At 40.7% G+C, this 144,179-nt stretch overlaps 8 protein-coding genes across 12 annotated transcripts in view; 4 read left to right on the top strand and 4 right to left on the bottom strand.

Annotated features, from left to right (window-relative positions):
• Nucleotides 1–5,915, top strand: part of LOC145442603 (U7 snRNA-associated Sm-like protein LSm11) — an 11,059-nt gene extending 5,144 nt beyond the window's left edge. The window contains exons 6-7 of the mRNA XM_080320560.1: nucleotides 1,640–1,670; nucleotides 1,822–5,915. Coding sequence (XP_080176686.1) covers nucleotides 1,640–1,670; nucleotides 1,822–2,033 — 243 coding nt within the window. The 3' untranslated portion in view covers nucleotides 2,034–5,915. The remainder of the gene's footprint in view (nucleotides 1–1,639; nucleotides 1,671–1,821) is intronic.
• A 23,317-nt stretch (nucleotides 5,916–29,232) lies between these two features.
• LOC145442390 (SEC14-like protein 1) lies at nucleotides 29,233–49,037 on the top strand. Of its 3 annotated transcripts, none has more exons than XM_080320284.1 (20): nucleotides 29,233–29,399; nucleotides 31,323–31,472; nucleotides 32,158–32,289; nucleotides 32,958–33,086; nucleotides 33,347–33,499; nucleotides 34,437–34,527; nucleotides 34,590–34,696; nucleotides 38,382–38,489; nucleotides 38,562–38,643; nucleotides 39,638–39,726; nucleotides 39,790–39,860; nucleotides 40,934–40,975; nucleotides 42,031–42,218; nucleotides 43,736–43,854; nucleotides 43,921–44,052; nucleotides 44,733–44,835; nucleotides 45,273–45,337; nucleotides 45,412–45,495; nucleotides 45,574–45,743; nucleotides 46,817–49,037. In XM_080320284.1, exons 1-20 carry the CDS (start codon nucleotides 29,337–29,339, stop codon nucleotides 46,908–46,910), a joined length of 2,172 nt encoding a protein of 723 aa, XP_080176410.1. In that variant the 5' UTR covers nucleotides 29,233–29,336; the 3' UTR covers nucleotides 46,911–49,037. The 3 variants fall into 3 exon arrangements, with proteins under 3 accessions (XP_080176410.1, XP_080176409.1, XP_080176411.1); XM_080320283.1 differs by having other exon boundaries at nucleotides 40,931–40,975; XM_080320285.1 differs by lacking the exon at nucleotides 40,934–40,975.
• A 7,425-nt stretch (nucleotides 49,038–56,462) lies between these two features.
• On the top strand, nucleotides 56,463–58,739 carry LOC145443296 (protein ABHD13-like). Its single transcript, XM_080321283.1, has 3 exons — nucleotides 56,463–56,588; nucleotides 56,937–57,413; nucleotides 57,478–58,739. Exons 2-3 carry the CDS (start codon nucleotides 56,972–56,974, stop codon nucleotides 58,185–58,187), a joined length of 1,152 nt encoding a protein of 383 aa, XP_080177409.1. The 5' UTR covers nucleotides 56,463–56,588; nucleotides 56,937–56,971; the 3' UTR covers nucleotides 58,188–58,739.
• A 581-nt stretch (nucleotides 58,740–59,320) lies between these two features.
• LOC145443295 (uncharacterized) lies at nucleotides 59,321–65,914 on the bottom strand. The gene is made up of 5 exons (XM_080321282.1): nucleotides 64,812–65,914; nucleotides 63,850–63,962; nucleotides 63,282–63,539; nucleotides 62,839–62,969; nucleotides 59,321–60,954 (listed from the first exon to the last, which is right to left on the bottom strand). Exons 1-5 carry the CDS (start codon nucleotides 65,043–65,045, stop codon nucleotides 60,428–60,430), a joined length of 1,263 nt encoding a protein of 420 aa, XP_080177408.1. The 5' UTR covers nucleotides 65,046–65,914; the 3' UTR covers nucleotides 59,321–60,427.
• Nucleotides 65,915–75,857: 9,943 nt separating this feature from the next.
• Nucleotides 75,858–89,890, top strand: LOC145443045 (5-hydroxytryptamine receptor 1A-beta-like). 2 transcript variants are annotated; one of them, XM_080321028.1, is made up of 8 exons: nucleotides 75,858–80,498; nucleotides 84,593–84,781; nucleotides 85,801–85,942; nucleotides 86,567–86,647; nucleotides 87,540–87,610; nucleotides 87,675–87,760; nucleotides 87,819–87,970; nucleotides 89,265–89,890. In XM_080321028.1, exons 1-8 carry the CDS (start codon nucleotides 80,263–80,265, stop codon nucleotides 89,490–89,492), a joined length of 1,185 nt encoding a protein of 394 aa, XP_080177154.1. In that variant the 5' UTR covers nucleotides 75,858–80,262; the 3' UTR covers nucleotides 89,493–89,890. The 2 variants fall into 2 exon arrangements, with proteins under 2 accessions (XP_080177154.1, XP_080177153.1); XM_080321027.1 differs by having other exon boundaries at nucleotides 79,676–80,498; nucleotides 87,468–87,610.
• Nucleotides 89,891–102,314: 12,424 nt separating this feature from the next.
• On the bottom strand, nucleotides 102,315–104,639 carry LOC145443127 (ATP-binding cassette sub-family D member 3-like). Its single transcript, XM_080321121.1, has one exon. It carries the CDS (start codon nucleotides 104,573–104,575, stop codon nucleotides 102,572–102,574), a length of 2,004 nt encoding a protein of 667 aa, XP_080177247.1. The 5' UTR covers nucleotides 104,576–104,639; the 3' UTR covers nucleotides 102,315–102,571.
• Nucleotides 104,640–106,521: 1,882 nt separating this feature from the next.
• Nucleotides 106,522–121,293, bottom strand: LOC145443116 (multicopper oxidase mco-like). 2 transcript variants are annotated; one of them, XM_080321113.1, is made up of 14 exons: nucleotides 118,057–119,954; nucleotides 117,758–117,942; nucleotides 117,581–117,676; nucleotides 117,377–117,508; nucleotides 116,930–117,108; nucleotides 113,049–113,159; nucleotides 112,295–112,499; nucleotides 111,681–111,931; nucleotides 110,891–110,987; nucleotides 110,700–110,829; nucleotides 110,314–110,465; nucleotides 108,255–108,360; nucleotides 106,884–107,004; nucleotides 106,522–106,820 (listed from the first exon to the last, which is right to left on the bottom strand). In XM_080321113.1, exons 1-14 carry the CDS (start codon nucleotides 118,157–118,159, stop codon nucleotides 106,688–106,690), a joined length of 2,001 nt encoding a protein of 666 aa, XP_080177239.1. In that variant the 5' UTR covers nucleotides 118,160–119,954; the 3' UTR covers nucleotides 106,522–106,687. The 2 variants fall into 2 exon arrangements, with proteins under 2 accessions (XP_080177239.1, XP_080177240.1); XM_080321114.1 differs by lacking the exon at nucleotides 106,522–106,820 and having other exon boundaries at nucleotides 106,954–107,092; nucleotides 118,057–121,293.
• Nucleotides 121,294–131,658: 10,365 nt separating this feature from the next.
• Nucleotides 131,659–144,179, bottom strand: part of LOC145443144 (multicopper oxidase mco-like) — a 14,593-nt gene continuing 2,072 nt past the window's right edge. The window contains exons 3-14 of the mRNA XM_080321139.1: nucleotides 142,744–142,830; nucleotides 142,465–142,596; nucleotides 140,391–140,569; nucleotides 137,398–137,508; nucleotides 136,527–136,737; nucleotides 134,847–135,100; nucleotides 134,510–134,606; nucleotides 133,863–133,983; nucleotides 133,629–133,780; nucleotides 132,801–132,906; nucleotides 132,165–132,285; nucleotides 131,659–132,100 (exon numbers count right to left, since the gene is read on the bottom strand). Coding sequence (XP_080177265.1) covers nucleotides 132,001–132,100; nucleotides 132,165–132,285; nucleotides 132,801–132,906; nucleotides 133,629–133,780; nucleotides 133,863–133,983; nucleotides 134,510–134,606; nucleotides 134,847–135,100; nucleotides 136,527–136,737; nucleotides 137,398–137,508; nucleotides 140,391–140,569; nucleotides 142,465–142,596; nucleotides 142,744–142,830 — 1,671 coding nt within the window. The 3' untranslated portion in view covers nucleotides 131,659–132,000. The remainder of the gene's footprint in view (nucleotides 132,101–132,164; nucleotides 132,286–132,800; nucleotides 132,907–133,628; nucleotides 133,781–133,862; nucleotides 133,984–134,509; nucleotides 134,607–134,846; nucleotides 135,101–136,526; nucleotides 136,738–137,397; nucleotides 137,509–140,390; nucleotides 140,570–142,464; nucleotides 142,597–142,743; nucleotides 142,831–144,179) is intronic.

Below are 144,179 nucleotides of genomic sequence, written 5' to 3'. Positions count from 1 at the left end.
CGGCTATTGGGAAGTTATGGATGACTGGATATAATGTCTGGTGGTTTTCGCAATTTGAATGATAAAAGTTTAGTCTGAGATTGCATGTTACAAAGGCTGTCAAACTGGAAATAGATCTGACCACCCTAATAAGAATATAATATAGTATAAGTAGAATTGGTATGCTAAGTAATCGGAAAATGGGAAGAGCTTCATGGCTAGCTGTTGACCACTTCTACCACTGATGCATACATTTCCATTCACGTACACTTGGATGGGTTACTGCTCGCTATATGACGCTGGTTTTGTCTTTTTGTGTTCGCAAATGTACAGCATTACTGTCTGAAGCGACTCCTAGCGGTATAGAACTTCGGTATACAATTAAATCATTTAATCATATTAAAATATATCCGACTATTTTCGGCGGACATTCGTCAGCAACTAGTACAGAATTGAAATGAATATTGTATACAAACAATCGTATCACCAAATATGACGTCAGATCTCGCGTCGTCGGGAGAGGCTGTCCGTTCCAGGCTATCCCTTCTTCCATTTCTGCGCCTTGGAGTCGACTTTTAATAACATCCACCAACCTCGTTTGTGCCATCCAAAGGTGTCCGACTGTTCGTGTATAATATAAAGATTGAGATAGTACATTGAGCTTTAGCCATCTGTTCGCTTCGATTCTCGATTACTCGATTTTTCATGCCGGTGGCGTCATATTTGATGATACGATTGCTAATATACAATGTTCTTTACAATTCTTTATTAGTTGCTGAAGATTACCCCGACGAGTGTCAACCGAAAATAATCGGGCATTACTGTCGTTGTAGGTAATGACCGCTAGGTGGGAGTATAACAGCATGAATTTCGTAATCGCTTTGGTGATTTTGATTGTTGAGTGCTACACTCATTCACGTCGAGTCACAATTTACTTTGTCCAAATCAAGACAGCTCCGTTTCTGTTGTCACTAACCGCCAAATGTCATATTGCCGACTTCAACTCAATCTGACAAAGCTCTTGCTGGCAATACGACCGTTGGCGTATCACTTCGGAGATGAAGAGCGCAATTCCTTACCTTAGCGTTTCGCAAGAAGCGGCGCTAATCAGTTATTTGACCTTTCCAGTTACGAGTCATCGATTACACGAAATCCCATTGGATCCATATATTCTTTTTTTGCCAATGCGTGCGTAACCGTGCCGCACCTGGTGTTTTAACCGTGCTAATGATGTGCGATGTTCCTGTAATTGTGTATAACTACTCCAAAACCCTTAAGCGGTCGGATATCTACAGGTTGTTGTTGTTCTTGTTTTATATTCATAGTGTTTCGGACTTCATTGGTCATTATATACCAGGCCGATAGTCTTTATTATGTTTCCGTATTTACCGACTTGTAGCACGGCCCACTTCTAGGCTTTTTCAAGTCACCGCTCACGCGGATCACCTGGCGAGGAGGAGCCTAGATTATCTTCCGACACTTAGGTAGGCATCCTGGAGTCGACCTATATCGGATATCCATAGATCTATATATCTATGATATTACTGTTGAACAAGCTACCGATAGTTGCCTTTCTTGGTAGTCAAGCGAGTTATATGGTTTGAAGGCTGTTAAGCAGCCAATATCCGCACAAACTAAAAACTCGCTATTTGCATTTCAGTTGAATAGCGCCATCGAGAGCTGGAAGACAGGTGAGGTATTTGCATTGTTGGTTTGATCGATTCAAAGCTTCTGCGAATAGAATCAATCTATCTATGTTGCCTGCGGAAATAGCAGTAATTCCAATGGAAATTCAACAGGGCAAGTGAAATTTTAGAATAAAATTGACGTTGACGAATTCAGGCCGGGCGTCCAGAGGACCAAGAAACACGAAATCAACCTCGCACCCATCCAATGTCGACGACGCCCCTCGGAACTTGCCTATTAAGATCGTAGGCCCGAGGCTGTTCAAGCACGAAGTCTTCAAGGGCGGCATGCCTCAACTGTACCGGAGACACGTCAACCAGTTACTAGTACGCGGCGACAGCGTTGTGCTAGTCGCCGATAGCCAGTAACAGAGCTAGATGTGCGCATGCGCGAAATGCATGCGGATCGCTATTACGGCCTGCCGTTCCGGAACGTGTTCGGTTTCCCGTCCGCGAGCCGTCGGTCTCGCGATCTTTTTTCTATAAATAGGCCGAAAGAAGTTAGCGGCTGCCGAAAAAAAGTCGTGCGTTATCTTTCGGCTCGTTTTCTCACCCAACAATGCGATGCGTTCGCCCATCCGCGATATTGCATTCCTCCGTTAAGAACTTGATCGCTTGCCGAAGGCTATTCGGAGACGAGGTAACGCTTCGGTAGATGGAAGTTAATCTCGCGTCACGCACCGATGCGCTGCGGTAATGACATTGTCGAGGGGAGCGTACAGGCACGTCGTTGCCTGACGTTACGTGTGCGGGTCGATGATAATTGAAAATGGATAATTCATGCCTGTTATATATCATAATCGCGATATGTTTGTGAAAAATTGTCATCTTTACAGCGAAGAATTGTCGTGTTTGCCTTGCGGTCGAGTGTGCGTGTCTCACGGTATGTTATCAGTAGCGGATGTCATGTTGTCAAATTACCCATTATCGAGATTGCGGTAAAACTGTTCTCATACAAGGCCGATAGTATCGAAACCGTGCCAAATAATTTGTTTCTTTCTATGATTGCTTCTTGGCACTAACATATTTCCTCTGTCTGAAATGGCGAACTGGTGTATGCGGTGCAAGGCTGGTCGCAATCGTCTTGCCTATCGTTTCCAACGTGCAATGCGATCCTATCAATGCTTGAGTCTTGTGCCTGATTTTTTACATATTTGAAGTGAATGTAGGCGACACATGGTCTGGTCATACAGGAGTCGATAATGAGTTCGTGGGGAAATTTTGTGTTTTTCGTAGGTGTTTCGTTATAATATCTTTGTGTTGATTATTCGTCACTAGCGCGGAATGTCGATGATAGCCTGGGTGAATTCCACTCTGTTAGTCACGGGGCTCGTCAAAAATGCCTGCTGGCTGCTCGCAACTTCTGGTTACGACCGAGGAACTTAATTGAAATATGAGACTTTAGTAGAGTTGTGAATTGTCACGCATTCAGCCTTTGAAACCTGCTTGCGCGGCCTCGAGTAGCCTGGTTTCTCGAAAAATTTCAGGAAATGGCCGCGATAATTGGACAATGTTTCCGTCAATGTGGTGGTAATCGAAATAAGGTTGCGACTATGTTGGATTCACACAATCACGCGCAATGTCAGCTTGTCAACGCTGCCTATGCAGGTACAAGTCTTCAAGGAGTGCGAACATAATCTACGCACTTGGCTGTATTTGCGACAGGATGCGCGGGATTTTTCTGCCAGTATATGGCATTTCGCACCAACTTCTCCACTATCTCTAACCGGCGAGGTATGTGGCTAATGAAACATCGAGCGCCACGCCCTTCCACAATAAAGCCACCCTTTGGAAGATGTACTCCGATACACCATTGGACTGTAACAAACCTTAAACAAACTCAAATCTTGGTTAAACAGTGGATTCAATTAGCAGACTCGAAAATTTCTGACCCATTAGTTTCTCGCTTTTATCTTTTGTGGGCTCTGACATTCAATAACCTCGTCAATCCGCTGCTGGTGATTGTATGACGTGAATTCCCGATATAGTGTTACAATGGGGGTATTTGTTGTAATACAGGAATAGATCCAAACAACAAGGTATACCTCCACTGTGACGTCATACTTCGGGCATATTGCAGCATCTGACTATGTCCGCGCTAATTTATGCGTGTTAAATTGCCGCACCTACGTCGTTGTCGCGTAAAGAACTCCGCGGCTTGCGTGCTTCCCATTTCTAGTACAGCGAGTGAGCGCCCCAGGCGAGTATGCCGACTTACCTCATTCGTGTATCAAACATCGCAGAAAACTAATATTGCTGCCGAAACTGCAATGGACAGTATGCGAATTATGTTCACGAGCATGGTCTCTGAATTTGCCGGTATATAACACAGACCAACACACTTCTCTTTCTCGCAACAAAAGTATTATCTAACCCAGTTCATACTAAACGAGTGGCCTAACTTTCTGTCATCTCTGGAATGTGGATCGCGAAGAAGATATATAATAATCTCACTACCAGAAGTTGCGCAACGCACACACACGATGCCACAAGAGAAGCCCCGAGGATTGAGGATAAGTAAAACCAGTAAAACAGAAAGAAGTAACCAAATTCCAGAAATGAAGTAACCGTAAAGAGGTATGCGCTGACTTCTATCCGGAACAAAAGTTACCGTCGGCACCTAGGCGTGGCTGTCTTACGTGTTCACTTGACGCTATCTTCCATGCGCATGCGACGGGTCCAAGCATCGATATTTGGGTCCCCACTACACTGACATTATCCCGACTCTTCATACATTTCGACTCGCTTTCTTTTATGATTATTGCAGTATTCAATTTTCAATACATACTCCTTGCCGTCCACGACGAGACATACATCTAACACCATTCAATCGGTGCGGTAATGTCGCTTCGTTAATATTCAACCTGCACGCCACTAGGTAAGTAAAGTAAACCTACCACTTCCGAACATCATACGGCTTATCTGAGGTACATCGACGCTTGGAATGTTGACTCAGAGACCACTCATACAGCAAGTCATCTCTTTTACTCTTGGAATGGCACAACGACAAATACGGTGTCACCTTGTTCTACAATACTGCTTCTCTCATGGCGTGACCTTACTGCGTAGCAATGAATCACTATCAAGTGCGGTGGATCATAAATCTGTCGTTACCGAGTATTTACTAAAGTTCTTCTGCTATTAGCCTTATCAGCTTGGTCATTCCCAAACTGAGTCGTAATAGGACGACGTAACAATGCACTACATAGCAGAGACTAACGGCATGCGGTACCTGATAATCCAAATTAGAAATGTAGCGGTACTCAAGAACTCAACACGCCCATGGCAGCAACGTGGGCCTCGAGAAAAAGCGCGAAAACTCAGAAATGCACCGATCTTGGCGTCCGCGGTCCGCCTCTCTCGCATTTCATGAATGAAGTTGGGTTTCCTATTGGTAATCGCTTGTTTGAGCCTTCGTCATTATACTAACAACGCGCGATCAGCCGCGCCACTGCGGAACGCAGGAAGCACAGGAACACTTGAATCAGGATATTGGACTCTTTCATTCTGATAACGGCTTTGCCCGCATAGACTGCTCTCGCAAAGCCCTTTTTGCTGCACAATTTCAATTCGACAACTTCCGTTGTAACGACGTGCTGGAATCCAAGAATAGTACAGTCACTGAGCGACGCTGCGCTCCCCATGTATCAGTAAGCAGTATCGCTGTCATTTTTTAAAATAATTTTGTCGATTCAAGATACATCACTAACTGCAATGCATTGAGAAAGGAAGGAATAGTGCGTCACAAACCCATATACTACACTTGCGTCCTTGCAATATGCAGTTCTACCACATTAATGAACATGTTGAACATCTCTCGACTGTCACAATTCGCATTCCCACACGAAACGCACATATTTGCGCATATGTGCCGGCCTTTGGAATTCACATTTCGGTGTGCAACTGTGCACACTGTGCAGTGCATACAGAAGCCCCGCCATCATACGGTCTCGTTCAATCGCCGGTCCCCCTGACATGCAGTTGTGACTCGGTCGACGAATAAGGTGAAATCAGACAGTGAACAAACAATAGTTTCTAAATGTACATGCCCTTAGAACGTTTGATCTATGCGCTGGCTGATATATATAGGCCTACCTTAATACCTACGTGAATTATCATCGGCATTTTACGAACTGCCCAGTGTACTGTACTGTACAACTTGCATTTTCGCTGTGTAACCTATATATGGTTTTAACGGGCCTATTATGCCTACGAAACCTTTCTGTACATTGTTGTGACTATTTCTGCTAATTTCATCCTGTCATCGAAGTAACTGCGACGGCGACCGATGATTCGTCGCGGAATTATCTCTGCTGCGGCCTGGAAATGATAGAGTCGAGAACATACATAAAGCAACGGTGATATGTTAATTAACACTCAAACAGATATTTCACGATAATATCATGCTGGCAATTCTGTGCCGGGATTTAGTTCCGATTTTACGCCCCTAATCGCATTTAGCATTTTGGTAGCGTACTACACTTTTCTTGGTTTCAATACGACACAGTCACGTCTTTATTTATCTGTGTCACCCAATTTTGCGGCATTTAGAGGGTGCTTGGTTGTAACCCTAAATTTGCAGTTCAGTGGATATAGTATATGGTAATGCAACCATACGTCCTCTTTTAAGAGGATTTGCCCTCTTTTTTGACTTTTTTGAAAGTGTGCTCGGAGGACGCCCAAATGTCCTCTTTTTTGAGAATATTGGTTAAATATATGGCAAAATCGACTTAGCTACAGTAAATCAGCACTGAAGTAACGCTCCGCCGGGTATTTCGGGAGCTGGGCCGGAAAGTTGACCTTTTTTTAGTCAACCAACTGATAATGTGAACGAAACAACTGTATTTTGGGCACTGTGCGAGAAGTTGATCTTTTTTAGTCAACCGACCACGATGTGGGAAAAATTTAGCATTTTTCAGGATTTTCCACCGGTTTTTGCAAGTCTGAAAATTTTGAAAAAGTGCCCCCTTTTCAGATTTCCAAAATATGGTAGCGCTAGTATACGGGTGCGGATACAAATGTGTCACCTATCGCAATGGCCTAAGGGGCTAGTCCGCTAGTTAGCCTACCTTTAAATTCAATATATTGCTACAATTTTCATCATTTCAATACACCTCAAGACTGCGATATAATGAAAGATATGAAGGTGTCGAAACGACTTGGAGTAGTCTTCGAAAGCGGACACCCACTTGACCTAAACGATGTAAAATAAGAGGAATGCACAGTGCACACTGAATGCATATCCGATTTGCCACAAATTGTCTGTAATGCCGGCAACTGGCGCATTGGCAGTGACTCTATCATGATATCAGATTACCAAGTTTTAATCACTGTCACAGGAGTAAGAATATATCCGGCAATCTTTCATCGGGGCAAATGCTTGACCCAAACCCAATAGAAATCCCACTCTACCCTATACTAACTCCTACGACGAAACGAAATTCCTTCGTCTCTCTCCCGTGAAGAGGATGTGAGTGTTGATGGTAAAGTAGGCCTACCGGTATGTTCCAGCGAACCGTGCAAGAACATATACGTGTCTTTTCTGAGACTTCATGTTCTCGACGTAATCAAGTCGGCAATATGATGGAAAATCGTGAATGTTCGCCTCAAATCTACGTCCAATGTTGTTCGATATATTAGAAGACGGCATAAGCCTACAGTTTACGCGTCATAACTTGTAATTATTAGAAGGTCTGCGATGAACTATTCACACATGAGTATAAATGCATCACCAGTAACTACCCGATACATGACCGACCGCCCAAGGTGTTTATTTAAGTGGCGTGGAATCTTCTGCTGCTGGAAAGGCGCATTCAGATTCAATCACCGGAACGCACTTAACGCATACCGCTCCGATGAGGTAATGCTTCGATGCGTCGAAGCCTACTTTCTCGAGAAGCTGATTTACTGCTTGCATTCAAAATTTCGGGCACAGAATATCGGTCGTGTCACAGATCCGCCATAATACTCAGTGATGGTATTTTACCTCAAAATTTCCTAGCGCTGTATTCAGGGCCGAAGCAGCATTTCGTCAGCCTCCCTCCCAAACATCGGTTGTGGGCGACATTTTTACTCAGTGATTAGTTACTTAATCTGGCCTAATCACGCGAGGCGCGAAACTGTTCCATAATTCATGATTGAATCGGTCAATAATATTGGTAATGGCAAACACATTGCTAGAAATGTTTATGCTCTCTATCAGTTCACGTAGTCAGATTTACGACTGAGCTTACTGAAGAGTTGTCTTGGAAAATTTAAGGCCTATAACAATAATAATTAAACATTATATTTGGGTGAACCCGTTGGCACGATTACTTTTTTTAACTGTTGTTATTTCATGACCTCCTGTCTGCTATTGTGACAAGATATCGAAATCGCACATACGTACTAAACTAATAGACGCACACGGTTCCAAATTGGTATTTCTTCACTGCCAATTTTTCTCTGTTGGATAGCATTTGTCCTGTGGGGTTTAGATTGCCAGGAGACGAAGATTTGGCACCAACCAACAAGGCGCCAATTGAAAATTAGACATGTATAGATAGAAGTTTTCGGTCAGCATGAGGGCAGGGGCAGCCCTTTACGGCAAAGGCTTTTTTTCGCTGCAGATCTTTTTGACACCCTTCTCGGCGTCCCATATTGGTCTTGGTGTGGCTCGGCTTGATATAATGGTCGACGCCGAAATGCCTATTTCTACAAATCCTGAAGATCTAAATGGCGCGCAGCGCGATAAACTATTTGAAAAAAGTTGCACAAATTTATAAAATAGCATACTAACTTATGTTCATTCACGAAACAATTGTGGGCCCCCTTCTCGCTTCTGACATTATGGCAGGGATCAGTTGCCCCAAACCAATCAACAATTTCATCTCGTCCTGTGAGTAGATGCTGACGTCATCCTCGTCATTTATTACCATTTTTATCAGTTCAAAACACCACAAGACTACAGTACCGTGAAAAGATGGATGGAGTCGAAACGAATTGCAAAAGTCCCCCAATCAAGCACCCACGTTTGGCGTACATATAATGCATGAGCTTACGCACTGAATGAAGATAGTGATAGAACAGGGGTTCTCAACCCGCGGCCCGCAGAGGGATATTTTGCGGCCCGCGACGTCTTTCATTATGAACGCAATTACTACTGGCACTGTATTGTTACATATTAATTGTATTTGTAATTGTAATTGACTACTCATTCTTTGTTGTGTTCTTGATATAAGCTCGAGTTGATTGTTATTGTTTTGAATCGGTTATTTAGCTGGACTCTTGTTGCAAGAGATTCCCGCTGTCGTGTAGTACACTTTTAAAGAGTGTTTCACCCTCTGCAAATCGTTTGAACAGAAACAAGAACAAGGAACGGGAAATCAAACAGCGAAAACTTGGTTTGCTGTCTCAGATATTAATGGAAAACCGATGTGTCATGTTTGTCGAAGAACAGTTGTCGTAACGAAGCGTAAAAGCTTAAAAGTGAAGCCACGACAGTTTCTTCTGTATAGTTATAGTTATACATATCGCCTGATCTTAGAAAACGTTACCAGCTAGGTGTCAAGCCGGAAATCCATATTTTGAGGCGTTTGTTAGAATTGCCGACGATGTTAAAGACGCATCGTTCGAAATTGCTTGGTGTATCGCGAAACCCAAGAAATATGCTCGAGAAGGTGTCATTTCAATAAAACTTTAACGTACAGTGCGAATATTAGCTGCTTCCGAATCTTAGCAGCAAGGAAAACTTCACCTGACAAATTTCGAAGCTACACTTATCTGATTCAACCGTGACCAGTTGAGTAACAGCAATGTCAGTCGCGATCTTTTACAACGTTCTGAAACACGTTGCCGCGTATAGACTCACTTTAGCCACCTAGCATGGGACAAATCCACCGACTCCAGAGACATTGCATAGCTAATTATCTGGGTTCATTTTATCACAGTGGACATATTTGCAGAGGGAATACTGGCAGGGCAAACGTGTGGAAGGGACCAACGTAAATCATCAAATTGACCAAGCTGACTTTTGTAACTATTGGCGCAGGGCTCCATCCATGGAAGGAAATGAGAAGGGTTGATTGTTTTGCTCAGAAATGACCCCTTCTCACACCACTGAGAGCTCAATGTGATAATGGCCTCTGTCACGAAAAAGTTACCGTATTTTGAACTTTCTCGTTCACGCATTGAGACATACAGTTAGGTTATATTGTGGACGGGCTAGTTTAAAGGTGCATATACCGAATTGGCAACGAATGCATTGCACGCTCCATTACTTGCGCCGCTGGAAGAAACATATTCTCACAAAAAACAGCAACCGCAAATTTACGAACGCTGTCCATTAATGCCTTAGAATGCATAAAAATTTACTAAATGTCCGTATACGACTCCTAAATAGGCTACAGTAGCCTTAATTTAATAGTAGCCCACAAATACATGGCAGTAATGCTCTGCGGCCCGCAGCGTTTTTTGCTGTTAAAATGCGGCCCGTTATACAAGGGAAGTTGAGAACCCCTGTGATAGAAGATAACATGATAAGGACAAGCAACGAAATATGTCGGAACGCGGCTATTTATTCACATTCAGTAGAACCTGCTAGCATCTGTCTTGTATATGGTGATGCCCATTATCTTCAATGATATCCCAAGGACAGGTCTTCTTGCGTAGTGAAAGGATTTGTTGGAGAGGTATTTATATTCATGACACCGATATTCATTTTCGCCTGCACCATCGGGATGTTTCGACGACGGAGATCATCGAGTCTGCACCCCGTTTTTTTATCCTCCATGCTATTCGTAGATTCTGAGCGCCTAGCAGGATAGCCGCAGATAACATTTTCGAGTCTTTGATCTGACTCGGCCGGGGGTCGAGCCCACGACCAACCGAACAAGAAGCCGGACGCATCGCCATTACACTGTCTCGCTCGGTTGGAGCAATCATAATGTATGTGCCCGGGGTCTACGATATGCCTATTCTCAAAATGTATCATAAAGAGAACTCCAAATGATCGCATATGCATCAGATCATCGACGCCTTTCGTTGGATTGTGAGTTACACACGGGTCAAGTTGTGGTACATTACTATAGTTGTCGCATCTGATGACCATCGCAATGTCACGATAGAAATTGGGGCCGTATTTAACCAGCGGTTCCACTGTCACAAATACATTTCTTCAATTTTAATAGTAGGAATACCACCGACGTTGCCAGGGGGGCGAAAATGACTTGCGGGTAGCGTAACTTTATCTACAATTATATGTGTTCAGAGTTCAATACGTTGAAATCAATCCATGACATCACGTCATTGTTAGAGAAATATCATCCAGTGATTCTGAGATTACTGATCGAACCTGTGTGTAGAACTGCTAATGTACACCGACTGCGCAGAAGTTTCGCATAGCGTGCATGCAAGTGCACGTAGCCGCCATGATTATGATACGTAGTTGTTTGTTTAAAACACATGTGTGCACAGAAACATTGAGGGCCGTAAAGCAGCTTCTTTTCGAAACCTTTTTTAGTAATCAGTCTATCATTTTTTGAGTTGGACCACGGGACATTTTGAAATTGGTTGAGGTGACGACTAGGGATGGTGTGAACCTCTGAAAGGTTCAGGTTCGTGTGAACGTGAACCTTTTTGAAAGGTTCTGTGTGAACGCGAACGTGAACCTCATGACGTCACGTGACGTCATATTGCTAATTCCAATCCTGCATTTCAGTGAAGTGATAGCCTATATTATTGTACAATGTACATGATAGCCTACCTAGCGACGACTCGGGCCACATATGACACGATGCTGCAGTACATATTGTCGTCGTTTTAAATGTCGCCAAATGTATCAACTGGGGCAATCAAATGATATAATAATCCCATAAAATCAATATATTCCGTCGCCTTGCCAACAATTTCGACGACGACTTGCAAGGGAATATATGCTTACGCCTTAACGGTCTAGGCCAGATTGGACAATGTATTCGGCGTCTGAGTATTGCTACGTTGATAATGAGCAGAGTGTAAAACGTGTTTCTATACTTGCTACTATGATATTACCCCATTAACAAGTTAGACAGCAGTAGCTAATAGGGATGGTGTGAACGTGAGGTTCACGTTCGCGTTCTGTGTGTGAACCTCGGAAATTTAGAGGTTCGCGTTCACAACAGAACCTTGGTAGGTTCTGCACTGTGAACCTTTTTCATATATTGCAATTTTCACTTCATTATAACATCATTGGTTCAAATTTATTGCATTTCAACTGCGGGCCATTCCATGTATGGCGCTGGCAGCATTCAAAATCAACACTAAACGAGCATGCACCTTGACAATCTCAAATGTTTTACTTGCTTTGTTACAAAAGTTTGCTCGAATTATCCAGTTTTCCGTTTGTGAATATTTAGTGACTCTCTGCTGTGAGCTTGACCCGCAATCACACAACATCACGAGCGAAATACGTAGTCAGCGAAGGATGCTTGTTCACTGTTCAACCAATCAATAAGATTGATTTCGTTTTCTGATGTAAAAATTCGAGAAGGCGTATGGGGTCACTCTGGATTTCATATCTTTACTGCATCATTAAAACCAAATCTGTGCGATTGAGGAGTTGGCTACTGTTGTATAACTTCTTAATGAGGTAATATCGGTAGCAAATATAGAAACCCAATTTACACTCTGATCAATATCAATGTAGCAATACTCAGACACCGAATACATTGTCCGGTCTGGCCTAGACCGATAAGGGAGTCCTCGTCGAAATTGTTGGGAAAGCGACGAAAGATATTGATTTTATGGTAGTATTATATCCTTTGATTGCCTCAGTTGATACATTTAGCGACGTTTAAAACGCCAATATGTACTTCAGAATTGTTGCATTATGTGGCCCAAGTCGTCGCTAGGTATCGTGTACATTAATATAGGCTATCACTTCATTGAAAGATAGGGTTGGAATTAGCAATATGACGTCATGGGACGTCATGAGGTTCACGTTCGTGTTCACACAGAACCTTTTAAAAAGGTTCGCGTTCACACGAACCTGAACCTTTCAGGGGTTCACACCATCCCTAGTAGCTAACACCCCAATCGCACGGATTTGGTTTTTATGATACAATAAACATATGAAGTCAAGATTGACCCCGTACGCCTGCTAGATTTTTTACGTCAGACAACGATATCAATTTCATTGATTGATTGAATAAGCATCATTCGCTGACTACATGTAGTGTATTTCGCTCTTGATTATGTGTGATTGTGGGTCCATATTACAGCAGAGAGTCACTAAATATTCACAAACGGAAACTGGATATTTCGAGCAAACATTTGTAACAAAGCAAGTCAATTTTTGAGATTGTCAAAGGGCATGCTCGTTTGGTGTTGATTTTTATGCTGCCAGCGCCATGCATAGAGTGGCCCGCAGTTGAAATGCAATAAATTTCATACAAAGGTGTTATAATGAAGTGAAAATTGTAATATATGAAAAAGGTTCACAGTGCAGAACCTACCAAGGTTCGTTTGTGAACGTGAACCTCTAAATTTCTGAGGTTCACACGCAGAACGCGAACGTGAACCTCACGTTCACACCATCCCTAGTGACGACCAATGTTCCCTCTAAGCTGCGCACGTGCGCAAATGCGCAGTGCTGAAACGGTCTCTGCGCACAAAAAATCTACGTTGCGCACAAAAAATCAGAAATGATGTTTTTTTTTTAATAGTTGTTGCGCACTGTTGTCCAATGGACCACGCATGCGCGCAGATTCGTGAAAATTAAGATGGAACATTGCCAGGGCCAAATAGTGTTATCACTGAAGTCTGAAACCGAGGTACAAGTGCGCCCCGCAAAGGTAACTATTGCGCTCCGTGAGGAAATTAGAGTTCACAATGACCTGCGCCTCACGGAAGATATTTTTTTAGTATGGCCTCGTGCACGTGAGCGATACTGATATCATTTCACTAGCGCATTATTTTCTGGGAATCGCGAAATAACCTGGTTTAACAAAGTTATAAATAACAATGGGCTAGCTCGAAGTTAATCTGCGAGAAACTAACGAATGATAGTCTTCTTCGCGTGGCAGGACCGTAACTTTCGCACTCAGGACCGTAACTTTCGCACCCCAAACCCCCCAATTGAAGGAGCCGAGCTCGAAGGGGGTCCAAAATTATTTCGAGAATTCCAAAAATCATGGTGTATTTTTTGAAATTTTTCAGGATTTTTTTTCGCGCTACGCGCATTTTATTATTGTAAGATATCTGATTATTGGGTACCCTTTCCCAACAAAAATTAGGCATGATTTATAGAAATGGGGAGTTGGGCGTCGGCCATTACCGCACCGTGACGCGCCAAGACATATGAAGTTAAAGGCTGTGTAACATGCGAATCCAAGAAGTGCGCCAGAACGATCAGCAGCGGGAAAACCTTGGGCGAAAAAGACTGCCCCAGTGCTGACCGAAAACTTCGATATAGACAAATATATGTTTAATTGTCCATGTCCATGGGCGCCTAAATGCCTGGCGCCGAATATTCCTGTCCTGGCGATCCGAGTCCCACAACAAGACAAATGCCATATCGAGGGAACATTATTTTCCAGTTAAGAAATACCAATTTGAAATCCTGTACGTCCTTTACTTTAGTACGTTTTGCCGATTTCAATATCTTTTGACATAGCAGATAGGGGGTCACGAAATAGCATCATGTAACGAAGTCATTATATCAACGGGTACGCCCGAAGATGTTTTATTATTATTTAGAGGGCCTATATATTCCAACACACCTCACTGGATCATCAGCTCTACTGGTAAATCTGATTATGTGAGCAGGGAGAGGATAACAATTGATGGCAATATATATTCAATTTCCGATCATATTGGCCAATGCAATCATGAATTATAGAAATTTTTTCGCGCTTTACGCGTTTAGGGACGCTACTACTAAGGGGGGTAGGGGGGTCTGGGGGGCGAAGCCCCCCAGTAGTTAGTTTTATCACCATATTGGAGGGTGGTTGCGCACCGTTGTCCGAGGGCCTGCGCAGTGAGTTGGCGTGTTTGCGCAGACTCTTGAAAAATTAGAGGGAACATTGGTCACGACCAAAGAAAAAATGTTGAAAACCACCGGATGTGCAAACTGCTGTGCAATTTATCGTAACATATGGAAGAACCAATATTTTTGACAGAAATCATTCAGAAAATTTTACAACCATAGATGCATATAATAAGTCCCTAAGAAGTTGCATCGACACACAACCAGATGACCGCACCGGCCCAACAGTATAGCAGGACTGCCAAACACGTAGCCAGAGGGGGTCAGTATAACGAAGTACCTCTACTCTATCGAAGTATTCAAGTAGTTTTCCTCTACTTCTTGTACTTGCTCAAGTAGATCCTTTTTTGCTACTTCTACTTCGTAATATTTTGTAATACTTACTTACTTTTCGCTATTTTCAGTTTGTCAAGTAGAAGTAGTTTAATCCCCCAATAAGAAATATAGCCTAAGGAATTTCGGGGCTGTTTTCACGTAGTACCAACATTTAATTTTCATAAAAGTCATTTAATACACAGAATTTTCGTTGCGCTTCGCGCACAGTAGATATGGAGCGACAAATAGGTTTTAACGAAAGTTTCGCTGAATATAATTTAGATACCGGGTTGGGGGGTTCCGTTCACGCGCCTTACTGTCGCTTATATCAAATATTTCATCACAGTAAGTATGCCCCCCATAACGTGTGAAACTACCGTTTCGCAATTTAGCAATTACCTATTATACCTAGCAGCCCATGACGTGTCATAATCTGGAAGAGTGGACTTTGACTTTTTTAACGTTAGACATGTTTTAGCAGACCACCATCGAAACTTTCTGGACAAAAGACACGAACTATATTATCCGCTTTTTAGAAGTAGTATTTGTATTTTTCTTTCAGTTACGAGTATTATACGTTGAGTTCTAATAATAGTTTCAGTTGTTTTGTTCTTGTTTGAAGAACATATGCATGTTGAAGTATAAAATCAAGTGTAGTAATGCCTTATATTTTTCAAAAATAAAGCTACACACTATATGGCATTTTTACGATCTGTCGTATTTTTAATTACCGTATACTAATCGCGTAAAGTATCCGACACAATTTCTCCGTATTGCTCTTCGACTGAACTACGGTCCTTAGAACATGGGGGAGGGGGCCATGCCGTGATTTCCTCTAAAACCGGGTGTTCGAGTAAACAAAGGATTAGTATAGCATTTCCATATCAATATGCTATCATTTACATCCCATGTTGCGGACGAATGCTTGCGCTGTCAAAAATTGATACCTCCTGGGATGAATCAATGAATCAAGCTCTCTGCACCTCCGCATAGCACAATTTGCAGCTTTTGACAGTCCATGCGAACGAATTACGATCGTTTTCACAGCTACTTACTTGAGTAGATTTAAAGTCAGTCAATTCTACTTCAAGTAGTATTAGGTTGCTTATGAATGAAGTACTTCTACTCGTAATTGAGTAGATTTTTTCGTCGCTACTTCTACTTCTACTTGAGTAGCTTTTTTGACTTCTTTGGCCACCTCTGCACATAGCTCATGTAAAACCCGCTAGTAGTCGCTAAAGAGTGTCCGGAATTTGAGCCACAAAAATATGATAACTCTAACATATATGCCTGCCGTATATATATAGGAAATGAATCACACTGTTTTATAATTTTCATCAAAATTGTACTTTTTTTAACGAACTCTGAATGAATGGAATTGAAACTACAATTCCATGGGTCCCAGGCTCTTCCTCAATCAGAGGTTCGGTATAGTTACAGTTACTCTTACAACCAGAGGTGGTCAGTAACGAAGTACTTCTACTTTTTCGAAGTACTCAAGTAGTTTTCCTGTACATCTGTTACTTACTCAAGTAGATCCGATTTTCGCTACTTCTACTTCTACTTCGTAATATTTTGTGGTCTACTTACTTTTAGCTATTTTCAGTTTGTCAAGTAGAAGTAGTTTAATCCTCCAATCGGGAAGATAGCCTGAGGAATTTCGGGGCTGTTTTCGCGGAGCATAAAATTTCAGTAAAGCCCAGAACTTTCGTCGCGCTTCGCGCGCAGTGGATACGGAGTTACTAAAATGATTTCACGATAGTATCGGTGAATATAATTTAGGTAGCGGGTTGTCGTGGTTCCGTTCACACCGCATTGTCACCCTTCGCCATATCAAATATTTCATCACAGTATATAATATTATGGCTCATCATAACGTTTGAAACTGATTTTTCGCAATCTAGCATTTACTTATCATATCGTAATGTAGCAGTCCTAGGCGTGTCCTAATCTGGAAATGTGGACTCTGACTTTTTTGTAGTTTTAGAGCTGTTTTAGCATACCAACCTTCGAAACTTTCTGGACTAAAGACATGAAATAGATGTTCTGCTTTTAGAGGGAGTATTTATATTTCATTTTCAATTCCCAGTATCATAGACTTTGAGTTCTAATTAATATCAGTTCTTTTTTCTGGATAACATACATGTTGAAGTAAAAAAGCAAGTGTGGTAATGCATTTAAATTTCCCGAAATAAAGCTTCACAGTATGGCATTTTTACGATCCGCCATATTTTTTATTAAGTTTTACTAATCGCGCAAAGTGTTTACACCGATCCTATACAACTTCTCCGTATTGCTCTTCCACTAAACTACAGGCCTTATAATATGGGGGAGGGCGCCATACCATGATATTTACTAAACGTGCTGTTCGAGTAAACAGAGGATTAGTATCGCATTTCCATATCAAAACTATCATTTTCATCCCATATGATGTGGACGAATGCTTATGCTGTCTAGATTGGATGCCATCTGGTATGCATCCTTAAGAATCAAGCTCGGCACTTTTCGCATAGCTCAATTTGCACCTTTTGACAATCCATGTGAACGAATTGCGATCGTTTTCACAACTACTTACTTACTTGAGTAGATTTAAAATCAGTCAATTCTACTTCTACTTCAAGTAGTTTTAGGTTGCTTACGGAAGAAGTACTTCTACTCGTACTTGAGTAGATTTTTTCGTCGCTACTTCTACTTCTACTTGAGTAGCTTTCTTGACTACTTTGACCACCTCTGCTTACAACGATGTATGTCACTTTACTAATCAAAATCAGAAATATCTAGAACCATAGGCCTACTGTTAATAGCCTACCGTACAGTTCTAGTAGTGCCTTGATCAAAACTCCAAATTTACCCTTTCTTAGGCTGATCAAAATTTTGAGGGGATTTGAATCAGATCTATAATACAAACTACTGGATTTTCAAAATGCGTAACTAGAACTAGAACTTCACTTTTCAAAACTCGAAAATAGAACTAGACGTAACGACCTTTAAGAATCCACAACTAACTATAATTAAAACGCAACTACCTACAGAAAGATACAATTCCGAAGCTAATTCGCTAATTGGCAGCACTGATAATACGAATTACTGAGTTGCAAATGACCTAAGAAATATTGGAGATGGCATCGGCATCTAATTTTCTCTTGTCCATAGGCGCCTAAATTGTTGTCCCGGAAATCTGAGCTCCACATTACTAATGCCACCCGTAGAGAAAAATTATGCGCCCCGTGAAGATATGCTATTTTGAGTCGTTTGCGTCGCACGGAAGAATTTCTTTAGGTCTCGTACGTACGTTTCATCGATTCCAAAATCATTTAACAATATAGCAGATGGAAAGTCATGAAAAAACAACACACAACAAAGTACTTGATACCTACGGGCCCACCCGCAGTATAAATTACTGGCCCCAAATTTACAAAGGCACCGATTTCGTCAGTAGGCTACTAACGGTAAATCTGAGGACGTGAGCTAGCAGTTAAAATTTCGACAGTAATATATGCAACTCCATTTTCGATGACCGAATTCTACCATCAATTAGATTTTTTTGTCAACAATGGCTCGCTATAAACCGATAGCAAGAACAATATCATTGTGACATCGTACGAAGCAATACAGAGTCATGGGGGCCAAGCCCCTAGAAATTTGGTTTATCATCCTATGGGGGTCCCAAGACCCGCGTCTTTTTTGGGGGGGTGGGTGGCTGACGAAGTGCTGTTACGGTCTGTCTCCAACTATAACTATCACTATTACCTATACTCAGAAAAGCGGTAGGCCTAGTTAGTTGTGACTGTTAACTGGATAGGTAGGCCTAATAGGTATACTGTGTAGAAGTCTGGATCTGATTTGTAGTTGTGAAGGCATTGCATTTGCCAAATGCCTTGGATTCGGAGTCGGAGTCGTGAAAAAAATAATTGGCTGGACTCGAGGTTTGAGTTTGTCAGAATCCTTCTGACTCCGACTCCGACTCCAACTTCTTTTTTTTGAAAACAAGTGGTCTCTTGAAATTACTATAATAAATATAATAGAATTTGTATGGACCAACACCAACGATCACTGTCATTAGTAACGATTAGGGCTGGGCAAAATCGAGTACCTGAGTGATTCGATTCTCAATCACGTATTACGCTTCGAGTCGAGAATTCGAGTATCCCCTATTTTGACGTCACAACAGAATATACTATGTCGAAGTTCAAACATGTAGGCCTACCTTTTATGCCACCATAAAAAAATATAATGCCTGTTATCCGTCACATTAAAGATACTTGGTGGTATTTCTTCGACCATACCGACTTGATGGCACTTCTTGACAATGTTATGGGATGATCATGATTTCAGATATCTGTTCGTTCCATTAACGTTCGTATAACTTTGTACTATGTCTCGTATGCTGCGACACGGCCAATCAAGGTTTCAAGGCGTCCTCAGTGGAAAATAGTATCAAAACTATAATTCTCGTAAGTAAATTCTTAACTTTCAGTTGCGAGGAGCGTATAATTTCAGTACTCAAAAAAATCGTTTTTTAATACTCGACTCGAAGCATTAAAATTAATGCTCGATTCAGATTCGAGTACTCGAATCATTGTGCCCATGGACTGCAGCCCTAGTAACGATATTGATAAAATTAGACATAATTGGCAAATTGCAATTCAGTTGCATATTGGATGAACATTGCATGTTGCATCTTCGTGAATAACGAAAAATTTCTGATACAATCTCAAATTGGCACAATTTTCGGAAGTATGCCATTGAAATTATGAAAGAGGAAATACATCGTTTGGTTTCGCAAGTGACTACATCAGTTGTAAAATTAGTGCAAAGATAACCAAACGCTGCTTCCTGCTGGACAAAATCAAAAACATTTCTATATAACTCAGCCGCTTGGATGGAACAAATCTTTCAGAAAGTGTGCCAGTATAGTCTAAGTCAATGAATACTTGACCAAGTACATATGCTATTTGAATTTGACTACTTCCTAAATTTCGTTTCTGACCACCGTTTATTAGTAGTGAGAAAGTGTGTGCTTTTCATCAGTGTGTATAGTGAGAAAATGTAGGTATAGGCTTACATCCCTGTATTATTTGATGACTTAAACAAGAGCTACACTTCTATTGTTCTTATCCAGCACATTTTAATTATAAAGAATGACATATATATCATGTTTGAATAATTCGTAGGCTACATACTAGAATATCCGTGGCTGGACTATGTTATAAAAACCTATAACATATGAAAAAGGAAGGATCTTTCGAGATTAATACATACATGTTAATTGTAGCCTACTCTCCATGAGAATGTCGAGCCGGTCACAATGAAACAATGTTGCTTGCCTTGGTCAATACTATGAATGCATAATATTGCATATGTTTAATGGTTATATGAAAATCCTTAAACCATCAATGTGGCATATAATTTTAGGAGTAAATTTGTAGTAGCCTACTGTTGGAGACGAAGTTCTACGAGGAAAAGAGTCGGAGTCGAAGTCGGTGTTTTTAAAGACTCGGAAGTGCATGGTCGGTATATTGAAAATGTCTAGAGTCGGAGTTTGAGTCGGAGGTAAAATTTGTCGTCTCCACGGCCCTGGTTTCCAAATAAGATAAGAAAAACCCGCTTACACAACCTGCATGCTAAATTGAGAACTCAATATAGAATCTATATTATCGATTCTATGGTCCACGGAGAGTGTAAATCCATATCCATCTCTCTTCGATTCCGGATATGTTTTATTTATATAGGAGACTGCGTCTCCAGGTCCGCAGATGATCACGATTCGATTCATGAAAATCAGTGTGATATGGTATATTATAGCCGGATTTCAGGAAGATTTTTAACTGAAATGAGCAAATTAGCAAAAATTTGCCAGAATTTTCGGGCCAACCGGTCTTGTTATTGGGATCGTAATTCTACATTTCCAGTCGGAGAAGGAATTCCGAAATTTGAGATCTCGACATAATCTCCTAGATAATCAATAACACTTGTCAACAAAATGAAAAAAAAACATTGGCAGAACATCTAGGAGCCGTTTTTGGGGTTTTCAAGGTTGCTGATTACGAATATCACAATAGTTTTGCCAGATTAGCTCTAGACCAGAAGATATGTATTAGGGATGGTGTGAACCTCTGAAAGGTTCAGGTTCGTGTGAACTCGAACCTTTTTGAAAGGTTCTGCGTGAACGCGAACGTGAACCTCCCCATCATGACATCACGTGACGTTATATTGCTAATTCCAACCCTACATGTCAGTGAAGTGATAACCTATTTGTACCAGTACCTAGCGACGACTCGGGCCACATAATGTCACAATGGTAGGCTTACCATACGTCCTCTTTTAATAGGATTTGTCCTCTTTTTTGACTTTTTTGAAAGTGTCCTCGGAGGACGCCCTTTTGTCCTCTTTTTTGAAAATTTAGGCAGATTTAGAGCAAATTGCGAGTGATATGCCGCATATTAGTACAGAAGTTAAGCTACGGCGGGTATTTCGGAGTGAAAAACGGTGATTTTAGCTCTGAGCGAAAAGATGACCTTTTTTTTTTTAGTCATCTACCTGGCAATGTGGAGTAAAAAACGTTATTTTGAGATCTGAGTGGAAGTGATGACCTTTTTTTTAGTCAACCGATCACAAAGTGGGAGAAATTAACCGGTTTTTGAGAATTTCACTCCGGTTTTGCAAGTTGCAAATTTCTGAAAAACTGTCCTCTTTTTGATTTCCAAAATATGGTAAGCCTACACAATGGGGAAGTTCATGTTGACGTAGTAAATGTAGTCAAATGTATCAACTCGGGCAGTCAAATGATATAGTAATCAATCCCATATAATCAATATCTTCCGTAGTTTTGTCGACAATTTCGGCATGGACTTGCAAGGGAATATATGCTTAGCTTATACGTCTTAACGGTCTAGACCAGTGGTTCCCAAACTTTTTCGGTGTGAGGGCCAAATTTAGAATTTCAGAGTACGGTCGGGGCCGCACGCATACTACGGCTTCGAAACGGACCCAAACAGTCATCATGGCGATTTCGGAATAGTTTTATTGCCCTGGCGAGATTTCAAAACTGTACACTGTTTACCGCTACTTATCTGCTACATTTGGTGTCCGTTGAGTGAATCAGCTTTTCTCGCCTAAACGCTCGAAGCGCGAGAAATTTATTTGGTTTCATGACTGAATTGGTCAATATGATCGAGAATTGCATGTATTGCTATCAATTTTCACCCTGTCTCTGTTCACGTCATCATATTTACCGGTAGGGCTGAGTGAGGTGTGTTTGAAAAGGTATAGGCCCCCTCAATAGTAATTAAACATCTCCGGGGGTATACTCGTTGGCAGGAACGTAACAGTACTTATTCGTCAGGACCCCGGGCTCCCATAGGGTGATAAACTGACCCCGCATCACGTTGTTCGCTTTTGCCACGAAATTAAAATTGTACTGTTTAGTGAGACAGCGCGACGCGCGAATATTTCGATAATTCATGATAAAATCGGTGAATAAGATCGGGAATTGCATGGTTGTCCTCTTTGCCCACGTAATCAGATTTACCGGTAGAGCTGAGTGAAAGGTGTCTTTGAAACTGCGGACCCCCTAAAATTAAACATCTTCGGGCGGGTGGATCCCTAGGTATGACTTCTTTACATGATGTTATTTCGTCACCTCCTGTCTGCTATATCAAAAAACTGAAACATAACACGATTTCAGATTGGTATTTCTTCACTGGCATATAATTTCATATCTGCGGGATGGTATTTGTTTTGTGAGGTTCAGATTGCCAAGACAAGAACATTCGGTGCCAGTCATTTAGGCGCCTATATGGACAATTAAACTTATGTGTATTTTGTATATATAACGAAGTTTTTGGTATTTCGAAGTTTTTGGTCAGCCTAAAAGCAGTCCTTTACGGCCAAGGCGTTCTCGGTGCCGATCGTTCTGACACACCTCTTGGAGTCACATGTTAGCCTACATGGCCTAAAACTTTTTATGTCTTGGTGCGCTGTGGTGCGGTCATGGCACACGCTGATATGCCCATTACTATAAATCTTGCGCATTTTTTCTTGGGGAACAGTACCCAATAATCAAGATATGAGGCGAATTGAAATCGCACACATTGCGAAAAATTTTTGAAAAAGTTGCATAAATTAAAAAAAAATACTCTATAATTTATGCTAATTCACGAAATAATTTTGGCCCCCCGTCGAGCTCAGCCCCCCTCAATTGGGTGCGGCAGTTACGGCCCTGACTATAGGACTACCAATTATGCTGCTTTTAGCCGGCTAAGCAGTATGCATCTCGGCGTATTCAACCGTGAGCCACGTGTTGCACATCTAGTTATCACAGGGTTACCATACGTCCTTTTTTAGGATGATTTGTCCTCTTTTATTTTTTGTCATAAATCGATTTCTTAATATATTTTTGGGGCCGCAAGAAGGCTATCTGGGGGCCGCATGCGGCCCTCGGGGCCGCACTTGGGAATCACTGGTCTAGACCAGACCTGACAATGTATTCGTCGTCCGAGTGTTGCTACGTTGATATTGAGCAGAGTGTAAAACGGGTTTCTTCACTTGCTACCTAACAAGTTATACAGCAGTGGCCAACACCCCGATCGCACAGATTGGGTTTTTATAATACAATAAACAAATGAAATCAATATTGACCCCGTTCGCTTTGTAGATTTTGTACATCAGACAGCGATATCAATTCTATTGATTGGTTGAATAAGCATCATTCGCTGACTATACCTACATGTAGTGCATGTCGTTCTTGATGTTGTGTGATTGCGGGTCAAGCTCACAGGAGAGAGTCACTAAATATTCGAGCAAACTTTTGTAGCCAAGCAAGTAAAATTTCTGAGATTGGTAAGGTGCATGCTCGTTTAGTGTTGGTATTTCATGTTACCAGCGCAATGCATATATAGTGGCCCGCAATTGAAATGCAATAAATCTCAACCAAAGATGTTATGATGAAGTGAAAATTGTAGGCCTAATAAAAGAAAAAAGGTTCACAGTGCAGAACCTACCAAGTTTCGTTTGTGAACGTGAACCAGTAAATTTCTGAGGTTCACACACAGAACGCGAACCTCACCTTCACACCAACCCTAATATTCATACACCTAAAAAAGCCTGAAATCACTGTATTTATCCTTGAATATTTCACTTGGTAGGAAGTTAATCTTGGATTTTTCTACTTTTATACTGCTCATGAATAGATAATTGACTATGATGAATACTCATGTCGTTCTCAGTTATTCCATCAATATTAACATGACCTGAGGAGTTTAAAGCTATCAAGTTTGTCCCTGGAAAGCTTGACTAAAATACTCAGATGCGTCTCATCTCTTGTCACTTGAACATGGAAAAATTTCCGTAAAGCCAACAAAGTTGGTTAACTAGTAGGCCTATCCATATCAAACGAGAAGCTTGAATCAGGAATCTTTATGATGGATCTCAGATTCGAATACGGACTAAGGAATACAATTTCAAATTAAGAAAGGTGCTCACTGCATGGAACCCCTTCTAGGATAAAACCTTTTGGAAGATCATAAAGCACCCAACTACAAACAGTTCTCCCGAGAATTGGTCTCTGCATATGGAAACCTTGGAGCAGACATGAGCATTAAATCTCACTTCCTGTTCAGTCATCTTCATATATTTTCTGATAATATTCTTGATTAGTGGGAATAGAAAGGGGAAAGGTTCCACCAATACACCAAAACAAGAAAAGAAAGATATCAGTGCAGATGCGACTAACATATTATAGCAGACTATCGCTGGAACCTTTCGAAAAGCTGATTTAATTAATGCAACGTTATTTGAGTATTCAGGTTATTCAGGTTCAGGTTACTTATATACATGATTGAAGTTTATTTATGTACAGGATATCCACGAAAATCTTCAATTATGATAAATCTAATACCCGGAACTATAATTCTGTCGATCTATTTCGATTTAAAACCAGTCTTCAGCGTAAGGTTGCGTCATAGAAGCTATAGGAGCTATATATTTACCCTATATTTTCAATTGTCCATGTCAATCCGCTATGACGTAAAAATTGAATATTCATGACGTCATGGCTTGAAAAAATCAAAAACATGTTTTAAATTAGGGGTGGCATTTCATGGAAGGCGAGATCGATAGGTCAGGTTGTGGTCGTGGTCTGGTAATCCGGTAAGCATCACGCACAGTCGCACATCCATCGCATTGACACGTGAAAATTAATTTGTTTTTGTAACGCTTCTTCTTTTGTAAGGGCAACGCGAGCGTTTTATGATGTTTCTAGTGTGCCACAAGCTGAGAAGTTTTGTAACCACTGAAAGGCGTATGGTGTTGGAATTCATAAATGAGAAAGCGCTTGCCGTATGAGGTATATGACCCCAGTGAATCGCGATTCGTTCTAGCAACCAAACGACTGTTAGGCCTACATTTCCTCACGGGATTCTACATTCTAGTATACAGCTTCTTAAAACATTTCCTCATCGTCGATAGCGTCCGTGTGTCAGAGCACGGCTCATTTATATTTTGAATATATGAATTGCCTTATAATAGATTCAGAAAAGCCCTACTTGATCACCTCTTGTCGTTACACTAACACTGTTGCCCTACCTCGCCCAGACATTGCTTCATTGATCATTTGCTACCATCGTTTAACTTTTCTTCTATTTTCCTTTCTTAACTAATACCGAATACTGTGCACGCATATTTTCTGTACCGCCATCACTGCCGTTTGTTATGTATTTCGGTTGGATGAAAAAAATGAAGACTCTCTCTCTCTCTCTAAGCAAAGCACACAATGCGATACCGAAGAAACCTAAAGATACACTGCGATGTTGTGAACACGTATATGTAGCCTATAAGCAGGGTTGCCATCGACATGGACCCAAAAATAAGGACAGTCGAAAAATTAGATTAGCATGGAAAAGCGTTTTTGTACATACTTTGTATTAAACGAGCTGGGGCATATCACATTCCATACTTTTCGCTAGAAACAATCTGCTTCAGCAACCCCTTGTTATTTGAAAGTGCTTCGTGGTTCTCACGACGGCTCAGGTCTAGGTTTTCTTTTACTCAGGGCCGAAACAGCCCTTCGTCAGCCCCCCTAAAAAAACGTTAGTCTTGGGCCCCCCATAGGATGATAAACCAAACTTCTTCACCTCGTTGTGATTATAGGCGTCAACCAAGATGGAAAAGGCAATGCCGTGCACCAAGTTTAGACAAAATCATTTTTGAGCGTATGGAGCAAGAACTCCTGGCCGAAAATAATTTATTTGCGATGTTGGAATCGGGGAATATTGCTTTGAACAATTGCGATGTGAAGTCGTTGGCGAGGAGTGATTGCTGGTGTTTGACAGTATGGAATGCCCAGATACCCTCTGCAGCAGCTGTCTTGTAGTCTGTGGTCGTTGGTGCTGATCGACTTGTGGAATAATAATTCATCGACTGGCTCAAATTAATCATTATGACACACATCTTGTGTTTTGGGGTACCAATGTGAGTTGAAGTAGCGGTCTTTTCTATGGCCTCCAGGTTAATGTCACAATTGCAGATATTGCAATGTGGGAAACACTCGCCCTTCAAGCTTCGTTAGATACCTTTGAATTCTCTCTCATGATCGTTACGAAAAACGTTTTTACGCCTGCTCATTTTAACTAATCAGATTTAGCCTTATTAGTAGCTAAAACTATATGCACAAGTGCAATATAATTTAGAAAAATTTATCAATGATGTATAGTTTTACTACTGCTTAGTGCTTAACCAATGTGTCGGCTGCACTGCACCTTTTTTCACTACGCAATAAATGCTGCCTGCCCCACAGCTTGAGCTTATTCTGCTGTAGACCAAACAGCAGGAACCTGCTGGTACCAGAGATGAGCAATTGAGCATGGATTAGGATTAGGTTTTGAAAAAACAGGATTTGTGAAATTTTGTCGGATTTGGATTAGATTTGGATTAGACATTTTTTTCGGAACGGATTAGGATTTGGATTGGATTTACCTATTTTCTGGGAGATTGAAATGTCGTGTGGCGAATGGCGACAAACTTTATTCTGATCAGTTATTAATGTACTTGTGGTTACCAAGTTATCTTGAATCAAGTGAATCGTTGGTTGTGAAAGAAAATTTTCGAATCCCTCCATTGCATAAATTAGTATTTTTTCTGAACTTCCAGTTGGAATCGGATTAGGATTGGACATGGACATGAATATGAAAAAGTTATGGATTAGGATTAGGATTTGGATTTGAAGGTTCGGATTTGGATTGGATTAGGACATAGAAATTTCAAATCCGCTCATCTCTGCCTGGTACTGCTGTTTACTGCTAAAATGACGTCCGCTGCGGTAACTTGGTACTGATAGTACTGCTATGCCACCACTCACCGCCCTAGCTTTCTCACCACTTAGAAGTCAAATCTTGTGGTGTGTAGTTCACGAAAGTTCCTGTCATTTATTATGTCACGAAATCACGACGCAAAAGCATAATTTCAGAATATTATGCAACACAGATAGGCTACAAGAGGAAAACTATCGAAGTTATGTAGTGGTTGAAAATAAGACAAAATAAGGACGCAAGTCGAAAATAAGGACTTTTCTTAGAAATAAGGACAGTTGAGTTTTCTAAGACGTGGCCCTTCAAAATAAGGACAAATCTTAGAAATAAGGACGGTATGGCAACCCTGCCTATAAGGATGTTAAATTGGTGTTACCATATTTTGGAATCGGGAAAGGATGACACTACCGAATCAGAAAAGTTGGATGACTGAAATCGACCGATTTCGCTATTTTTGATGGGTTGACTAAAAAAAGGTCGTCGCTTTCGATAGAACCACGAATTTACTATAGCGTCATTTATGCCCATTTTCACTCGAATCTATCCAATATCTTAGCTCTGAAAGTAAAAAAAGGAGGAGATTTAGGTGTACTCGGAGGACATTTGCAAAAATCTGAAAACGGAGGACAAATCCTCCTAATGGAGGACGTGTTCTCTCTAATTTTTGACGAGTCTGCGCACACTCACCAACTCACTGCGCAAACCCTTGGAGAACAGTGCGTAACGACTAAAAGAGGTCATCACTTAGGATTTTTTGTTCGCAACTTAGATTTTCTGTGCGCACAGACCGTGTCAGCACTGCGCATTTGCGCACGTGCGGAGCTTCGAGGGAACATTGTAACTAGTTGATTGTAAACTAGTTGAATCTGAAATCTAGACTACCTCGGACTAGTTTCCTATTATCTTTGACGCTCTTTCCTTGTCCTTTTTGTCCGATACCATGCATACTTCCCCATGGGTCCTACATATGGGATTTTTGGCGCCGTAGGAACGAGAAGCGTGATCATGATCATGGACGAGGGGATCAGATAAATCTCCTACGGCTACTAGCGAGAATCGAACTTAGTCCGAAGGCGTAGATGGATGTTTTTTGTACTTTCATGTTTTTTGCGGTATATACAGCGACTCATGATACACATACACACGATCTGTGCATAATATGCACTGCATATGCATGCCATGAGAGCATGATGTGCATATGCCGCTGGACAAGGAAATGCAGATAGAGCCTTTACGGCTTTCTAAGTCATGCACCACCCCTCCATGCTATCCCAGTAATGCATGAGCGCCAAGCAGGGAAGTCATGGATACCAGTGTTACTAATCAGGTCTCTGGTCTGACCCGGCCGGGGATCGAACCCACGACCTACCGATCAAGAAGTTGGACGCTTCAACATTACGATATCTTGTCGGATGTGGACTGAAAGCATCATTGAGCTCTTTGTTTCCACCTCAACAGTGAAATTAGCTCATTTTTGGAGGGATTAGAATATTTAAGATATTTTTTGCAAATTCAAATCAATACAGAATATGAACTTGGATTTGGATTGTTGAGTAGTTTGTACGAATCTCATCTCAGACAAACAGCTGATTGCTGATTGTTTGGAACTTACGTCATCCTACGCTTCAACGATAGAATTTCGTCAGACACCATTAGAGTTTGGTGATGTAGATGCTCACAACAACGCCGTCCTGCCGTAGTGTTTGTTGCTTTGTAGTTTGTAGTATCTCAGTGGACAGTGCGATACTTGTACAGAGTACAGTATAGTGTAGCAATAGCAGCAGAGACTGAAAGAAATCTATACTTGTTTGTCTGGAACTAGGTATCGTATCGTGCCTACAGCACGGAGTACGTAGCTTTCCAGGAATCAGAATCGTGTTTATTAGACTATATCTGCATTCGTATACATAACACAAAAAAAAAGTAAAGTGGATGTATCCGTTGCTGATAACTACGGTTCTAATCATCGTGAAAACGTTTCAGATTTTAGGCTTCTATACGTATCTATAATACATATTTTAAAGACACCGGGACTGTGACAAGCCAAATATGGTTCAGAAATACCAATCACCAGTCAGGGTGTATAAATACCCTTTTGAAATGGTCATGGCGGTGAGTGAACATTTTCTACATTTTGTGATGTTCTGTATTTGATTTAACTAGTTCATTGCTGCTAGCTCAATACGAATTTGGCTCTTTTTCAATTGTTCAATATAGGGCCGGTGCTTCCCAAGAACTTCTGTACAACACCATGTTTACCATTCTTTTGTTCAGTGTTTCTAATACAGGCTACATCAACCATGTTTGCGTTTAAGGAGATTGAATAAAATCGCAGTATGCGACGTACTGACAATGTTCTTGGCGATAGGAAAACTTCATGTTTATTAGATTGATGAATCAGAAACAGCATTTCGACATCCTCAGACTATCTTTTCATAGCATCAGTTTCTATATATTGTGTGGAGTGGTTACGAATGTGAACATGAAATATGACATGTTCATGGAATGGAATCATGGGAACATAGTTGATCTATATATGAGGAACGCTGAATTGAACAATGGGGAATATAGTGTCATTCAGCTGAATGCCATACAGTTCCATCTGTATGTCTTTGACATCGTCATGTGGCGTTCGAGCTGCTTTAATTTTCTTGAGATAACTTGAAATGACAACTTTGCATTCAAGACAAAATTGTAGGAGGTTTCACAGTTTCTAAATTCTGACTAGCATAAAATAGGTTAACATGATTTCATGGAGAACACTGGCGAAGACATAATATATTATACTGACGAATCGCCACAAACTTTGCTTGAAGCTTCTGTCTTCTAGATCATGGCTACGGGAGAAGAAAGTTTCTATTTATTACATAAAAATAAATAACGAAAAATGTGAAATTTTCCTGTTCACCCCATGAAAGTATTAGGTTGTCTATAAAAATGATGTTCTTCAAATTTGGTTCAATTCCAACCAGTAGAAGCGGAGTTATTGCCGTCAAAAAAATTGGATTTGAATAAAATAGTATTTGGTCACAGAGTCTATTCGCAGTCAGTTAGGCCGCCCGCCACGCAAATTGGAATTTATTTCGTGTCAGCCCCAAAACAGCATGACATTACGAACGATAATCAACCTAAATGTAACAGTATTGGGGAGAGAGTAGGTAAAGCTACTGCTGCAGAAGGGTTAATTCAGATCAGCGATGATAGCAGGCGCACCAGCCTACTGCGTATCAGGCCTGCCTCACACCACACACAGTCGATAGTAGCACATGGGCTGGAAGAGATGTCAGTAACCTCAGATCGTATGCCGCTATACACAGTCTATTGTCGCTAATTGGCATCACTAATAACAAAATACTAAATTGCAAATGTATGGCAAAATATTGGACATAACATCGGCATTTTAAAACAAAAGGGTTTCGATTTCGACATGGAAGCTGTTTCGACCCAGGCTGGCTACGTCACTTCATTTATGTGTATTGCTGTATTTATTAACGTCGGGTAGGAAGTTTGCTTATGACATCACAATCAAGCGGTGTACACTATACAGTGTACAGTATTACCTTTGAGATAACATCGTACCATATTGCTCATTAACCTGTGCGTCAACCTGTACTGACCCATAAACCTGCCTTTGTCATAGCTAGCCATCGGCTCATTGTAATTCGGATCTGGTGCACCCCTGTACACCCCATCCGAGTGGTACACCCTTTGCAAATTCTGGTACACCCTAGGGTGTACGACAACCCCGGTTGAAGAGCACTGTTCTAGATGGAACTGTATAAGATATAATTATGCAATTTGCAATGAGTGATCTTAGATTTAGTAGCAATATCTGATATTAACTGTGTCGATTGGGATATTCAAAGACCCAAATATCCCCATCGAAGGCGGACATGTAAAAGGATTATTTATTAGGCGTACCGTATACTATGCATGCAGTGCATTATTGTAGATCTCATGTGAAGCATTATAAATTTAACGTAACGATCAATTTCTATGCCATAATAATGAGATTTCTTATCCGATCCCTCGCAGGCGTATGAGAAACGTTTTCCGACATGCAAGATGATTCCGATATTTGTTGGATGCGATATTCTAAGTGAAGAAAAGGGTAAGGATGACTCCACTCACGTTATTGCAAGAAGATGCAAGCTCAACGTGGATGCGCCTCGTCTGCTTAAACGAGTATGTATACTTTACCCTTTATATTATAGATCATGTCTTCGCATTGATCATTGATCACATTGTACGTAGTCTACAATAGGATGCAGCATCAGTCTGTTATGATGAAAAAGTATATGAATATGTATGAAGAAATTTGGTTTGCAACACAGGATGTAGCCTATGTCTCCAATATTTAAATTCATTGTTAATAGAGCAGGACGAATTCTCATTAATGTTAATGAACCTTCTGCTGTGCAATTTTGCTGTATCAGTATCTTGAATATAGGATGACAACGAAAATTTGATATGATACCGGCATAGTGGAACCTTACATGATGAATGCCATATTTCTCATTATATACCGTTAGAAGTGCAGAAATCACTTCTTTGTCACATCCGTATTAATCAGATTTGGGTCGATCAAGGCATACCAACAGCCTTTTTTTGAAAGTCAAGATGTACCGTAACTTATTATTCACATTCACTAGGCCTAGCCTGATAATAAAGTTATATAAGTTACTGAATGGTGACAAGAAATTGATGGACGTTCCTTTTCAATTGTTTATCGTGCATTCGAAAGCCTTGCCACTGGACTTGTCACCAATAAGCTATATCAGTGAGCTTGAGCTTTGCTTATACCTGTACGGGTGCGCATTCATATCATGAAGTTTTGTTTACCACACGAATGTTTCGATTTTAATTTCAGATGGTTGGTGTCGACTACGTATATTTTGTTCAAAAGAATGATCTGAACCGCCGCGAAAGGAAATTGACAATCACTGCCTACAATGAGACTTTTGCAAACAGAGTTTCGATCACAGAGAGCTGTCAATATACCGTAAGATTGATTACTTGACTATTGTGGCAATACGCTGGTAGAATTCATTGATTTTGTGATATGGATCTTTAAACTACGCATAGCGTTATCATTGGTCAGTGACTCTTTTGTTCTGATCCATCATGCTATTGCTCGGTGTGCTATAGAGCTACTGAACGATCTAGAATTACAGTATTGATTTGATATCATCACTGTGGTCCATATGTTGCACATCCGATCAGACCAAGGTAGGTCGTCGGATATATGATCGATTGAGCGTGTTCATGTCAACTTATCTTATCGAAATATTAAATGAGTTTGAGTTTCATTTTCATATTATTACTGACACTGCGATTGTCATTGACGTAACGGCTACCTAGCTTCTTCACATGGGATATTATATTTAATTGATGCTTTGCTTGCAGTTTTATTCTACAGATGTGCTGTTAGTCATACTCATTTGACCACAATGATTCATGTTGCATCTGAGGTGCCCTTTCTGTTGGCACTCTGCGCAATAAAACTTGCTTTATATTGCAAGCGTGTTTTAGTATATATTATATGTCATTGTTATGTTTGATGGGCAGTATTTTTTCTATGTGCCTGTTTACTGGTAACCGCAGGTTACAGCTTTTTCCAAAAGTGTCTGTTACTGAATTTCGGAACCTCACATCGACACTCTATATAAGGTACATCCCGAAAACCCGGAGTGGACATGTTTTGAGCAAGTCGCAGAGATGGAAATCAAGTCCTTTTTTGGCTTTGAATCAACGGTGGAAAAAATTGCCATGAAGCAGTATACTTCCAACATCAAAAAGGTATGCAGGCCATGTCTCGTGCGTCACAGACGGATGTTTGGTAGCAAAATATATCGAATTGAACTGGTTCCAACGTTTCTCGAGGAGATATTCAACAATCTCTACATTGAGTTGAATGTGAAGCAATTTTTCGAATGCATTGTGTTATTTCTGCGAGCTTGACTGTGTTACTATAATTTTTAAATTTCGTTCAGTGTTTTATTAAGAATATGTATCCTGGAATTTAGCAATTCTGCATGGCTTTGCACCTTCTATTACAGGGCAAAGAAATTATTGAATATTACTTGAACGAGCTGATCTCGGAAGGCGTCACGTACATACCGACTTGGGCCGAGGAACATCCGGAGTTGGCTCAAAGGTCAAGCGAGGAAGACGAGTCGCCTTTATGCACAGGATTTGCAAAATCTGAAAAGGTCAGTTGCGTTGTGACTTGCGCCGATCGGCCTTTTCCAGCGGCTACTCACTTGCCAAGTGTTTAGCCGCGAAACGCCGACGTTATATCACTAATTGGTGGTGAGCTGGTCAAAGTCAGAAATTGGAAATCCAATCTCATCTCTGCTTAAAAAAGAGGGGGTCAGTAATAAAGTACTGGTAGGCTTCTTTTCGCTTGCACTACATGTTCAAGTGGTTGTTTTCAGACTACTTCCACTTGAACAGGTTTTGGCGCAAAGCTGCTTTTTGCACTTTGACTTTTGAATAGCAGATTCATATTGAAATGAACCCGAATATTTTCGGCTGACACTCGTCAGCAACTAGTAGAGAATTCAAAAGAACAGCGTATATTAACAATCGCAACGTTCACAAAATATGACGTCAATATGACTTTTGTAAAGTAAAAAGTATTTTTCAAATTGGTTTGTATGACTTCATAGAGTTGGGTTGTTTAAATTAACTTTTTTTCCCCGATCTCGTGGATTCACTGATTACATTGTCAGGTTGCCTAAAAGAACGCTGCGCACCAAATTTGGCTCAAATCCGACCAGCATGCGCCATCCCAGAGCCAATTGAAAACTTTGAAAGTAACTCATTTCCGTTTCACTACACTATGTGATAATCAGAGCGAAGCTTCTTTTGAAAACTACTTGAGCTCTTTTCAGATCTTCCATTTTCTTTTTATGTATGAAGTAAATTAGGAATATCTTGGTAAACATATTTCTACTTGTAATTGAGTAGAAGTTTATAGCAATACCTCTACTGAATGCTTTGACCATCTCCGCTTCCAGAATGGTTGTCGTATGGTTAACGGAATGCGGGGTCGCCAGATTTGAATTAGCCTCCCAAACGACCAGGCTTATTTGTGTTTCAAGCCATTGAAACTTAGTCACAAGTTAGCTATCTTGTATTTCACAGGTGAAAGCCAGCCTTAGCCGTACGTCTTCAACGACTACTGGCGATATGGAGCATTTGTGTGGCGATCGTACGGCCGGCGGCGTTGCAGAAGGTATTCCTGTTTGTTTTCCTTCGGCCTTCGCTTAGTGACGCGTTTGGTTTGATCGTGTACAGACAAGCTGGATGAGGAATACATCGAACAGAAGCTGGGCGTGCTGGCGCCTATGGAAGAAAGCAAGTTGATACAGCTGCGAAACTGGCTGTCTGAAACGCACGGCACCGTGAGTGTTTTGATCTCGTGCTACTTCCGATTGGTTTGCGGATCGTATATTGATAATTTTGTGACATTTCGGGGCTTTCTGTGCACGTGTACCGATATAATCTTGTGGTTTTACACAGCTTGCATTGCCTGTCACTTGCGTCCATGAATTATTCATGCGTATTCGCAGGCTATCGGCTATATTATGATCGATTTGTCAGTGACAATTATAATGTAAAAACTTGGAAGAGCAGTGTCATCTTGAAGTAGTTAGTGTCTATCAGTATCGGCTGTTCTTGTTCTCTTGAATGTATTGCTCGGTGTAAAACTGTGTCTTTCCTGCTATTACTCATGGTATTACCGTGTAACTTGTCTTAGATGCTTTGCATTTCGGTGGCATTATGTCACGGATTGAGGTTCATATACCGACTTCGGTTCATTCATACGTTAAGCAAATTTCTCGTCAAGCAAATTTCTGATTGTCGTTGTCAATGTCTACTTGTTAACCTGTTGACCGTGGAATATGCGGTTGCCGGTTAGGTATTCACCACAGTTTAATTGACAATGACATGTTAACTGTAGGGATATGGTAAAACAACTATACTGACATGCATGTGTATGTGTAATTGTGTAGTATCTCATTTTTTGTAAGACTCATTTATTCTACATCAGTGATCTGAAATATGTGAGACCTCGCACTATCGCACTAGACTGTGAACAGTGTAAATTCCGTTTTACAGGCAAATGCTAGCAAATTACGCTTACACAACGGTTGCAATCTCCATCCTAACATCATTATGAACAGTTGAACACTGATTGTAGCAATTTACTCTCGACACCATTCAATCAAATTGTCTTGTGTTGTTTTCAAGATACTATATTGAATCGAATTGTGCCTGCATTTACCGTAAAATATACTGTAGCTATCAAAATACAGCTGGACTTACTGACACGGAATTACTCAGTTAATTGAATTTTTGTCATGTCAACATGTCTGCAGTATACACACAATACTGTGTAAGCCCAGTGTTGTATTGGTGATGTTGCCAACCAATGTCTCTTTCTTTGTTGGTGATATATCACATTTACCATATCCCTTTTTGTACCATAGCCCATTCCATTGATGCCATGTTTATTTCATTTTAGCAAGCTTGCTTGTAACTTGTAAGTGACATATTCCTGAGTTGTTGCATAGGTAGAACCACACACAGAGACTGTGTAACAGGTATCTGGTTTGAAACTGACGTCATTGAATTCCCATAGGTCTGCATGTGTTGTTGTTGGTAGCTGAACATTGCTCAACTTCTTCTGTCGGAATATATTGTTACGGTATCATTATAATTTCTGAGGTACCAAGAAGATTGACATGAATGTAGACCATATGTGTTACAGTTTCTCCTGGTTGTCTTTTTTGGGTTAGCTACTGTCATCACAACCCTATGACTTGAATATTGAATGCTATTTTATTTTATCTGACACCCTGTCTTGGTTAGTCAATACTGTGATGTGTAGCTGACTAATCTATGTCATGTAAACTTCCATATTTTCCAGTCAATAATAGATGATAACAGACTATGCAGACAATAGATTAGGTCAGCTTCCGGGCAGCGAAAAGAAATATGTCTAACATGGTTGTCCAATCAAATTATTTTAAAGAACGATTTCATTTTGGAAGATAATTTGATTTCACAGTAAATTTTCATGATTTTGCACTTCCTGCACTTTTTAGGAACACCATTTCATGTGTGGAACCACTATTTCATATAATTTGATCATTACATAGAGATACAATGCCAGGCAAGTACTGATCGCTGTCCACTAGTAAAGAATCATCTCTCATTACCACACCCACCAAGATAAAGATATTTGAAGTTATCTATGCTGACAAAACTTATTCTAGAAATCTCTAATCAGTCTTGTCAGGTTAAAACCCGTTTATTTACAAAGCTCCCTTCTCGGTGTGTCAATGTTTGTCGCACTGAATTATGTAACCTTAAAGTAGCCTATCTACAACTCAATGAATCTGTTATTGTGTTTGACGTGCATGTGTGCTCTAAATAAAGGTGTGTGAGAATGTAAGATACTTGAATTATCCAGTTGTAGGGTGATTATTATCGAAGAATGAAACCAGCTTGCGTTATCTGTCCAAAGGTCGTTACGTTTTTGTGGTATTTGAGCTGCATGTAATGCTGCAAACAATATATTCTTATCAACAATTGGAATGAAGTTGCCACATGTAGACCTATCCATAATTTACTGTACTAATCCTTGGTGGTGGGTCACCGTTAATAATATTCAATTAATGCGTTTCAAACTATGAAGGCCACTGCAAGATATCGAATCCTAACCACATACTGAATGCACGTTCTCATATCCGATGTGCTTTTCAATTACAGCAGTTACAGGTACAGTGTCAGGTACAGCATATCGGTGTGACAGCTTCGTTTTATTATCACGCAGTACTAATTTGCAGCTTTTTGACTGCATTAATTGCATGATTTATATGCGTATGAGGGTATAGCCGATGTGGCCGGTTTTGATTTCCTTTCGTGTGGTATGTACTGATTTCATGCGTGGTGAGAGCAAGTACCAATTGGCAATGTCATAGCCTAGCGATCCTTCCACTTCAAATTTTGTATAACCCGCGCAGATAACATGTTTGGTAATGGCTACATATCCTAACCATTGTCCTTGGATTGCTGCAATAACAGTTCTTTCTAATTCATCCAAGGCTGCTTCACCTTATGAACTTATGACCTTATGAAATTCGGTTTCAGAAGATGCACTAATGAATGTCACTGACTAAGTGATGATGACAACCAAATGCTTTAGGGCTCCATGATGTTTCTGAACAGTTTTTTAAAGTTTGATCAAGGGTTGTTCTTCAATACATTCAAAAGGAGCAGTTTATTATTCATTTAATCATTTAAGGTGTGATAGGCCTAGTATAAGTAGGTACCGGTAATAGTCATATTGATTTGACTGTATAATGTGCTCTACTAAACTGATTTGATTATTAAACTAGCGTTAGTTGTGGAGCGAGTATTTGCGTGCCACGTACCTGGTAAAAAACGGCATGAACAAAGAACAGTATAATTAGGCCCACCTTTGCAACCTCCAGGAAATGTGAAGAACACTTTTTACCAATAACCAGCCAGGCATTATGCGGCGCGTTTTCTTGAACATCTGTAGGCTCCGGATGTTTCAATCTTGCTGGACATCAAAGGTGGTTGTGTTGATTTCCAGTTTGAATTTGGTTTGGTATTGTTATCTCGTACCAGCATTCGTATCTACCGGATAGCAAAGTCTGAATTTTTTAATAGTGTCTCTCTAAAGACTTCTGAGCAATTCTACCCCTTCTTGGCTACGATTTCCGCTGCTTGCTGCTATCCATTACCTAGAATTAATACTATCTACGTTTTAATGAATATTTTTGTAACCAGTTAATGTTGACGTCAGAGATCGTATCTATCATTGCTATCTGATACCGAATAGGCCTACCGTGTTTCGTAGTTTTAGTGTTTTTCCGTTTATGGGATGAAAATTGAGTTCCTCTCCCTTGAATGATCCATGAGTGACTAATAATAATCTCTCGAGATTTCATGTTAGGCAGTACCGACTGTCTTGAATAGCCTATGTTGCGGTTGCGCTACAAAATTTAGCGACCTGCGATGTTGATTTCGTGACGCGCGACTTCTTGATTTCAGTTACCGCGGGACGAGCACATACTGCGATTTCTCAGGGCGCGGGATTTCCACCTGGAAAAGGCCAGGGAGATGCTCTGCCAGTCGCTGTCATGGCGGAAATTACACCAGGTTTGTTTATCGGGCGTTGGCTGATCCCAAAATAAGGCGGCATCTTATCATCGGCTCGATTTTGTGATGTAGGTCGACAGATTGCTGGAGACGTGGAAGCCGCCGAGCATTTTCGACGATTACTATTGCGGCACCTGGCACCATCATGATATCGGTTAGTAGTGCGACAGTTGACAAGCTGTTTCATTTTTGGTATTGAGAATAAGCTTGTTCGGATTCAGCCACACTGTTGGGGCTGAAGGTTTGATCATGTTGAAGAAAACATGTATGTAGCAAGGGTTGTCTTGTTTGAAATATTTAAAAGATGCCTTCTAACTCTTTGACGTTTTGACCCGACGTTTTTGATTTATCTAAATAAATATTGAATGTAAATACAAAATATTCTGTGGTTTGGTTGGCATTTCCTGAAACATCAAAGCGATATCAAGCCACCCTGTCTCTGCTGTGTCCGGATGTAGATAATTGCTAGAAACATGAAATGCCGTAAGCATTCTGAATCATAACACTGCGTCAAGACTTCCCACGTAAGGCAAAGCGCAATTCTCCAACATTTCTATTTATACTTGAAACGAGAAATAATATGTGGCACTTAGGGTTTCTAAAATATCATCGCGATTATGTGTTAATATGGTTCTGTATTTCATTCGCTAGGCTGATTGACAGAAATTCCACTTACTAACATCATAGACATTTTTGAAGTTCATTGTTGCGGAAGAGCCTTGCTCCCTAATAAGAAATAATTTTGAATAATGCAAAGGCATTCCTCTTTATCCGTCTTATTCGAAGGTTTGATGATTATTTTCTATTTTTATATTCACCTATTCATGGTATGATTGAACTCTATTATCAAAATCAAAATGGGTCTTAACCGTCTTATGTCCGAGTTATTACTAGCTCTATGTTGAATTTTGTTGATAGAGTTCTACTTTAATTTTCTATACAAAGTAGCTGTGGCTTTGTACCATTGATTCCCACAGAAAAGTGCTGGTATCCAGATTTTTAGTAACTTCTTGATATCACAATATCTTTTGTCATGTTTGGAACCGTTGTGAACACAGTCATTTCGATAATGTAAGCAGAGATCAAAGAACACGATGCAACTCGTCTCATTATTTTAATGTCCAATTCAACTTCACCTGTTTATTTAGAGGGAAGGCCTCTGTATATTCTGAGAATTGGACAAATGGACACAAAGGGCCTCCTAAAAGCCATTGGACAAGATCAAATTTTGAAGCAGGTACCTTGTAAGGAAAAAATCAATGGCGGATCCACGTATAATCACCAATTGCTTTGCGTTTAGGTGCTTTATATAATGGAACAGGGACTGAAAAAATGCCAGGAAGCCTCTAATGCTTTGAGTAAGCCTATGAGGTGGGTGCGTTAGTAAATGATGATTTCTCATATCGGTGATTAGTATCAATGATGGCCTATCTATTCATAAAGTTATTTGACTATCATGAGAAGTTGCTTCACCTACGTCATACGTTATTTACTCACACGCAAAGCCATCTTCTACCTGTTTATCACAGTCATGAAAATATCTTGTGATTTGAGAAAATTTGCACAATCGTGTGGCATGGCATGTCCACCTTTTGCCTGTAATTGGCAGATAATTGGTGTGAAATTACATAATTTCTGCGATTATCTTAGAAACTCATAGGACCCTACTGTGTCGTGCGTCGTTTTACCACCCGCAGGCTATTTATTTCCGGAGTGAATCTGAGATCAAAGTCATTTGATGTAATGCTAAGTAGAGTAGATTCGAAATCCCTAAACAAGGTGCGTGTAAACTCGATATGTTATTGTAATCTTCAATTGTCATTACTTAGTCTCAGTCCACGGTGTCTTGGGGATCCCTGGTGTGTTATGTTTTGTGATTGTGTCGTGAAAATTGGGTTTCCCTGAATTGAAGTTGAATTACATAATCTATAATGTACTCCATCCCCTGAAGTTGCTCACACATGCAGATTGACGATTACTCCGTAAGGAGTGTCAGTCGAAAATATTCGGGCTCATTTCCATTTGAATATACTATTCCATTGTATGTTGAAGCTCTGTACCCACATGAAATTGTTCACATGCAGATTATATCATAATTTATTTTCACGCATTTATTGGAAATATTTAGTTTGTAAAAACACATCGTGGACAGTAGCAATTGATAATATCCTAATAACAAGATTTTACCAAATCCTGAATCTACAAATACACCCAAATAAGATCTGTGCATATCTGAATTGCCATAAAACCAGTTTGCCTTGTATCGCAACGTAAGTCAGTACTAAGTTTTACTTAGTGTTATAATTGTCATCTTACTCGTCTATAACAAAGCTGTAATTCTGACTCCTGACTCATGTTTGGTTTTTACTAAATTTGATAACAGTCGCAAGTTTTCCGCTTATGATTTTGGAATCTTTCCAATTACCTTTTCTCGAAAACAGCAGGTCCAATTCGCTGCAACGCGCCAAGTCTGGCAACAATATCAGGTATCGAGCATCCGTCCCAGTGCATTTTGTGCAGAGCCTCCTTTGCTTTAGAAAGCATGTACTAAACTCGGGACTAAATGCTTGCCAAGACTAGTGCACTCATATCTAACGCGGGCTTGGAATGCTTCATATGTAGTTGTACTAACGTTGCTATTACTTTGTATGTACCAAGAATTTCGCTAGCCTCACTTTCGTGAAGAGTTTTGTTTATTGAGAAATCGCATTAAAGCCTTGGAAAAAGGCGTTTTCTTTGTTGAGATATGTATATGTATTTGGTCGTTGACAATGAAGTGATCAATGTTCTGTTTTTGAAGCGGTTGTGCTTATGCTAATGACAGATAAGTGCGATTTCCGAACTCAGCATGTGGAATGTGAAATTCACAGGATGTGCTGGCACATTTACATATCACACTTATCGCATCTCGCAGTCTAGACATTAGATTTAAGTTATCCCTTATCAATATTATACATTATGCAATCAAAAGTATTTCATATTGCGATGCATTGGTTGGTAACAGTAATTTGTTGCACTCGTATTATTCCAAATGTAGAAGATCGTTGTGGTGTTATGCCTTGCCAACTACTATTAAGAACCATGTCGGAACACAATTTGATCATTCATACTGAAGTAATCTGTGATGCACCGGACAGTATACAGGAGCAGATCGCTGGCACAATAGGAAATTCATTGGACTTATTTCTATGCATGATGCATACACGATTAGTTGTACTTATGAAACGCCCGCACATACATCCTGCCGTGTTTGTGTTGGGCATTCGCGGTAGCCTACTGCTGTCTGTAGCTAGCGACTGATTTTGCTTGCCTATGCGATTTACCAACTGCCGATAAATACATTTTTCCTCTTTGCGGCATGGTACGGTATCGGATGTCAAGTGCTGCATGGTGTTTAGGCTCAAATTTTGCATGGTCCGGTTGAGTTCAATAAAGCGACAAGTCAAGCTTTCAAACCCGGCGTTGAAAGTTTTCTTTCACTTCTATTCGCCCGTCCGCTGCCTTGGTTCTTTCTATGTTAATCCGACCGTTGGTGTTCCAGCTCGTGGAGTTGTATCGTGGATCTGGAGGGGTTGAATATGCGGCATCTATGGCGGCCGGCAGTGCAGGCACTGCTGAAGATTATCGAAGTCATAGAAAACAACTACCCCGAAACGATGGCCCGTTTGCTTATCGTACGTGCGCCGAGGGTGTTCCCGGTTATCTGGACTTTAATCAGTCATTTCATTGGTGAGTTTGTTATGGTGGAACGTTTCACCGTCAAGTTGTGTTGCGTGAGTTGTGCATTCTCACCCAGATATCTCCAACATCGAAAAATGAAACCGGTAATCCGGTAGCAATTTTCCATGTATAATAGCCCTCATGTATAATAATACGCAGTACGCACCCTTAAGATGACATGTAGATTCTGGGAAAAAGCCTGGTGTTCACAAACTTGCGTGTATGATAAGTTACCAGCGATGGTTATGTTTTAGTATTCGATTTCAGTGTTGAGCAATCATGACATAACGATCGCTAAAAACTATACACTCAACCTTTTTGGCTTCGCGGACCCCTTTCGACTGTCACGGACCCTCGCGGACTCCCTCAAGTTTCAGTTCAATTTTAGCTCTATTATGGTGCAACCTTCATCTGTCTTGTGCAAATATGAACTGTGATAACGGCTTGTGATAAACAGCAAAATAATGATTTTTCTTGAAAATAACCTCATACCATTTATGTAGAAATTGGTAGACTTTTATTATTTCAAAGCTAATTTTGCTGCTGTATTTCTTGAAGTACTAGGTCGTGTCTTGAAAATCCACACCTTCGTTTTGATATGAACGAGGAGTGCCGAAAACCATTTCCGCTAAGATAGATGGAGGCTAATGCAATATTAACGCATAACGCTTCCGACGATACTTTTGGTGTGATCGCAACATTTATGGCACCAAAATGAAGAAACATACATTTTATGAACATATCACGTCCGGCACCTAGCGCAGGGGCGGGCAACATACGGATCGCGAGCCGCAGAGAGTTTCTACCGTCAAAGTGAAATCCTAATCTAAAAGTATAGACAAATTTCATGCTCCAAAGAATGGATCCAAGTTTTCCAACCTGAGAAAGACTGTCAGGAAACGACTTGATATGTTCGGGTTTTCATATATATTTACGAGCAAACATTTTCTACCATGAACAATTGAACATTAACAAGACCAGGCTGCATACCAATATAACTGGTGATATGAATTTCAGGGTTGGAGCGTAATGCTTTGATAGCAACGAACCACTCCTTGTTCATCAAAAAACCAGCCTTGTCGATAGGGAGTCCGCAATAAGAATGTGCCAAATCTGATAGCCGAGCTTTAATGGCAGCTATATCATTCTCTGATTCATGACGAGCGTCAGCCGAAAATACTCCGGCTCATTTCAATATGTATATACTAACATGCATAATGCGCACCCCCGATTTTAAAAATTTTACGCATTATACATGGAAAATTTCGGTAATTCTGTCGTAAACACTGTCACACAGTTTAGGTGCAGTATGGTATTTTATGACGCCCTCTTCTTTACACACAAACCCTGTTAACATTAAAGCAACAGCGGATTTACCTGACAAGCTTTTGTGGATAATAATTATCCCGCTTTCTAAGCGCTACTCATTTATGGACGATCTGAATGTAACAAATGTGAGAGTAAATTAATCTATCAACCACCCAGGCTTTATGATTCCATCGCCGCATTTTATGACCTCTTTTCAGACGAGAAGACGAGATCAAAGTTCATGTTGTATGGAGGAACCGATTACCTCGGCCCAGGCGGATTGGTCGATTACGTTCCGCACGAATACATACCGGATTTTCTCGGCGGGCCGTGCGAGGTAAATTGTAGACGTTGTTTGACGCGTGTTTGCTGGTGTTCTCAAACTTTTTCGGTGGATTTTCAGTGTCCCATCTCAGAAGGCGGTTTCGTTCCGAAATCCATGTACCGGGCAGAGTGGGAGAAGGCCGATAACCCGCAGCTCATGGAGGAGTCCATCTACAAAACAGCAAGTGTCGTCAAAGGCTCTCCGCACGAGGTATGTAACGTGAGGATGGTGTTTGAGAAGTATTGAAAAATTGTGATACGGTTGTGTAGAGTTTTTTCAGATACGAAAGTAGCTGCCAAGGTGGTTTATTTGTAATTTTCATTTAGAAGTTAACAGATCTCAGACAAAAAGGTTTCCACCCCAATCTTTACCTTGCGAGTCCGCCCATAGATTAGCGCTTTACTTTTTAGTGATTAACGCCCGCTGATAACACACACTCTACTCTCGATAGGATCGTGCAAGCATTAGAGAAATCTCAAAGCTGTTGAGTCGACGTAACCTGGATTCATATGTTGTCAAAGTAGGCAAATATGCTTGCAGTATATGTAGGAATAGAAGCACTCCGTTACTGACTACCTCTGGTCAGTAATAGTTCTTGATTTGTATGTAAGCTATGATATCGGTAATTCTCGTAAAGTGAGTTTAGAAGTAAAATATAATCAGCACTGTGCAGTGATATATGATATCTCAAATAGTAAGCATAATAGTCCAGGAAATATGGATTTTATTATTTCTTGGTTGAATTCTATAGATTCGAGAATGCATAATCATAACCAGCAAATTGCAATTGATCAACCAGAAAGAACTAGAACTTGAAAGGCTCAAAGTGCAAAGGCACACTGTGGACAGCGAATCAGCTCCATTGATGACTCACAAACCATTTTTTTCAGATTATTCTGGACGTGCCAGCGAAAGAATGTGTGATCACTTGGGATTTTGATATTCTCAAATGCGACGTCGTTTTTTCCTTGTATCACACCGATAAAAAGTTGGGTGAGTGAATTTGTTCTTTTGGACTTGTCGTATTACGTGTGCACCACGCAGTACATGTTTTCGCAGTCATCACAAGCAATCCGAGTCACTATGACGTTCTATGACTGGTGGTAAACTTCTCGGAGTAATTGTAAGATTAGGTACAGCTAGTTGCCATATGTGCGCTGATCTGGTGTTTGAATTTGTACTTTTGCTTACAATCAAGAAATACTATGTGATGTCATGTCGATTAGAGAGCTATTTTGATATGATCACGATGTTAGTGTAACCGCATACTCCTACAGATAAAATTGTGAGCATATCGAACATTTGCACCAGGCAATTTTAGATATTTCACCACATTAGCCAATGGCTAACCTAAAATGTGAAATATCGGCAGCAATAACCTAACTTGATGTATGCGTGACTAGCCGTTTATTTTACATTAAAAAAATCAGGTCCGATTGTGGAAGGAGAGACTCATTCGAACGGAATTTTGGGCGGAAATGCCGCCAACACACAGGTATGTAAGCAATGTGGACATATTGTATAACATTGGACGACAGTCTACATTGCGTCATGTCTGGGTATCGATAGGTTATTAACAAGAGCATGACTCTGGGAGTGGACTACAAGCTTGTGGAACAGTCGCCGGTTTTTCGAGAAGGAGAAAGTATCCAGGTACGAGAGAAAATGTTTCTTGAAATATCAAGTTTTCCGGATTAAATCATGAACGTTGCATTGTGACGATCTTTCCAGGGCTCTCACATCGTCAGATCGCCGGGATTTTATATCCTTCAATGGCGATTGAGCAGCAACGCAAACCCGTCTTCGCTTCCCATGGTGTCTGATGTGCTGTACCAGGTGACCCACTCGCCGAAAGCAAAAGTTCTTTACTACATCGAGGTGTTGGATTCGGAAGACTTTAAGTGAGTCGCGGCCCGCTTTATTGGTTTTATCGTTACAGGCAGAGGTGGTCAGTAACGAACTACTTCAACTTTTTTGAGTACTCCAGCCTAGTTGCACCACTTGCTCAATTGGTTATGTTTTAGACTTCTTCCAGTCCTATAATAACAGTTTACTTTTTCCATTTCGTAATAGTGACAGAAGTGTTTGGATGCGTTTGCGGCACTTGAAAGAGTGAAATTGCCATAAGAGCTGTGCGAGACAGCCCCTGTATCACAGCAACTGAACATTTATATCTATTGAGCAATATTTCCGAAGCTTTTACCTATTATAGTGTTATTAGCAGGGTTGTAACCAAGTCAGAAGTCAATCTCACTTATAGTTTTGACTCCAGTCAAATCGAGTCATTTTCAATTCACCACCGAGTCAAGTCCAAGTCAGCTAGTAGAGGGTCGAGTCCGAGTCATTGTGTTTTGACTCGAGTCCGATTCCAAGTCATTATGTTCACTGTTCAGTTTTCAGTTCAATCCGTTTCAATCACATTTCTCAAGTCTGCTAGAGTGATATAGAATGGCTCGCATTTATAATATAGTAATTTTCCTCAGTTTTTACAGTTTCTGGTCCTATTTTCCAAGTATCCGCGCTGGTAGACGAAATACCAATAATGTGGTAACTTCTCTATTCTTCGAAGTATGAAATGTCTGTCTTGGCCGTCCTAGTCTCGCGTCGTACGACTTGGTTCGAGTCATGCACAATGACTCGAGTACAAGATGAGTCAATACAAAAGTTGACTCGAGTCAAGTCGAGTCACCAAAAAATCACGACTCGAGTCGAGGCATTACAACCCTGGTTATTAGTCATTTTGTTTTCTGTAATTGCGAAGATGCAGCTGTAAATTTCGATAGTATGTGAACTGTCGACCAAATCTAAATTCGAAATTACTTGCTTGAGTTTTTTGAAACCTTCATTTTCTATTTCGCTTCGACTTGTGCCAGGACTACTTTTACTGGTGATTGAGCAGAGATTTATGATTTACGGCACTGCTTCTACTTCTGCCTGACTAGAGACACTGATTCCTTGACCACTCTGCTTACAGGGGATCGATGACCAGCCTGGAATCCTGCCAAAGCGCGTTCTCGTCCTTGTCCTTAGCCACACAGTCGAGCTCGTCAACTGCTGCTTCGAGGTAACACACGCCGGGCGATTTCGCAATTCGAAGAAGCCAGCATCAGAATTTATGTCGTGTAGATCGTTTAATAATTCATTTTTGCGATATGCGATATGACGAGACTGGAGCTTGTTTATCGTACGCTTAACTATGTACACTAGAGATGTATGGGTCATGCATTTTCAGGATTTTTATCCAATGCAGTTTATTAAATGGCGATGCTGATCCGAATTCCGGATCTAAAATATCCTACTCAAACACCGAGCATCTGTCATTTAGTAAATTTTTTACCAGTTCCAAATACCAAGAGATTGCGATATCATGAAAAGATGGCAGGTTGATGAAACGACTTGGAGTAGTCTTTCAATTATATACCCACCGTGGTCTAGAGCAGGGATTCTTCAACTTTTTCGATCGCGGGAAGTAGTATGTACACTAGGGTTGTTCAAAAAAAAGTTTTTTTTCCAAATCTCACTCGCCTATTGACTAAATCGTCAGGTTGTCCAAGAAAACTATGCACACCAAATTTGACTCAATTCCAACCAGTAACGGCTGTGCAATCTTGAATTGAAATTTTTAAATTATTATTAAAAATAAAAAAATAAAAATTCTCAAATTTTTCTGTCAACCCCATGAAATTGTTGAGCTGTCTTCAAAGACGATGCAAAACAATTTTGAGTCAATTCCGACTTGTAGAAGCGGAGTTATTCGAGTTTTTCGTTGATAATTCTCGGATTATCCTTGATCCGCGGATTATCAACGAAAAACTCAAATAGTTCTGCTTCTACTAGTCGGAATTGACTCAAAATTGTTTTGCATCGTCTTTGAAGACAGCTCAACAATTTCATGGGGTTGACAGAAAAATTTGAGAATTTTTATTTTTTTATTTTTAATAATAATTTAAAAATTTCAATTCAAGATTGCACGGCCGTTACTGGTTGGAATTGAGTCAAATTTGGTGTGCATCGTTTTCTTGGACAACCTGACGATTTAGTCATTAGGCGAGTGAGATTTGGAAAAAAAAGTTTTTTTTGAACAACCCTAATGTACACCTGACATTTCAGAAGTTACTAAAACTAAGAATAGATCCTCGTGGTTCAATCTCGGTTTGGGCTACTTGATGTCTGAAAACAGGGTTGTAAGAGTCCTGTTCGCCGTCATTCCCAAATGATAATCTTGATTTGTAGTTTCTTGATGACGTACTTGAGCATTGCGGTTCGCGGACCCTAATTTAAGAACCCTGTCCTAGAACATACACACTGGATGAAAAATAATAAGAGGAATACATAAAACGACAAGCATCTACTCGCTAAATCTTCATTATTTTTCCAATTATGCTTTGGCGGTGCATTGTGCTTGCTATTAATGATTCTACAAAATTGTGGTGCAATGCTGAGTCCAGGTTCATGCTGAACAAACAAATTAAACCAACAGAATGTCAAGAATCTGGCCCTGATCCGAATATGGCTTTTGTGCAAAAGTGTGAATCCGGGTCCGATCCTTTGGAATCCGCAATCCTGATCCTATACGTCTCTAGCGTACTCTTGTACAGCACTTGTGGTCGATTTTACGGACCGTTGAATTTTTCTTTCTCGCCTTTCGACTACGCTTTCGAAATCGCGATACCTCTTTTTTTCGAATGTTTTCTAAGTATGCGCGATGTGATTTGATTGTCTGCTCTTATAGTTCCATTATATTTCGTTCTGTCGTGTTCCGTGTAGCGTGTTATGATTTTCGGGTAGACAGGCACTGATGAAGCACGATCAAGTTGGATGCGGGTGCAAAGTACACTTTGAAATTCGAAATGTTGTGACAAGTTCGCTGATTGCGTGTACATAAATTGCTATACTCTGTACGATGAAGATGGTTCTTACTGCGTGATTCGAAACATCGATTATATATATGATGTCAATGTATGTTCCATCTTGCTATGAAGTTTTGTTTGCACTGTACGTCTATTTGCCTTTTCGTGTGTTGTCGCTCTCGTGACTTGTGCCAATGACATTCTCTGTACACTGTACAGTCTGACCGTATTGGGATTCTACCGATATGGTTTTGTAGCGTGGTTATCTCAGTATATGTTAAAGTATTTCGCCGCTCCTCTTCTCTACTGCCGGGTGTTTCCGCATAATGAAGAGATTTCAGAACATTCGTACATTGTGCGTCTCTTCAACGATTTCAGCTCCCAGTGTTTGTCATTAATTTGTACGTAAATGTCTTCATGATTAGGGTGGTTCCGGTTATGTTGATGAAATGTTGAAATGATGACCTCAAGTATTTAGAATAGGCAATTGTTGTGCAAAATGTCAGAATTGTAGCACTTTTCTGGTTGGAACTGTCAACCCTTGGCAATGAGGAAAAAGCGTTCAGCAGCAGTTGTTGATTGGCAGGAGTTTTTGACAACAACGGTCGTTTACACCAGGCCGATATATTATTTCGTTGCTGCCGATCCACCCACTTCTAGGCTTTTAAAGACGCCGCGTACGTGGACCAGGTGGCGATTAGGAGCTTTCAACATCTCGTAAGGGATTCTGGAGTCACTCGACTTGCAACCTATCAGGGTTGTAATGACTCAACTTGACTAGAGTCACGTTCTCAAAATACGGAAATGACTCGACTCGAGTCAATCTGTGTATTGACTCGACTTGGACTCGAGTCATTGCACATGACTCGAAACAAGTCATATGATTCAAGACTCAGACGGCCAAGACCGAAATTTCATTGTAATTTCGAAGAATAGTTAAGTAACCAAACCACACTATTGGGATTTCGTCTATTGATACTGGAACTTGAAAATGCGACCAGAAACTGCTAAAAGTGAGGAAAATTTGTATATTATAAATGCGAACCATTCGATATCACCAAAGAGTTATAAAAAGTGGGTTTACAAGACTTTAACTGGAAACTGAGCAGTCAACACAATGACTTGGACTCGGACTCGAGTCATAATACCATGACTCGGACTCGACCCTCTGCTCGCTGACTTGGACTCGGACTTGACTTGACTGGAGTCAAAACTATAAAAGTGAGATTGACTTGTGACTCGGAGCCTAGTCACTTTGGTTACAACCCTGCAACATATTGGCGTTGGAGCAGTGGATATTTTTTGCTCTTTTTTAATGGGCTTTTTTGTTTATTAATTTGAAATCAACGTAAATCGAACGGAGCTGATAACTTGCTGAGAATATAACTTGAAATATGACGTAAACCTACGTTCCCATAAATTATAGTCTGTAGGTGCAATAATTTAACCACTACCACTATGCTACAGAGCACAGGCAAAAGTATACTTGCGTCAGGGTTGCCAGACAGATTTTGAGAAAAAGGGCCAAACAGTGTCGAAAAAGGGGCCAAATTGTTCAATAACGTTTGTTAACAGCACATAATTTCCCATAGACCAGGGTTCACCAACTCTAAACGGGTTCGCGGGCGACATTTCAAATTTTGCAGAGGCCGCGAGTCACATGAATTCAATATCGAGCACACAGTTTAACACCACGCATTTAAAACTTTACGTCATTACAACCATAGTGTCCTATATGGTGTGGACACAAACACATCTTACGGCTCAGTGAAGTTGGGATACGTCACACTTTTCATTAGGTCAAAGGCAACTTTACGGCTAATTTTGACCGGCTTGCCGAGCGCTGAATTCGTTAAAACGTGTTTCAATAGAAAGCTGCTGCTGTACTGATTACGCAAATATAACTCTTTGGCGTCCTAAACATAGAAGATATGCGGAAACTAGAAATCGCCAAGTTTATGTATCAGTTTCACTGCGGTCGTTGCCCCGAATATTTCAATGACTTCTTTACCTCTGAATCAAAAGCGCACAAGTACAACACACGCGCGTCCACGTCGTCCAAATATCATATGATCGACCGAAAAGATCATCGCTCCATCAAATATGCCGGACCTGATGTGTGGAACAGTATCCCGCCGGCCATCAGACAGTCGACGAGCATGTCCACATTCAAGTCGAAATACAAACAATTACTACTAAATAAATACAGTCCATCCTCAAGATTACCGGACCACGACTGACCTATCGATCTCGCTTCCCATGACATGCCGCCCTATTTCTTGTCGCATTCTTTTTCTATACTATCTTCTTTACTTTCATCCAGTGTGCATGCCTCCTCTTTACATCGCCTAGGCCAGTGGTTCCCAACCTTTTTCATCTCGTGCCTCCCTTGGCCGAAATTTTAGCCAAAATTCCTCCCTTAGGATAAATCTGCCCGATGATTAAAAATGATCATTTTTACCGCGCAAACACCTGTTGACTGGGAGAATAAGACGCGCGGTACCGCGCGTTTTTTTCTAGCAGTGCTGTAATAACACTTTGTATACCTCCAAAAACCATGGTCTTGGTCCTAATCACACAAATTCTGGAAGGCTTGACTCAACAGACTCCCACACTTTCATTTGTGTTTTCGGCTTACCATGCCCGAATCGCAAATACAACTGCTGTGAAAAATCAGTATCCATAAATTTACTGTTTTCGCGATTTTTTTCTCAAGTTTGCTTATGCATTTGGCCAACAATAGTGGTAAGCCTACTTTTATAAATAGCAGGGTTGACCAGACTCGAGTTTGACTCGTGTCACCATTTTCTGATAACTCGACTTGACTCGTGTCATTTTCTTAAAATACGGAAACGACTCGACTCGACTCGAGACAATCTGGTTATTGACTCGAGTTCGGCTCAGCCATATGACTCAGACTATAAAACGGCCAAGACCGACATTTCATTGTAATTTCGAAGAACAGTAAAGTGACCACTCTGTTGAAATTTCGTCTATTGATCCTGTTACTTGACAATGCGACAAGAAACTGCTCAAAGTGAGGAAAATTAGTATATCATAAATCCAAATCATTCAATATCGCCAAACAGTGTTGACTTGAGTGTGGCTTGGACTCGTACTCGAGTCATAATACCATGACTCGGACTCTACCGTTTGCTCGGTGACTTGGAATCGGACTTGACTCAATGATGAATTGAAAATGACTCGACTTGACTCGAGTCAAAACTATGGAAGTGAGATTGACTTGTGACTCGGAGCATCGTGACTGGGTTACAGCCTTGATATATAACATACGCGTGATCAGATTCCCTGCTGGAGCTCATTGAAATTTAGGACACCCATTACGTTTCGGCAACATTGCACCAAGTTTACCATGTCTTTTTTTCGATCGGGTAGCTGTTCACTAAAAATAAAGCAAGGCTAGCGAACTCTTCGACTTGAATCGAAGACGTTGGAATTTTTAGTCACTGTCTGAAAATGTTGACTTGAAAATATAAGATAAATACTTTCACTAGAGGCCTTGTTGTGATAGATTCGGCACGACATTTACTCGCTTAGGATATATTTGATTGAGAGGCCGTCGCTGGCCTACAAAATTGTCTTGCGAACTGAAGCACATCTGAACTAGTTAAAAAAAAGGAGTGGGGGGATTTGCACGTGAAAAAGAGATTTCAAATAGCATTTGAAGATATACTTTCAGGAAACAAAAAACAACCATCAGGAGCATACGATCGGATATTACTGATTGACTGCATGACAGTTCGAACATGAACAATTTGGGAAATCCGTTACAATTCTAAAGTGGAATTCCTCCCTAAAAATTGCAAAATTCCCCCCAAGGGGGGAATTCCTCCCCGGTTGGGAACCACTGGCCTAGGCCAAGGTGGGTGTCAGATTCCATAGACTACTCCTTGTCGCTTCAACATCTTCCTGTCTTTTCATTGTATCGCATTTTTTGTGGTGTATTGAACTGATAAAATTGCTAATAAACCAATGATGATGATGATGATGATTATTCTGCTTATCGTCCTGGAACCCCACAAAACCAGCCTTGAACTTTGCATTGTGCTAAAGTTTTGAATTGTGACGCAACAAAGCTGTCTGGCTCTTTCTTCTTAGCTTCATTCTATTTTTGTCAGACAGCATGGTTGCGTCACAATCTCAAGACTCGATCACAATACAAAATTCGAGGCTGGTTTTGGGGGGTACCAGGACCATGAGCAGAATAAGATTTATATTTGCGTAATCAGGACAGCAGCAGCTTTCTATTGATACCTGTTTTATCGAATTCAGCGCTCGGCAAGCCGGTCAAAAATGGCCGTCCACACCATATAGGACAGTGGTTCCCAACCGGGGAGGAATTCCCCCCTTGGGGGGAATTTCGGAATTTTTAGGGAGGAATTCCACTTTAGAATTGTAACGGATTTCCCAAATTGTTCACGTCGGAACTGTCATGTAGTCAACCAGTTAAATCCGAACGTATGCTCCTTATGGCTGTTTTTGTTCAAAGTATGTTCAAATGCTATTTTAAATCTCTTTTTCACATACTAATTCCCCCCTTTTTAAAATTAATTCAGATGTGCTGCAGTTCGCAAGACAATTTTGTAGGCCAGCGACTGCCTCTGAATCAAATATATCCTAAGCGAGCAAATGTCGAGCCGAATCTATCACAACAACGCATATAGTGAAAGTATGTAGGCTATCTTATATTTTCAAGTCAACATTTTCAGACAGTGACAAAATATTCCAACCTCACTGATTCAAGTCAAAGAGATCGCTAGCAATTCTTTATTTTTAGTGAACAGCTACCCGATCAAAAAAAGACATGTTAAACTTGGTGCCATGTTGCTGAAACGGAATGGGTGTCCCAAATTTCAATGAGCTCCAGCAGGAAATCTGATCACGTGTATGTTATATATCAGGGCTGTAACCAAGTCACGAGGCTCCAAGTCACAAGTCAATCTCACTTTCATAGTTTTGACTCGAGTCAAGTGGAGTCATTTTCAATTCACCATTGAGTCAAGTCCGAGTCCAAGTCACCGAGCAGAGGGTCGAGTCCGAGTTATGGTATTATGACTCGAGTCCAAGTCATTGTGTTGACTGCTCAGTTTCCAGTTGAAGTCTTGTTATACCCTCTTTTTATCACTGTGTTTGGTGATATTGAATGATTTGGATTTATAATATACTAATTTTCCTAACTTTGAGCAGTTTCTTGTCGCATTTTCAAGTACCAGGATCAATAGACGAAATTCCAATAGGGTGGTTAGCTGGTTACTTTACTGTTCTTCGAAATTACAATGAAAATTTCGGTCTTGGCCGTCTTATTGTCTCGAGTCATATGGCTAGGTTCGAGTCATGCACAATGACTCGAGTCCAAGTAGAGTCAATACACAGATTGTCTCGAGTCGAGTCGAGTCGAGTCGTTTCCGTATTTTGAGAAAATGACTCGAGTCAAGTCGAGTCATCAGAAAATGGTGACTCGAGTCTGGTCAACCCTGCTGTATATGAAAGTATCAATATTATTGACCAAATGCATACGCAAACTTGAGAAAAAAATCGCGAGACCAGTAAATTTGTGCATACTGATTCTTCACAGCAGTTATATTGGCGATTGGTGCATGGTAAGGCGAGAACATAAATGGAAGTGTGGGGTTCTGTTGAGTCAAGCCTTCCAGAATTTGTTTGATTGGGACCAAGACCATGGTTTTTGGAGGTCTACAAAGTGTTGTTACAGCCCTTCTAGAAACAAACACTCGGTTCCACTCGTCTTATTATCCAGTCAACAGGTGTTTGCGCGGTAAAAATGACCTTTTTTTAATCATCGAGCAGATTTCTCGTAAGGGGGGAATTTTGGCTCAAATTTCGGCCAAGGGAGGCACGAGATGAAAAAGGTTGGGAACCACTGATATAGGACAATATGGTAGAACGCTAAGCTTTCTAACATGGGCAAGCGGTCTAATTACCACAAACGAAATATTTTATTATAAGAAAATCAAGAAATATAAACACATAAAAACTATCATGATCATCACTTTCATTCGATTTTGAGCTATGACCTGCGCACGATACCTGACAACACTCTTTACCGAATAAAGAATCGATATTAGGGTTAGCTAGACATGGCGCATGGAAAACTATCTCCTCGTTAAGCTTGAACTTGTGGGGAAGGCTCAATAAGTCGTTTTCGAAGCATCTCAGTATTGGCAGTGTCTGGACCAATGCACTTCAAGAAAATATGCTCAATTGCTCATTCATAACAGCTAATTATTCCTCCATGGAATGTTATTACCATCGGTAAAGCCGTACGTATCAGCTAGTGATGAATAATGGTTTTGGGTACAGCGAATAGCTTATTTCGAACAACAGCAGCAACAATATTTTCAAAGTCAAAGAAATTTCACCATTTCAAGATGCGTTACTTCAGCGTTCTTCCAAAATCTGAAACCAGGTCGCGGGAGGCAATATATGACCTCGTGGGCCACGTGTTGGTGACCCCTGCCATAGACGTTTTGTCAATCACCTGGAATTCCAGATTTATATTGTTGATGTTGGACACCAAATCCACTACAACTGTTGATAGTGTTGTTTGACACCGAATCCAACTAATACACTGCTATTATTCAAGCCTTTTCCAACTGAATATGAAATTGTAAAATAAAACTTCGTGTTATAATGTGAGAGTTATGAAAATTTTAATGATTAATGAACTTTTTGTGAAAAAATTGAAACTTATCCAACTTACAAACTTCATTTTTCTGGTTTCTCACCAAAGGATAGCTATAGTTTGATACCCAACTGACCCCAAAAAGAGCCAGATATTGAAAACAAAGGGCCAAGGGGGCAAATATTTTTTTGGTGGCCAACTGCCTCTAAAAAGGGCCAATCTGGCAACCCTGACGTGTGCTTCGAAAACAAACCAAAAGTTTTTTGTTATCTGACGCCAGAGATATATAGTTCTATATATCCCTGTCTGGCGCATTGATTGATCCGGATTTTAACATTGAAGGACGGAAACCGGATTCGGATTCTACTCTATCGAACTGTAAATTACTATATATTGCTCAGTGTTAACATAGTGTCCTATATGGTGTCGACACAGGCAAATCGCACGCCTCAGTGAAATTGTATCACGTCACAATTTCCATTTGGCTACAGGCAATTTGACGGTAATTTTTGACCGGCTTGCCGAGCATTAAATCTGGTAAAACGGGTATCTATCGAAAGCGGACTCTGCACTGATTACGAAAATATAAATTTTATTCCGCTCGTGGCCCTGGAACTCCCACAATCAGCCTCGAATTTTTCATTGTTATGGAGATTGGCATTGGGACGCAACAATGCTGAACAATGCTGTCTGGTTCCTTTTTTCTTGAGCTATTCTCTCGTTTCGCCAGACAGCATTGTTACGTCCCAATGCCAATCTCCATAACAATGAAATGCGATTTGCCTGTGTCGACACCATATAGGACACTATGGTGTTACTAACCTACAGAATCAAACAGGAAAGGAATGGATTCAGATCCCGAAAAACATGGTCGGTATATTATTATAGATAGCAGGATTTTTCCCACTGAGCTATTAAAATTTCCAACTATATAAATTTTTTCACTGAAATAAGAAAAATCAGAATGGCATTGGCAGGTTTTTTTTCGGACTTTGAATTGGAAATTTCCTTGCCGGATTTTTCGTGCTCCGAATTTCAAATTGCCAGCAGATCCGGTTGGATTCGGATTACGAAATCCGGTTGTTCGTAAATCAATCAACTTCAGTCAACTGTGACCTCTCATAACACAAGAGAAAATAAATATCGAATGTAGTATGTACGTTCACGTTCGATAAGATGAGCATAATTTCAGTCAAGGAAACTTCAGTTGTGAAATGGGAGCTAAGAAACTTGTAAGTTAACTGTTGTGGCGTTATTCCAGAGATGTTAAAATTGTTCTAATTCATATAGCATTCGTCGCTTACGTTTCACTATTTCAATTTTTTGTTGTGGCGACTTTGACTTTGCTCACTTGACCAGCCTCAGCCAGAGGTAATGAACAGCTGAACCACGAAATCTGTCCATCTCGCTGTTTTAACTCCATCCTGTTGCGTTAAATCGAGTACTAGGGGTTGTGCAAATATCTGGCGCTTTGAGCACTATAAGTAGTATCCGACCGGTAACTTGCATTAGTCTGAAATGAACCTTTGATTTGAAAATTGTAAAAAATGATACATAAACGGGTACCGTACTATCTACAGGACATAGGCTAAGTACAACTGATGCAATCGTGAACATGTTCACCGCCAGTACAACGCCAAGCTATTCACTGCTGTCAAATCCTGAAAAGAAATCCAAGATGACCATATGGAGCTATATGAGGATGTTATGGACAAAAATAATTTGTTTCGCGCACGAATATGCCGCATATGCTCTACTGCCTACGCTGCTGGTTTTGCACACACAGTGGATCTACCAATTTCACTTGCAATATGTATTTGTCGTAATGGCAATTATTTTGTTCTGCGGCGTACTTTATACATTGCAAGACCGACTGTTGTTTCATCCGTCAATGCCGCCGAATTCTACGTTTTATGTGCCTTTTCCCACACTCCTGTCGTATGAAACTGTGGAAGTGCCGACTAGCGATGGGGAAAAGTTGCGTGGCTTCTTTATCAAGTCTGATATCGGAGACCCTGTCAAGGCACCTACTATCATATTTTTCCACGGAAATGCAGGTTTGGAGTTGTGTATGAAGTTACTTCATCAACATAAACAAGACGTTTCTCCTTTCACTTTTAGGTAATGTAGGTTCACCTGCATGCCACCCGATTCCAAAGCTATGCGCTGCTAACGTGTTGACTGTCGACTACAGAGGATATGGTAAAAGCACGGGATGGCCAACCGAACAGGGCTTGTATCTCGATGGCCATGCGTGCGTCGAGTACGCAATGTCAAGAAGTGACGTAGACCCCAACAAAATAGTGGTTATGGGGCACTCGATGGGGGGTGCTGTGGCAATTCATCTAGCGGCAACTGCGGATGAAAACTGTCACAAAATTTCGGCTATCATTATCGAGAACACGTTTACGTCGTTGCCGCACGCCGCTGGCCATATATTTCGTAACATTACTACAAAACTAGGGAATCTTCCTCTTTCATTCTATTCGAATAAATTCCAGTCGTTGGAAAAGATGTCCCGAATTCGGATTCCTGTCCTCTTCATATGTGGAGATAGTGATGAAATTGTTGATCCTCGAATGACGAGAGTCCTGTATGAATCTTGCGATAGCGCTCATAAAATTATGTTGACTATTAGGAACGGCAAACACAATGATACGTGGTGTACCAGTAACCAATACCATATGTTTATTTCATCCTTTTTGAGTATGGCTTTTAATGGATCCATCGCTAGTGGGGATGATGTCACATCAAACAGCACCCCTCAGTTTGCGGACATCTCATGGGGGACACAATACAAAGCTGACCACGATAATCTTTTCAAAGTATGATGTCCCAAGTTATGGTGCTTGATCATGATATTCTAAATACTATTGAATGCGAAAGGGCCCCCGTATTGTTGTACAATGTACATTTACATTGTACATGGATGTTGAAATCTTGGTCCCGCTGCTGACAGAGATGGGCAATAGATGAAAACTTTCGTACTCGTACTGATTCTGCTGTGTTGTCCTATCTACCTTGAGCAGGCGTCTCTGAAAGGCATGAATGCTGCAAATGTTGGACACGCAGCTGATTGGCCTGATATGCACATAAATGCAGAATATTTGAGCTTCCTATGCCAAATAGGGTGTGTCTGATATCAATAAGAATGAATTTTGATTTGCGGAGCTTATTGATGATGATATTTTGTGATACAAATGTTGTGTGTCATTTGCTACATGTAATCGTGTATCGTTGAAGTAAAGATAGAGGTGTATATACTATGGATTCGTGTAATTGCTTTTCCTGTTATGCAAAAATATATGGGAAAGTTCATTGATTTTGCGCCGAAATTGATGTGAGACTGTATGCATACGTAAAGTGTGAAGATATGAAATTCACTCGTGTCCTTTGAATTCCAGAAATAGTCAGGACAGTCATTATTAGTACTAGGTAGGGTTACCATACGTCCTCTTTCAAGAGGATTCGTCCAATTGTAATACTTTGTTGAGACATGCTGTTATTTCGTTACCTCCGGAGAATGTCGTCGCCACTCAAAAGATTGCTCTCACGTAGACTACCGCAACAAAAGAGAAACTTCTCTGGTCAGACGCCACGATTCCGAATTTGCATATTCACGGGTCGTAATATTTCCCTCTGCCGGTCGAATTTGTGCCGCGGCGAATGTTCTATTGTCCACAATCTGTCTGGAACGGAACTTCGAAAAATTTGGGCTGGTGCTAGTTTTCAAATCATATTACTTAGTGACTGACGCTAATGGCCATTCCTTCGCCGAATTTTTATCTGGTAGAGATGCCGCAAGAGCAGCGACAAAGGGGAGGGGAGCCTAGAAAAACCCGACACTTCGAAATGTGCTGCTGCCGAGAACGAACCGCGTCTCTCGCGTCGATGTCGGTGGATTTACCAACTATGCCACCCCCCCCCCAATAGTTGCTTTCAAAAGCTACTCTGAAATAGGAAATGAATGCAAAATAAACATATTTCCAGACGGTTATATAGTAATCAGAAGTTAATGTCTGTCATAATTAAAGGCCTTCATAGTAGGAAATCGACAGACGGTAACTGATGACTCGTTCACTTCAGCTGACGGACAAATTAGCAAACGCAACGACGGAGCGAAGGTTACTATATCAAACTCCAAAACCGTGCAATATGACGCGAGCGCAATAAGCTAATAAACAATAAGTTGAAGGATAAAGTTATAACAACTTGACGATGACAAAACCAGTCTTATTGGACGACGATTTTCAGCTAACAGAGATGATTAAAATCCATACCAAAGCAACAGGTAATATTTCACATCCCTATTTCGTTTGCTAAGCCATGTCATGTCTATCATGAGTGCCGCAAAAAGATCAAGGACAAAAATAAATAACGTCTTTCCCTTCCTTTCCCAGCATGCACTTGGCTAAATAATTAGATAGGCTATAGGGTAGATGTTTCGACTGTTACCGGTATTTCTCGGAATCTGCATATACGTGATGTCATATAATTATGGGTATGTCGAAATATAGTTTGTGCAGGAGTTGTGAAATGCAAGAACATGTTTGGCATATATTATTATTATATATAGGCTATAGAACTATTCGTTCAACTATATCTGCCACTGCATGGTTCCCAATCAGAGGCAAGGGGTTTGCGATAAGATTGCAGGAAGCCAATAAGTGCACTGAGCACTGGTAATTCGAAATATTCGATTAATGTTACTCGGAAAAAGTTCAAGTGCAACAACTTTAGGCAGAACGTGCTGCATATAGTTCACAAACCCGAGCAGAGTTCTGCCTTTTGGTGAAAATAACACACGAACATAATTCTCGTTAAATTGCTTCAATTCGGTATCACTGTACATTTTGTCAAATGACCGTTTACTTTATTCGTCGGAGTTTCTTGTTCTGGTGGTTGTTGAATGTAACTTTTCATTTTTCGTCAAATTTTGAATATAGGTAGCCTAGACTATGAAACTCCAAGAGTTGCGTTCAGCAGAACATTCGGAGCTTTGTAGACTTGATGATATATGGAATGGATATTTGACTTGATAGCAACTGTTCAAAAGCAGCGGGTCAGTTGATCACGAGAAAAGCTTTGTGATTTTACCCATGGAAAATTTACTCTTCTTTCGTCGTTCAGATTTCTCACTGCCCAAGCTGCCTGTGGATGAAGTTTTCGATTTGGTACTCTTTGTTGGAGACGAAGTCGTTCTGTGGCTCGGAGAAGGCGTTGGGTTGCTTTTCATTATTTGCGGTTGGGACTGTTCTGGCTCCGCTATCCTGATTTCATTGATCGGTGATTCCAGGCCACGAATAGATTCGGTTTCTTGATCGATCCCAGATCCATCCTCTATTCCAAACTGGCTCAATGAGCATTCCGATTCGTCGGGCGATCGGGTGCGAGAGGTTGTTGGTTGTGGCGATGGGGACGTCGTTGTTGAAGAAGAGTCCGCGTTCTGCTTCAAATCCATTCCATGGTTCGGGCAAATCAACGGGATAGAGAAGTTGTGTAGCTGATGTGAACGTGATTCCAAATATTCCTTCCAGAAATATGGATTCGTCATAAACTGATCTTTAAGCCGAGCATCCACATATTCCCCAATTACGCCTGAAGATCACGATGGATAGTATAACAATACAGGAGGTATTTTTCTAATTTACAATATATTCTACAACACAGAAAATATTATTCTTCCACTGGTAATGTTTGTATATGATAGGGTTACAATATTTTAGTATTGGGAAAGGAGAACACTTTGTCAAAATTTTCAAACTTAGAATACCGGTGGATCCTAAAAAATTGGTCAATTTTTTCCACTTCGTAGTCGGTTGACTAAAAAGAAGTCAACTTTCGCTCAGCTCCCGAAATACCCGCCTGAGCGCTAGTTCAGTGCTATTTTATCGTATCTCGGTCGAATTTTGCCCTGTGTTTAACCAAAATTCTGAAAAAAGAGAACAATATCTCAAAAAAGAGGAAATTTAGGCGTCCTACTCGGAGGTCATATTCAAAATCCCGAAAAAGGAGGACAAATCCCCCTAAAGGAGGACGTATGGTAACTAGGGCTGGGCAAAATCGAGTACCTGAGTGATTCGATTCTGAATCACGAAATATGCTTCGAGTCGAGTAATCGAGTATCACCCATTATGACGTCAGAACAGGATGTAATAGTCAACGTTCAAATATGTACCGCTTATGTATAGATAACTAACCTACGGTAGGTTAGTTATCTATAGTTTATGCCCCCACAAAGAATATAATGCCTGTTATCCATCTCATAAATGATACTTTGTTATTTTTTCGACCATACCGATTTCATCCACTTGGTGACAATGCTGTGGGATAATTATGACTTCAAAAATGTGCTACGTCCAGTAACCTTCGTAGCTTTGTACTATATGTTTCGTATGCTACGATACCGCCAATTAAGATTTCAAGGCTTGAACAGTGAAAATGATTATTGAAACTATATTTCCCGTTGATAAATTAGCTTTCACTGGCGAGAAGCGTATAATTTCAGTACTCGAAAAAATTATTTTTTACTACTCGACTCGAATCATTAAAATTACGTCGCAGTGGAATCAAAGTATCGTATGTTCATTTAAAACATTTTGGGACAATTAACTTTGAGTGAAGTTTTCATCTTCTATCAGCCATATATTGGCCACGATTAACTTTGATACACTGAGGCAGACATAACCAAGGCTAAGATATGGCCGAAAGAAATACAAAGATTTTCGAAAAGTCGATATTTTTCAAGTTTAAAAAAGGTGCTTCAAAATTTAAAAACTGGACATAAGATACTTTGATTCCACTGCGACGATTAATACTCGATTCAGATTCGAGTACTCGAATCATTGTGCCCACTGTCCAGCCCTAATGGTATCCCTAGTATATGATAAGTTGTCAAACTATCGTAGCATAGGCGTGTGGTGTGGACTGTGGATAGATGCAAGAAACCATTTATTAAGTGGGATCGAGACTTATAGTGGAAGCTATTGTCCTGATATACATGGTGTTCGACTGCATTAGTCATTTTCACATTAGGACGAAATTCTTTGCTGACCCACTTTTTTCTGGGATTCTGCTTACGTCAACTCCTATCGGATGGCTATGATGAGCCCATATAAACCCCAACACTTAAGTGGGAATTCTGGAGTCGATCCTGGTTATTGGTTAGTGGTTACTGGTTATACTCGACCCCACAAACCAGTGATTGGCCTTAAATTGTATCTCGACGTTTGTTATTTTATACCGTACTTACCGATTTGAGTGTGAATAGGGGTATTGTCTATAAGCTTGGAATAAACTAATAGACCCACACAGGCTGATCGGTGTCTGCATTCGTTACATATCATGGAAATCAATAATAGTTTCCTATAACATTGAATCATTACTGCGAGTGAGAATACCACTGTCCAGTAGTTTACCCCAATCGGCAAGAAGAGCTTTTTGATTATTCAGTCGTCGTATATTTGCAGTTAATTTACTCACATCTGACTCCGTTCAAAATAACGTACGCCTCGTGACTAGAATCCTCGGTAGAAAGTTTGACCGCTATCTTAATGTCGGAATCCAGCAATTTCTCGATCGACGCCCCGCGAAAGGTGAAGACATGATTGAAACTGTCGAAAGAGCTACGCATAAAATACAAAAACCATATCTCACTGTTGCAGTATAGAACCATAGCATAGGTGATCTATACGGATAAGTTGTCACGTTGCGCGTGATCGAAAACGAAATAATAGTCAACACGTTTCGTTTTATTAGTTTTTAAAATTGATCAGATTTTATAGTAAGAGCAATCAAATTAGTGTCTATGAACACGGATTGTAATATAAATCGATACCTTTACGATGTCTATATATTATGAACCAATAACCCTAAATTGATCGTAATAAAATGATGGTGATTATGATGATGACTCATAAACATACCCTATTACGTGACGATAATTGGGCTTGTTCCGTCTACTTTTCTCGTGTAACCTTTTATCTCCAGACTGATACGTAATCGCTACCTTGCCACCCGTCACGTTACTGCGACATATTTTTCGACTCTCTGTGAGCTTGATCACCAAAATACGCAGCTCCGGCACCGCTTGCGATTTGGTCAAACCCAGGCCGCTGAACACGCTCGAATTGTCTTCAATTTCCATGAGACTTTCGAAATCGCTATCATCCTCATCTCCGGTTCTGCAGAAATAGAGTGAGGAAGATTCAATTCACTGAATATTTCTCTGTCTATGCTCTTGATTTTAAGCTTTAAAGCATGATACCTGTCATTAACAGAGCCCCAAACCTGATTACAGTTGTCAAATATTCCCCATATACACTGCAGAGATCATACTTAGACGATGACACGATGGTTGCATATTTGATGTGTAATTTGCTATTGAAGACTAGCAGTTGATCGTGACTTGATCCGTATGCCATATGGATATCAAGAGGACTTATGCGCGACTTACGAAATTGAAAATGCAGCCTGATATCTATTTATACTTACACTTTATCCACAATGTTGTCGGCCTCGTGTATAATAGATGAAAAGACAGATTTCTCGTATCTGCTCTGTACTACTTCAGAACAGAATTGAACGCAGATGTGCAGAGCTGGTGGCTGAAATCAGAAATACCATGAAATGCCTGTAACAGTCCCCTGAATCTGTGCGGCGTCCTATTGAAATAGGCATTAGGCATGTGATTAGGGTTTTATTTAAAATAAGTGTCTACTCGTCCGGTGCCGGTGCCGATCGAAACCCCGTCCTTTTGAAATGCAGGTTCTGTCTCTGATATTTATTAGCTCATTTTCAATTCAGCAATTCGTATCACACTGTTGCGTTTCGACCGAAGAGTGACATTGCTTTTCTCATATTTCTCTCTCGTTCTTCTGTTGAACACACTCTATCAGTCATATTGTAGAATTTTTGTCTAGTTGCGACTGTGAGAAAATTTGGGGTTTGCCGAAGGGTTGCAGATTAGCGTAAGGGTTCTCCGGATACGTAAAGTTTAATAAGAACGTAAGGTATATTACTACCATAGTCCATAGTGACTGATTTTTTTTAAATTGTTTGGTAAACTTATCTATGCATCTGTCTATTGCCACGAATTAAATTCGAACCCAAACGTTGCAACCTAATTCACAAAGTTAAGCGTTGATAACCAACCGTGCACGCGTTTTTCCCGCTCGAAAAAATGATCGCCCCGTCCTTCGGTATCATATTGAAGACAACTTGATTCACGACGTTGCCATATCATAGAGTAGGTAATATATTTCATAGAACACTTCATATACGACGGGGACCCTGGATGAGATAAGTCCCAATTATAGTAAATCAATAGTACCGCAGAAAAATCGCTTTACATCGCACTCTGGTACCATGTATTTCTCTAGTCTAATCTCACTGCACTTGGGATGCGTTTAAACTTTGAATGCATGCAGAAGGTAGAAAGTCGGTCATATACTCACAGCCACATTTAATGCGCCCTTGGACAATTCAGACGCCTGTCTGACTTGCTCGTGAAGCTCTTGAATTCTTAAAATCGGAGTGGGGATTCTTTTAGCCTCCTCCTGATGGGCTTTGTCAGTCTGCATTGGATCAGTTTCATCGATCCATGTTTGCACATCCTTGGGAAATTTTGTTTGTAGCGCGAGGAGGGTTTTTTTCACCTTCTTCACTTTGCGTTTCCTTGATTTCGACATTGGTATGTTTTATGAAAGGTATAACTGACTTGAACTGTAAGTGGTAATATTGAATCCAGTCAAATCCATACCGTTATGGTAAGATTTGGATGCACGCCATATTGTGTCAAAGGTATTGAGATCGGCAGATTATAAGACAGTGATTCCCAAACTGTGGTACAGCAACTGTGTGCCGCCGCAGATTCTAATATGTACCGTGAATCTCTATTGGAAATTTGGTGTAGGTGTGTATAAATATTTAAAATAAGGCATGCATACATGACTGCACTGACTGGTTGAGTTGCTGATAAATAAGCAGATGGGACAATGAAACCAACTATGCGAGTGGTTCTCAGACTGTGGTACGTGAGGTCATATCTGGCGGTACGTAGTAATTGCATTTCCTTCTAAGTAAAATTACAGTTTGAAATGCAGAGGTGGTCAGTAACGAAGAACTTCTACTTGTTCGAAGTACTCAAGTAGTTTTCCTCAACTTCTGGTACTTATTCAAGTAGATAGAATTTTCGCTACTTCTACTTCGTGATATTTTCTGATCTACTTATTTACTTTTCGCTATTTTCAGTTTGTCAAATAGACGTAGTGTAACCCTCCAATTAGAAAGAAAATCTGAGGAATTCTCGGGCTGTTTTCACAGAGTTCTAACTTTTAGTTTTAAGAAAATTCAAGTCGACCACAGAGTTTCCGTCGCGCTACATGCAAAGTAGATATGCAGTTACACATATGTTTCACGAAAGTGAATATTATTTAGGTAGCAGGTTGTGTGGCCCCTTTGACAACGCATTGTCGCCCATATGACATAATTCATCACAGTAAATATAGCCCATCATAACGTTTGAAACTACCGTTTCGCAATCTAGCATATTTACCCAACATATCTTATTCTAGCAGCCCATGGCGTGTCATAGTCTGGAAAAGTGGGTTCTGACTTTTTGAGCGTTAGACCTGTTTTAGCAAACCACCGTTAAAATTGTCTCGCCAAAGGACATGAAATACAATTCCCTCTTTTCTGAACTAACATTGGTATTTCTCGTTCAATTCGCAGTATCATTACTTAGAGTTCTAATTAGTTTCAGTTCTTATTTCAGGAGAAAGTACATGTTGAAGTGTTAAAGCAAGTGTAGTAATGCCTTTAATTTTCAGAAATAAAGCTACACAATTTGGCATTTTTACGATCCACCATATTTTTTTATTGCCGCATACTAACCTCGCAAATGTTTACACCGAATCCGATACTACTTCTCATTCGTATTGCACTTCGACTAAACCACGGGCCTTGTATTATGGGGGGGGGGGGGGGTCGTATCATGATATTTTCTAAAACGGGCTGTTCGAGCAAACAAAGGATTAGTATCGCATTTCCATATCAATACTATCATTTTCATCTCTTGATGCGGGCGAATGGTTATGCTGTCGAAAATTGGATACCTCCTGGTATGCATCAATATGAATCAAGCTCTGGAACTTTCGCATATAGCTCAATTTGCAGCTTTTGACAATCCATGCGAACAAATTACGATCGTTTTCACAACTACTTACTTGCTTACTTGAGTAGATTTAAAGTCAGTCAGTTCTACTTCTACTTCAAGTAGTTTTAAGTTGCTTATGGAAGAAGTACTTCTACTACTCATACTTGAGTAGATTTTTCGTCGCTACTTCTACTTCTACTTGAGTAGCTTTCTTGACTACTTTGACCACCTCTGTATGAAACGTCTTCAACGAATGCATGCAATATGCATGGTTAAATATACTTTGCGTCAATCAACTCTGTTGTACCCCGCATATATCAGCCCGCGGTGAAGAAACACAATCATCACGTTAAATTATGCCTTGTTGTTGTTTTGGTATTCATGGTATGTCGACTACATTGGTCATTTTACACCAGGCCAATATTCTTTATTTTGATTCCGTATTTACCGACGTGGACGCAGGCGCACTGCTAGGCCTTTTAGAACACTGCTTGCGCAGATCACGTGGCGAAAAGGAGCCTAGATAAATCTACAACACTTAGGTAGGAATTCTGGAGTAAATGACTTGACTTCGGTCGGACTCAAACCCGCAACCCATTGATTTTGCAGCTGTGGAACGAACCGCTATGCCTTGTTACTGCGTGGGGGGAGAATTAGCTCAGGGCCACATTTGTTTCGAAATTTCCGGGTCGAAATATTTGCTAATCCGTCTATGTTTGATAAGAATCCTGATCCAAAATAATCCTGCACCGATCTGATCCAGACTTGTACAAACTAAACATTTAGTTAGTTGACGGTCAACTAACTAACAGTTTTTTGAGTAGTTTTAGTTCTAGTTGTAGTTGGGGGTTTTGGAAATTGCGTAGTTCTAGTTATAGTTGTAGTTGCGGATTTTGAAAATTCCGTAGTTCTAGTTCTAGCTGTAGTTGCAGATTTTGAAAATTCAGTAGTTCTAGTTCTAGTTTTAGTTGCGCATTTCAAAAAAATATTAGTTGCCGAACAACTAGAAAACACTCGTCCTCATGTGTCCTGCACTGCGCGATGAGAACTCTCCTCGCGTCACCAGTGAGGTTACTTAGGGTTATTAATGTGATCATGACAAAGGATCAAATGCTCATTGTTGGATCATAGTTAATTCATTGATTATGTGGAGTTCAGTTCACTGATAACTCGGTAAATTTACAACAATCGACAGTGCGCAGCGCACGCGATCTCCCGCTGAGGTTGTTTACTAATTGGAATGTGAACTAGTGATCTCCTGCTGTGCGCTGGCGATTATTAAGTCGGAGCTAAGCTTTCGCGTTTGTTAAACTTACGAGATTTGATTCGTGATGACGATGCCGACCACGCCTGCTCAGGCACAAAGAGAAGACGATCTGGATTCGCCCAAGGTATCTTTACAAAGGAAATTGCAGAAATTGCCTGGGTCGTCTCATCCTCGCTCTCCAACGCACAAGAAACCGAGAACCTCACTCTTCAACTTTCTACCTCCAAGTCAGTGTCGTCCGCTTGAAGTTAAATCCGGCCCGTCTGAGGTGAAAAAGTATGCCAGGGAACAGCGACTACCCCTGGGTCAGAATGTGCTAAACTGTTGGCGGAATATGACCGACTTTCCAGAATCACGGAACTTGGCGAAAGATTTTCTTGAGATGACTGCAACATCTGCGCCCAGTGAAAGGGCTCTCTCGCATGCTGGGATTTTGTATTCCCCAAAGAGGGCAAAATTCAACGAAAAAACATTTTCGCGACTCATGTTGATTCGCTGCAATCAGCAACCGCTGCATAAAATGGTTTAGTTCATCCTGTACTGATTACAGAATAGTTCTGTCTGTCTTATTTTTCAGTAATTTCGTTGTACCGACATTCATGTGGAAGGCTGGAACGCCGAATTCGAATAAAATAAAAATGAATGAGTTGATTGAGAATTAAATTTAGTTAGTTGTGTTTTAGTTAGTTAGTTGCCGATATTTAAATTTCGTTAGTTCTAGTTATAGTTATAGTTGCGAGTTTTGAAAATTGAGTAGTTCTAGTTCTAGTTCTAGTTGCGGAATTTGAAAATTGGGTAGTTCTAGTTCTAGTTATAGTTGCGAGTCTTAAAAATTGAGTAGTTCTAGTTCTAGTTCTAGTTGCGCTTTTTGAAAATTTAGTAGTTTGTACAAGTCTGATCTGATCGCATCCATTGGCCCCTTGGTCGATATTTTTCAAATTATAGCTCGACAATGCATTGGGGTCTGCTGTCAAAGATTCTTCGAATTTGTGGTGCAATGCAAAAACTCGTCGGGTCGAAGCTCACACAAAACATTGATGTATGTAAACAATCAGAAAGACACTTTCATGAACTAGAAATTTAGAATCCTGTCCTGCTCTGTATGCAACATTACTTTTTAAGTTAGTTTTCAGTTAAAATTGGATGGGTAGTTTATCGACAAGGAAGCAATGCGCAAATCACTCTTTCTGCAGAAGGAGAATAGCTAATTGATTTACAAAATACTGTGTCCTAGTCCATAAATATATTTGGATGTGTGAATGTGAATGTGCGCGTTTGTATAGTCTTCACTGCTGCACGGTGAATACATGGGTGTATCTAACAGATTCTCACCATATTGTATGGTGAAAATCAGGCAATCGGCACTTTTTGGTATCAAATTTTGCTTAGACTACCCATTCCAATGCGTGAAATCAATTAATCAAGTCAAATAAATCAACCCTTATGGAGATTTATCCATTGGGTATATAGGAGGTTTCAGTTCACGTGTACCGCGGGATGGTACAAGAAAATAGGGCCCAATCCATCACTAGGATATAACTAAGAATGTATCATAATGTATCATATTGAAATTTAGTCATCGAAATCACCTGTCCAACACCGATTTATCATGATTGGATACATGCGCGCGTATTGACAATACAAATAAAATTTACATTCGCGATCTCGATGAGAAGCATCGAATGGGACATATGCTCAAACCACCAGCAGACGCAGTATGCTTTTCGATATCTCAGGTAAATTACACCCTCTGTGTAGCCTGGAGACTATACAAATCCAGCTACCAAATTGTGATGAAAACGGTAATTGACGCCGTAGAAAAGGAAGGTCCGCACGCCAATTAATATTAGTCGCGTAAATTTACAATGTGTTGCATACGTTTTGGGGGCTCATCCCTCATCTTTCGTTGTTAAAAATGAAAGCTTAGTTTTGTAATTTTCAAAGGCTCCGCTACCCACCTTGGGTCGTGACTCAGAGGTTCAGAACCACTGCGATTATTATATACAACTGTGATATCGTGATATGAAATCAAAAATCTCGCCAATCGTTATGATTTATGGCGATGCAAGGTTTATCTTAGTTTTCTTTTTGAATATAATTTCGTTCTGCAACCATGATGAAGTGAGTGATAATAAGTTGGAATAGGGCCTACCTTACACTGTGTACGTACATCTGTACTGTGTACAATAGAGCTCTTCAAAAATGACTTTTTTCTCAAATCGTGCTGCCTACTTGATAAAATTGTTAGGTTACCTAATTTAAGCCTACACACCAAATTTGGTTCAATACCAACCAGTAGCCGCATTGCTACATGAAAAGAAAGTTTCTATTTATTATATAAAAATAAATAGTGAAAAATTTGAAAATTGTCTGTTCACCCCATGAAAGTGTTAGGTTGTCTGTAGAAACGATGCTCACCAAATTTGGTTGAATTGATAAAATTGCTCACCGTAAATACTATTTTATTCAAATCCAAGTTTTTCGACGGCGATAACTCCGCTTCCACTGGTTGGAATTGGACCAAATTTGGTGAACATCGTTTCTATAGACAACCTAACACTTTCATGGGGTGAACAGAAAATTTTCAAATTTTTTGCTATTTATTTTTAGATAATAAATAGAAACTTTCTTCTGTAAAAATGCGGCTACTGATTGGAATTGAACCAAATTTGGTGTGTAGGCTTAAATTAGGTAACCTAACAATTTTATCAAGTAGCCAGTACGATTTGAGAAAAAAAGTCATTTTTGAAGAGCCCTATTGTACAACCTATACTATGGTTCTTTTGAGAACGCGAATATATGGATTACCAATATTCGCATGCACTTCCCATGTATCAGACGCGAGCGTGAACCCAGCGTTTTGCACTATATCCTTGCAGATAGGTCCTGATCGGATCTTCCTAAGCGTCAACCGCTACACTGCTGAACTGTCTGGTCGATGCTAGAAGCAGTTTAGGCCGAAACGATTTAATGACAAGTTTCCCATCATGTGCATTGCGCAGTGCGCACGAATGTCAGAATGTCGTTTCTCATTGATTAGGTTCGCAGGAAGTCCTCAACTCGAATAAATCACGAAGAATCAATCAACTTAATGTGAAGAAACGTTGATACACATACCGACCTCATTGTTATGCCATAGGAGCGCGATTATGCTTGTGCTTGTGCACTACAATGTACTTGTACTTGTACTGCACGTACACTGAACATTGAACAACTGTGCACTGCGTACAGTACAATTGTAGGCCTGCACGTATTGCTCCTATCGGTACAAGCACTCACGGTATTATGTTACCTGTTTTGGTGTAGACTACTAGGCCTATAGCTGATAATCGGTTTGTGCTGTTTCAAAGGAATTCACGAAAATGAAGTTAGTATACTTTGCTTTAACGGGATTATTAAAAATCTTGAAGAGGTTGCTTAACCAGAAGATTTTCATTTGATGTTGTTCAATCATCACATCATCAAGTACGGTAGTTTCCGTAAAATTCTGCTTACCGGCGTTCTGTCTCTGCTAAAGCTGCGCGCTTGCTTCTAGCACCAATTCATAGAACCCAAATGTACAATCCTGTTAATATATCTCGTTTGGAGCACTGCAATCTGATGAAACTAATAAAATATGTACTTATTGTTTAATTAGCCTCCTGTTAAATTCCGTCAGCCTCCAATTCTATTCATTTGGTATTGAACGTGAAATGCTGCCGAGCATTGAGACTTGAAGCTGTTTGTGCAACGGCTGTGGTATTGAAAACCATATTTAATTCGAGCATACATGAACCATACATTGGGTAGTGCGTGTAGCGTTGAATCATTCATAACTTATAAACCAAAGTCGTGAGTCTATTGTTCAAGAATTATTTGTCGTGCTGTTTGAGATATCAGCGTAGCTGGTTCAAACCTAGAATATCAAACACTTTTAATGTAAATGTGATCAAGTTATCGCATATCATATCCCAGTTCGATAACTTTCGACAGATTGACGCATGCTTACGCGGATTGTGACTGGGGAAATTGAATGCTTAAAGAGCCTATTCTTGCACAATATCAAAAAGCCATCATGCCACACAGAGACCGTCAGGATTAACGTCGCTATTGGTATCTGGAACTAGCAGTACATTTCATTGCTGCAACGGTTCACTCTCAGTCTCAAGAAGTGGTTCTTAGTCCTTTTCGTATGCCGTTTTCTGGTCAATGAAATGAATAAAATAATATTTTCAACCATCTTCAAAATTTTCCAAACAGCTCTGTGGCCCAACGGTTAAAAACGATTTCTCGAAGGATTTTGACCAACTCTCATCGCTAGCAACCGTCAGTAATAGCGGAAATAGAAAGTCGAATTCACTGATGGAATTGTGGTTATGATGTCATCAAACTAAAAAAACATAACAAATGAAAGCAAAATGAGATTGTTCATTGAACAATGAACATCCTAGGCCAGTGGTTCCCAACCTTTTTCGATTTATCGCCTCCTTCCCAAGCTCCACACCGATCATCGCCCCCAAATATTGGGAACCGAAAAATTGGCATACAAACTGTAATCACCGGCGAGTTGACTGAAAAAAAATAGGACAACTCTTCGGTTCGACCTCCAAATTACACTTTTACAACTAAATTTTCGTGAGTTGGATAAAAAAGGTCATTTCTCCGACTTGACTCCAATATGGCCGTTTTAACGAGCCATCGCCCCCCTATCGCCCCTCCGTTATTTTCACCCCCTCGACCGCCAAATCGCCCACGTTGGGAACCATTGCTCTAGGCCAGTGGTTCCCAACGTGGGCGATATCGCCCCCCAGGGGGCGATTTGGCGGTCTAGGGGGGCGAAAATAACGAAGGGGGCGATAGGGGGGCGAAAACGGATGAAGGGGGCGATAGGGGACGAAAACAACGAAGGGGGCGATAGGGGGGCGATGGCGCGTTAAAACGGCTATATTGGAGTCGGGACCGTAACTAACGCACCCCAGACCCCCCAATTGGGGGTGGGGGCACGAAATCGAAGGAAGCCCAAAATTTGTTTTTCGGTTCCCAATATTTGGGGGGCGATGATCGGTGTGGAGCTTCAAAAGGGGGCGATGAGTCGAAAAAGGTTGGGAACCACTGCTCTAGGCACAGAGAGACAAATACCGATATGCTATTTGCAGGACGTGATTGGCAATTCGCGATGCGCATAGAAACGACTGCTGATACCAGTCGATCGTTGCTATGCGCCACTAATCACGTGGTCGAGGTACTGCAAATGCGGGCCTATTACCTATAATATTGTAACATAAAGTGATACGCTAAACGATATCAATATTGTAGATTCTGGAATCTTGAAACAGGGAAGTTGGGAAAGATTGGAAATTGATTATCATTTTTATTATTGATATTTTCTCACTAAGGATGGGTTTGTCGGTCAAGGAGCAATATACAAGCCGCAACCTGGCTGCATAGGCGTGAAAACTCCCATGGGCCTGCGAAGAGTGCCAAAATACATCAACTTCTGATTTCCCAATATATACTTAATTTCCATACAGTCGCGGTAAACAAATAATTGAAAAATTGAGCGGATGTCATGCATGCATACATACATACATATACAGATCAAAATCGATAGAACGAAATGTGATCATGATTAACATAATAGAAAAATGACCGGTTCAGGTATAGTCAAGGCGATCAAGTTATAGAAGATATCGATCGGAATGAAACTATATATGTGGTTCAGCACCGAGTAATCCGTCATATGTGTGGAAAGCCAATTAAGATTTGTTTCTATTCTTGGTAATCTAATGTTTGACCTTACACCTTGTACCGCGGTTAATAAGGGCGTACAAAATGGAATTGCAAGAAATAAGGTTTCGCCACGATACAAAAATACAATCAAGATTAAAAAATTAAAAATAATTGATTGTATTTCTTATCGTGCCTTATCGTGCACTTTAATTTTTATAGTGATGAAATCCTATTTCTTGCAATCTCATATTTGTTCAGCATTATTGACCGCGGTCCATATAGAGATGCATTTAAAACAAACGGTGTTTTAAACAGTGTTTTAAACAAAGGCCTTTTTAAAAAAATCAATTTTTTTAGTTGTAAAATCGTGCCATAATTTTGTAAATGCTTTCCAAAAAACATGTTTTATGGGCCTACGGACAATTACCACCCGATATAGCCGGCGTATATCGATATGAGATGGTTGGAACCCTCAAAATCAGTGGTTCTCAACCTTTTTTAGACACGCCCCCTTTATGATAGTGAAAAATTTCGCGCCCCCTTATCGTCATATCACAAAATCCAACCGGGATGCTAACAACCCTAAAAGATTGTTTGATGGCATATGGAAGGTTGTGACTGTTGATGAGAGAATTAAAAAATATGAAGTTAAGTCTATATATAGAGAAACACACGTGAATTGGAGGTAAATCGCGCGGAGCGCGCAAATTTTTTTAAGTCGACCGCGTCTTCGCGCCCCCTTTCAGATGTTTGACGCCCACCCCAAGGGGGGCGCGTCCCCCAGGTTGAGAACCACTGCTCAAAATAGTCGGTTCAACAGTAATAGTACAGATATTTCGTCAAACGAACTATATTTACCTTGTATTTTAAATTGGCAATGTCAATCCACTTGACGTCACAATTGAATATTCGTGATGTCGTGGCTTAAAAAAAATTGTTTTAAACATGTTTGTTTTAAATTGGTTTTTGTTTTAAATGCATCCCTAGATGTATATCTGTACAGTGTACATAATCTTTGACCGTGGTGCATAAGGCCAGCAGGTTATACGCACCTAGTCTGTCGTTTCAGAAATAAGAACAATAACCCTGCCTTCTCTCGTTTATGTATTATACCTTATACACGTAGTGTGCCCTGTGCAATGCACAAGTGATTTGTGGTACAGAACTTCAGAATAACGCGAAACAATAACTTCATATTGTTAATTTATTCGCTAAAAGCTTTTCGACTAACTCTCATCAGTAGCGAACGTTAGTGCAATGCGCATTGTACAACTCTCGTTTTTGTTTTCCGCCAATCCCGTGTCAAAATTTCATCTTTGAATTTCGATTTTCCCTCATCCCATTTGTTGACGGTCGCTTCCGAGAAGAGTCGAGTGAAAAGCTCGGATAGATGTAAGAATTGATGTATCAATGTAAATGCTTCGTTTGAAATGTCAAATTTCGGACTAGCAACAGCCAATCGGCTAGATATTCAAGGAACTTTGGGCAGTACAAGTGAAGACATATGTTGGGGTTTTGAGTTGTTGTGTATAGTTAGTAGATAGATACTCCCGGACTTACAGCATTGCATTAAGAATTATATGAGCAATTTACAGCCAAGACCAACCTAATGCTTCTTTTAAAAGGTGTATGCATGATGTACAAAAGAAGAACAGAGCGTTTATTCACATCTACCACTCTTGCGTGTTTAATACATTCACGGTAACAATTTCTAGTATTCATAATTGAGTGTTGTGCAGCATATTGGCTATATGCTTGGCGCAAATATATGCGGTTGCGTAATCCTCCGTGACATATTCGAAAAGTTACGAGGAATCGACCTCTATTCTATTTCATACTCGCTCGGTTTGGTTGCGTCACAAACTTAGAATGGAGAGAATAGAAACGACTGAAATAATGAATGGTCGGATCAGGCTGTAAAAAGTCTTTCTCGTTGTATTGATGTTGTAATTGATACACCGTTCTATCTGCGAAATGAGTATGTTGTAATTTTTGTAGATTGATGATGTTTTTAATGTGATCGTAACATATATTATACAATAAATATAGAGATATACAACAACAACAAAGAAAATCGAATATGATATGTAAGCAACCATGTAGTTATCCTTTCTTTCCTAAGAATCAACTATCACCAATTTATTGCGTACTTATACTGTGTATATAGATATAGCTTGAGACTTATTCAAAACAATAGTAGATATGAAGAGACGTAAAAACAGCACGCTGCGTTTTGTCATAGTTGAATCGTTAAACTTTGAATGGGATTGCCAACAATACGCTACGTCATTATCAAGATTGACGCTAGTTTCTTCGAACTATCTATATATACGACGGAAATACACAAAATTCGGATATGCTCTTATCGTTTCGCTGGACGCTTGGACAAAATCTCAAAGATGCTTGTTGTGTTTGGTATTGTACCAGCGTGAAATGAAGCGACGATTACGTGCCGCCTGAATAGACTGTTTGAGTTAAGCACCCCGTGTGCGTTTGGAAGGAAATATTACTTTTTGTACGGCTACATGTCACTTCGGACAAGATACGTAATCTGATCTTACGTCGCGACTCCGCGATAGCATCTGTCAGCATAGATTGACTGCGTCAGTCGTCTCTCCCGTTTTAAAGTGTAGAAATCAGCTGTATCGATTTCGTCCGTCAAGAGTCTCAGAGGAAAGTTGATCTGTAATGTGTCAAGTATTCAGTATAAAAGCTATCGTAGGCTACGCGGCGATGCCGCCGATAATTTTGCGACAACGTGATACGACACCTCCCGGACAGTGTCGGAAAGTAGATCGAGACTAGATAGCGGTATGGTTTATGGAGAGTTCGTACACGACACGAGGATATATGTAGGAACTAAGAGATCTATAACGGTATACGTGTGGATATGTAAAATGTTCTTGGCATATAGTTATTTCGTGAAAGTTGCTGATAGTTAACGGCATTCGATTCGCGTTAGATACATACCAATAAGTCCTATTCGGGCTCCGGATTGTTCGCAATCAAGAGCAATCGGACAACACTTTGTATGGAAGTATATTCGACTAAAATCATTTCACGAGCGAAAGATATGGTACTCTCTTTTCTTCGCTCAAACACCATCGGTCAATTATTGTGTTGTCTGGCGGTAAAATATAGCGAGGGGGTACTTGTCGCTAATTTTATGTGGCCTAGTAATGCTGTTATCCGCATCCTATTCGCAGCCACACAGCTAAAAGACTCCTATATCCATAGAGCTCATGTTTGACGGATTTCCGAAATAATTTTTTCGAAGCTTCCAGTAATAATTCGTTAAGATGGATTGTTGTTGTAACTTTCTAAAACACGTTTAGGCCTACATTCACGTCACCTATAATCCCAAAATGGTAAAAAATCATTTACGGACGGCAATGATCAGGCGTCCGCAAACCAATATGGAACAAAACCGAAAAGCATTTTACGAACTGCGACAAGGTTAGGCACAGCACTTTTATTCCGCAAGGAATTCATTTATCCAGTTATTCAATATTAAACTGAAGTATGTAAAATCTTTTAATATCAGGGATCGCCAACCTGCGGCCGTATAAGGAAAATTGTGCGGCCGTGGACATGGACAACTAATTCAATTAGTAGGCTATGTGTTGGCGGCCGTCGACATGCAATTTGAATTTTCGAATTGACTCCCGGTTTCATGAGAGATTTTAATTATCTTGAAATTTTCTTCCCGCTGCGTGCGATTCAATGTGACATCATTTTTTTCGATTTCAGTATAAGCGCCCTTTGCAATCAGATCACCATGGTACAGATGCGAACAGCAGAGGCGCAAAACATAGAAATACCAACTCGGAGTCGTGTGCTCCTCCCTATACCGACATTCCTGATGGGAGGTCAAGAAATTACAGCATGCAACAATGTGACAAATAACAATTGGCACAGCCGAAGCTACATCATCATTTATAACTTGCCCTAAATTTTTGAAAACACCCCCTCCATCGACTCTGTCGGTGAATCTGATCACATGTGCTGCGAAAAGATCGATGTTTGATAGCAATATGTGAAACTACTAATATTAATGACAAAATTCATCAGTGAATCTGGACTATCGCGACTATCAACAGTCCCATAACATGACCAATTGACCAATTGACCACTGCCCACTCGCGACTTCGGTGCGTGTAGCAAGCCGACATGATTCAATAGACTAGTCCGGAGTGTACCGGAAATGGACATAGACATTTTAACATGGGTATTTGGCGTCCAGCTAGTTCATTAAAACTATATGACCTGGAATGCGGCCGTAGGCTACATGAATATTTGAAATGCGGCCGTGAATGGCAAAAGGTTGGCCACCCCTGGTTTATATCGTCTGCGAACGAAATATATATAACAACCAAGCAATTTTTTACTATCTCATAATCACGGAATTGGCCTTATGTCTTTACAGACATCATAGACTATACTGAATGATGAGTCATGATCACTTTGTCGTGCTCATTAGGTCAACACAAAAGAGTTTATTGTCTGTGTATTCGGCATGGGGCCGACGATGGGAATTAAACACCGTGTATTATATCATCAAGACACGAAACGATTCCCTCCATGCCTTTTTATCTCTTTCTGCGCTGTCCCGTCCGCTGGGAAAAGTCGATTCCAACTCTTCAAGTGCGTTAAATCGGCGTAAGGGGACTTTAAAGAATTTATTATTCAGACTGAATCAGATTGACCGACTTGATTTCGGTTATGCGGCGCACTGCGTGGTCGATTCTCGAGCCGCTATCAAATCCATCTGTCCACCGTCATTGCTGCATTTGGGCTCATTCCCACAATTTCATTAAGCCCTTATTGAAACACTGTCTTCCGTATAAATCAGTTATGGAATGGTTAACGAGGTTCCCACAGCGGTGCATATATGCATCTATAGATGGAAGTATTTAGGGATGGTGTGAACCTCTGAAAGGTTCAGGTTCGTGTGAACGCGAACCTTTTTGAAAGGTTCTGTGTGAACACGAACGTGAACCTCGTGACGTCACGTGACGTCATATTGCTAATTCCAACCCTATCTTCCAATGAAGTGATAGCCTATAATAATGTACACGATACCTAGCGAAGACTCAATCCACATAATGCCACAATGCTGAAGTACATATCGGCGTTCTAAACGTCGCTAAATGTATCAACAGCGGTAATCAAAGGATATAATAATTGCGTAAAATCAATACATTCCGTCGCTTTGCCAACAATTTCGACGAGGACTTACCAAGGAATATAAGCTTACGCCTTAACGGTCTTAGCAAGACCGGACAATGTGTTCGTAGTCTGACTATTGCTACATCGATGTTGAGCAGAGTGTACAACGGATTTCAATACTCGCTACCGATACCACAAACAACAACAAGTTATGCAGCAATAGCAAGCACCTTAATCGCACGGATTTGGTTTTAATGATACAGTAAAGATATGAAGTATAGATTGACCCCGTACGCCCGTTCGATGTTTTACATCAGAAGACGATATCAATGTCATTGATTGGTTGAATAAGCATCATTCGTTGACTACGTATATCGCTCGTGATGTTGTGTGATTGCGGGTGAAGGTCACAGCAGACATCGCAGTCACTAAATATTCACAAACGGAAAGCTGGTTATTCCGAGAAAATTTTTGCAACAAGGCAACTAAAACTTTTAAGGTCGTCGAGGTGCATGGTGCATGCTCGTTAAGCGTTGGTTTTTTATGCTGCCAGCACCATGCATGGAGTGGCCCGCAGTTGAAATGCAATAAATTTGAGCCAAAGATCTTATAATGGAGTGAAAATTACAATTTACCAAAAGGTTCACAGTGCAGAACCTACCAAGGTTCTGTTGTGAACACGAACCTCTAAATTTCCGAGGTTCACACACAGAACACGAACGTGAACCTCGCGTTCACACCATCCCTAGAAGTATTCATAAATTCACTTCTCCATTGTGGGTATTTCAAATCTGGAAAAAATGCGATGGATTACATTCTATCAAATTTATTGAGTAATATAGTACCCACTTGTTATATCAACATAACAGAAACTAGTATGGAAATGTTTGCACTGTAGCAGTTATAACATAATTAGTTGCGGTTTGTTATAAAAAAATTCCCAATATTTATTGATATTGGTAATTGATTTCACTGCTTATCGTAAACACAGATTGTAAACAATCACCGGTACTCGAGAACTGCTAATATTTATTTTCCACTCCACGGCACCTTAGAGCGGTCAGCATATCTGTTACATCCGGAATGGCCTCAAAGTTTTAAGAATATGTATGCGCGATTGCGTAGTTTCCTGGTCCCTTCCGGTGCTTAAAATGATAGCGCTTCTCGATAAAAAAAACGGGAAGTGTTAATGAGCGCAAACGAGACCTGTAACGCCAGATTCACAAAGTTTTATGGCGGTGCTGCATGCGTCCGCAGGAGAATGCCGTATTCGGAGTGTCAAGGATCGAGGAATCGCGACTGCGGTGCCAGAGCAGAGTTATTCCCTCGCAAGTCGCAATCACGTCGCAATCCCCAGCATATCGCGTTTAATGCTCGTTGCGAAATCCTTCAGAATGAAGCTCTCTGTCTTTATCATGAGTGACTCCTATAAATGAGTCCATATACGTCTAAAAGTATGCATAATCGGCATCTGCGCTATTTTGTACAGGTGTTAATAGAAAATGCCATTCGGCACAGTGACTATCGTGCCTGTATCATTGATTTCAAGATTGGATTATATCATATCAACAAGCTGCATCTGTTTTCGTTCCCAGTGTACTAAATTATGCAAGCCACCAACGTTTGGGATATAAATGCGACCGTGATGTTCAATGCCACTTTAGTGTCGCACATGTATTCCCCGGAAGGTACTGGCGAATTGTCGCAACAACGGTCAATGGCAGTTGTCTTTGGGATATTCGTAGCGGTGCACGTCGTTTTCGGAACGATCGGAAATGTAATGGTGATCGTCGCTATTCGCCAGAGTCGACGGCTGCAATCTAAAAGCGATTATCTGATTGGGTTAGTAATTATTTATTACCTTTTCTGTCATCAATTTGTCGAGCAGGATGTAGACTTGAAAGGGTTGCGTGCGGTGGTTGAATTTGGCCGGTCTCATGTTGGTGGGATAGATTGATAACCAGTTTTTAATGGATTTGTCAGATTTAAAATGCGGCCGTAAAAGCGACCAAGAATGACTCTGAAGTTACAAGTCAATATTATGTAGGTCATGCGTTACTCCAACTATCGCTAATTCAATTCTACGTTCCGAAGGTTAGAGCGTTGGACCTTGATCCAATCCGCTCAGTGACTTCAAAACGGACACAGCCAATTTTACGCTAATCATTAAGAGCGGTGGGAGGTGTTGATGTGGGATGTGTAAGAAAACTGGTACGAAACGACCACGTATAATATCTTTTTATTGAAGCGCCATGATAACCTTAAACAATGGAATATTAATTTCTATATTTCAATCGCATTCCGTAATATTTATGATATATTATAAGCTCCCCGCTGGTGTGAGCCAATCTTGTAGCGGTAGCCCATTTGTCTGTTTAGTTGACACACGATTTTCCCAAGCCAATTTTGTTGACCAAGGTTGGCGATTCTATTCAACTTTGCGTTGGCCTTGTGTTCAAGACTATAACTGTTGCAACATAGCCAAAGTGTGTCTGAAATCAACCAAGAATAAAATTGAAAAGAAATGCCAAGATGACCTAGATACATGCCGTAGGACCATGGCACGCAAAAGATTGTGAAGGAGGTGACTCGAGTCAAGTCGAGTCAAGTCAAGTCAAGTCACGAGTCAAGTCACATTTCAAGTCAAGTTGCCTTTTCGAAGTATGAGGTATGCTACGTCATGGCATTTGGCTAACTGTCTGAAATACAGATTGAGTGATCGAATATAGAGTTAAATATACACACCAAGAAGGCGCTGCATTGCTCACATATGATTACAACTGCTAAACTACGTATGTATAATTGCATAGCCTCAGTTTATAGTCACCAGCCAAAATAGAGAATGGGAAACGAATTGATTAGATGTAATACATTACCCATTTACAAATTGATATGACACAATTCGAGCCTGCGCCAACGGTTGAGGACGATGTAAACTGTATTCGAATTCAATATCAATAAAACAAGAAGTTTGGTTAAGGTAAGAACGGAGAACAGAAATTTACATTCTGCTATAAAATTACTTTACTATGCTAGTCTACGACAACGTAAGCTGTAAGCTTCGATCACTTCGCTTGCGGTCAATATATTTGTGAGAGGACAATGGAGGCTAAGTATAACGCACGATCATTGAATGGTTGATCGCTCTCACGGGTTACACCAGCGTTTCACGAACAATCTGAACAAATGCAAGATACAGTGATTTTTATCGAAACTGATTATACATGATGACTTGAAATTGACTCGTGAATTGTGCTTCGAGTCACGAGTCAATCCACATTTCTGATGCGCCGAGTCAAGTCAAGTCAAGACATTTTAGCAAAGTGACTCGAGTCAAGTCAAGTCATACAAAAAAGGTGACTCGAGTCTGACTCGAGTCAAGTCATGACTCGAGTCATCCCAACACTGCCAAATAATTCTTTCAACTACCAGAATGGACATTCAGATTAGATGAAACCGTGATTAGGGCTGACGAATTCAGTGCCTGAGTGATTCGATTGTGAGCCGAGTACCACGCTTCGAGTCGAATCGAATTTTCGTGTATCCCTCAATGTGACGTCATCCACGTCTTGGAAATTTGAAAATCTCATACCTTTGATGCAACCACAAATATGATATTGTCAGTTCAATTTAATCGGGAATGATTTCGTCAATGTCTATCGTCATAATTATGCCGCGAGTTGATCACTACTTAGAAGAAATGTAGTGTATATGAAGACGCGCAGCCCTTTGTCGCATGCAGTGGATTCTGTGTTAATAAGTAATTATCGAAAAAATTATTATCACGGAAAAAATATTTCTTAGTCACAGGAGGCGTTCAGCTCTCGGCAAAATTGACTGACAATGCTCTACTAGTTAAAATCAATGCTCGACCCAGATTCGAGTTCTCGAAAATCAATGTGACCAGTCCTAGTTGTCAAGTTATGACGATATAGAAACTGTTTATCGAATGCAATCTAGGAGAACTACAGGAAAACAAAACATACTAGCATAAAAGCCACCGTTGGCGTATACAAAATTATTCGATCAATATGCAGAATCTGATAGTGCAAAATAATGTCATTCACAATGTCGAATTCATTTATGTCCCGTTATCGGAACGTGCGCAACGAAAACAAAGTTGTTTTGCGTCTCAAGTTCACTCGTTAGGTGGATCAACAATGTCATTTATCAATTTCTGTTGTCCTACTACCGTTGTTGACCATTTATACGTATAAGTAGAGCGTACACCAATTCCGGCATCACAATTATGACCCCCACCATGCGCACAGCATGCAAATTATGAATGCCTTCCGGAACAAATTCACAACATCCATATTACCTTGATAAATGACAGTATGCAGAAATACGTCTACTGAAAAAACTGGTGGATTAGTCATTCGATCATTGTATTGACTGCTCCCTGGGGACGAGAATAATTTAGGATTATCCTTGCCCGCAAAATACTTTTATCATAAAATGGATCAATTGAACGATAGTGACTATGGAATACATCAACTCCAAACTATTAATTTGGGCTGGAAAATATCGAGTATACCTGAATGATTCGATCCTGAATCACGTATTACGCTTCGAGTCGAGTATAGAGTATTCGAGTATCACCTATTATGACGCCACAACAGAATGTAATATGTCAAAGTTCAAATGTGTACTTTTTATGCCAACATAAAGAACATAATGCAAGCTGTTATCCGTCAAATTGAAGATACTTTCGTAATTTTTCGACCATACCGATTTCATTGCACTTCTTCATAATGTTGTGGGCTGATCATGACTTCGGAAATGTGATATTTCCGGTCACGTTCGTCGCATTATACTATGTCTCGAATGCTGCGACACGGGCAATCAAGGTTTCAAGGCTTCCTCAGTGGAAAATTGTATCGAAATTATAATTCTCGTTAGTAAATTAACTTTCAGTTGCGAGGAGCGTATAATATCAGTATACTTGAAAAAAATCGTCTTTTACTACTCGACTCGAATCATTGAAATTAATACTCGATTCAGATTCGAGTACTCGAATCATTGTGCCCAGCCCTACTATTTCTGTAGAGCAGTATAAAATCTGATCCCAGATAGATTTGCAAGAATGGTACTGGTACCGGCGATAGGATTAGGATAATGGTGCTCAAATGAATATCCTCAAAAACAGCGTCTGATACCGTGATAGCATAATCTTGTATTTGGTCGCCGCTTGAACACCGCTCTGTCAATCATTAGTTATAAGCAATGGTCCCTCTAATTGTTCACGAGTCTGCGCGCACTCACCAACTCACTGCGCGGTCCTTTGGACAACAGTGACTACAGAAATATATAAAAAGGCCATCACTTTGGATTGTTTGTGCGCGCCAAACATTTTTCTGTGCGCGCAGGCTTCGTCAGCAATGCGCACGAAGCTTAGAGGGAACATTGGTCATAAGTCACAATTATACTAGATCCAGATACCAAGCCGTTAAATATCCCAGTCATAACTGGTTTCCAGGATCTGCAAAACGTCAATATATCTCTCCGTATTTTATTTCGTTCCAAGCCATCCAAACTGTCCCAGATCTTCACAAACATCGGCGAAGATATAACTAAACTGACCAATGACCATCTATGACAAATGCTGCAGTTTTAAGCATGATGCGAAATGAATGAAGTAGTACAAACTAATTTGAATTGCAGAACACAAAATAAGATTGAAAAAATGACTCCACGGTCTGGAACATAAATCGGTGGAAATCTGAAATACATTACGTATTTTATGTCACAGATTTTGAACAAAATTCCAGACATGGGCGAAAACTATTCAACAACGAGGCCCCATAGCCAAAATTGGGGGTGGTAAAGTTGCCTTCCGTTTGCTCGCCTACCTCCTGTGACGCTGAATGCATTTCTTTTCTCTCCAACTTGTTAGTTGTTATGCAGCAGTTCGCCATCCGTCTTCCATATTCCAGGTCACTCGCTGTCGCAGATCTACTAGTTTCCGCCATTGTAGTTCCGTTCGCAGCGTGCGTCGTATTCCAGGAGGAAGATCCCAGTTCTTTTCCTTGGATAAATTCGATATTTTGTGGTGTATTTATCTTTCTCGATGTAAGCTGCTGCACGGTTTCAATCTTGCATCTGTGCGCGATAGCTTGGGTAAGGTAAGATTCTACAGTTTCAATTTATATTTTCGGAATCGGTGCCAAAGTAGTTTTCGATCAAGACCAGTAAATGCTGCCCTCTTAAAGATAACTTTTGGGTTGCCAGAAATCCTACAGTCGCTGTCCCAAAACAATTCTGAACCCCGCCTCAGCGAAGCGCAACGAAGCTGCAAAATCGGTCGTTGCCATTCCATGTTAATTGTTTACATTCGATAGTTTGGCCAAGAAAACGTCGAGATTGCCAAGCTGAAATATTCCTTTAACTTTCATCAGCACTTGAAGGAACTGCTCCGCACTGCTCGGACGTCATATCAGCCTAATTTCAAACTCCTTACAGCCCAGATGGTAGTGCGGAGCGGATCGACAAATTCTCTGGTTCGGCTCCAATCCGGTTTTCCAATTCTCTGGTCCGGTTCCGATCCGACTCCGGCCGTATCAGGAAAAAGTACTGATCCGGCTCCGGCCAAAAATGAAAAAGTCCTGCCGGAAATCCGGCTCAACACGGTACGGTGGTTCCGTGGAATTAGAAATATGGCTCGTTTCTTTTCGCACTGGCTGGGTTGTTACTTGCGTGTTGTTGGTTGGTAGTTATTTAGTTAGTTACAAATGTCATGCTTATCCATAAAGATTCTGGCCTTATCAAAAAAGTACTGATCCGGCTCCGATCCGGCTCCGGCCGTATCAGAAAAAGTACTGATCCGGCTCCGATCCGGTCCGCCAAAATTGTAAAAATCCGGCCGGATATCAAATCCGGCTCTGGTCCATGCTATCCACCGTATCACCACACATTTATAAACTTCACTCCATAGCCTACATTTCCTTTTGACGTCATAAACTCGTATTATTTTTTAATTATTCTGTTGCTAAGATTTTTGATATGTGGCTCGCGCATGAAGAAGGTCTGCCCAGCCCACCCCTGGTGGATAGCTATTGTGTATTGAATTGAAGCGGTAAATTACAACCTAATTAAGTTTTGTTCATTGTATTATTCATTGTAGCATAACAATTTTTCTATTCAGGTATCAAAGCGTAACCAACATAAGAAATGCCTTCAAAACAGTGTCTCTTAGATCGGTACTGCCGCTTGTGCCATGCCTGTGGGCACTGGCAAGTGTACTTTCGATTATGCCGTTTCTAATATTCGGATCGATGACTAACACGGTAAGTCTCATAACTGTTGTAATCATAATCATATTCATCAACCGTGGCAAAACATCCGGTTAAGTCTGCGTCAATACCACGGTTATCTAGAACTTCTAGTTCTAGATAGGCTATCCCTGGACAATACTTTCTCCAGACACAGTCCCGAGAAACCGTTTTGCATCGGTCATAAGCATGGTCCTTGGTCATGAAGCTACGTGTCGACAGGTAATTTTGCGGAGCGACATTGGCCAGATTGGACATCATGACATCATCCACGTAGATATCACTATAAAAATAAACGATACACAACGCAATTGCACTTCGCGGCTGAGACTAATTTTACTACCAGGCTATATTATTTCTATAGCTACATCGCGACCCAGCAGGCAAAACGATCTGTGGTCTTCAGGTGGGAGCATGGTAGTCTCTGTTTTCACTTTAACTCCCTCCTACAAGTCATATGTGCAAGAAATCACATGCCTTCTACAACATTACTACCTGCAGTGGGAAACATATCGTTATTGATTGCGTCAAGCCCACGTTGCTATTCCAACCTTTCGTGTTGAATTAGCCACGAATTCTAATGTAGCAACGCATCGTAGTTCGCTAGAAATAACCACTAATTTAAATATGTGGTTGCAGAACAGTACTACAAGAGACATTGGCAATTCGAGTACGAGCGATGCATCAGATAGTTTACACTGTCATGTTGTCACCAACAAGGTAATTATCCATACCACCTTCCACACTGTTACCGAGAATGCTATTACCGAGATGGACATTACCGAGAATGCTATTACCGAGAATGGACATTACCGAGAACGGACATAGCCGAGAATGGACATTACCGAGAACGGACATTACCGAGAATGGCCAATGCCAAGAATCTAGCTTACTGGGATGGACGTTGTCGAGAAATTTATACCTGAGAATCGTTACCGAATGTGGCAGTGCCGTGATGCACACACACGACCTGTTCATATGCATAACGTGCCTGCATTGCATAAATTGCATTCTCGGTAATGTCCATTCTAGGTGGTGTCCATTCTCGGTAATGTCCATTCTCGGTATTGTCCTTCTCGGTAATAGCATTCTCGGTATTGACCGGACACGCCTTCCTTCGACGGGAGCGGAGTCCAACCATTTACATTCGTGTACAATGACTATGGCCACAGTACGAGCGCATGCATGCAATGCGCATTGCGGCCAATCTTCACGCATAGGAACAGGATCAGCTGTCTGCTTGTGTGTCAAGTTTAAAATGTAGCCTCCTGTTGTATTTACCGCTAACATTCAACTCCTAATGATGCCTTACTCGAACCACGGAAATGTTATTAGAAGCCAATATAAGCGTAAATAAAACAGTCAAGGTATAAATGTTCTGTTTGTGTTCAAATCTGTTTGTGTCCATGTCATGAAGGCCGGGCAGTATGCAATGGTTGATCGGCACACATTTCACATCACTAAATCTGACCCCATTTAAAAATTGTTTACGGACCACTGTCCTATACATTGACTTCATTTTGTTATTTCCACGTCCAAGGTTTATAGAGTGATTGCCACAACGGTAGCCTTCTACGCGCCTCTTCTAGTAATTCTCATAATCTATACAAAGATGGCCAAAATCGCGTGGGCAAAGGCAAGGGAAAGAGGCATTCACTCGTCGCAAAAGAAAAAACACCGCAAGTAAATAAGGGTGTATTGTACACGGTATCAATTTAATAGAAATTCAACAATATTTCACACTCAGAAAGGGAACTGCGCAAGGCGAAAGTATTACCAATTCAAAGACAAAGCAATGCAAAGGAGTTGGAAATGACGCTATGGTGTGCCTACGTAAGATATCCTTAAATGTGAAATGACTCCCCTATAACCGATGGCATTTTTGGTATAGGATCACCAGAAGCACAGAACACAATTACTGGTGCGGAGACGCCTTCTTCATGTTCGGTACCGGAATATTGCAGCGAAGCAGACACGATAGAGTCTTCATGTGGCACAAATGAAACAAGTTCGGTTAGAGTGCGACTGAAACGTGAACGAAGGGTACGCATATAGGTACTCTGATATAGTTGCTTGAGGGACTTCTAATGAGTGTTCGCAACATGAAACGCGCGGAAATTATTCACTTATTACGTTGGTCATTCAAATACGCTAGTCTAACTAGACATTAGCCATGATTACCTTGTAACGGCTACCTTTATATATACTTCCTGCAAAAAAGCTCTGCTGTGCGATGTATAAAATATTATGTTGAGGTTGACCTCATTTATTTAGCTATTTATTTATTTGTTTTCCATTTGCGGATGTTCAGTCCTACACAGATGGAGCAATCTCAATCATATGCGAAATAATATACTTAAATTTTTAATATTTAATAAACACAACTGCCGTGAAAAAGTTTTCAGATGTTGGCACTAATATCGGGCGAATGGCTCCTTTGAAAAACAAGGTTTCTGACCCCTGTCTTGAAGGTATTTTACCTGGACCACATTGTCCTGCAGCATTTTTACGGTCGCCGGTCATCATTCATTCCATTACAGTTATATATAACTGCGTGATGTATGTGAATGATTTCGAGGGATCCATGTATTCCATATCATATACGTCAACTATATCTAGTGCAAGTCGTCCCGAATAGCCGATGTATACGATATGGGATGATTGAAACCCTCAAAATAGTCGGTTCAACAGCTATCGTACGTAGATATTTCGTCAAAGGAGCTATATATGCCATATATTTTCAATTGTCAATGTCAATCCACTATGACGTCGCAATTGAATATTCGTGACGTCATGGCTTGAAGAAATAATAATAAAAAAAACATGTTATATACAAGGGCCTTGTTTTAAATATGTTTGTTTTAAACATCGACCGACAAGACCGACAAGATAGCGTAATGGTTAAGCGTCCGGCTTCTTGATCGGTAGGTCGTGGGTTCGATTCCTGGCCGGGTCAGACCAAAGACCTGATTAGTAACACTGGTATCCATGGCTTCCCTGCTTGGCGCTCATGCATTACTGGGATAGCATGGAGGGGTGGTGCATGACTCAGAAAGCCGTAAAGGCTATATCTGCACTTCCTTGTCCAGCGGCACATTCACATCATGCACTCATGGTATGCATATGTGCAGATCGTGTGTATGTGTATCATGAGTCGGTGTATATGCTGCAAAAAAAAACATCAAGGACAAAAATAAACTACGTACTTTCCTTTCCTTTCCATATGTTTGTTTCAAATTGATTTTTGTTTTGAATGCAACCCTAATCGTTGTTGATCATCGGCGTCTTGCTATCACATTGCACGTCATTACTATAATTTTCAAAATACTTTTTGTAGATTCTTCTCACCCTTGGAATGATTATCGGCGCGTTTATCGTCTGTTGGCTCCCATTTTTCGTAAAGGAGATTGTGATCGCCTTCTGCTCCTGTTCAATACCGCCGCTAGTGGAAGTTATCATTAACTGGCTGGGATATATCAATTCGGTTCTGAATCCGGTTATATACGCGTACACGAACAAAGACTTCAACGATGCTTTCAGGAAAATGTGGTGTAGGAAAAGATGAACTTTTGCGCTGCGTGATACATCTACAATTTCGTTGCCAGCACACACTCGTTTAGCTAGTAGCTACCACGAAATAGGCATTTTCGGCTGAAGCATCAGCTGACTATAGTCTGATCACTTGACCACAGAGAAAGGGACAACCAATCTCAACCGAAGTATATCGGCGATAAGTTATGCGAAGTGATTTCAGGATGGAGCACTATTGCTTCATATCAACTGTGCATGGATTGGATCACACGGCGGTATTGAATAAAAACTGCATAAAAACATACGACAATATAGGCTAGTGCTGGCGACTTAAATTACGTGCATGTAACTGTTAATAAGTCAACCACACCCGTGGTGTTGGCAATATTCTCTGTGCTTCATGGAGATTGAGTTCTTTCTTGGTAAAATCAATTCATTTCGCGTGATCCTTTTGCGGGTTAGCGCAATTTGGAGTAAAAACAGGAACAATCTCAAGAAAGGAAATATTTATCCAAGGAAAGGAAGGAAAGGACGCAGTTTATTTTTGTCCTTGGCGTTGTTGCGGCATATATACCGACTCATGATAGACATACACAAGATCCGTGCATATGCATGCCATGAGTGCATGATTTGCATATGCCGCTGGACAAGGAAGGTGCAGATATAGCCTTGTACTGCTTTCTAAGTCATGCACCACCCCTCCCTCCATGCTATCCCAGTACTGCATGAGCGCCAAGCAGGGAAGTCATGGATACCAGTGTTACCAATCAGGTCTTTGGTCTGACCCGGCCGGGGATCGAACCCACGACCTACCGGTCAAGAAGCAGGACGCTTCACCATTACGCTATCTTGTATCAAAACAAATCTAGAGAACCTTCAAAGCTAATATAGTCAAAGGATGCCGCGATTGCGGTTACAATTTCATTTTTTAGTTCATTGAACGATTTTATCAGTTGAAAGCATAGCATAATTGCGGTGTACACACTCAAGAGATAGAAATGAGCTGAAACTGGATGGTAGCCTGTCAATCAAAAACCCAAATTGGACCACGAACATCAGACAATAACAAAACATGTTCAACTGCGGGATGTCCACTTGACCGAGCATGAGAAAAGTATTATCAGTTATGGAACACAAAAATATCAGACGCGCCGCAAAAGCCAGATTGATCTTGAATTAGCATATACATCATCCGCTTGGGTTAACTCGCTCCTTATTGACACGATCTGTAAAGAGAAAGACATGAGCAGACATAGTCGAAATGTGAGCGACCGTGTGTGCGCCCCAGAAGCGCAAACACGGGGATAATCGTCGAAGGGCAAACCATGGATATGAGCGTCACGATCAATCCTGGTAAAAACGCAAAGGGTAGCTCAGCGCATACATAACTGCGTTAGTCTTCTATGTAGGCAGGGCCGTAACAGTACTTCGCCACCCCCCCCCCAAAACGTTGGTCTTGGGCCCCCCATATGTTGATGAACCGCACTTCTGGCTATTCGCTGTTTATTGCTACTTACATCTCATCTACATTGAGGGCCGTTTCGTGGGTCAGCTTTTCTGGCCTGAACGCGCGAAGCGCGAAAATTTTCCTTAATTCATGATTCAATCCGTCAATATGATCGGAAATTGCATTGCTATCAAATTTTATCCTCTCTCATGCTGACGTAATCAGATTTACAGGTAGAGCTGAGTGAGGTGTGTTTAAAAAGGTAGGACGCCTCAATATTATAATTAAACATCTTAGGGCGTATACCCGTTGGCCGGAACGAAACAGCACTTCGTCAGGCCCCGCAAAAAAATCTTGGCTCTTGGACTCCTATAGGGTGATAAACCTACCCCACATCAGCTTGTTCGCTTTTGCCAGCAAATGAGTGTTACTGCCGAGTGAGCCAGCACGAAGCGCGAACATTTTCGAAAATTCTTGATAAAATCGGTGAATAAGATCGGGAATTGCAAAGATATTGCTATCAACTTCTTATCCTCTCTGCTCAGGTAATCAGATTTACCGGTAGAGCTGAGTGAGGTTTCTTGGAAACTATAGGGCCCGTTGGTATAAATCCCTGACAGGATGTTATTTCGTGATCTCCAGTCTGCTATATAAAAAAAATATAGAATCGGCATAACGTAGGCTAGGAAACTAAAGGACGCACACTATTTCAAATTGGTATTTCTTCACTGGCATATAATTTTTCCCTGAGGGATGGTATTTGAGTTGTCTTGGGAGGTTCAGATTGCCAAGACAGTATTTTGTATATATAACGAAGTTTTCGGTCAGCATTAGGACAGTCCTTTTCGGCCAAGGTTTTCTTGCTGTCGATCGTTCTGGCACACTTCTTGGAGTCGCATAAGTTACATGGTTTACTTTATATGTCTTGGTGCGTCGTGGCGCGGTAATGGCCAACGCCGATATGTCCATTTCTATAAATGTTGCGTATTTTTTCTTGCGGGAAGAGTACTTAAAAATCAAGATAATTGGCAATTTGAAATCGCGCTGAGCGCGAAAATTTTTTGAAAAAGTCGCATAAATTTTCAAAAATACTCTATAATTTATGCTAATTCACGAAATAATTTTGGGCCCCTTTCGAGCTCGGGCCCCCCCAATTGGGGGGTTTGGGGTGCGGCAGTTACGGGCCTGTGTGTAGGCATCAGGATTTGCACGGATACAATGATATTAGAACTCATAACATTCAATCCACAACCAACCCCAATCATTTCAAAGCTTGTCATCAGTATTATAGTAAAATGATATCGCACGACTTAGGAATATTATACAGGATATCAGTTTGTATATACTTCGAAGCATGTCATATTTGTATACCAAATGATTATTCATATAAATGTAGGGTTACCCATGGGTTACCATATTTTGGAATCGGGAAAGGAGGACGCTTTTATCAAATCATAAAAGTTAGTTTACCGAAATTGAAAACAGCTGATTTTATTATATTTAGTGGAAATCTTGTGTTGACTAAAAAAAGGTCATCACTTTGGCTCGACTCCCGCATTACGCATTACCCACCTTTGACGCTACTTCTGTGGTGTTGAATAAAAAAAGAGGTCATTTTCCTGATTTTACTCCCTCGCAAGCCATCGTCTATCTTTAAGGCCGAAATTTAACATCTTTCGTGGTCTTTTGGGGCATTTAGGCTAAAAGGAGGAAAATTGTCAAAAATGGGGACAACTCCTCTCAAAGGAGGACGCATGGTAACCCAATATAAATGTGTGCCTTCGTTGAGGTTATTATCCAACCGAATACAAGCCGGGGCATGGTGAGCACTGAGCCGAGCAGTGAGCACTGAGCAAGTGAGCATGCGTGGCCAGCTCCAGCTACCGAAGAATAGATCTGCGCAGCGCTTGATCACCACCATGCGGGCGCGAGTGTACACGAAGAAGCCATAGAAGAGCTTATTGGAGGTACAGAACTATAGAGCAGTGGTCGGGAACCTTTTTTGTCCGAAGAGCCATATTGGCCTTATTTTTTTCCATGTTACCTCCCAAAGAGCCATACATGTCAATCAGCTGTTACGTCACAATTGAAAATTCCTGACGTCACGGTAGCACTAATTCGAACTCATTATACATGGGATTCGCCGTGTGCGCCACATAGTCTCTGTAAAAACTCGAACTAATGCTGGTTGCTTTACTTGAGCATGCGAAACTTGAAATACGAGAACGTAGGCTCGCCGTGATGCTCATTTTAAATGCGAGAACTCATGATGACATGCGTAGGTGGAGCCAAACATGGTCACTTCACTACAGCAATCTATGTAGACCTACCCGGTCATGGCTGTTAACAAAAATTTGAAACCTTCAATTATTATTGGTATTTTCTATTGATGTTCATGATTGACTAGATTTTGAACATTTTTCTCTCAAATTCACACAATTTGCAATTTATTATTCGAAAATAAAGCGTGAAACGATAGGTAAGGCACAACGGGTCAAGCCTGACCACTGATAACGCAATTCATCGTAAATAGCCTAGAATTTATTATAACTGATATTATTCAAATGTAACTGTCGCACTGATTTCGAAAATATAAATACTGATCGACTTCTCAATTCTCAAAGTATTCGGCGGTAACATATAACGTTGCGCTACACGCCTATTTTATCCCATGTAGAGCTACTTGCCAATCAAGAACGGGGATAGCTATGGCGTTGTTTGTAATTCGAGTTTGTAATTGTGAATGTCACGTTCACGACAGTTCATCTCGCGCCGTAGATCAGGAAGGAAATGTGTATTTGAAAAGATATTGGTGTCGCCATGTCTGCTATTCTCTTTGATCAATCAACGTATCGCGAAATCCAAGATTTCGAGTCGGGCAGGCTACCTCGAATTCGCTAGTGATATTGGTCGCCGGCGCGACAGTAACTTAAATTTGAGTATTTTGAAAATAGTTCTATAGACCCTAAACTTGAAGACGGCATTGCCTGTACCTCTCAAAGACATGTTTATACTGCCACGGGGATAATTATTCTGGTCGTGATGAAAGTTTACTAACAAGTCGCTGCAATATAGATCAATTCAGTACAAAAATATTTATTTGGTAAAGAGCCATAACTTATACCCGAAAGAGCCATATATGGCTCGCAAGCCATAGGTTCCCGACCACTGCTATAGAGGGTTGCCATACGTCGGGAATTTCCCGGACATGTCGGGAATTTCACTGTTAAAATGGCGTCCGGGAGGAATTTCTAAAATATGCCTAAATGTCCGGAATTATGAAGGCTTGAGGTATATGCTCATAATTTTATCGTAAATCAACATCAACAATATTATTTTAGGGCAGATTTATGCTTCATGAAATTGTTCTTCGCGATGCACGCTATTTAGTATGATATATATTAATTTTAATGTTGAGACTACCACCCTCGCAAAAACTGCGATCAAAAATAAATAAAAATAGCATTCATTTACAGAAATAAGTCTAATTGTAATCGCAATTTCAAGATAACGGTATATTCATAGAGTCGGTTTAGGCCGTTTGGATGCTTTATACTGTAGCGACCCCGTTACGGCGTATACCGGTAGCAATAACGGGATCGCGGGTGTGTTACTGGGCTCGGGACCTCGTCTCTTTGCGACTGCCGCCTGCTCATATGACACTTACAATCACGGCACAACCGACAACACCACAAGTCTATGCGGTTATAAGATTATATTAATACGACACAAGAAACTCACGATAACTCATAATAACGATGCTCACGGACACATAACGGAACCCAAACGATCTATAATGCCTATACGATACACTCTGCACAGGAAACTGTAACAAAACTCCACACAAGCACACCCATCAGCCTAAACCTAGCCCAGCAGCAGCCTTGTCATCTACAAGCGAGTACGAACTACCAACGGGGCAACATCACTCCCTAGGTGCTCGCGCAGCACCGTCAGTGACTAGGCCGTGCCCCAGCCAACCATCCGCGCAGAGATTCGACCGGTACGTCCAACTCAAGCCCGCCAATACAAGACCAACTACCTACTTCACGCCCTAACTGCCTAAAACCACCACTACTTCACGCTGCTGCCCCCAACTACTAATACTTCACGCTAACAAACACAGAGACATACTCACTCGCATCCATCTTCAGCCACGCTCTCAGCCAACTCTCTACTCAACATCACTCAACACGCGGTCTCCAGCCATACCACGCGCAACAATATTCCAAACGGAAAATACCGAACATTCTGGAAACCTCGGGTTTTCACACTACCCCGGCCTATTTTGATTGAGATTTTCTCAAACAAAATCGAAATCACTATTGCCCAATTCCAAAACAGTACGCTCAAGTCCACAAACAGCTTACAATAACATGAATACGCTTGGCCTCACAGACTGCTCCTCGACATCAAAGTCCGCCGCACTAGTTCCGACTGCATTCCACAGCTTGCCATGGCCACCGTCCAAGCTGCCCTCGGGTGAATGCGAATCCACCATCAACTAATCACGGTTCCCGGAAGGAGACGCCTGATTCTCCGCCGCCGACACACACTGACGAACTTGTCACCGTCATCAGTGCCTGAGCCAACCCTGCGCTTTGACACGGCCCACGCCAGGGCTATCGGCTACGACCGCTCCGCTTGACCAGCAATCCAGCATACACATTTATTGAAGCTTCAGCAATCAACGTCACTTGCCCAGTTATCTTCAGCCATCCGCCTCTATACTGCGCTCCGCCAGCACATAACCCCAGGCTCAGTCGCATCTTCGAGTCTCGCTCGAGTACTCCAAGCGCTGGTTGCAATTCTTCACAGCCAATGCACTCACTATAATTGGACTCCCGCTTCGTACTTCGCAGTAACCAAACCAGTACGAACGCTCGTTCCCATTGTTCACGTCATAAAGAATCCACAGAACACTCGGCCACCGCAGACACAATAACAAATAGCTATTCAAAACGTTCCGCCCAAAAAGCTTCATCTCTCAAATACGAATATACGATATACCGGCACTCGATAGTCGACATATTATACGCATGCACACTGCACAGCAGCGGCAATCACAAAGATAAACAAGGTCCTGGCGTGCTCGCCAAAATTTGTAGCGACCCCGTTACGGCGTATACCGGTAGCAATAACGGGATCGCGGGTGTGTTACTGGGCTCGGGACCTCGTCTCTTTGCGACTGCCGCCTGCTCATATGACACTTACAATCACGGCACAACCGACAACACCACAAGTCTATGCGGTTATAAGATTATATTAATACGACACAAGAAACTCACGATAACTCATAATAACGATGCTCACGGACACATAACGGAACCCAAACGATCTATAATGCCTATACGATACACTCTGCACAGGAAACTGTAACAAAACTCCACACAAGCACACCCATCAGCCTAAACCTAGCCCAGCAGCAGCCTTGTCATCTACAAGCGAGTACGAACTACCAACGGGGCAACATCACTCCCTAGGTGCTCGCGCAGCACCGTCAGTGACTAGGCCGTGCCCCAGCCAACCATCCGCGCAGAGATTCGACCGGTACGTCCAACTCAAGCCCGCCAATACAAGACCAACTACCTACTTCACGCCCTAACTGCCTAAAACCACCACTACTTCACGCTGCTGCCCCCAACTACTAATACTTCACGCTAACAAACACAGAGACATACTCACTCGCATCCATCTTCAGCCACGCTCTCAGCCAACTCTCTACTCAACATCACTCAACACGCGGTCTCCAGCCATACCACGCGCAACAATATTCCAAACGGAAAATACCGAACATTCTGGAAACCTCGGGTTTTCACAATACAAAGAAAGTGGTTCTAAACCTGGGGGTAGTTTGCAGTGGCGGCTCGTGACAATATCGGGTGGTGGGGCAAGGGCTGCAAGCGACTTTTTATCAAGATGACGTCACAATGGCGTTTTCAAACCTAAACAAGTAGCTTGGTGGTACGGTAACACGAACTTCCCGACAACAGTGGTTTTAACGTATGTGCCGCGAGAGGTCTGCCGGTGAGCTGTGACTTGAAGTGTGGTAACTGCGTAAACGGCGTACGGAACAAAGATTCGACACGGTTCATGTTCGCACTATACCTGACTAATCATCTGCAGAAATGGAAATTACTATAACTCGAGAGATTGCGTAAGCCTAACTGGAAAGGTCAACGAGTTCGGACACATACGAAATTGTTATCTCATAGATTGGACATGTCATATTGAATCCAAAACATAATTCTGAAGAACTGCGGATAGCATCCTTGGAAATTCGGTCCCGGTACAGCATAGGAAATTTTGGCCTTGAGGCTGGAGACTGTCACACGACACTTACGGCTTACGGTCTATAGCAGTGGTTCTCAACCTTTTTTTAGACACGCCCCCCTTTATGATAGTGAAAAATTTCGCGCCCCCTTATCGTCATATCACAAAATCCAACCGGGATGCTAGCAACCCCAACAGATTGTTTGATGGTAAGGAAGGTTATGAATGTGGATAAGAGAATTGAAAAATATCAAACTGGATCTATTTATAGAGAAACACGCGTGCATTGGACGTAAATCGCGCAGACCACGAAGATTTTTTTCAGCTGACTGCTTCTTCGCGCCCCCCTTCAGAGGTTTCGCGCCCCCCAGGTTGAGAACCACTGGTCTATAGTGTCTATATGTCTGCTGCAAAATCGTATTTGGAAAATATATTACCGAATAAATACGAGGATGAAAGCCGAAAACTTGGTACACTGTTACACGAAATCATCGAGAAGTGGCCTCATGACCGTTTTCGGTATGGTACACTGTCAAATGTACACTGTCAACAGACCAACACCGAATTTTGCGTAAAATTTACTGAGGAATAGGCTGATCAAGCGATCAGCTGTTAGCCGCCATCGAAAACGAAACAGCTATCGCGCTTGACAGGGGTTGTAATTGTAAGCAAATGGCCTGAAGGCCGCAATTTCACGGTGAAATTGACATTGGAGAATATAAAATAAAAGTAAATATTTGAATGCAAACCGAGGATGTTAGTAAACTGTTTCATGATATCATCATCTCATCACCTATCTCAGTATGGAACACAGTTTGCGTTAACACAGATACAGCGGCTTTTGCGTGAAATCCGCAATGCGTTAGGTAGGCTAAGTGTCAGATCAGCGCACATCTCTACCATACTCGACCTTGACACCGAGATTGCTGCCCTAATCATTGAGTGCCAACCTTGAGACTTGGCACAGCGTTCAATACTAAAATCAAGACATACCATGCAAAAGCTCATGACGAATCTAGGTAAGGAGCATCGTTAAAATCAATGTAGACCAATACCGGCTTTGCGTAAATTATGTTTGCGATAAATGACGAGACAGCTCTCACTCGAATTAGGAAACGAAATTACCACTAACATAGTTCATTGACAAACTTGAAACTTGGTACAGCGTTCGATACTAACATCAAGACTTACCGTACCAAATGACATGGCCGATCTCGGTATGGAACATCGTCAAAATCAATGGATACCAATACCGGCATTTGAGTAAAGTCTGTTTGCGATACATGACGGATAAGTGCACACTCAACTTCGGAAACGGAATTACTACCCTAAACTTTAAGTAGAAACCCTGAAACTTGGGACAGTGTTAAATACCACCATCACAACATGACATACCAAGTTTCAAGAATTATCATGGTGTGAAACACCATCAAAATCGACCTATACCAGCAAAGGTCGACTAAACGCATATGACGGTAACCGAGTTCAGATATAGATACGATTATTACATCACACCTTAAGGGCAACCAGGCTATGTTGCCCGACCTGCTCGGTAATTTTATGAATAGGAGAGACTAAATCACTGTTTCTTTATTGTGCGCGGCTTTGAGAGAATAGACGGTGAAAGTTTGTTTTGAGCGCTACCGGGCATGCCCCGGTTAGGCATTCGCAAAGCGAAACCACGGAAGAGAATTCGATTTTCGCAGAGACTTCGCTATATATGGGCATTTACAAGCGAAAGGACGAGAAGAATACGTTTTTCGCTGTGATTTCGGTATATATAGATTGCTGTGCGTCTATAAATGGATAAGAATTGTTATTGAACAGAATTTTAGGTGGGGCAATACCCCAGTTGCCCTATAGGACGAGCCGCCACTGGTAGTTTGCCATTATTCTGGGGTTCGCGAAGATGTTGAACGTAATCAGCTTCCAAAAGAGGTCGTAAAAGTCTGGGCAAATGTGCCGACCTTTAATTAGTAATCGGCTTATCAAATTTGGAGCTTGGCCACGACAAATTGGAAATGAAGTCGCGAACATAAAAGATTGGAATCCACCGGATGGGCGGAGTTCATAATGGCTCAGTGGTGCAGTGAGCACCGGCAGTAGGCTGATTAATATTCATGTGGGTGTGACATGATCAATGAACTTAACGATTTACAATATACGCTCCTTGCATTTTTGAAGTCATCATCGTCCACCAGCTCCACCGCAAACTCTGATCATGTGGGCGGAGAGAGGAGCAAAATTATATAGTAAGATATGGAAGAACCAATATATTATGGACACAGTTCATTCAAATCATTTAAAGCAGTGGTTCCCAAACTTTTTCGGTGTGAGGGCCAAATTTAGAATTTCAGAGTACGGTCGGGGCCGCACGAATACTACGGCTATGAAACGGACCCAAACAGTCATCATGGGTATTTCGGAGTAGTCTTATTGCCCTGGCGAGATTTTAAAACTGTACACTGTTTACCGCTACTTATCTGCTGCATTGGGTGTCCGTTGAGTGAATCAGCTTTTCTCTTCTAAACACGCGAAGCGCGAGAAATTTCTTTAGTTTCATGACTGAATCGGTCAATATGATCGGGAATTGCATGTATTGCTATCAATTTTCATCTTGTCTCTGTTCACGTAATCTGATTTACCGGTAGAGCTGAGTGAGGTGTGTTTGTAAAGGTATAGGCCCCCTCAATAGGAATTAAACATATCCGGGGGTATACCCCGTTGGCAGGAACGTAACGGCACTTCGTCAGGACCCCGGACTCCCATAGGGTGATAAACTGACCCCGCATGACGTTGTTCGAGATCCGTCCGTGGTCTCGTAATCCGATTTACCGGTAGAGCTGAGTGAGAGGTGTCTTGAAACTGCAGACCCCGTAAAATTAAACATCTTCGGGCGGGCAGACCCCTAGGTATGACTTCTTCACATGATGTTATTTCGTGACATCCTGATGTCTGCTATATCAAAAATGTAGAATTGCCCAAACCTACTAAACTGGAAGATCACACGATTTCAGATTGGTATTTCTTCACTGGCATATAATTTTATTTCCTGCAGGATGGTATTTGTTTTGTGGGGTTCAGCTTGCCAAGACAAGAACATTTGGAACCAGTCATTTAGGCGCCTATATGGACAAATAAACCTATATGTATTTTGTATATATAACGAAGCTTTTGGTATTTCGAAGTTTTTGGTCAGCATAAAAGCAGTCCTTTACGGCCAAGGCTTTCTCGCTGACGATCGTTCACACTTCTTGGAGTCACATGTTACATGGCCTAAAACTTTATATGTCTTGGTGCGTTGTGGTGCGGTCATGGCCAACGCTGATATGACCATTTCTATAAATCTTGCGTGTTTTTTCTTGGGGGGAGTACCCAATAATCAAGATATGCGGTGAATTAAAATCGCGCCCAGCGCGAAAAATTTTGGGCCGCCTTCGAGCTCGGCCCCCTAAGTTGAAGGGTTCGGGGTGCGGCAGTTACAGCCCTGAATATAGGACTACCAATTATGCTGCTTTTAGCCGACTAAGCAGTATGCATCTCGGCGTATTCAACCGTGAGTCACGTGATGCACATCAATAGTTATCATAGGGTTACCATACGTCCTCTTTTAAGATGATTTGTCCTCTTTTTTGATTGTTTTTAAAGTGTCCTCGGAGGACGCCCAAATGTCTTATTTTTTGAGATTTTGTCTTCTTTTTTGAGGATTTTGGTTACATATAGGGCCAAATTCGACTGATATACATTAAGTCAGCTCTGTAGGAACGCTACGGCGGCTATTTCGTAGCTGGACCGGGAAGTTTTTTTTTCAATGTTAAAGAAAAACTGTATTTTCCCGGAGTTGAGCCTCTTTTTCTTGTTTACTCAAGCGACCACGAGGGAGAGATTTTCCTCCGGTTTTGTAAGTTATCAATATCTATTTATATCTATAGCTACTGCTCGTTCAACTGGAGAGTTAGGGCACATTGCATTGAAACAGCAGTGACATAACGTTCGCAGTCTATACTCACAACTTTCCTGCAATTCTATAATTAAAAACCACAGAGGTCAAGTCAAGCAAGAGTATTTTATAAATATATATTTTATTTTTGTCAATAATCGATTTCCTAATATATTTTGGGGGCCGCAAGAAGGCTCTCTGGGGGCCGCATGCGGCCCTCAGGGCCGCACTTGGGAATCACTGATTTAAAGACCAGATGCATGTAGTAAGCCTCCGGAAGTTGTATCGATTACCCCAGGGTGGGCCCAAAATCAGTGTTTTGTGCTGGAGGGGGTTGAAAAAATGTGACTTCGGCCTGGTTACAACTTGCAACACACAACCACATACTCCTGAACCGGATGGTGACCACCTCTAGTCGATAGACAAAGCATTGTTGGCGTGACGTCATATGAATCGGCAATATGTTAAGACCTCATTTTATAATCCACTAGCGCCCGGAATTTGTGTCACAAATATATGGTCACCTTACTATAGAAGAGCTATGGAAAAAGAACGCCATTGCATTCGCGAAGAAGGATTGCATGAATCGTTTTTAGCCCTTATTTTTTGTAGTCTCACGGTGAGCGTAGTTAATTACTTATGTTCAACTATTTATAAAATGAAGTTCTATACTTCTACCGAGTTGTCGCTTCCGAAATTATACATCGTTCGCTATTTTCACAAGCCTGATATTAATGACAACAGAATATACATCACTGATTACTGGAACTGGTGGTCATTTCCGAATGGTTTCCGGAGCCGATGACCCTACCCTCGTCTGCAGTCACCAGTAAAGCCCGTTCGTACAAACCTTACCAGAGGTCGGCGATTGCGTAATTCCTGTTGTTTGCATTACACTTACGTGACGCAACTCGTTGTTGGTCACAAACAAGAGATCACCCCAGTTAGAGGCGGTGGTACACATGTGATACGCCTAACGGTTGCAGCGGGGAAGATCAATTGGGCTTGACTTTACGAGGCCGAGTAATTATATCCCGTTCTGACCTTGAAGCAGATGGTGATCACCGATCAGTATGGCTCACCACAAATTCCAATCATGGAAATTTCTCTCACTTTGACTCAGCTGGTAGCGTGAAATAAATCAGAGACATCCATTTCTTTTTGCCGCTCGAAGCAGTTTTGACACACCAAACCCCTCGGATTCAATTAGGAGTTTATTAACATTTTTCAAAGCGTCGATAAAATTGATATTAACATCACTATATACCAAGTTATAAAATTGACTGTAAAACACATTGCACAGTATCGTAGACAATCAACATCTAGAAATTGATTCGAATCAATGCCAGTAAAACCTATTTCGTCGATTATTACGGCTACCCTATATACGAGTGTGCAGGCGCTATCAATAACGCTGCGTATACTGCTTCATTGGAGTTCCACATTGAACACATTAAGATCCGAATTCGGTGGTGGTGTCATCAATCGGTTTGAATTCATATTTACCCCTCCCGTCCATGTGCAAGTAATATTCGTGGTGCTTCCACAGTGACTTTCTGTGTGACACTGTAAATAATGTAATGCCGACAGCACGACAGTGTTGGTATATCAAACCCTCAACGTCGACACTAACAGCACTGGTGCACTCGTCGAGAATCGCAAATTGTGGTTTATGATAGAACAGTCTGGCCATGGCCATTCTCTGCTTTTCGCCACCGCTCAACACATCCATCCAGTCTTGTATGGTGTCCCAACCGCCTTCGCGGTCCAAGATACTTTCCAATTGCACCATCCGGAGTATTTCCGACAATTGCTCGTCGGTAAATCCCTTACGATACATCTCTTCCTTTGAGTCGGGATATATCACCTGGTCGCGCAGCGTACCTAATGTCATGTACGGTCTTTGAGGGACGTAGAACAGCTTTCCTCGTTCTGGTTTTGTGACGGTGCCTCCAAATAATGGCCACAATTCGCCTAAGACTCTGAAAAGAGAGCTTTTACCGCACCCGTTCGGACCGCACACAAGGACATTGATACCCGATTTAACTGTGAAGCTCATTTCTTCCACCAATACATCACCGTTTGGCGTCACCAGTGGAACTTTATCAAAACAGATCACAAAATCTTTGGTGATATACCGTCCATTACCAGGTATAAGCTCTCTTCTCTTTTTAACAGCCCCGCTCTCATCTCCACTTTCATTCTGGCTGACCATAGTTCTCTCATACCGTCCTTCGTTGAGTTCCTTAGTGACCTTCATTAGTTCCGTTACACGTAAAGTGAACCCGGAGAGTCTTGTCATCTCTCTTCCGGCTAGCACGATTCTGCCGATAGCTTGCGACAATCTCACCAGCATTCTGCCGCTGCGGTAATAGTCTTCAAGCAGCTCGGAGTGCGACGCGTTTTCGAAACGTGGGTTTTGCAGATTCATAAACGGTCTGCTTACGATCAGGTATCCGCATGTCGTGGCTGAATATTTTGCGATGATATCGTCGACTATTCCCATGCGGAAGCGGAATGCCACAAATTTTTGCAGATGCTCGTATAATCTGGCAAACGTGTGGACAATCGTACTCTTCTCTTTTTCGTTTCCGTTATAAAACGCAATCTCTTCGCTATTTGTTATCAATCTCGAGTTTACAAATCGGAATTCACCTTCATATCTCTGTTCTACCACTGTGAGCTTCCCGATGGGCTGTCTCATTTTTGTGAGAATCATCCCAGAAACGACTAGATAGCCAATCATAGTCGCTGGACCTTGGGCACCAATAGTATTAGCGAGGGCGTAAACGTAGATCAAGATATCAAGCAAGGGTTTGCTTAAATTCGAGTACAAGTCAACGACGCTGTTGCAGAATCTCTCAATGTCTTGAGTCAGCAATTGGTCAGGGTTTGATATTCTATTGTCGAGGTTGCTCATCTTGTAGTATGTATAGCCTTGAAGATAATGCTCGTACATATACAAGGTGAAACGCTTTCGGAAATGGAGCTTGAGAGAATTCAATCCATATTTCAACATTTGGTTTGTAAGAGCAATTGGAGGTTGCATAAAAATGTACTTGAATAAATGCTTCAAAAAACGATTCCTATCTCTATCAATGATTGAACTTTCGATCGATGTGCCATTTTTGATCATCCAAACATCAAAATGCGTGCGCATTATCAGCATGATGGCGACCAAAGTCAAAAGTCCGGATTCCTTTGACCACCACCCGGGAATCATAACTTTCAGTATCTTCATCAGTCTTCGCAAAAAACTCATATCGATGCCAGCTTTCTCTTTATCAGATCGCTTGCCGGTTTTTGCAAACACGATGTTCTGGTCAGCGGCAGCATTTTTGGAGCTTTTTTGCCAAGGATGAAGTCCGAATAAGGCAGCCACTGAAACCAGACCACATCCGTAGGCTACGTATCTCAGACGACGATAGTCGGGTAGTTTACTCAAAACAGTCGGCATGTTTGGTGAAGTATTTTCCCACTAATCTGTTCCTACTATCCAAAACATATGGTATGTTTGAAGTCTGCAAGAGATTTAGGAATTCAAAAGAATCCAAAAAATATTCAGGTGTAGGCTACAATAGTAGATTATAATTACGACGACTAAGGTCGCTCGCATATAAAACAGCTGATTTGCTACGACAACCAAATCAGATTCTCGCTATTCTGCATTCAGCATCTGGATTCTCGATGGACGCGGTCCAGTGATGATTGGGAGAAAATCTCATTAAGCTAAAATTTCCCATGCGGGAAAATTCCAGCTAGACCTTCACTAGAGCATCCGACCAGAGTTGCGCAAATCAGGATTCAGTTTCAGGTCAGTTTATCAATAATTTCACAGGATTAAATACCACAAGATTAAAGAAAAAGACGGGAATGCATAGATAGGAGGGCGTCAATATGTCTTTGGAATTTGATATTTTTGCTAAACCGGATTTGGATTTTAGATGCGCATTAAGGAACCTCTTGCCACTTTCGAATGGATTTAATTCGTCTGACTCTACGCCAAATCGGATTTCGACAAATAAAATGAGTTCTAGAGATGTACGAATTATGGTTTCGTGGATCCGGATCCAATCCCGGAATCTTGTTCAATCCTGTGCCTGATGCTGTTTCCGTCTTGAATATTAAAATTTGCATCTAAATTCGTAGCTACGCTGTAAATTGCTATCGCTCGACAATGCATTTATAAGTGTTAATTTTGTTTCTTCCAAATTGTGATGCGAAGCAGGAACCAGCGGAGTCCTAGTTCATATTATACACAGCACCAAGGTAAACAAATTGATGGTCGCTTTTGCCAATGATTAATGTCATATGCTTTCACGCACTGGAACTGTAAAATCTCATCCTGTTTCGGATCAGAGACTAGGCAAAAAATCCAGTCCAGTCCAATCCAGTTTCAGAAAAAAAAACTTTCCGGATTCCTGTCCGGTTAGAATCCGAAATCCCGATCCTGTCCACTGAGCTGTATTAGGGTTACCATAGTCCTCTTTTAGAGGATTTATTTGCACTCTTTTTTGACTTGTTTGAAAGTGTCCTCGGAGGACGCCCTTTTGTCCTATTTTTTGAGATTTTGTCCTCATTTTTGAGAATTTTAGTCATATTTATAGCCAAAATCGACTGAGATGCCGTAAACCAGCACCGAAGTGAAAGTGATCAAGTGATCGAAGTGGGAAAAATTTACTATTTCTTCAGAATTCTCCTCCGGTTTTGCAAGTCTGAAAATTCTGAAATAGCGTCCTCTTTTCAGATTTCCAGAATATGGTAACCCTAAGCTACATAAACACATCTCTCGATCTCGATCCTGCCCCGTATTTTCATATTTATCGTATTCACGTGACTAACGAATTCGGAAAGAGAATATAGTCAAATCCATTCCCCACTAGGCCTGCGCTACAGACAATTTGTTTGGTTAACCCCCTGTAGCGCAGGCCTAGTGGAGAGTGGATATGACTTCTCTTTCCGAATTCGTTAGTCCCGTGAATACGATAAATATGAAATAAACCCCTCTTCGCCTTGGTGGTAGATTCGTGGGACGCTAGTAGGCCTATGCGATGGCCAGCCAATATGAAAATTGGGAAGAAGCAAATATATAATTCACCGGAATGTTGCATCCAGGTACAGTGATGACGTAATGACCAATACTGTGGTCTAATTAAACAATATTTAACCAAACATATATGGACAATTGCTCGAATCTGACAATTACGAGAAATGATATTTTGGAGCCGTAATTATTCAGAGGTATTAGCTGTGGGCCTGATTGGGCCTATACTTATCCAGTATTGTCAGATGAATGATGGTGACACACAGACAGTGAAGGTGGTCGTTTTCATACGCGCTGTTTTTCAGCTACAGACAGCAACTCTATCCCAGGATAGAGTGATTTTGGCAACTATCAAGACATTGTGTCAGGGAATATATATTGAAAAATCATGCTTCAAAGTGCAATTCAATTCAGTTCAACTTATGTATATAGGAATTTATTATTTTAATTGTTAAATTGCGACTCATGTTTACTACAAGATATACGGTCAAATAATTAATCTGCTTAATTTCATAGAAAACGAGGTTAAAGATTTTTATTGTAGAAACGTCTCGGCATGATATCGAAAGGCTGCCTTTGGACGACTGTTCCATTATTTGCGATATCAGTGATCATCATCATCATAACGAGAAGGTCTAGTATGACGTCTTCGGAAGACCTGAGATAAACAGTTTTCAACAACACAGTATTTAAAGACGTGATTAAATACGGAAAAGTATACCTTCCGCTGTGTTGGGATATACAATCTTCGGGGTAATCGACGTATCTGTTCCACTCACATCTGTGACAAGATCCTGGAGCGGCGCCGGCAGATAGGATGTTGGCACCTCCGAGATCAGCTCCTAGGTGAGAGTCCATTAGAGATTCAGTTTCAACTAAATATACGACGAACCACTTCGAGGCTCCACGCTAACAGAGACGATACATCGTCTAATGTAAAAATTTACAGTATGGCCTACTCGTCAGGTTGTGTTTTTGTAATGATAATAATCCGAGTTTGTTGAATTTCAAGCCTTAACCCACAGTATGACCGTAAAAACCCTGTCCGCAATGACTATTATGTGATCTGGATCAGAGGTCTAAAATTCCAATGTTGCGAATGCAGGGCTGTATAAGTTGTAGCCAAGTCACAAGGATCCCTGTCCAAAGTCATTCTCACTTATAATTTTGACTCGAGTCAAGTCGAGACATATTCAATTCACCACTAAGTCAAGTCCGTGCCGTAGTGTTCAGACTCGAGTCGGAGTCCAAGTTAAACGGATTATAGTCTCGAGTTCAAATCATGTTCATGCTTTGGTGAAACTAGGGTTGCATTTAAAACAAAAATCAATTTAAAACAAACATGTTTGAAACAAGGCACTTGTTTAAAACATGTTTTATTTTAAGCCACGGCGTCACGAATATTCAATTGTGGCGTCATAGTGGATTGACATCGACAATTGAAAACATAGGGTAAATATAGCTCCTTTGACGAAATATCTACGTACTATATTGCTGTTGAACCAACTATTTTGAGGGTTCCAATCATCTCGTATCGTATACGTCTGCTATATCGAGTGTAATTGTCCGTAGGTTCATATAGCATGGTTTCTAGAAAGTCTTTACACAATCATGGCATAATTTTGCAACTTGAAAAAAAAACACAATTTTTTTAAAAAGGCCTTTGTTTAAAACATATTTTTAAACAAAGTGTTTTAAACAACCAATTGTTTTAAATGCAACCCTAGGTGAAGCGAATTCCTCTCCATAATATTTTCATTTGTCCCGATCAGAGATAGGCAGTAAAGAAAAGAAAAACTTTTAACTAGTGACTGTACTCAAGAAGGTTTTGCCTACTTACACAACTTCCTCAAGTAGTCATGATTTTAGATTACTTCAGTTGTCAGTTTTCGACAGAACTAGACTAGACCCAGTCGAGTCACTAAAAAATTGCAACTCGGGACATTACAACCCTGGGTGAAGGCTCATTTTCGAAGGTTGGTATATACTTTCCTAGCCGTAAGTTGACATGTACAAGTACTTCAACAGTAATTATGAAAAAGGAGGATATATAGGTACATCCAATTTGCTCGAATAGAAATACGAAGCGTACCTTTTTCAACAACCTCTATCACCATCATCATACCCCCATCGCTATCCAGAGGCAGGTGACAATGAATGAGCAGTGGTCCGGTGAATCTGTCAGCCTTCATGCGTAACTGTAAATGAAGATTATAACCCTTGTATTGTACACTCAAGCTTCCTTGTTTCACAAGAGCCCTATTATGTTCTCTCCTACTGGCTCCGTTCCACGCAACTAAGAAAATGCCACTTTGGGATTGTGCGAGCGATGGTGTGAGTTTTTAAGACTATAGTTACCACTTATATTCTGTTAATTGCAAAATACTATTTGTAATTCTCTAAAATGATTCAAAATTGCTAATATAGACTGACTCAAGTGTCGCATAACATGGAGTATTGTAGTCGCACCCTGGATAGGTTTTCCACATTCTACACAATGGAATATACGAGGATATATCCTTGAAAAATGACCCTATGTGATAAACCTAAAATCCGTATGGTAATGCCAGGGAAATCACACCAATGTAGAGTATATGACGAATCCCCCCAGTAGCTTAAACGGATGGTCCGATGGGTCGGTTCACGTTATACGTGTTCGGTTGTGCAGTGGTGGCCCTTAGGCCATATCTATTGTTCCATGCGTGCAAGGATAGACTACATCAAAACTAAGTTATACTACAGCATGCAGAGACGTGGTGAATGAAACATGGTGCGTATTACATCAGGGGTTCTTAAAGCGGCACCAGTGCGATCTATTAATTTGAATGTAATGTTTGTTGAACATCTTGCAAAAATTACTTTTCGCTCCTCGAGCAATTACCTGCAAATAGTTTGTACAGTGTACATTGTCCATATATCTGAGGTAATTCTGTTGTGGTTTTATATTCATGATATTTCGACTACATTGTTCATTTTACACTGGGCCACGATTCTTTATTTTGATTCCGTATTTACCGACTTGTAGCACGGCTTACCGGCACGCAGATTACATGACGAGGAGGAGTCTAGATAGGTAAACCTCCAACACTAAGGTAGGAATTCCGGAGTCGACCTAGCTCGGACTCGAACCCGCAACCAATTGGCGTTGCAGCTGTGGAACGTACCACTACGCTATCTCGCAGATAGGTCATTCTTTGTTGGGTACTACAGTCAATGTTTGCGATTGCGCATGTTATTTGTTCTCTATTTGATGATTTTAGAGGAATCAGTTTTCAATTCAACTGTCCTTATTTCTAGTTCGCTTTATCATTCTAATTGTCTCAATTAATCCTGATTATTTGATTACGGTTCTATCATTCTAATTGTCTGATTTTAAACCTGATTATTTGATTACTGTTCTAATTTCCTATTCGCTTGCCTATATATTTTCTTTGTTGCTGTTGCATTCTGCTCCTTTCCATCGAGCAACGGACGAGCAAGCAGTATTGCGAATCTCGCTTACGCATCTTCGTGTTTCACATTATGCCTCAATCAGTATGGAGCTCTTGGTTGTGGTAGATTAAATACAAGACTGATACGCAAGGTTTGCCTAGTCCACGGTAGCAGATTTTAGTGCAGCAGACAGGGTTCGACGCCTGCTAAATCGGCACTCATTTACAACGGAGTGTCGCGTCGAAACAGTCAATAAGCGAGACACTTTGAAAAGTCGGTGCACCAATATGGCTTGATAAAGAAAAAGTGACGACATTTCTATTACACGAATTGGTATGAATTCAATAAATGATTTGTCGGACATTGGTATATCTCTGGAAAACACCGTTGGGTACCAATTGTATACATTAGTGTGGGGTGTGCAATGAGCGGGTGCAGGAATATGATGCACAAGTATTTCGAGCCAAACCCTTGCGCATGAACGTCCGGCCAACATCATCATCATCATCATTGGTTTATTAGCAATTTTATCAGTTCAATACACCACAAAAAAATGCGATACAATGAAAAGACAGGAAGGTGTCGAAGCGACAAGGAGCAGTCTATGGAATCTGACACCCACCTTGGCCTACGACTTGGAAAAGTGCTGCTGTGCCAAAATGATCGGCGGCAATAAACCTTAAACCGTCGTTGGTTGGCCAAAGAACTGCATAGGTTACCGTTATATTTGATAGCGATGGAGAAAAGAATGTGTCGACCCATTCGCCTGCTTGATCGTAAGCGAGCGAATCAATTCCACCATTCACCCATCTGTCGTAATGTCCGACGAATTTCAACGGATCAGTGACGTTGAATGCTTTGGATGCCGCACCTTGCAAAGACATGAATTGATATGTTTTTTCTAAGTATGATTTACTTATATCATTCGAATGGTTATCTATACATAAGACAATCAACGCTTCCGGAAAAGGCCATATTGTACAATACTCTAATCAAATGCTCATGTACTTGCATCACTGAGAAATATATACCGCCTGACATTGACTGTGTGGCAGTGATAAATAGTTGCGAATACAATCGGGACACGGATGTGGACATTTCTAACCTTCTACGTAGTCCTTGTGCTGATAGTGACATAGCTTTCCGTCCTGGTCTCTCATTTCCCATATATGACTGGGGTCGGAACCGAACTTGTAATACGATACTGGTCCAGTATATGGCTGATAGCCGATAACCTATGACAATTGAATCAACGCAATGCAGATCAGATTCCACAAAAGAATCGATTATACCCACTTGCATATGGTTAATGTGAAAATGCATCGGATGAGAGAAGGTGTAGTATGAACTAAGCATTTGCACTTCAACTACAGAGTCGACCTCCACTTTAAATCTGATAAGAAAGAATAGGAACGTAATTCGATATTGCATATTCATTGTGATTTAAAGTGTAGGTCTGATTAAGGTAAATCAAGATTTGTAATTAGTGTTTTATATCTCAGTAACAAAAAACCTATTGAAAACTGTACGTGGTACAAGTAAGGAAGTGAAATTTCTAGTCTACAATAGCTAAGAACATTCAAAGAGGTATAAGCAGGTAATAGCCTCATTGTACCGCCAATCTGCTATGCTCGTACGACGATTGCGGATTGTGGTTCAAATCAATCATATTCAGCGCCAATTCGCAATTGCGGTACAACCCACGAGAGAGCCATACTTCCTAAAAATTTGGAAATCTTATTTCATGACAGTGGCAAGGGAAGTTTAAATGAAAATCGGAAAATATTTCCTATTCCGGCGATTCCTGGTTATCAAGACCCGGTCATGATATCAAAAGATTGCATACTGATTTTTGGCATAAAATCTAACTGTTACAGCGAACCGTTAGTACCCCTCAAGGCCCTGCCGCCACTCATCCTAGTCGCACTCTACCAAGTTGGAGCAGTGGTCCTAGAACATCCGAGCAGGTAAACGCTTATTCGTCAGCTGTAACGAAGTTAGTATAGCCTACTCGAACATGTAGTGTAAAATAAATGCTTGAAATGGCATGCGAGATCACTGCCAAAGACAGTTTATGCTATTCTACCTGTAATTTGTGTGTGTTGTCCATTTCTCTCTGTTTAGAGTAATATCTCCTCCAATCTCTATAGATATATACTGATCAGGAACGACATCCCTCAAATCATCCAGGTAAGACGGCAGTGAAGGTAGCGTCTTCGGAAAATCCATCGATGAAACGTTGCGTGTTTCCGTTACATCGATCGTCGCTAATACTAGTGTCCTTCTGAGGAGACCGCCGAATGACAAAAAACCTTCCTCCTTCGCCTCCGAGAATATCTGTTGGGAAATATATGTATCAATATATTTAGTGGAAGTATATCGCTTACCATATATATAAAGTAGATTCCAGACTCCTTACACTACACTAGATTACATATTCGCAGATGGCGATAAAGTGCATATATAACGGCCCAGTGGATACTGTTATAGCAAATGAATATGATATAAGTATACTTGAAAGAGGTACGATGGAACTTTGTTATAACAAACTGTCAGCCTACGTATTTCCATTTATACGTTACTTTTTTGACATAATTCCAACATTACTCACTCATACACCTGTAATTAGAGGAAACTCTACAGAGAGTTATGTTTGAAGTGGTGCAAAGGAATATAGTGGGAATAAGGTAAATTTGTGACCTTGAATGTGCCAGTGGAGGTACACTTTATGAGCCAGTCTAATCGGTTCCCTGGATGCAAGACAGATTGCCCCAACCTCGGCTCTTTCACGCGGTCAAAATATACGCCGTCTCGCGCAATTTCTCGGATATCACACGGAGCGATTTGTCCGTCGTCGTCTACTACTCTGAGCTCGAGCGGTGATACAAATCCTACGTGAAGGAACCTGATGAATGATTTACAGTTTATCACTATTATTAAATCCAGTTAAGTACTTACTCGGTCTTGGGAATTATGCATCAGGACATTATTAAGTCATCGTATTTCAGATTTTCAGCAGAGGACTCCATATGTTTATCCCCATCCTAATTTGTTAGATAACTTATGAAGCTCCGTTAAACAAATGACAAGCCGTCGAAAATGGAATTGCGACACCATAACACGCAATATTACACTTGCGCGTTAAAAGTAGGGAGTGATTTTGCGGCACCCAAGCTTTTGTTTTGGGTCGTAAATCTTGACGATTCACTATAGTCAACTATAGATTCGCTATGCAACGCGGCATCCATGATTTCCATAATAATCGAAGACTATAATCTGCAGCGAATCGACGTGAGTTATATATTATACGATTTGCCTTTATAAAAGTGACTACGCTCCTATTTTATTGTCTCATTCACAGATATTACTTGTTGATGGCATTGGAAGTGTACTATATTTTGGCGGCGGCATATTTATTATGTAATAGGTCTGTACTATAAGCAAGCGTACATACCGAAATCTTGTCATCTGATCTTTCTCCAGGGTAATTACAGGCTTTAATTGTCCATTTACAGCGAATTCACTCAAACTCCCTGCCAACCAATTCTCCAATTCGAAAGGCAACCTGAATTGATCGACAGAGATCATTTGTGATATGATAGAATTAACTTTCCAGTGATAATTTTCTTTTATATATTGGACTATCCTCCAACTTTGCCAACATCTATCAATGTTTCGTGCCGGTGATGGGGCGAATGACTGGCAGATTCTGCTTGGTGATGTCATAATGTATGGTAATTCCAAATTCATTACATTTCCGTAATGTATCCCGTCTATAAAATTCTCGAGGGACAAACTAGTATTTTGAAGCGCAATGAATCATCACAGTCTCATTGCGAGGTTCCGAATAGAATGACTTATACTGCCATGATCCCAAAGAGTAGTGTTGGGTAAACCGGGCTGGCCGGGAAATCAGTCTCAGGGGTTCAAGCGATCAATCCGGTACGAGTATCGCAGATATTAAAAATGAAGAAATGTGACGGACTTTGTTGCCAAAATGATATGAGGGTGGCATTTACCACTTTGGATACGTAACTTTGTCTAGATATATTGTTAACGAACGACGGAAACTCAGTGTCAATGCTTGGCTGTTTCATAGCGCTTTTATTGATCGGAATGATGCCGATTTATGGGGTTTCTAGACGAAATTTCAGTGTACATTTTCTGAATCAGCATGACAAAAACATGAATTAGGACCAATTTTATTCATATCCTTTATGGGTATTGGATATAACCATCTAAAAGATTACAGAAATAGGTACATAATATCTTTTCAACCACGCCGGTTCGATGAATGCACCTATGGCGATTGTGGGGGCTGGTCAGAGGTGGTTAAAGCAGTCAATAAAGCTACTCAAGTAGAAGTAGAAGTAGCGACGAAAAAATTTACGCAAGTACGAGTAGAAGCACTTCTTCCATAAGCAACCTGAAACTACTTGAAGTAGAAGTAGAATTGACTGACTTCAAATCTACTCAAGTAAGTAAGTAGTTGAGAAAACGATCGTAATTCGTTCACATAGATCAGGGGTTCTCAAAGGGTGGGCCACAAGAGCATTCGAGGTGGGCCACAGAGCTATTTGGAATATTCTAGAAATAATGTAAGTTTAGTAATATTTGTTTTGTTAATCGCTAAAAAATAAATTCATATTAGTTGATCATACGTAGGCTACATAAAGCTTTTCATCCGACCCTGATGAGATGCAGTAGTACGTATGGAGTCAGCATTTCAAGTCGAAAATATGGGAGGCAGAAACGGCGGCTTTTCCACTGGCTATGACAACCTACGGCTAACAGCAACTAATTTTGCGTATATAATACCCGGAAGGTAATACTGAAGTAACCAAGTATTCCGGCAGGGTCATAACGTCGTATGTCGTTGAATGGGGTGTGCGATAAACTCGGAATGAAGTGTAATTGATGTATAGATGTCGTATTATTTTAAGTTAAAAATGGCCATAATTGCAAATTATTAGCAACTTCTGGTGAAGGTATACTGCACACCGCAACGAATAGTAATGGATTGAGGATTCAGCGGAGCGCATTAATATTTGGAGTCTGTTTAAAATGTCATGCGTGGAAACCAATGTACATAATGTAAGAGTCACATGAATTGATAGTATCACTGGATTGAATATTCCGACATTGCATCTTCAGTTGGTTCAGTGCGTGACATACAATGTACACTTGTACAGCATGCATAATAAGAAAAACTTTCTCCACTCCCCTTTAGTACCCCATTCACCAATGAATTGTTTGAAGCTGGACCAGAATGATTATACTATTCCTCTCAATAGTGGAACTAAAATCCCAATCACACAGTGTATGCGGGAATTCGATCATTGTGTTTCGCGAAGCGAAGGGAGCAGCGGACGAACATAAAATACTCAGAAGTGTTAGCATATGATCTACCAGAGCCGTAACTGCTGCACCCAAACCCTCAACTGGGGGAGCTAGAAGGGGCCCAAGATTATTTCGTTGGTGGTTTGTTGGAAGCTATGCATTCAACATGGAAATTTTCTTCGCGCGATTTTATGGCCTCGCATGTTTATATTTTAATTTCATCAGTAAATAAAGAGAAAAATGCGCATATTTTAGAGAAACAGTAATATCGGCGCCGTCGATTACCACGAATTGAACAGTGTTATGGCTTGAAGATTAGAGGTGGGCCACAGCACATTTTCAAACCGGAAAATGGGCCACGGCCAAGAAAGGGCTGAGAACCCCTGACATAGATTGTCAAAAGGTGCAAATTGAGCTATGCGAAAGGTGCCGAGCTTGATTTATATTGATGCATACCAGGAGGTATCCAATTATCGACAGCATAAGCATTCGTCCGCATCATGGAATGAAAATGATAGTATTGATATGGAAATGCGATACTAATACTCTGTTTACTCGAATAGCACGTTTTAGAAAATATCATGGCATGGCGACCTCCCCCATATTATAAGGCCTGTAGTTTAATCGAAGAGCAATACAGAGAAGTTGTATAGGATACGGTGTAAACACTTTGCGCGATTAGTAAACGTTAGTAAAAAATATGCCGGATCGTAAAAATGCCATTTTGTGTAGCTTTATTTCCAGAAATCAAAGGCATTACTACGCTTGCTTTTAGACTTCAACATGTATGTTATCCAGACAAAAGAACTGATATTAATTATAACTCAAAGTATATGATACTGGGAGTTGAAAGTGAAATATGAATATTACTTCTAAATGCGGAGCATGCATTTCATGTCTTTAGTCCAGAAAGTTTTGAAGGTTGGTACGCTAAAACAGCTCTAAAACTAAAAATAAGTTAGAGTCCACTTTTCCAGATTAGGATACGCCATGGACTGCTAGATTACGACGTGATAAGTAAATGCTAGATTGCGAAACTTCAGTTTATAACGTTATGATGAACTATAATATCATATACTATGATGAAATATTTGATATGGCGAAAGGCGACAATGCGGTGTGAACGGAACTACGCAACCCGCTATCTAAATTATATTCACCGATAGTATCGTGAAATACTGCTGGCCACTCCGTATCCACTGCGCGCGAAGCGCGACGAAAATTCTGGGCTTTACTCAAATTTAATGAAAATCAAATGTTGATGCTCCGTGAAAACAGCCCCGAAATTCCTCAGGCTATCTTCACGTTTGGAGGATTAAACTACTTCTACTTGACAAACTGAAAATAGCGAAAAGTAAGTAAGTAGATCACAAAATATCACGAAGTAGAAGTAGCGGAAATCAGATATACTTGAGTAAGTACCAGAATTAGAGGAAAACTACTTGAGTACTTCGAAAAAGTAGAAGTACTTCGTTACTGACCACCTCTGGGGCTGGTGATACGAAACACTCAGCTCGAAGACGATATAAATTTTTACGACATAAGGTTTATCCTAGTTTTGTGTTTTCCTTATTGCTAATGGTGCAGCAGATGATAGTGAGTTGTATTTGGAGGAATTGTGATCACGGTCACGGATGATAAGATTTCTGGAAATATCCGTTATTATTACACCTATGACCAACCAAGGTGTTTTTGCGATCGGGAACCGTTGAACTATAGAGATTCAGCTACCAAACATGAAGGTGAACCGAACGTCCGTACCATCCCTCTTCAATATCAATTTGACCAACGATAAGTTACAAACGAACCTCGTTGAATAATAGTAAAACATGGGTTGCGAATGGCACACCATATAATAGGGACCGTCTACCTACAAACGCAGGAGGGCAATACGACTAGAAAATTTCAAATGCAAGTTTAATTGTTCGTTATAAGACATATACGATGAACGTGAAAATGTGGAGCAGCGTTAACCCAATAAAATCTGAGGCCTACCTCAGGTAGTCGTCAACGACCCTCTGTTGGGCAATAACGCTCGCCATCAGAAGCATTGGCGAAACTACCAGCGAAATATCATGTTCACAGTTTTCCGGACAGGACACAGCATTCAATGCAGACTCCATTTTGTTCGGGTCGTCTTCTACGATAAGCATCCCGGCCATTCCACTGAGAAGCTATTGAAGATATCGTCTTAGATTTGCAGTAACGATCTATGTATATTGCGAAAACTCCGTATACATATATGCTTCCAATGCTGTTCAAGTGGGCTACACTTTAAAAGCCATCCACAATTGACATCGCTCGTTTCACGTTCGGTGTAAAAAGTAATCAAACCTATTTCAGTACTTCGTAAAAGTAGAAGTGGTTCGTTAGTGACCAGTGACCATATCTGCTTGATTAGTTTGTGATACACACATCACCGTAGACGTAGATATATCTTACTTGTAGTGTAGTAGACTCATGGTGGTGCGGATGGTACCAGTAGCTTCCGGGTGCATGGTCATCGATGATTTTGAAAGAGTATTGATAAGATTCTCCAGGTTTAACCGAAACGAATGCATTGTCCTGCGGCTCCTGGTGTTGAATTTAGTTATATATATATATATATCTTTCATCCATGAGTTATTAATATATGAAGACAGATACCAAAGGACTAATGTGTAATCCGTGTGTATGTAAGTTCGTTGTGTTCTGGATATCCTCTGTTTCGGAAATGTGTGTACCTGTTTCCAAATCGTTGATCTGTTTGAAAAAATATGGAATTTAACAGTGAGGTATATTGAGTAGAATTTATGTTCATATTACGTACGGAAACGGACTCACCAAAGTAACATTAACTGTGTCGCCTGGCTTAACTCTCCACGTGTGTGAACACGTCAAATTGTTGTATGTCCTACGTACTAACCGAAGCCAATCGAAATCGTAAAATCCAGTTTGCACCCGCAGTACCACATTCAAATGTCCACCCTCTGACACCAATTCCGGACAATGTTGTAGAGGTTGACTACCTAGAAATAAATTTGATATTGTCACTACATTGTCAAAGTTCAGCATAGAAGGAACCGTGTAAATCACTACTGCTTGCTGACAGATCGAACTGCTACATCGACCTCCATATTCACCTATCAAAGGACACGGGTGGGTCTCGTTGCACGACGTTCCAGTAGTTTCCGCCCGCGACATGTGCGAATGGAATACTGCAACCACCAAAATATATTGCAGCATTTTAAGAATATCTATGCTTGAGATATGAAGGGATTCGTCATAATGTATTCATTATAACATATATAACTGTAGGGATAACCAGGAGTAATTATCTAGCAATTAGGTGTCGCGTGATTCGTCCGCTATAAATTTAGATTGGGCGTCACCTCTTCTGAGAAGGCTATAGTCTGGTTTGATGTTCGCACGATGTTGATTCGTTGAGTTGGAACGATGTAGTTACGTTCTGTTATGTGTGGTCGCTAGTCACTAACTTGTGTTTCTTTTCTATCATACTGACTTGTCTCTCTATTTATCTCCAACCGCAGGCGACCAATATTTTAAAACCGAATTTCACGACCCTGTTTCATTTGCTGAATTTGGACATTCCTTTGCTGCGTCGTTTATTGCAATACATATCATTTCTACCATCATCTGCGGATCATCCGAGTCAATCGTGGAATTTGAGTTCAATTCAAAAAGTGGTTTCAATAACTGTTCTTAGTTAGAAGCAGTTATAGACAATATAGCATATATACGATGCCTTGTACAATTGTGTACCACAAGATCTACGTACCCTATTATATTACTGATTACACTATTCATATTGAAATGAACCCGGATATTTTAGGCTGATAATCGTGAGGGTAAGGGTCAGCAACTACTAGAGAGTTGGAAACAGCATTGTGGGCTATTTCAACAATCGTATCTCAAAATGAGACGTCACCGGCATGAAATTTCGAATAATCGGGGAGAAGAGATCGCATAAGCTCAATGTACCATTGTTAGATGATATATGGTGTACACCAGTGGTTCTTGAACTTGTTTACTGAAGCGCCCCTTTCGAAAATTGCCTGGGTTTGTCGCTCCCACGTCATATTTGTAGGACGGTACTAAAACAAGGGGTGAGAGTTCGAAGTCCGGTCGGTCTTTTCGGGCTGGAACTTCGCGATTGGAGATAGCTTGAATTGCTCGCGAGGACCACTCGACCTATTAACGCTATGATAATTGTATATGCTATATTCGGGACCAAATCAAGGTAGTTATAACAACCATCGGGTACGGGCTCATATCATCGGGTCGATTAACTTTAACAGGAATGTATTCCAAATAAAGCAATCCATATTATAAAACGTTCATGTAAGGATGCGGGTCACAGCACTAAACAGTACAATCCTTTATGATAAGATGAAGAAATATTCATAAGATTTAATTTTGTAGCTCTCAAATACAAATATGCTATATTTAGTTAATTATTTGGACCGAAAAGCTTCATAGCATCTTCAAAGTACAAAGGGCTCTCACTCTCTAAAGTGGTACAGTGCCTCTTCGATTTCGACACGCCGTTCACTGCGAGATAAAATACCTATAGTTCGAAACATTTAGTGGAAAATGACCCGAGGTAGCGTGGTGGTAGTTTTTTAACGAGGAATTGGCGATCTAAAACTATTGTGTTGTATTGAGTATATATGATACGAAGAACTTTACGACAAGCAACAGAACGTTTCGAGTTGAGTATTTAGTATAGCCGAAGCCCAATATGTTTTGGTTAGCTACACTTCTAATACAGATCAACCCAGAGACGTTACCGTTTATTGCTGCAATGGAAATATGTTGCACACATTGTTGGCATATATTTCGTGCGTATATCGCGACGAAAAATTTCGAAATGTGACAGATTTTGTCGAATGCTAATTTGCAATGAGAACTCGTGGATAAATAGAACTTTTGATCTAATCTATAATCATATGTCCCTACTGCGACGCCATTTATATTCAGCGCCCCCACACCGTCCCCTGAGTCCAGTGCTCCCATATCGCCGCTGAGACAACTCGAATCGCCCCTGGAGGGGGGGCTGGCAACAAGGTCAAGAAACACCGGTATACACAAACTCCTTCTGTTGAAAAAGATTCCGTCGGCGTATTTTGATAAAAGTCGACTCCAACTCACCGAAATGAACGTGTGAACAGCCTCCCCCGACAACGCGAAATCGGCCGTCTCAATAATTTTTCGCACAAGCAAGATTATTTTACAAATGTTTACCCATGGCAGAATTTATGGCCTTTGCCTGTTCTGAATCAAGCTTCTGGGGATGAATCAAGGATGAGCTTTTCTCACTTAGATTAGCTCGATATTTGCCCTGCCTTTTCGCTAAAGTGGTTCGAAAAACCAACCCCAAACCAGTGGCGGCTTTATATATATCATACGCACAAGCTCGTTAACACCAGAACAGCTTATCTGACCTTTGTATTATCGCCATTTGTTAGCAAGCGATCTCCCACATAGGCTGTTATGCATTTGTACATGAAATGGGTTGATTGAAATCTTGCGAATCGTTATAGTATGGTGGGCCAGTGCGCATATCGGTGGCACTGATTCACGGATTGGGATTCACTGATTGGGATTCACGGATTTCGCGGACTCGCAAATTGATAGCACAATCGGACTCGTTACATATTAATATATATATTGATTTACCATCGAGTTCTAATCATAGTGTGCAAAAGTGGAGTTTATGACGTTTTTATATATATCCTACACACAAGCTCATTAACACTAGGATGCCTATCCGACTTTTGTATTATCGCATTAACATATGTAAATTAATGATAGCTAGGTAAATTTGGAATAACTTAAAACGCGTCCCATTTCGCAGGCGACGCGCAACACTACGTTTACGGTATCGATGTTCACCGCTCTGGAAATTTTACTGTTTTAATGCTGTAGTGTATATGGAGTCTTAACTCACTCCAATAGGATCTCTTTATGAAACAAAGTCTTTCCAAATTTGATTGAAGGGAACATTTTAAAGGTCGATAGGGGTTTTAAGCCGTGCGGAATGAATTGGAGGTGGGTAATTAAGAAAAAAGAGTTGGGAACCACTGGCATATGGGAACGTGAAATCTAGAAATGTGCAAACGTGGTAACGATAAACGGGTATTGTAGGTACAACGAAGCAAAGTTACCAGGGGCGGGCAGCATAGGCAGTTTCCGCAGCCAGTTTCCGTTCTTACATGGTAATGTGGCATGCGGCCACAGTCTGCCACAACACGCACTACTTTCTTGCTGTAAGTCAAATTATAGTGATTATAGGTTATTCTGTAGTTCTTTATGTAGGCTACTTTGATTCTTTGTTTTATTGATGTTTCCACAAGGCGAAGTGGTGTCGAAAACAGGGCTTTGGAGCAGCCGTAAATTTAAACTGTTCCGGCTCCGGAGCTCTCTTCTATCATACATTAGCTCCGGCTCCAGCTCCGGAGCCGCATTATTACTACTGCTCCGGCTCCAGCTCCGGCTCCGGCTCTGAAATTATCGAATTGGCCTATCTATATCAGGAGTGGCCAACCCGCGGGCCAAATGTGGCCCGCGAGAGGTTTTGCGTGGCCCGCGAGGTAATCTCCTATTATATTATCGAAAATGAATTGCTCAGATTGTGAACTTGCAATGCCAACCAAAAATCACAATTCTGGCTGCGACACTTGGGATATTGATGACTAAAATATCAGTTCCGACGCATTGGCAGATCCAGGGTCCAGTCACATTTTCAGAAAATCGTCGTACATTACAATAAACTAAAATAGTAGCGACATTTTTCTTCACGCCTCGCGTGTTTAACTGTCACACGATTTCTTGCTTGGTAGCCTACCCCCTACGGACAATGAAAAAACGCCCAATTTACCCGATTGAGTCTAACTGTACTCGCAATTACGCGTGAAAGTCTTTTCGTGTTTGCGCTCGCATAAAGATCGTCGACAGTGAAATGTAGGCACAACATTATTGTCGCATATTAACGGAGACCTTCGATATCGATGTGGCCAGACGCCGAATAGTAGTGTCCTTGCAAACTGAGCCTAGCGGGCGGTATACAATAGACCCGCAATACTCAAGTAATAATATTATTGACCTAGTTTATTTATAAACTTAGAAAAGTTTATCCGCTTGGCGCGGCTCGTGGACCGCACACTCGTTCTTCGATTGCATGTGCCCCTTTAGCCGAAAAGGTTGGCCATTCCTGGTCTATATAGATTACTAATCTACCCACAGGTTAGTTATCTATAGTAATCTAGAGTCTGTCAGCCGTCAGTAACATCCGATGTAGCAACGACGACATATAGGTGCCGCCGTGCCAGCTTGTGACGTCATACTGAATACTTGTCAATTGTCGACAACATCATAGTTGCCCTAGAACGCAGTTTACTCTATCTATGCCATTGCTGTGCACAGCATTAAAATTCAGGCCTGCTGTTCAATTATGATAAATCAGCAGATGTGGTTGTCGCATATATATAAAATGGCATCTTATGAAATAGGTCGGAGCCGGAGCTACTACTCAAATAACGGGCTCCAGCTCCGGCTCCGGCTGAATTTTATGTAGAGCTCCGGCTCCGGCTCCAGCTCCGGTGAAAATGCACGGCTCCGGGGCTCCGGCTCCGGGCTCCTGCTCCGGCTCCAAAGCCCTGGTCGAAAATCACCAACTTGAGTTGGATTGCTCGGTATCTTTTGAAAGAAATGTAAGTTTGCTGTCTCTGTTCTTCTGCTAAATGTCGCTAATTTGTACAGTCGAAATTTAACGAAATTCGTTTAAACGTCTTCCTATAGATTTCACGTATAACTGTTCCTGAACGAGTTGTGGACTGCTTTTAAACATTTTCGTACAGCACTTGCAGCATTATAACGCCCGCGAAGTCCACAGCAGACTATAACAAATGCGATAAAAATTTCGAAATCAGTTTAAAATCTGATGTTTCATTTCTCTAGATATTGGACAAGAATCCAACTTCATGAATTTGGGAACTGAGTCTAATATGTTCGGACAGGTAGGAAACTTGCCACGGACCGGCGGCTGAGAAACACTGGTCTACAGCAGACTTGTAAAACTAGATAATTCTAGTTGTCTAATTTCACTAAATTAGAGCGAAATGCCGGTTATCTAATTTTAATCTAATTTGTGAAATGTTTCTATGCTCTAATCCTAATTCTAATCTAATTTTTGAAATGTTATTAAGCTCTAATTCTAATTCTAATCTAATTTGCGAAATGTTATCATGATCTAAGTTTACTTCTAATCTAATTTATTGTTTTCCTGAAAATACCTCTTTGTCCGAGGCATTTTGCAGCGAGCAAACAAGATTATTTATCTTGTGCAGGGAAATCCAGTACCAAGCCGCCATCGCCTTACCGCCTTACCGCACAAGTCATAGTAGTTATTGTGACGAATAATAATAGCATGCTAGCATAGTAGCTTGTAGTCTGCGAACAACATTCGAATTTTAAGACTTTACGTTAGTACAACGCCGTGACTAACATGGGCGATGCTCATGGTTACCACAAAAGAAGTAATATTTTATGAAAGTATAGTACTACAAATACAACAAGAAATATCATGATCATGAACGTCATTGTATTTTGAACTATGAGCTGCGCAAGAAACCGACAACGCTTTTCAGCGACTAATGAATCGATATTGGGGCTAGCTAGCCATGCTACTAGCTGAACGACTATCTCATCCTAAAGATTGATCTTGTGGGGACGTCCTATGCCGTTTTCCAAGCATCTCGGTCTTGGCAGTGTCTGGGCCATTGCACGTCAGGGCAATATGGTTGTTGATATCAGCTAACTATCGATGGAATGCTGTTGCCATCGCGGAAACCGTTTCAGCTAGTGAGGAATAGTGTTGCTGGGCACAGGCGAATAGCTTAATTTGAAACAACAACAATAATAATTAGAAACTGAAATCAATTTTAGCATTTCAAAATGCTTTATTTCGCGTTCCTCCAAAATCACAAATAAGATCGGCGGTCGCGATTGCGGTCATCCCTGGTATAGTACAAAACGAGCAAGGCTTGGTGTACGTACTGACTATAACCATTCTCAGGTTTTGGGAATGTACTGTGATTTGATATGAGCTGATTTTTGCTGTATTTATTTCCCATTCACAATTTCATTAAATTTCCAAGTTTTTGCGAATTCAGTAATTTTAATTCTTATCTAATTTGATAAAAAACTGAATAGCTCTAATCCTAATTCTAATCTAATTTGGAAAAAGCTGTGCAGCTCTAATTCTAGTTCTAATCTAATTTGGAAAAATTTGTGTAGCTCTAATTCTAATTCTAATCTAATTTAGAAACAACTGTGTTGCTCTAATTCTAATTCTAATCTAATTCGGAAAAGCTGAAAATTTTCTAGTTGTCCAAGTCTGGTCTATAGTACCTGTCTCAGGTAAATGTTCTGCTATATGTTGCTATCTCTGAATCAGGGTGGGTGATAGCTTGATAGACTTTCCCAAATGGTTCCGACTCCTCCCCATCGTTATATTATGTTCCAATCTTGTGGCGTTTTGAATAGATACAAATAAAGAGTACAGACAGCTGAAAGAACTGAACCTGATCTTTAACGATGCTTCAAGAGCACAGTACACTTCGGCACATGACTTGCAATAATGCATCGGCTGCGCATGTCTGAACTAAATCCGGTTCCATAGTCGCACCTTTGAAAACGTCCCATGAACGATTTGTAGCGAAAAAAGTGTATATAGGCCCGTTGAATTCTAGTCGTGCATGTACAAAAGTAAATATATGAGATGGGGCTACCTACACCGCACGATGACCAAATGCCGATTCGGTTGATATCCCAGCAACAACAGAGATGGTGCCTATATCACGTTGAACTGCAACGTTAGGTATTTCTACTATGACCTACTCTCATGTACCAGTATGCGTTGCATGTTTATCTCGACAGACGTAAATAGGACAAGTTATTACTTCCTGTTGATACCTTAGGTCGCGCCATTACGAGACGACCCATAAAGTAGCCAACTTGATGATTATCTGTGGCATAGATTGCCAAACGATTGATAGTGCAAATAGCAACAGTCACATTCACTCACCAGTTGGTGAAAAGCTCTATTGTAGTGAGTGTGGAGGATAGTTGTACCCTCAAAGACATATTGGGTGAGTCGGATATGGCTACAGAACAATTGTTGTACCGATCACGATGGTAAATATTTGAAAAGGGTGATGTTCCGATCAAGGCTTGGGAGAATATACTAAGTATGAACTTAGCGCTTGATATCCGTCTATTTTCGTCACGAAGGCCACGACTTCATCGCTCAAGACTTGTCTTCAGTAGTCCGAGGTTCCTATCTATATTCATATATTCAACATAGTATGGATATTGCGAGCCGCCGTTACGAATCACACCTATTAACAGTTCTGATATACTGTATAAGTGTATGTATACGGCTTATATCAGCAACCTCTCAGTTCTAATGATATTGAAATCATCATATTTTATTTCACGGGCGTATATAAATTCCAAATTGTTGATCGTGGTGGGGTCCATACCACTTGCCGAACAGTAGCGTCACACTAATTAGATCGAAATGTCGGTAATCTAATTCTAATCTAATTTGTTAAATGCTTCTTTGATCTTATTCTAATTCTTATCTAATTTGTGAAATGTTTCAATCATCTAATTTTAATTCTAATCTAATTTCTGGTTTTGGCGAAAATGCTATACAGGAGAACAGTATAGTGCGAAACGAGCCAAGCTTGCTGTACGGACATTTTCCATTCTCATTCTCATGAGAATGAGCTCTGTGATTTGATATGAACTGAACTTGACTCAATTTCCAACTTTGAGTGAACTCAGTAATTCTAATTATAATCTAATTTGGAAAAATCTGTAACTATAATTCTAATCATAATATTATTTGGAAAAGCTGAGAGTTTTATTGTTGTCCAAGGCTGCCTGTCATACGCCTACGAGTTGGCGGTGACTGTTCTGTTACGCCACGGGTTGGCGGTGACTTCGTGGCATCCTAGCACAGTGGTTCTCAGCCTTTTGGCTAGCGGCACCCTGGAAACTACCAGAAGATCTGGTAGCACCCACAGTACTACAGAAATGGTATCTTAGAAGGCCCTTCTATAGTACTTTGCTGGGTGTCGTAAGTCAAAAAGGCCGAGAATCACTGTGCTAGCGTGCCGCGAAATACTTTCCTTTACTTTCTTCCAGAGTTAGTATAATAACATATATTCATCCGCATTTCATGACTGGTCTGGAATTTGTGAATGATGGTAAATTAATTTTATGCAGCGTAGCGTATAATAAAATTACATTACGACTAACGACTACATTGCGTTCATAACGGAACAGTAAACAGCGGGCCAGTCTATTACAAGCCGTTGACGATCACCGACAAAGATTTCCCAAGTTCGATACATCAACCCTTTCGTCTGCCCGATTGGTGTTTAATATTCGCGAGTTATTATATGCCTTTGTTCTGTTGTTTCGTTTCGTTATCAAATTCCTTGTTATGTTACTTTTTTATCTGGTGAATCCTGCAAAATCATGATCAGTGTTAGGTGGTTTTGAGGTTGCTGAGGCAATACGAAAATGATGTCCCGATCTAAAATATTTCCTAGAGTGAGTTTTCATATCTCCCAAAGCATAACAGCTGCATAAACGCTGATACTTGTTTCATTTTCGGGGCTAGATAAGATCACGACACTAAAATTATAGGGGAAGCCCAATTTTCAGCCGATTTTCTTCGAGCTCAAAATGATCACAGATGCAAGGGACGAGTTACAGAAAAAATAAACATAGTGCGTTTTTAAGATATAAGGGATGGGAAACGGACTGAAAACCACGACTTTCTGAAAATCGGTCAATTCTGAGCATCCCTTGCGTGCATGAATGCCAAACGCCTTCCCACGTATTTATTGCGACTGAGCGTCACACACATGGTTGTAATGACTCGAGTCACGATTTTTTTGTGACTCGACTTGACTCGAGTCATTTTATAGAAATGGGAAAATGACTCGACTCGACTCGAGTCAATATTTGGATTGACTCGACTTGTACTCGAGTCATTACGCATGACTCGACCCAAGTCATTGACTCGGCTTATTCTATATGACTTGAAGATGAAAAATTTTGCGAATCGTAATGGCTAGATCAACGCATCTGATGAATTCTGCCGACATCGCTATTTGTCGCCACTGCTTTCGTTGCACTGATATCAGATATGTCGCCGTAAAAACAGCAGGCAATGGTACCTATAGTAGCAATGCATTGTACAAAATCATCCTGTGATGAAGAGGTAATAGATCCACCGCAATCAAAGTACTCAATACTTTTCAATTATACAATCAATCGAAGCAAAGTTCAAGTAGGGCCAATGAAATGACTCAGATGATCAAGTTCTTGGAAGACACTGATAAGCTCACGTGTAGCTTTGAAGGCGTTGATTCTTTGCATTATTGGGCGACCAGAAATAATGAATATCCGATGCTCCTCAATGTGGTTCAAAAATGCTTGTCAATTCCTGTATCTAGTGCACCAGTGGAACGTGTTTCAGTAGATGTGGATTTATTCTAAGGCTTTGCCGCTATAACATATATGAGGATCTCCTTTCCACTTTAGTATTTTCTAATTGTAACTCATCATTGATTCGATCTGCTGTCAGTGAAAACACACAATACACTCCATCCATTTGACGTTTTGTTAGGTATATGTGAATTGTGCACGTTGTGTGATGTTTGTGCAATAGGGTTGTTCAAAAATAACTTATTTATTTTACTGGGTGGCTACTTGGTAAAATTGTTATGTTGCAGAAAAAGAACACTGAATCTGGCCTAATTTTAAAAAGTAAAATCAATGATATGAGAGGAGAAAATTTTATATTTGAAAATAAAGGGAGTGTTTTTAGTGAGAAATTACTTCATATAATATAATTACATGCTAGTAGTAAGCCGACTATTTTTTCATATCCAAAATATTCCACTCTAATAAATTTGCTTTTTCTAGTTGGAATCAGACATGGGGTAATCGCGATTAGTAATCGTATTCGATTACGACGATTACAGCATTTCCAAGTAATCGTAATCGCAATCGATTACATTCGAAAAAATTCTGAAGTAATCGTAATCGTAATCGACTACTTCCCATATATAATCGATTTCTCTGTGAAAGAACGATTACTTTTTATTTGTACAAGCACTACGGCATAAACTGAACAATGAACATTCATGAACCAGTTTCGTGATGGCACAAACGTCTGATTTTCAAACGCCACTGCTCATTATTACGTCAGAAATAGCCTATTAGCTTAGTTCGTTATTGCGTAAGAAGTATCCACAGTAAATATGTATTCGATGTACGTCTGTACGTACATTAGTGTGATTGTAGAATACCCACCGTGATGTTTATCAGGTTACCAACACGTTCCACACACCACTACCTCGCAGCAGGATAATTAATCACCACTCTGCCTAGTTCAAAATAGTAACTTGCGTATTGATGTTTGGTTATGCATAAGCGCAGTTTGAGCGTTGCTGCTTGGCGAGCAGTAGGCCTACACCGGACAAAGATTTGAAATTTTGTACTCGTCAAATAAAACATAACGGCTTCCATAACGAAGCGTTAATAAATCAACAGCTGCTGATATATATCAAAACCGAGCCGTTTTTTTTCGTTTATCGTAACGGAAGCTTGCAGTACATTATCTGCAACAAGTTGAAGACAGAATTTTATGTTCTCTGCATCGTATTCTCATATGACTCTACTTGAAACGGGCGCCAATCGTTATTTCACAATTCTTACTCAACATCGGGCCCTACCGCCATAGCCATGGGCTTATATACCATGTTAGCGTGGGTTGTCGCTAGAATCAGTACCAAAACAGCAATTCGTCCCCCAGTCCAAACGTTGGTCTTTGGCCCCCATAGGGTGGTATTTTAAGGTTGAAGACTGAATTTCGTGAATAATATTGGTAATTGCATTATATTACTATTAATTTATAATCATCTCTCAGCACCCGATGTTGAGATTTACCTGTAGAGCTGTACTTAATTCATAATTATAATGTCTGGTATCTCATCTTGTTACAATTACTTTAATGTATGTTGTTAATTCGTGACCTCCGGTCTGTTACATAATCAAAAGATATTGTTGTAGGCCTATGCCGAACGTTTATCAGACTGAAAGAAAAACTTTTGTTAGACGCACACACAAATTGTCATGTCTTTAATGCTCTGTGCGTGCCCGGGTGGCATTTGCATAGTGGGCTCAGATTGGAAGGATTGAACTATTAGTCACGCCCATCCAGCGCGGTTATTGACAATGGACACATACCCTAAGTTTCGGCCTGTTTCTTTCTTTAGTAGCACACTTCGTTAAGTCGCGTGTTGGTCGAAACTACATATTTCTTTTGGTGTGTCGTGGCACGATATTGACTGGAATCTAAATGCCTAAAATTACTATAAATTATAGGGTTGCATTTAAAACTAAAAACAATTTGAAGCAAACATGTATAAAACAAGGCGCTTGTTTAAAACATGTTTTTTAAGCCATTACGTCACGAATATTCATTTGGGACGTCATAGTGGATTGGCATTGACAATTGAAAATATATAGAGTTCCTTTGACGAAATATCTGTGGTATATAACTGTTGAACAGACTATTTTGAGGGTTCCAACCATCCCATATCGATGTACGTCGGCTAAATCGGGTGGTAATTGTCCGTAAGCTCATACAAAATGTTTTTTTGGCAAGTATTTGCACAATTATGGCATAATTTTACAACTTAAAAAACACCATTTTAGGTTTAGGTTTTTTGAATGCCTTTGTTTAAAACACGGTTTAAACCATGTTTCAAACAGAGTGTTTTAAACAACTATTTGTTTTAAATGCTACCCTACTATACATTATGAATGCTTTCTTTCTTGGAGGGGAGACGTATGCATTTCAAAATCAAGCTATCTAGAAAGAATTTTCAACCTAATTAAATCTCTCTAAAATACTCTATAAGTTATGTTGGTTTACGAAATACTTTTGAGTACCGTTCGTGCTCGTTCCCCCCCAATTGTAAATTTGGGGTGCGGCAGTCACGGATTAGGCAAGAATATAAATCGTTGGGTGCGATAAATCGTCCTTCATAAAAATGGGCAATTGGTACATTATGACGTAGCAAGAAAATGACGAATCTTTATTAAAGAAAGTTTGTTATCTCATCAGGCCTTTCAGCGCAATCCATATATTGTCTTCCAATATAACTTCTAAGATGCAAAATAAATGTAATCGTGAGTAATCGTGATTACTTTTCCAATGTAATCGTAATCGTAATCGACTACTTCCTGATTTTGCTGTAATCGTAATCGTAATCGTAATCGCGTCATTCAGAAGTAATCGTAATCGCAATCGATTACATTCATGAAGTAATCACCCCATGTCTGGTTGGAATTGAGCCAAATTTGCTAAGAATCATATTTTCACACAATATAACAATATCATGAGGTGGCCAGTAAAATTCGAAAATCTCTATTTGTAGTTAATCCAAAATTTCCTTTCATATTAGTAACGCTCCGGCGGCTATTTCGGGAGCTGTGCAGGAAAGCTGACCTTTTTTTAGTAAACCACCTGATTATGTGAAAGAAAAACTGTACGTCTACATAAACATGATGCATCTGTTTGATTCACTATCAGCTCATATATAATCAATGATCAATGATTATATATATATATATCATTGATCAGCTGGTATTTAGACGTGAATTCGTTATTGGTTCTATATCAGATAGCATGTAGAATGAATTCGTTGATTCTCTATAAGCTATAAGCAAATTCAGGATTGAAAACACGAGTTGAACATGACTTCAATACTGTGACTTGGACTCGACTCGAGTCATAACACTATGACTCGGACTTGAGCCTTTAAACGGTGACTTGGACTCGGACTCGAGTCGGTGATGAATTGAAAATGACTCGACTTGACTCGAGTCAAAACCACAAAAGTAAGATTGACTCGTGACTCGGAACAATGTGACTTGGTTACAACCCACTCACACATTGTGTAGCACGCTTGAGGATAGCCATAGGCCTACCTCTATTGTTCTACTGTCAGCCTCCAATACACCACAGTTAAATTAGTTTCTACAAACCGGGGCAATAACCTCAGCGGAAATTTGATATAATTCGATCAACTTTACTTCCTAATTCTCAAATCATTCGCCGGTAACATAAAGTGCTACAAGCCTAGATTGTAATGATAGTGCCAGCATGTTACCTAGGGTTTACCATACGTCATCTTTTAACAGGATTTGTCCTATTTTTTGACTTTTTTGAAAGTGTCCTCGTAGGACGCCCTTTTGTTCTCTTTTTTGAGATTTTCTCCTCTTTTTTGAGAATTTTGGTCAAATTTACGGCAAAATTCGACCGAGATGCTGTAAATCAGCACCGAAGTACGCTCTGGCGGCTACTTTGAGAGCTGAGCCGGAAAGTTGACCTTTTTTCCTTAGTCAACCACCCAGCAATGTGAAAAAAGTGTATTTTGGGCACTGTACGAGAAAGTTGACCCTTTTTTATAGTCTACCGACCACGAAGTGGGAAAATTTTACAACTTTTTCAGGATTTTCCTCCGGTTTTGCAAGTCTCTAATTTCTGAAAAAGTGTCCTCTTTTTAGATTTCCGAATTATGGTAACCCTCATGTTACCTAACAATCGGAATGTGGATGTACACTGTCCATTCCATGCTATAATGCTTGTAATTCGAACTTGTAAACGGTAACTTCAGTTCTAAGGAAATTCATTGTATTGGCGTCATTGGTGCCCCGAAAAAATAACAATCTCAAGACCACTCAACCCTTGCCCACTTCGTCCCATATTCCCATTATTTACTGCATCAAGAGGATATGATAGTGAGATATCTTCCACATAAGACCAAAATACAACTATGGTAAGGGTGTAATCCAGTTCATCTCTGAATCGTGGTAAAACAAAACAGATAATTGGATGGACCGGTGTATTCGTCGATTCAAAATCCTAGCTATTGGATAAATATCTATCTGGCATTCTTTGAGCAGCACCCTTAGTCCAACAGTTCTTCGTTCGTCATCTCATTGGCGTGTTGCAATGTCATAAGCAACGTGATAAGGAGGTTCATTATTGCATCCGGTATCTTCGAGGATCTGGAATTATTAAAGGGTGCAAATACCAATAAAAGCGGTAACAAACTTATTATATTATTCCCACTCTTTCCCGACGTCTGGCGTGCATTCTGGCGGCATTTCAACGAATCGGTTCCATTCGCATTTTCTACAAGATCCGGGCGGAGCACCTCCAGACAGTATGTTGGCGTCGCCAAGGTAAGCCCCTGTCCCATTTGTAGTATGCATTTAAAACGCAATGTTACCCGGAAATTTTTTATGCCGCAACATATATTGATGAGCACAGGCAGTGATGAAGTGATGACTCGGGTCGAACACTATACGCGCGTTCTAGACTTAGGCCTACATCTCTCAACTATTCTATGAAGATTTCCTAGTTGATAATATGCCTCCCCGAATAACAGAAATAAACCAATCCAATTTAAAATGCCGGCATTTTGCAAACCATTTACTTCAAGAGTGGGCAATGGGCATACAGTGGGTAAAGCCTTCGAAGGGCTCTGAGCACCTCACTAAATTAAAAATGATGCAAGTTACTTCGAATTATACGAACTTTTGTCTGTTGAGATGGGTGAAGTAACCACAAATTGAACACGTAGGCGTAGAGGTGTTTAGGTGAAGAGGCCGGAGAAATAAAGGAATGATTTACATCTTCGACTAGTTTCGTGTCCTTACTCGGTCGGTCGCCACAATAATCGAAAGGATGGTGTTTTGAACTCACCTTTTTCAACTATCTCAATCACCATCATCATTCCCCCATCGCTATCCGAAGGCATATGACAATGTAACACCAATGGACCAGTAAATTTGGCTGTCTTCATGCGCAGCTAAAACAAGTATAGGCTACTACATATCCTTCAGTCGCCTTGTAGCCACACCAACTTGACAAACAATGATAAACAATAAACATATATGGTCTACTCCAAACTAAACTGTACCGAGTTAAGTATCACAAATCCACAGTGTTCTGGTATTGTAGACTTATAGAGCACCTATGTCCCCTCTAGGCAGCGCACATGCGCAAATGAGCAATGCTGACACGGTCTTTGCGCACAGAAAATCCAAGTTGCGCACAAAAAATACGATTTGATGAGCTTGTTTTTTAGTCGTTACGCACTGTTGTCGAAGGGTCTGCGCAGTGAGTTGGTGAGTGTGCGCAGACTCGTCGAAAATTTGAGGGAACATTGTAGAGCCCTATCGCTCTGCAAAATTCGGCTTCGTCCGTTGTGACGTGAAGTTAGAGGGTCAAATTTATTAGTATTATGTATAAATCATATTGGCGTTTTTTTTTTCAACAAAGGCATTTTTGCGCTAGGGGTCAAGTACGTTTAGTCGTTGCCTCTGAAACTGCGAGGGCAAAGTCGTCTTAATTGGCACCAGTGAGCGTGATGGCTCATGTACAAAACGGACCATTTTTCGTGTTACACTAGACGCTTAGGGCGTCAAAACATGCATGCTTGAAATATTATATAAGGAGTCGAAGTTCTACTTCCCAACTGCTAGTTAAATTTTTATTCCGGCTACGGCGATGGTTGTGCGCTATTCTTACCGTGATATTGGACAGAGCAGGAGAGTGGAGTGTATCCACCCATTGGCCAGCTTGGTTATAAGCCAATGAATTGGCACCGTTATTAATCCACCGCTCATAGTGTCCCTGATATTTTAAAGGGTCGGTGATGTTAAAATGCTTCGATGCTACACCTGAATTTACGCCAAGAATTGGTAAATAGGAATCTTCTGCCCAGGTTGGGAACGGAACGTACCGGACATTGTAACAACCTACCTTTAATATGGTTTGGGTGCTGATAATAACACAATTCGCCTTGCGCGTCTCTCATTTCCCACATTGGTTTACGAAGTTTGTAATGAGCAACCGGTCCCGTGTAAGGTTGATAACCAATGATCTGAATACACAGCTGAATATAACATTGAGGTTTACCATATAGAATATCGATCACGCATCAACCGGTTCTCAGGTAATGACAGCTCACTCATTCGTAATACAACTAGGGTTGCAATTAAAATAAATGGTGTGTTAAAAGAGTTTGTTTAAAACATGTTTTAAACAGTGTTTTTGAAAAATGCCATAAAAAATAGTTTTATTCCAAAAGCTGTATAATTACGCAATAATTATGTAAATACTTTCGACAAAACATGTAGTATGATCCCATGGACGATTTGCACCCGATACGGTCAACGTATACACAATCGAATGATTAGAACCCTCGAAATCGTCGTCGGTTCAGCTATAGATAACTAACCTACGGATAGATGCGCAACACGTGATGAACGGTCGAGTACCCAGATTCGGCTAGTGGTTACAAGCCTAGGTCTCTCCGTAAACAGATATTGTATACGCATGCGGCCGGACAGCATTATGTCTGGGGTAGATTCGAACTGTATTTCCACTATGAAATACGAGTATCTTACCTGGACATGGTTAATGTGGAAGTGAATTGGGTGGGAAAAGCTGTTATCTGCAATTAACATTTGGATTTCTACCACCGAATCAACTTCGACTTTATACCTGAAAAATGAAGTATTTGAAGTAGACCGATTGCAGAAACAACCGGAATATTGCAATGTTACTATTTTATTTTAATCTGCAGGATTACTAAAAATTCATAGAAAACTATAAAAGCTCGTTTTGAACAATGCCTTGCTTTAAATATAAGTGCTTTAAATTCATTATAGACACAATTCCCTCATCACACTCGCATATAATATGAAGCGGCATCGCGGTGCGTTAGTTGGGTATGTGCCTTACCGGTAGTTTGTTGAGGATGACCACAGTTCTCTGTTCAGTGTGTTGTTCCCGCCTATCTCTACTGTTATGTATTGATCGGGAACAACATTCCTCAAGTCCGCCATGTGTCGCGGCCTGGGCGGCAACGTCTTCGGAAACTCCTGTCTTCCTGCTTCATCACCTGATCCCAGCACCTCTACAACAGCAATTACTTTTGTCTTTCTAACGGATCCAGCAAATGACTTCCGGTGCTGTTCTTTGGGGTTCGAAATAATCTGTAACGTATTGAGCGAGCTAAGTTGGTCGCTAAGATGAACGTGAATTTAGGATATTATACAGAGCGCGGCTTTTCGAAGAATTCTAATACTAAATAGGGATTAATCCAAACAAGGGCCACGGGTATAAAACAGGTTTGATATCGCTGCAAAGTTGATATCGCTGTCTGATGTAAAAAAAATCTAGCTGGCGTACGGGTTCAACCTTGATTTCATATGTTTATTGTATAATAAAAACCAAATTCATGTGATTGGCGTGTTGTCTACTGCTGCATAACTTGATAATGGGGTAATGTCGGTAGCAAGTATAGAAACCCGTTGAGCACTCAGCTAAATATCAACGTAGCAATACTCTGACGCCGAATACATTGTCCAGTCTGGTCATTATGACGTAAACTTATATTCCCTTGCAAGACCTCGTCGAAATTGTTGACGAAGCTACGGAAGATATTGATTTTATGGGATTATTATACCATTTGATTTGTTGATACATTTTGCGACGTTTTAAGCGTCAATATGTACTTCAGCATTGTGGCATTATGGGGCCCGAGTCGTCGCTAACAATATTATATATGGGCTATCACTTCACTGAAATGTAGGGTTGGAATTAGCAATATGACGTCATGAGGTTCACGTTCGCGTTCACACCGAACCTTTCAAAAAGGTTCGCGTTCACGCGAACCTGAACCTTTCAGAGGTTCACACCATCCCTAGGTGTGAACGGGTGTTTACATGGGTGAAAATAGATGTATTCACGACTTTTTCATCATGTAGTAAGGTGCGAATCAGACCATTATTAACACTTTCTGGAAGGAAATATTTTTGACACGCGCATTTCCACAGGTGGAATGATCCAAATGCATCCATTCCTATGGGGGTCTATACCATGGGTACATATAGTCGGTTCTGTCAGTGTGCAACACGGTTTTGCACATTCCCATTTCCCAGGGTGGTAAACGAAAACATAACACCCATTGACTCCAGGGATACATCTCCAAGGGAATTGGTGTAGCCTATTTGATTAATTTTCACTCATTGGAGTGGACGTGAAAGCAATATTTTGTACCTGAAAATGACGCTTACCTGATTCGCACCCTTATGGCGCTTGCAACAGCATGGGCATAATATTTCCTTATATGTTAAGTTGAATTGTCGGCTGATACCAATTCCATGCCATAATAGAATACGGTGATATACCAGTATAATTTAGTTTAAGCGATGATGGACAGATGGTTCGTATAGGTTGATTGGTATGCTATCATTATTGGTAAATAGCGCTTATCTGTCTTGACTAAAACCTACAATCCCGCCGACTAGAAGTTGACTACAGCTCACTATTTATAAATTATGTTATGCTACGTGATATCATTTTTTTGCGTTTGCGCGATAATTGTCGCAAAGTGCATATGAAAGTACACTGCTGTACCGTGAATAATCCATCTTTGTAACATCTGACGAGCACATCGAGTCTATTTCCTGGATACAAAACGGACTGACCCAGCCTGGGTACTAGCGGGTGATCGAAGTATACACCATCTCTTGCGATTTCGCGAACTTCGCAAGGAGCTTGTCCCGATTCACCACTGGCAACTGTGAATTCCAGTTCAAGAGGAGCCACATACCCCACATGAAGCAACCTGCAATATGATGTAAGAACGTGTACCTACCTTGTTTGGGAGCCATTGAGGCCTCGGACCCCCTAGTATAGCAAGGGCGGCCGTGTGTACAGGGAGTGTAAATATGTATTTTGCATATTTCAGTATTGATCGGCTCAACGCAAGTTATTCTTAACGGGGTCAGGTCAAGATACACACCCAACTCGTATAACAGAAGTGACACTTATTTTCATGAAATACCCAATATAATCATTTTGTTTGGCATGAAAATCATGTTTTAATATAGTTTTGTTCATACAGCTCTGCGGTTGTTACAGAGTTGATTTTGTGCACCAGTATTCTATGGTAATTTATTAGATGTGTAACGTGGTATATTTTTGTTATTGTGACTATGTAGGGGATCTTTATGGCTAGACGAAGGCCTGCAGCCAGGTTGGTGATATTCTTTCAGGTTATAGTAAAGCTTAAGAACCACTGCTCTAAGCGATTTTTCGCATAATTGTGATGTGCATTATTCGCAGTTTATCCGCCAGGTCTGCAAAGATTCTCGATCCTAGTTACTGGAGAATAGTAGCCGTCCTCACTGATAGTTAGGCAGATCAACGACCGTACATCTACGCACGTGTGCGTACGATCCTAGTTTTTCCCTAATGCATATCAAACCGAACATTGAAGCCTTACCGCAATCTGGCGATTATGTTTCTTTTCAAGCGAACAATGGGAGAAAGCGCTCCGTTTACTGCAAATTCATTGACATTTGTACCGAGCCACCCGCCCAGCCCCTCTGGATAACTGAAAGGAATGATAAAAGTTCATCAATAGTAGGCATATATAGTTGGTGCGTCAATGGTAGTAAAACATACGTGCGCGGCACATTGATGCAAGGGTCACTACAACAGTGATTTCCAACCGCGACTAGCCTTCTTGCGGCCCCCACAAAAATATTGAGAAATCGATTTATGAAAAAAAAATTATATTTATAAAATACTCTTGCTTGGCTTGGAGTCTCGAGTTTTCAATTAGGATTGCAGGAGAGTTGTGAGTAGACTGCTAAGATTACGTCACCGCTGTTTCAATGCAATGTGCCCTAAATTTCCAGTTGAACGAGCAGTACCTATAGATATAGGTATAGATATTAGGTATTGATAGGACCGTAACTGCCGCACTCCAAGCCCCCAAATTGGGGGGAGCGAGCTCGAAGGGGGCCAAAAATTATTTAGTGAATTAGCATAAATTATAGAGTATTTTATCAAATTTTATGCAACTTTTTAAAAAAATTTTTGCACTGTTCGCGATTTCAAGTTTCCAAGTACCTTAATTATTGGGTACTCTACCACCAAGATAAAGTACGCAAGATTTATAGAAGTGGGCGTTGGCCATTACCGCGCCTCTATGCACGAAGACATATAAAGTTTTAGGTCATGTAACATGCGACTCCAAGAAGTGTATCAGAACAATCGGCAGCGAGAAGACCTTGGCCGAAAAGGACTGCCCTTCCGCTGACCGAAAACTTCGTTATGTATATACAAAATACATATATGTATAATTGACCAGAGGCGTCTAAATGACTGGCGCCGAATGTTCCTGTCTTGACAATCTGAACCTCACGAGACAAATAGGCTACCATCCCGCAGGGAAGAATTATATGCCAGTGAAGAACTATCAATTTGAAATCGTCAGCCATCAAGCCTGAGGGGGGTATGAGGGGCTTCGAAGTTCGTTTTATCACCCTATGGGGAGCCCAAGAGCAACGTATTTTTTTTTTTTTGGGGGGGGGGGGGGGCTGACGAAGTGCTGTTACGGCCCTGGGTATTGATAACTAATTTACGGATAAATGTACAACAAGTGACTCACGATTGAATACGCCGAGATGCGTACTGCTTAGCCGGCAACAGCAGCATAATTGGTAGTCATATAGCTTGCGACCCAAACGTCCGAATAATTTGATATGTCGGTGTTTATCGAAGGCAAGTGTCGCACTGATTCCAAAAATACGAATTGAAATCTCGCCAGGGCAATAAAACTACTCCTAAATAGCCAGCAAAGGTTGATTGTTCTGAACAACTGGAGCGCGGCAACACAATGGCCAATGGCGTCAAGCGAATGATCGGAACAATGCCAATTTTCATATTTTGGTGACTATTTTGGGTTCCTTTCATTGCCCTGGTATTCGTGCGGCCCCGACCGTACTCTGAAATTCTAAATTTGGCCCTGTTACCGAAAAAGGTTGGGAACCACTGCACTACAGGGTCGTCAGGACGAGGTCATCGTGACATATGACTCACAATTTGGGGTGTTCTGGGGGGCGTTCTCACTCTTTTATCATAACTGCTTGGTGCGGGGCGAATAGACAAATCACCTAGTTCGACTCCAATTTCGTTTCTTCAAAATGGAATCCGATTTGAGCCGTATCAAAAAAAGTATGAATCCAACTCTGATCTGGTTACAAAAGTAATAAATTCTAACAATATTCATCCGGCTCTAGCTATCCTGCACTCTACTACCTATAGTCCCTAATATTTCGGCCGTATCAGAAATATTACAAATCACTGGGACACCAACGTGTCCCCAGTATAAGGCAGAAACGCACACGGGGCGATATAAGAAAATAACTTGATTTTTTTAGTGATCATGTTCACTATAATTCGGAACTTGCAAAAGTATAGCCTACGAGATTTTTGCGGCCAGTAACAAACTCTTCGCGGATCGGCACCGGTCCTCCGACCACGACTTGTCGATCACTGGTCTAGAATACTCGCACAACCACAATGAAGTTAAATTTTCATGTTCATGTCAGGCCCACGTGACGCTATTACGCGACTTGTTCGGCTCTGAGTTTTGCACTCTCGCCGCTCTTCTCGATCATGTGACGAGCCGCCACTCTCTATCACAATATTTTAGACCAGTATTCTTCAACGTTTTTTTTGTAGTGGTGCACCCTTCAAAGCCGCAGCTCTGAATCATGCACACCATGTCAGGTCAAGCTATAGAAATACTGCATGTGTCCACGAAAAAAAAGGCCATCAGTTGCATCAGCCTGTCAAATTGTAAGATACCGGTGTTCATACTGCACTGCTTAATACATGTGAAGTGTACCAACTAAAAAATAATAGGTCGTCACTTTCATCTGGCTGTCAAATATTGGTCCATTACAAGGGCTGATTACTGAAATTAGGTCGGCAAAATTACGAGTTTCACCCACGGGATATAAACCACTGATTTCAATCGCAGAGTTTCCCATGCATCTCTGTCCACCCATTTGTACTGGTGCACCCATGCATATTTTCATGTACTTTGGGGTGCACCATGCCCACCGGTTGAAATGCACTGTTTTAGACTACTTCGAACCAGCTTCATTTCCAGGAACGAAAGTCAACCTTGACACTTTTACAAATGAGTCAAATACGTCTGCACAAGTTAAGTCATGTGTATGGTAGACATGGGTGATGTTCATGACCAAGCACCCGATTGTGCATCACTGGCTTGGTACACGCAGTCAGAACTCATCGCAAACAAGACGTATGACATTGTATTAATTGGACGTGTTTTCCTGCTTTACATCATCTGGCGTACCTGTATGGGCGGAATTTCATACCTCACTTGCGCACCAGGCTACGGCTGAGATCATCGACTTCAGTTAGGATGATAGGCACTTAACTGAGCTACTATCTTGCCTGGGCTCCTGCTTTCGTACTTTTTCTTCGTAAATTACACTCTTCATCATTAACATTGGTGAGATTATTAGTGGGATATCGTATTCGCAATGTTCTGGACAGGAAACAGCATTCAATTCAGGAGACATCTTCGCTGGATCGTCTTCTACGATGATCATCCCCGCCATTCCACCGACAGTCTGTATTACGGTAGTATCAATCGATGAGTGCCTGTCTGGCCCATCTATGCGGGGCCAACATAAGTGGTAGACAGCGAGAGTGCAAATCAGAGTTGGATCAATTACAATATTTTAATTCAATTACAATTACTTCCTTGGATGTTTCAATTGCATTACAATTACTATTACTCAATGCTAAAAATATCAAATTCCCATTACAATTACAATTACTGTTACAAATGTAACTAATTACAATTATAATTACAATTACAAGTATTTTTAAACAGGTAATTGATTCAGTAAACAGGTGTTCTTTGACAACAGTAGCGACAAAATTAGCAACAATCTCAAGCTATTCATGTTTCATTCCTGATATGAAGAATACCCTTTAATTAAAAAAAATCGAACGTATTCGAACTATTCCCAATCATGAGTACTGAAAACTACAAGCACAGAAGAATGTTTCAGGCGACGAACCAAAGGTTTGAGCGACTAGCAGCGAATAGGCTACAGGACAATCAATGAAATGTAATTAAACGATTAGGCCACTCAAAGCTGAGTGAGGATAATGAAATGCAATTGGTATAAGGCTTCAGCGATAAGGATGATACCGATAAGGTGCGTAAAATTAAAATAAATGCAAAAGGAAAGAACCTCCTGATAACCAAGAATTACAATATTTCGGTTCGCATTTAAATTTTCACTTGCTCGGAAACTGTTGGATTGCATTTGATGAACATTAGGGTGCGAAAAGTTTCTGGCCCCAGTAAATTTGGCCAAGATTGGAGGTAAGATGGGGATAACATCTCTACAAATGCGTGATCAAGTTTGATGAAACCTTGGTTGGAAACTTGATTTTTTTTTGCTATTGTTGCAACAAAGCCTCGGTACTGGTCAGAGATTTAAAAAAAACTTTGACCGTGGTGTAGGAAATGGTTCAGCACAGGTTTCAGAAGAGTTTATTTGCTGTTCAACCTTTTTTGAAACATTAAGATTCAGTTTAGCCCACTGGTTCTCCAACTTTTGTAACCCCCCCCCTTTATGACAGTGAATATTTGGTGCCCCCCTTATCGTTATAGCACACAACGAAACCAGAAAGTTAGCAGTCCTTACATATAGTTTGATGGTATGGAAGGTTATGAATGACTGTTGAAGAGAGAATTCTCCATTACGAAATTCAGACTATACACCGAACAATAACCATTAAAACGGAGGTGAATCGGGCCAAGCGCGGAAAAGATTTCACCTCACTGGAGCGTCGCGCCCCGTTCAGATGCTTTCACGCCGCCCAAGGGGGCACGCCCCCAGTTTGAGAACCACTGGTTTAGCCTATATTGTAATTCACAAAGTTTTCTGTTGCTACTGAAGTATGGGAAACAGTTTATCGTGGCTTAATTATCTAGTTATACCGCAGCACGCATAGAACACCGATGTAAATAGGCTAATTATTATATGTGGTGACTGTTTACCTCTTTACTAAGGCCTTAAGGCCCCTCGTCGTCATCCTGGTTCTTACCGGATTCTCACTGGTGTGACGAATAAATGCTTGATTAATTGATTATTTTATGTTGTGATTGTCAGGTTTCCATGAAAATGTAATTGAGATTGTAATTGAGCAAAATCTTGATCAAATTACAATTACAATTACAATTACACAAAATAGAAATGCTTCAATTACAATTACAATTACATGAAAAAATGTAATTAATTACATTCAGCTCAATTAAAGATTACAATTGATCCAACTCTGATGCAAATGTACATTGATGCCCCCGTTTTTACATTTTGAAATCGTGTTCAAAGGGTTCAGACTTCGGAACGTCCTATTTATCCGTGCTGTGCGTTTTCTGCTTAACAAATCATCCGTAGTTGGCCTATATATGTGAATAAAGGCAGCCTGAAGTAAAATTTTTAACCTGCAAAGTAGTTGATCTATGATGATGCGGGTGATACCAATACGTTCCGGGCGATTGGTCTTCTGCGATATTGTATGTGTATTTGTAGCTCTCACCGGGAGCCACTGAAATGAAAACATTGTCCTGCGGTTCCTGCAAGATTGATAAATCGGTTTTGTACAGGCCTATACTATAAAAGCAGGATTGAAAAATGTTGGTAATACCCTACGTGCCGACTATATATAAATTCACTTGTCTGATAGCATATGGTCTGCCCAGAAAGATATGCACGATTCTTACCAAAGGACTGATATGTAAGCCGTGCGTGTGTAGGTTTGTAACTTCTTGTTTCCGATCATTTCCAGATATGTCCTTTAACATGTTAATCTGAAGAGAAAGAATACCAATGGTTCTTGCTGTTGCTTTTGTTATTGTGGCTGTGGTTTTTGTTGTTGTTGCTGTTGTCGTGGTATTCATGGCATTACGTCTACATGGGTCATTGTACACAACAGAGCGGGGCATGGATTGGAGCTGGATTATAGCCGGATCGGCACTTATTATGATACGGCCGGAGTCGGATACGGATCAGTACTTTCTCACAAAGAAAAAGACAGCCTTGTCCTCTTCCAACCTGGCATCAACAGTTCATGGAAATAAACCGCATGCTATATCCAAGTTGACATATTTACTTTAAATTAGGGTTTCTTTGGGCTTGGTCTCCGAGTTTTTAATTTCCTAATTGTTTTGTTTCAATCAATATTCAATACCAACCTGTGAGTGAAATATTATTATTATCGGAGTATTTCGGACCGGATCATGGTCATTTCTAGAATCCGGTCTAGGAGTCGGACCGGAGTCGCATCAGGCAATTAAAAAACAGGATCGGAATCGGATCAGAGAATTTGTCGATCCGCCCCGCAATAGTACACAAGAACGATATTCTTTATTGTATAAAGTCGTCGGGTTTAAATAAATGTTCTAATGTAATGAATGTTGTAATGAAAGCAATTTATTATTATGATTCCTGATCGTGCGAGTTGTGGCTTACGGCAATAGTCAGACATTACGGTATCACAGGAATCACAGTCGACGTGGCGACATCGACATTGTCCAATACTTCATAACACCACAACATTTATATAACACTGATCAACACATATTTTTAGGCAGACAAAGTAAGAATGGTTTTGGGGGTTCAGAAGGGCACTGATCCCGATTTTTTTTTCAAATTGGCTCTTTTTCGAAATAATCCATGGGGCTATTTTGACCAAAATCTCCCATTTTCGCTGTAATGGCTCGATAGAAAATCGGTTTAGTCGTACTATAAAGAGTAGAAATTCAATCTACTTGTTATTTTTACACGTAGAAGACTCTTTTAAATCAAAATACAGCAACTGCACTACATTTAGGGGCATTAGATTTATCATAGTTATATACTTTCACGGATATTATGCCCTTAAGTAAACTCCATTCATGTATATAAGTATTTACCTAGATACTCAAATAACGTGGCCTAAATTCAATCGGTTTTACGTCAACCACCTATTGTTAGTTTGAAATAGTCAGTTGGAATATAATATTATTAATTTATTTTGAAGCATAATTGTTTTTTGTACGATTTTCAACTGTAAGCAATTTAGTGCAGTTTCTCGAAAGGTTCCAGAAATGGCCTGCCATAATTTATTCATCTCATCTGCCCTTTTGTTGTTTTGATGTCTTAGTGGAACCTCTCCCCT

Source organism: Botryllus schlosseri, chromosome 7, assembly GCF_051294905.1.
Source record: "Botryllus schlosseri isolate E-star chromosome 7, Bs_hap1, whole genome shotgun sequence".
NCBI classification, from domain to species: domain Eukaryota; kingdom Metazoa; phylum Chordata; class Ascidiacea; order Stolidobranchia; family Styelidae; genus Botryllus; species Botryllus schlosseri.
The sequence above is the reverse complement of the archived record's forward strand: the minus strand, read 5'-3'. Positions and strand labels throughout refer to the sequence as shown.

Coding starts and splice junctions, on each gene's coding strand:
- LOC145443295 (XM_080321282.1), bottom strand. CDS start 65,045: ATGTCGAAATCAAGGAAACGCAAAGTGAAGAAGGTGAAAAAAACCCTC. Junction 63,963..64,811: donor AGGGCGCATTAAATGTGGCT/GTGAGTATATGA, acceptor TTCTGATTTCAG/CCACCAGCTCTGCACATCTG. Junction 62,970..63,281: donor AATTATCGTCACGTAATAGG/GTATGTTTATGA, acceptor CTCTTTCGACAG/TTTCAATCATGTCTTCACCT.
- LOC145443127 (XM_080321121.1), bottom strand. CDS start 104,575: ATGCCGACTGTTTTGAGTAAACTACCCGACTATCGTCGTCTGAGATAC.
- LOC145443116 (XM_080321113.1), bottom strand. CDS start 118,159: ATGCTGCAATATATTTTGGTGGTTGCAGTATTCCATTCGCACATGTCG. Junction 117,677..117,757: donor ACACAGTTAATGTTACTTTG/GTGAGTCCGTTT, acceptor TTTTTCAAACAG/ATCAACGATTTGGAAACAGG. Junction 117,109..117,376: donor ATGAGTCTACTACACTACAA/GTAAGATATATC, acceptor TATCTTCAATAG/CTTCTCAGTGGAATGGCCGG.
- LOC145443296 (XM_080321283.1), top strand. CDS start 56,972: ATGTTCACCGCCAGTACAACGCCAAGCTATTCACTGCTGTCAAATCCT. Junction 57,414..57,477: donor ATTTTTCCACGGAAATGCAG/GTTTGGAGTTGT, acceptor TTTCACTTTTAG/GTAATGTAGGTTCACCTGCA.
- LOC145443045 (XM_080321027.1), top strand. CDS start 80,263: ATGCAAGCCACCAACGTTTGGGATATAAATGCGACCGTGATGTTCAAT. Junction 86,648..87,467: donor GTCATGTTGTCACCAACAAG/GTAATTATCCAT, acceptor TCCACGTCCAAG/GTTTATAGAGTGATTGCCAC. Junction 87,611..87,674: donor CAAAAGAAAAAACACCGCAA/GTAAATAAGGGT, acceptor TTTCACACTCAG/AAAGGGAACTGCGCAAGGCG.
- LOC145442390 (XM_080320283.1), top strand. CDS start 29,337: ATGGTTCAGAAATACCAATCACCAGTCAGGGTGTATAAATACCCTTTT. Junction 38,490..38,561: donor CATGGCGGAAATTACACCAG/GTTTGTTTATCG, acceptor TTTGTGATGTAG/GTCGACAGATTGCTGGAGAC. Junction 45,744..46,816: donor TTGGATTCGGAAGACTTTAA/GTGAGTCGCGGC, acceptor CTCTGCTTACAG/GGGATCGATGACCAGCCTGG.